The 144179-nt window shown below is 37.5% G+C and overlaps 2 protein-coding genes across 2 annotated transcripts; both read left to right on the forward strand.

Moving 5' to 3' along the window:
- Positions 1–823: 823 nt before the first annotated feature.
- LOC149285945 (myosin-IIIb-like) lies at positions 824–94666 on the forward strand. Its single transcript, XM_089494666.1, has 33 exons — positions 824–1000; positions 2890–3024; positions 5677–5781; positions 6036–6135; positions 8768–8844; positions 13316–13461; positions 32194–32259; positions 44657–44812; positions 50401–50497; positions 52418–52534; positions 55066–55170; positions 55875–55958; positions 56726–56928; positions 57206–57304; positions 57384–57498; positions 57729–57855; positions 58274–58484; positions 59012–59159; positions 59644–59797; positions 60998–61086; positions 61208–61337; positions 69521–69600; positions 73420–73497; positions 73807–74012; positions 76034–76145; positions 76382–76544; positions 77200–77280; positions 83163–83283; positions 86404–86467; positions 88336–88438; positions 92288–92460; positions 93652–93698; positions 94537–94666. The coding sequence occupies exons 1-33, from the start codon at positions 854–856 to the stop codon at positions 94664–94666; spliced, it is 3969 nt and encodes a 1322-aa protein (XP_089350792.1). The 5' UTR covers positions 824–853.
- A 20709-nt stretch (positions 94667–115375) lies between these two features.
- On the forward strand, positions 115376–117331 carry LOC149285946 (transcription factor Sp5-like). Its single transcript, XM_089494743.1, has 2 exons — positions 115376–115426; positions 116258–117331. Exons 1-2 carry the CDS (start codon positions 115376–115378, stop codon positions 117329–117331), a joined length of 1125 nt encoding a protein of 374 aa, XP_089350869.1.
- Positions 117332–144179: the final 26848 nt, after the last annotated feature.

Consider the following 144179-nt stretch of genomic DNA (forward strand, 5'->3'; position numbering starts at 1 on the left):
CAGGAGCAAAACAGTTTAGAAGTAAAGACAGATTCAAAAGCCGCTAACCACTAATGTAAGTTTTAAAAAAAATATTGTATTTATACATTCGTGCCGCTCTAAGCTTTCTTCCCATTCCTCTTTGCAATTTGCCCGATAATGGCTGGAGCTTTGAGTCTCTTGCACATCATTTTAGTGACGGTCTCTCTCCTTTCTCACCCGCCATGACAAAGAAGGTGAAGAAGTTCCATTTAAGTATTGATCTCTTCCAGGCGACGGTATGGATAGATGGTCACTTCGAATTATTGCCTGCATTTTGAAACATGAGCATTTCTGTTCTTCTAGGTGGTGACATGATGTGATATTAGCTATTTTCACCTGACTCTTTCAAAGTAGTTATTATAGAAGTAGCATTTTACACATAATATTACATCAAAACGTCTTACAAATAACGTCAATATTAAAAACTGTTGTATCGATGTCACAGTGGGCTATGTTCTATTGCAGGTAAAACAACTGGAAATTAATAATGTGTAATCTTAGAAGTTCAGTACAAATGTTGGTAGAAACTTTTGAAATCAAATATGAGGTACAGCGTTTCCGGGGCTCTGAAATTGGTTCCTCGAAACTGGCATTAACATTAATAAAACCCAATATTATATATTAGCAGGTATCATTACCTTACTGATTGTTTCATTTTGGATAAACTTGGAGGAACTACACCTTATATTTATAAAATAGCAAAATACATTCTGTCTTTGGAAGCAGGGTTGTCGTTTCCATAATGCACAAGCCAAATTATACATCTGACAAATTATTATTTTTTTTTTTTTTCAGGAAGTCTTTATTTGGGTTGTTCCCTTATCATCCAAACATGATTGGACTGGAGTCACTAGCGGACCCCTCGGATACCTGGGAAATTGTTGATACCATTGGTAAAGGAACCTACGGGAAAGTTTACAAAGTCAGCAACAAGCATGATGGTAGCCTCGCAGCCGTGAAGATCTTAGATCCAGTCAGTGTAGGTGAAAAGGTCTAATGTGTTGTTATGTGCAGGGTATTTTCAGGGAAGATAATAGGAGATATTTTCTACAGTATCTACAGTAGCCCGAATGTGTCATTTCTAACCTTTACACCTTGTGCCAAAAGCAAGTTAGCTTAGGAACCCAGAGGAACAAGTTAAGCAGATAACTAACAATGGCAACTGGATAAAAGAAAAAAGATCGAGAGAAAGGAGAAAGTCCCCTATCCGGGTTATCACTCAATAGCTTTAAAACCAATCATTCCTGGGTCATATTATTAGTGTGTCACCCGTATTTCTAGCAATGCTTCCTCTAAATGAACTTTTACAGGACTCATCACCCTAAACGAATCCTTCCTGAATCATCCATAGTACTTATAGAAAGATGTCTTCCTACCCAAAGCTGTCTTCAGGCTGAAGGAGATTTTAAGTTGGAGTGGAATGGCTACACCTAAAGAATGTGATAAGAATATTTTTACAATCAGTTAACAGTGTGCTCTTTTTTTAGTAATATAATTTGAAATTTTGAGGAAGGAAAATTAATATTACTGTACTAGATGATGCCTTTTATTGGACCAACATCATAGAAAAAGATGTTGAGTCGCATAAGGTTTTTGGATGCCTTTGGAAGCCTCTTTGTCAGATGGAAACTTTCCATCAAGAGACCTCTGGGGTCCAAAAAGCCAAATCTACATCATTATTAATGTTGGACAAATTTTTTTTTACCTTTAAGTAGAGACTTCGTATAAATTTCTACAAGTTGTCAATTGTTCCACACTGAGAATGAATAATAACATTTCTTAATAAGACATGTGGTTTGGAAACTTTGCAAAATGCTTGAAAAAACATACCCCTTATGGTGTAATGATACAGCGAATTTTCATTTTCTGCTACATTTGTATGCTAAAAAAAGCAATATACTTAAAAAGTAATTTCCATATGTGCTTTTGAATTGAGATGTCAACAAATTAATTTCAAATTACACCATAGATATGCCTCATTAAACTTCTTTAATACCAGAGCAACTTCAAATAATTTGAGGAATAATCTGTCTCATTCTACTTTTTCTTAAAATGAATTGGGTGTTTAAAGAAACATTTGGGCCGGATTCAGTCCCATAGAGACATTTAATGGGATGTAAGCGAATGCAATCCTTACATAGATCCCAATGGGCAAAAATGAGATGTATGTATATACAGTGATGTGTCTATCTTCAGCCCCGTCCTAGGCCTAACTCAGGGCAGTACCACCAGACGCCCCCTCCGCCCTGCCTTCCTTACCGCCTGCAAAGGCGCCAGACAGACGTAAACTAAGTTGGCGCAGTTGTTCATAAAGTTAGTGGGCTGGCTGGGAAGATCACTTATCTCTATTTTAACCGGCTCACAGAACAGTGGTGCTACAGGGATCATGATCATCTATAGCATAGAGTATTATAGAACCCTACTGGGGAAAAAAACATAAAAAGGTGATAAAAAAAATTATTATTATTATTAAAAAATAATTTACGGGAGAGATTATTTTTCAACATTCTGTTATTAAGGAGGAATGGAAGTGCGCTCTCACCACAATAAAAGAAAAAAAATATAAAAACATCTTAAAATTCCAGTAAAATGGGGAACCAGTTGGCTTAAAAAACAAAAAAACATACATAAAAAGACCAATATAGTGTAGTGTATAAAATAAAAACATGTACATATATATGTAAATGAGCTTTAAAATGCCCAATGCTCAATGGTAAGCGCTCAATACGGATCTTCAGGATTTCAAGAAAGGGATTTCAGCTTCACTACCAAAAGCTAAAATAACTCATGGATTCTTGGATCTAGTTTGGGTGGATAGAACACTAGTCTTTGGGATATTTCACTGAAACATGTATTTCTTTTGCTTAGGATGTGGATGAGGAGATAGAGGCAGAGTACAATATTCTGCAGTCGCTCCCCAATCATCCCAACGTCGTCATGTTTTTTGGAATGTTCTACAAGGCGGATCAATATGTGGGTGGACAACTCTGGCTTGTTCTAGAGGTAAGTTGCCCAAATTCCATAATTCCCAGTATATATTTATTACTGATTACATTTCAGATGAAAACAATAGTTCAGCATTTGTTACTCATATTTTTAGCCCTATTATAATACATTTTTAAATACAAAACCACCTTCCCAATGCCAGCTATTTAAGGGCTAATGTGCGGTCAGGAATATTGTTATATGTATAAAATCCCATGTGCCAAAAACAGAATGTTTGTCTAACATTTATTTTTACAGCGCCAAGATATTTATTTGTAAACAGGAGGCATAAATATTCCACTGTAAAGGGAAAAGTTGTGAGGTTTCCATGGTAACTCCAACAGGAACATTTTTTTGGTCATGTAACCCTAGCACGTCAGTCCATACACACGCTGCACGTTCTCTCAGTTCAGTTGTAGACTTGTCCACACGGAGCGGCATTTTGCTGCAGACAACGTGGGGTAAAGTACCGGCTGTGTTCACGAGCCGTTCTGATCACCGCGGTCGCTGCCTCCTGCTCGTTACCAGTGTATAGTAACAGTATGAAGCATCCATCTCAGCTGACACCGAACATCTTCAAATCGCTAATTTGTTTCAGCTGATGCTAATCTCCTGGGCACTTACTGTACATCAGAGCCGCTCCATTAAGTTTCCACAAAGAGAAAAAAGCAGCTGCTTGCGGGACGGCAATATCGTTTCCAAATCAAGTAAAGTCGGTGCAAAGCAAAGTTACAGCGGACACATCATGAAATTGATTGCTCTTTAGACAATTTACAACCGTTATGTAAAAAGAAACCCCAAATTGGAAAATGCCTAATGGCCATGACTGAATCGCCATGAGATGTGTTTCATGTAAAAGTACATGCAACTTCCCATTACAACTCCCTGGACTGGGAGAAAAGGATAGGGTGGTGTAACGGGGAGGAGGGTTGGCAATGGAGCAGAATGGGGGAGCGTAAGAAAGATGGATCGAAAAAGCTGAGGCTTTAGGTTTGTGTTGAAATTCCAGGCCCGGTCAGCCATCAGCCGCACCTACATCATCAGGCAGCCGCTGGCCTTAAAGTGCCAGGGCTGCCTTGGGATCAAAACCTCTTCTAAATTAGCCCATAGAACAGTGGCCTGTCTGGTGATTTGTCCCTTTTAATGTGGCCCAAAACATTGTGCTGACCCACACATGACTTAATAAACAATTATACTCTTATTTTTTTCAGATGTCATATATATTTATAGCTTTGTGTACATAATTATGTGTTTTTCACATGAGCTCAAAAAAACATAGAGCCAAAACACCGATGTAGGAAATGGATGGTTTAGTATCTAATGTTGTGGGTAAAAACCCATTCACAAAGGACCTAATTCCTGCTTTTTATCATCCCCTTTGATGTATGGCAGTCCTCTAATGGAAACAGCCTGCAAGGAGCCGCACAATTCTGCATCAGAATGTTTCATCTTGGCTACTGGCAGAACCTGTCATCAAGTCTAAGTATAGAGATATGGCTGCTGTCTGTTTTATATTGCCTGCCAGTGGGATCAGTGATGCAGCGAAGGCTTCAAATGACTGTAATTTGTTGCCTCATTGTTATCGGCAACATCAATCTTCTCCTGCCTGGCACTTTCGTCATACAGAGCGAGGGGCTCCTAAACAACAGAGCCTATGTTCTTTCAGAACCACAGGTGTATAGTTTTGTATCTCGATTGAATCTTAATCATATGCGTAGGCTGATAATTCACATTAAATAATTAATAAAAGGAAAAGAAAACTACATAATGCACTTGAATGTTATGATTTTAATCTCGTATAAACCTTTGTATTCTGTGAAACGGTTCTATAAGAAACTGGCTAGTTGTGGTTCCAAGAGTAGGAAAATAGCACAATGGTTAAATGTTGTAAAAATGTGTATATACGGTATGTGTTCTGCGGCTGTAAGATTTCAAATCATTTTAAGATTGTAGACTCTTTATGTACAGTATAAAACGTGATTTTGTTAAAAGTTCTTATTACTGTAGTCACCAATGAGATGGTCCTATCAGAAGGGTTGTGCAATTAGATGCTAGGATATCACTTTTTCAAACTTTGTTTGATGTTCTAGTAATGGGTATGGTTTATCTTCAGTGTAGTTACAAACTCTGTGGTATAGGGTTGTCACCCATGCCAATTTCACCTAGACAGTCTGGGAATAAAAAAGAAAGTCCAGAGTCATGGATTTACCTTTTTATTCCCTCAGAGACATTGTGGCTGTGTGCATCTGCAGAGGAGACCTTGGTGCCACACATTTCTGGAACACACTTGAACATTGTGTGGAGTGGGGAAGAGACAATGCATGCATGCTGTTCTCTCTTTTTTTCTCTTCTCTCCCCTCTCATTTTTCTCTTTTTTCCTATGTTTTTTCTCTTGTGTCTCCTCTCTTTCTTATCCTTTCTTGATTTTATTTCCTTCCCTCTCTCTCTTTCTCTAAATCAAGCTGTCACCTGTAAAGCCATACCCATTGCTACACTTGAAGAACCTTTCAAATAGCGCCCAGAAAACAGCCCATCAATGGGTGGCAACCCTACTGCAGTAAAATGCCTATGGATGTTATTCTATCCAAATATTCAAAATAGAAATGGCTACATATCTGGAATAAAGTCATACTAAATACACTATGTGCTGTGTTGTGTTCACTCTCATAGTTGTGCAACGGCGGATCTGTGACTGATCTTGTGAAATGCATCTTGAAGTGCGGGGAACATTTGGATGAAGCTGTCATCTCATACATTCTTTATGGAGCTCTTTTGGTAAGAAGGGAGTCCCATCCGGTAGGACAGAAGTGGAGACAGATCACTTATCCAATTCATCACGAAAGCTGCCTTGCAGCATCTTAATACGGACAGTAATATGTCCTGCTGTGTTCTCAGTAAGGGTAGAACCGGTGTTTGTTCAGTCGACCAGATGTTTCTGTAAGATGAATGTAGATAATAATCATTAAACTCTTAATAGCACAGCGATTATTTTTAAACAGGGGACTGATTTTTGGTTCCTTTTTATTTAGGGTCTCCAGCATTTGCACAACAACCGAATCATCCATCGTGACGTCAAGGGGAACAATATTCTTCTGACAACAGAAGGAGGAGTTAAGCTGGTTGACTTTGGTAATGACTGCTTGCCATTTAATGTCTGCATGCGCACTCTACCCCAATTTGCCGTCTACTTGGAAGTTTGCGATACACCATGGGTTCAGCGATTATGTTCAGCAGGAACCATTGGATACTTTAACTTTAACAGATGGCGCTCCCTCTGAGTTCCTGTCACGTAATCTGTTTTGGGTGGCTGCAAACAGCCTCTCTTTAAACGCTAAAAAATAGCAAGCCGTTTATTTAACAACTCGCTTGCAATCTGCTACGTGAGTCTCCTGTTTCTACGCCGTCGTCTCATTGAAATTCAATATTCCATCTTTTGCATATGAAAAGAAAATGATCGCTTCTCTCAAATGGTGTTAATAGCCCGGAGAACATTCATCCCCTTTGAGCAGAAGGCAAAGAGGTCCTATGGGGATGCAATGCAACAGATTCATTTAATTTGTGATTATTATCGTTGATTGTAATGAAAGCATAAATAAGGGGCTGAAATAGATAGCGGTAGAGGAGGTAAGAGCCAAAGCATGGGCAACCTATCATATATTACTTCCTTTTCCTGATAATGGAGCTCTTATTATCAACGCAAAGCCGTCAACATACTGCCAATTAAGATCCTCACAGAATTACTCACACAGTTTATTATTATTTTGGACATTTTTTTAACATTATGACAAAAATATGAGTCGATTCAGGTGAAACAAATTCAATTTATCTGATTAGTGTACCTATACCGCCAGAAATTAAGATTTTCTTATCAATGAACTGAATGAGAATTTTTCATTCAAAACATTAAAAAAAAAATATTTGAGTAGCGCCCAAGTCTATAAAATGTTCTTTTGTACTCCTTATTTTTATTTTTATTTCTCAGAGAAAGCCTGGTAGTCCTTGAGTTACATTAACCTACAACTTTGACATACATCATGCCCCATTTTTTATTGAATTTGATTTACTGGGAATGGTAACAATAGATATTTAGCTAGTTGCCACATAGTCATCACTGATGTCCTAAAACACTCTCATTGACATTGTTTTTGTACAATTTTGTAGATTTTGGCAGGTGGCCATTCACTATTTTTATTGAACACCAGATCTTGTCTAAAGATTTCCACCATTGGAGAGTAAAGTACTGCATGAGGAATACGCTAACATTTTTTTGTTGTTTATGTTTTTTTGGCTTGGTTACAAAGTTTTACATTTAAACCAATGCAATCAAAAACATACCTGGGACTTTAGTTGATTATGTCTAGGACATGCTCAAAAGGCCCCAATGTACATCACTTTTTGATTCCTTACTGATGGTTACATGGGCTCCATCGTCTCATAACGGCCATTTTGGAGACACATTTACTCACAGCAAAGGGCTGAAAATGTCCGAGCTTTCTACTTTCATACAGCTGTTACAATCTCTTAGATCTCATCGTGGGCTGCTGGATCTGCTCAGTCTCATGGAAGTGAATGCCACGTAGCCATTGATTCTGTATTCCTATGATGGGCAGAAATGTGGCAAAACCTGCACAGAACACAGCACAAGAAATACGAAGACGCGGTGCTGACTGTCAATTGTAAACATGATTCCTTTGAGGGAGAACCTGGCAAGGTCATGGACACCGTTGCTTTCCCAGGAACTCATCTAGAGATTCATGTTTGCTCCTCAGCACCCTGGGTTATTGCAATGGCTCAAAATCGGGTCACCTGATTGGTTTGATCAAAATGTTATATTTAAATTGTACATCTACTTCAACATACCTAATTTACCCATAAATTCCTGATCCAAGGGATATTAGTTTCCTTTCTTTCTTCCTTATAACTATAATTCTGTAAGTGTAAAGTCATGTAAACAGGATTTTCTTAGATGACCTTGAAAGTGGCAGTTCCCCAAAGAACTATACCCCTCCCGATACCTTTACTTTATCACAGAGAGTCTAACACCTGCCACCTGCTGTGATGTGAATGGCTTTGTGTCTGTAAATAAATCCTGACCTGCGTTCCTCCCCAGGATAAGATTGCACAGGCATTTAACCTTTCGGTGCCGGGGTAGGTGTACAGCACACTCTAAAACCGTAACACTGAAAGGATACAAGGCAGGTGTAGAGGTGAGAGATGGAAAATGTTTACAAATGACTTGGCCGATATCGTATTTTGTGTTCATTCTCACTCACGGTCCATCAGTTTCTATTTATTTTGAAAGCCCGTGCAATCTACAATCCTCACGTTACTTCTTTGAGTGAGAATTGGAATTTCTTAGAGGTCATCCCTGCCACGTGACATCCACTTGCTTTGTGTCATACAACCTGTCACCCATCCTATAGAACTTGCACCGACACTAGGGTTTCCGGTGAAGCACAAGGTGATTTCATGCACTGCTAAGAAAATAATTTTTATAGAAAATACTGTTGAGATATGGAATTCACTGTGAAATGTTGCTTTGGGGCACAGCTGTTTGATCAAAGGATGTGTAGACTTCTCACTGTAAAAGCATATGGTATTGGTAATGTCTGAAAGCAAATAGATAGAAGTTGTCTTACTAGGGCAAGTACTATTTAACAACACAATGCACAAAACAAACCTAAAATGCTACATGCTTATAACTGACTTGTGTATCTGAGACGGTATGGAATTTAATGTTTGACTTTTGTTTTTACGTCAGGAGTCTCCGCACAGCTAACGAGTGCCCGTCTACGTCGGAACACGTCTGTTGGAACGCCTTTTTGGATGGCGCCAGAGGTAAGGAATCTACTCTAGTTATTTACTATCCCTCATTAAATCTGTCATAGACGGATATATAAGTGGTAACTGAGAAAACAATTATGTAAAGTTTACAAAGACAGAATCGTCTCTGTATGATCTGTGGCTGCCGTGGCTTATCCCTCCTGGACCTGGCAATCAGACACGAGATTTGACCATTTAGAATGAGAGCACCCTTGTTGGTATTGGTCCTCCATAAACTGCTCTTTGGGTCTCCATATGCTTTATAGGCCCTCCATGTTTTACATGACAATTCCCTCATCTTATATATAATACACAAAGGCTGAAATAAGTTAATTGCCCCAAGACAGTCCTTGTGTGTATTAGAACAGTAAAATAGTCTTCACCAAAGAAGCCTTTGTATTCTTAGTAATGCACGTGCAATCTTCTTTACTTTCTCCCACATCACAGTCTTCTAGTGACTTGTTTTTCTTCATTATACATTTCTGAAAATGTTAATTGAACCACTCTCCTATGGGAAGCATTTTTTCTTGTAATAGGTATATTTGAAGTATCACCACCTGTCTGGCTTATCCACCCCAACCTGAACATTGAAACTTAAGTAATAATAAGGTTTTGGTAGAACTAAAAACATGTTCCCATTTTAGACACATTGTTAATGTTTTTTTTTCCCCTGTGTGATTTATTCTGCATCTGATTCCTTTCTCACTTTGGGTTTTATCCCTAATTGACATACTTAGGAATATACACAAACTTCTAAACTACTTTCTGTATCTGTTGTTCACAATCTAACTCAGCACCGTTCAATAGATTTAGTTATATATTGGCAACAAAATCCCATGAAAACTGTATCTTGGATTGCACAAATAGTTAATGGGTTTTAGTGGAGTCCAAGTTATTGGTAATCCAGTGTCTGCCCTTTTCTTGACATCATGGGGGACATTGTAAAAGTTTGTTGCTTTAGATGTTGTTCATCCACTTAACATGAAGCTCCATATAATGGCATTGGTATTTTCCATTAGCCGGTATTTCATATTTTAGTAAAATACATAGTTTCACTATGCTCATAAGCTTTAAATTGTTATGGAAAGAATATTACTCCATTATCGTTGTTTTGTGTCGAGAGTTAATGTCTAGACAGGTAAACATATAACCACCGTCTGATTTGCTCCTTTAGTTTTTTCTACAATCTGTTATTTTGTAACAATGAGCACTGTGTATCAGCTGATGTTTCGAGAGGATAATTGCAGGACATTAGTAGCAGTTTTCTCCTGCCACTCATCAGACTTAATTCACAAGTCTGTTGACTACACCAAGGGATTCAAGGTCAGCTGCAGGTTAATGGCTTTTGGGCTGTTTACTTTTACTCACTATTTAAAATTAGCAGTGATCCTCTGGAGATTTGTTGCGCATTTCAATATGAAAGTTCCTTAGACTAATAACTGAAATACTTTAGGGGGTTTTGTATATTCGGAAGTATAAGTTATTTGGAGGTATATGGAATGTTGTGCTGTTTTCTTGCACCAATTGACTTGTCTCAATAGTGGCTAAATAAAAGCATTTTCTAAACTGTTATATGCTCCTCTGTATAGAGAGTGAGATATTTAGAGCAATTCTTTTTTTAATAATGTCAATTTAGGACCATTTCTGATGTATATGTTGATGGACCACACATGAGTGGAACCCAGGGAAATTCCAAAGGCAGGTCCTCCAATACAGCGCTTTGTAGGAGGCAAGAAGGGTTCTTGGCCATATTAAGGTGAAGGGCTGGCCACACAAAGATGTGAGGCTGACCCCAAAAGACATCAGAGGAGGGGAGTGAGTAGAACCTAGATGGGGAATGGAAGGAACCAAACACCTCTCTCCTCACTTGGAGCCCAGTTATCAGCCTCTGAGGGTAATCAGGGTTCTCTTTCATGTTCATACCTGCAAAATGTCTGAAGTCTCTCTGGGACTCCAATCCTTATGTCCCATTTTTCAAAGAGGTCAAAATCTTTTGTGGGATGTAGAGTGGTTAAAGTACTGCTTTTGTGGGATGTAGAGTGCTGCTATTTGTGGGGCAAATTCGATTTAGGCTAAAGTAATCACACAAATATACATAGATGAGAAACTGGGACTTGCCCAGATGACGTCTATCATAAAGCCCTTCAAATAATGAACAGGGCAAGCCTTGTGTGTCAGACAGTTGCCACTTTGACAAAAATGAATCTGAGTTTGTAATGTAAGATGACCAGATCCCTTTTGACCCCGGAGTTCTAATATATATATATATATATATATATATATATATATATATATATATATATATATATATATATATATACAGTACGACCATCATATTATTTTTAACATTCAAGTTCTAGCTTCTCTAGAGTTGCATTCTTTTTATAACATTACTGATAGAAATATTCATTTCATCACAGGCCATTAAAATGTAAATGAGCTGTGAGTCATACATAACAATTTCTATGCAAAGTACCATGGTTACCTTCAATATATTCATAAAAAAGTAAAATAAATAGATGTGTGCGTTTATTCTGTAATGTACAGTCGTCCTCCACATCAGCAGATTTTTTTTGTTTCAAGTTAAATGAGAGCCTCTATGAAGTATTAAAAGGGAGTGGAAAATGACTCTAGAAAACGTAAGAAGATGGATCTTGTAAACTTTGCCTGTGAACAGCTTCAAATCAAGAAAAAAAAGTCTTATAAAATAATCCTCAACAGGGTCAGATTGTAGGGCTGACATGTTCTTTCCACAAAACCCCCAGAAGAAAAAGTATCCATCTGGAGGATAAATACCGCTGCCTCCCGGCTTCAGCGAGTTCTGTCCCAACCAAGATCTCTAAAGTCAATGATTGTGCATCGCTCAACAACTAGGCTCTAGAACCAGTTTTGGAGATCCAATAGCAGGGGAAAGCTGGCAACAGGAGCAAGGATCAATAGTCAACATTTTGGGCCAATACCTCAAGAATTTTGCTTATAATTCATATGTATCAACCAGTGTGCCTGGAGGAACAAGGAAACTATTTATATCTTTACTGGACTCCTTTCATTGTCTTCCTATGCATTCCCATTCTGTTAGTGTGTTCTTGACAGGTCCTAATGGTACAGATTGAGTAATCTGCTTTATTACGGGGGCCCGTCCTCCCACGTACGGAAGCCTACTTTCCACAGAAGCACAATGCCTTTCATTTTGAAACTATTTTGAATTCTTAGCAGACATCATTGACAGCGGTGTCTGAAGTGCTAATGATTTTAAGGTCCCATGTCTGGCTTTTCTCTTTTGCTCTAATGCTGAGTACCGATCTATGGCCCTTGTCTCTTTTCTAACCTATAACGGAGCCAGATTAGAACATAATAACCATAGAGATAACCATAGTACATGCAACCAGCAAAACAGCAATCTTAAAAGACTGAGTAATTAACCTGGAACTAAATTGAACCAAACATAAGTTCTAGCTAACATTATGAATACTTCTGAAAGAAACTTTTCTCTTCGTTTTGTGCCATGGATTTTCTTTATGAAGGACCTTTTTCAGTTCCGAGAACACCGAGAAGTCGGGAGTGTTTGAGACCGTATCCGCAGCAGGCTACAAACGTTTTGGTCTCTGGAACATTGGATTAATTGATTGCTCATTGAAGGAAGGTTATTCCAGGCGCAGAACAGTACAAAAAACCTTTTAGTTGGAGAATGCACAGTACTTTTAAAGATATTGTATAAAAAGGCTGCGCAGGCGAGTCGAGGCTGCTCAAAGAAGAGAAAAAAAATCTTTATATATATATATATATATATATATATATACTGTATATATATATATGTATATATATATATATATATATATATATATACTGTTTATTAATTATATATATATATATATTACTTTTATTTAAAGGCACCCTTACTATACTGCCTTTTTTTCATTTTTAGAATTATTAAGAGCGCCCACACATACTTAACCGCTTTTAGATATTGCCTGTAACCTTCTGCACCGCCATGTTATATTGCATCGTTTTCCAGCAAAAATACGAGGCTAATTTTAATAACAGAACTAGCAGCCCTCTGTCAGTATCCACAGTATGCTTAAAATGCTTCCATGTTCTAATACAACTAGATAGATAGTTACCTAGAGACAGGTATTTCAGAGAAATTTCTGTAACTATTATAATAATATTAATATAAAACGTAGGATGCATTGCTCTACCCCTGGCTACATTACTTGGATGACATAAAACATATCTAGGGGAGTCACATGAATTGAGTCACTCCTTTATCCCTACTGTTACTTGGGAAGGGGATGTTGTGACCTCTGAGTCAACGTGGGCCCTTTGTATGATTATTATTATTATTATTATTATTATTATTATTTTTTTTTTTATTATTACTTCTGAAATTCAGAGGCTGTCTACGAAGGCACCATACACATACGGGGAATACGCTGCTCGTGGCCTCGCATGTCATTCTGTGTGTCATCTCACCCTTTTCCAACAGGTCATAGCGTGTGAGCAGCAGTACGATTACTCGTATGACGCACGATGTGACGTTTGGTCCCTCGGAATAACGGCTATAGAGCTGGCTGACGGAGATCCGCCTTTGTCTATCATGCACCCGGTGAAAGCTCTCTTCAAGATTCCCAGGTATGACACTAGATGGCTGTCTTTACTCACTGGATTTTTTTTGTGTACATTTTAATGAATCAAAATTTAAGTATCCATTTTGAAATCACAAAGAACATAATAAATTTAAACAGTCAATCTTCGCATTTTATGGCGTTTCCCATAATTATTTTTACATGCTACATATTTTTACATATTTATCTACCACTGAGTTTATTTAAAGACAAACTCTTATCTTGGAGGGGTTTTTTTTAATGTTTCTATGATTTCAGAAATAAATTAATATTGACAACAATTTAATACTTTTAATAGAAAAATAACAAAATAAATGTGTAACATGACCTGTATTCTTTATTGAGGGGTAAGTACCTGCAATGTTGTACGGATAATAGCTTTGATTGCTCAATTTAGCAAAATTAGTTAAGGTGAAGTCCCAATGAAAATGTCATATTTTTGAGAATTGAATACTGTCCCATATACAGCAAAGTCGTCAAGCATTCAAGGACATTTATTTGACAACGTGAAGGTCACTATTATTGGCAATGGAAATGTTAATGAAGTCCTGTTTATCTAATGATGTCCTTTTTCCAGAATGTAGATATTTTTAAGCAGAAATAATACAGAATTACACAGTAGGCTCGATTGGGCTGAATTGTTCTTATAAGCCATTAAATGCTGTGCTTCTACTTTTTAAAAAATTGTAATTAATTTGAGACTAGTAATAACAAAACATGACAGTCCCCCCCCCCCAAAATGTTCTGTAATACTAAGGAAAAACATAGCAGATATTCCGTAGCAAGATTTTACCAGCCATTCACAAACTAGTCTGCAATGAGCCAGACCACAATGTCACATTCACTTATGTTGTCCAGTAATATCAGATTTCTATTTTATACTTCTATAGATACAATAATATTTAAAAATGCTAAATAATGGTGTTAACGTTTCAACATAACTGGCATTTTAATTAAAATAATAGTCAGCTACTCTAATTATTTTGACTAACATGTTATGTTTCATCAAAACCTGAATTTCAACACTAAATGGCTTAATTTTCCAAATGAAAATTATTTCATATCTTTCGTCTGCTTCCAGCTACAAAAAATTAAGTAAATATTAAAATAACGTTATCCATCATACAGGTTGGAATCTCAATTAGATTTACCGTCTAATAAAATATTGGGTACGCTTGATGTCTCGTTACAAATACAAATAATTGCACTTGATGTGAAAAACAATACAAATGTTTTGACTTTGCTGTTGTCACATTCATACAATTATTGTAGGCTTTTATATCTTCTTGTGATTGCAATTTGCATTTTTGATAAGTTCAATTTATATGCAGATGAGATGGTGCATCTTGTTATCTACTTATATTCAGCTTGGACTTCAATAGCCCATCAGTGTGCGAGGATGAATCATGTATCAGAAGCAGCCATATTGTTGCTTATGCCTAAGAATGAAAGAAGTCATTACAATTATAGCAGAAAAAAAAAGAAACCTTTATTTTCCTTTGCTTTAAAATAATATCAAATATAATTAATATAATATGATATTTATATTTATTGATATTATAATTTTATATTTATTTATATTATAGTATACTATTTATATTTATTTATATCATATAATATATAATATAAAAATAAATAAGCTTGGATATGATTTATTAAAGACATTTACAAAATTCCTAAAAAATATCAAGGAAATATTATATTTATATAATGTGATGGTTTAATCAGTAGTTGGTATAAGACCTCATCTATTTTATAAGATGATATAGATTTTTATAAATGTATATTTATCTATTTAAATATAGCTTTAACAAAGTACAAAAGAGACATGTATTTAAAAGGAGGAGAAATGTGAATAAAAGAGATCATAATGTAAAACTAGAGTGTCAGAAGCTTAGGTATAATGTAAGGAGGGTTTACCATATTGAGAGAGTGGTAGATAAGTGGAACAGCCTCCCAGCAGTTGCAGTGGTTAATACAGTGAGGGAATTTAAACATGCTGGGGTAGGCATATGGTTCTTAAACCTAAGACAAGACCAAGGACTGATTAAGGTCTGAGTCTTCACAGGAGGAAAAGGTGGGTTGACTAGATGGGCCAAATAATGCTTATCTGCTTTCAAATTCTAGGCTTCTATAAGGACTGGTATTATATGTAATAATATTTGTATATTATTATTATATTATTATATTTTTTCTTAAAGCATATCATCCTGTCTGTACATTATTATTTATAAATACCATGTATATGCAAACTATATAATCCCAAACTGGCTCAGAACGTTTTACCATCCAACATATTATCTTCCATCTTTACTTAACATGCTAACCACATCGTCCTTGAACAAATTGTAGATGAGTTACATTGTATTTATTTGAAATAGGTGTTCCTTGAACAAAGCATTAAAATAAAACCTTTTGAATCACCTTTAGAAGAGTAGCACGTAATGGAAATCAATAAAAGAAACACAGGACTCATATGAGAATTGATTATTTAAGAAAAACTATGCAAATATCACATTATTGTTCAAAGTCACAGGGAGTGAAGAAATTACAAATTCTGGTTGAGCGACTCACGCATTGTATCCTTTAACCCTTATTGGAAGAGGCACGTCTTTTAATTTATTTCCAAAAATGACATGGCAACCATACGTGATCAGTGGCTTTTATGAGCCATAATTGAGATCAATAATATATCACCTTTGTTTTCTCATTGTTTAATTAGAATATACTGATCCCAGACCAGCTTGTTTTTGGTGATTTATATCAATGCATCAATTTTTTTTGTGAATTATTCTCTAGGAAGCTTACATATTAACAATAATGATTTACAATGAAAAGGAGCATGTGTGTTATTTATCTCACTAATAATATTTCATTTGCTGTTGATCTAGAAGAGGGGAAGGTAAATAATAATAAATAATAAAATAAATAAAAAATCCTTTGAACTTTCCCTACTGCAAAAAACAAATGCCTAGGCCAGTATAGGCCATTGGTTAAATAGTAAATCCATGTGCTGTACGGAGTAGGTTTTACCATTAAAACAAATAATAAATTAGCCATTTTTTTCTCACTTTTTAAGAGACTTTTAATTGTTACTTAGATTTATGTTCTAGTATAAGACAGACTGTTGGTAGAAGCTTGTATTTTCCTAATGCTCACCATGACCCTGAGTAGGCAGCAACTGTGTTGTTGTTTTTTTTCAAATACGTTATTTGTTAAAGATTCTACTTATATATATATATATATATATATATATATAAAATCTTTATTCAATATTTATTGAATGAGTTAAAATTTACTTCGAAAGTTTAAATTCGGATGAAAATGAGACATATCATGACATAGTGAAATAAATGGAAATATTAAGACATTAGGAAATAAATGGAAAGGATGAAAAGTGGAAGCAAGAGTGACTGGATAAATGGTTAATTACTGTTTGTTTGAAAGTGTCTAGTTATTTATTACACAATACACACTCGCTTATAACAAAAGGCTAGTGAGAAGGTCAAAATCAAGTAATAACTATTTCTATTCCAACACTCTAACCAACCTACAACCCCCTCATTTTCATTCTCAATATATATTTAGTAAAATTACCCCATCTTTCGTTTATTCCGCCATCTTCAATACTTCTATTTTATGGAAGAGAACATGTGCTAAAGACCAACCTAACCGCGATTATACCGCTAGGCTTACATGCAGTACCTAAACATATCTCGTTATCGTTGGTTATTTGTTGTTAAGGAAATTGTATCCTAAAGGACGGTGTTTAATTAATCGGCTAAAACAGATTATTTGAAGCTGTGCACTAAACCTAAAGTAATTATTAATGTTTTAATTTCTTAGTAGTAAACTAATTGTCCCTCATCAAAATACATGGTTAGGTTTGAAGCATAGATCTCACGTATAAGTGCCTTCATTTCTTCTGGATAGAAGTAAATCATCCTGGGAGGACAGTGAACCATAAAATGATTCTGTTAACTTGTCATCTGTCCAGAATATATCCTAAAACCCAAGAGTGTTAAAATTATAACAGAAAGGTAGATTATCAAAGCTTGTAATGTAGGAATTGACACTACAATCTCTTGTATGTATATCTACTCTCTGTCCTATATACATTTTTTATAGACTGTATTGGAAATACAATATATACGTTTTTAAATATATATAAAAATATTTTATATATTTAAATAGTTGAAAGCGAAAATGCTTAAAAAAATCCCTACTCTATCCTGCCAAAGAAAAGTATTTTATCATGTAGATACGATCTTGTCAGGAGGCAACAGAGTGACACTTTGGGGGGAAAATGACTGAGTGGTTTACAAAATCTGTCCAAAACAGAATAAAATTTGTGTGAAATATAGGTTTGATAGTATCAGGTGACGTTTCTTCATTCTCGATAAAATAGTGTAATTACAGAGGGCCGTCACTCACAAATGATGATTCTAGAATGTTAGAATTTAAAATTTGATCCAACCGTTGTTTAGTGAAATTCTTAGAAAACGTAAAGACCAAAATGTATTCATTTTTGGGCAAGTTGCGCAGTTGTGCTTGTATAAGCGCACTCACAATCTATTTTGAGTGAGCCACATATTGTATTGTATTATAGTTACCTTTTACCCATAGACTGCTGGGAGTGAATGATTAATAATATAAGCAATAAAATGTACTATAATTATAGTGTACTGGGTGGGTCTGATATCACTTTAAAGATAAAAGCAGTGTCTATATATTACAGTTAGTGAAATGGATTGATCAGTTGTATTAAAATACACTTGACGTTGACGCTTTAAATGCCAAATGCACTGTAGCATTTAGGGGTTAACGTCGCGTTGTCAGCGTTCGGAATACAGGTACAAGCTGTCATGATACTGTTTTTCTCTGTCGACATATACTGTACTTCACTAGCAGACTGTTGGTTCTATAATTTTCCTTTTCCCAGCAGGATGCCGAGTACTTGACGTACCGACTCTGCATATCCCGAGGCTTATAATTTTGTTGAAAATAATCAGTGCTACCCTTCTGGGAATATTTCGGTGCTATTTCAGTCAAGGAACACTTCTGCACACAAAAATACCTGAGCAGTTTTGACGTCTTGAGAAAATTGAATGTCAATAGAAGGGAAAATGTTTGATCGTCTGTGATCTGCGAGAATTCCTATGCAAATATTATCAGTTTCCTACTTAATGTGCGATCAATCTTTGGGAGAAGACACCAAATGTGTTTATAAATGAACTAACCATTCAGAAAAATAAAAATGCTTTTATATATATATATATATATATATATATATATATATATATATAATCTACAGTGGTGTAGAATGCAGGCAATGAAGACAAAAACAAGGAATATAAGATCCGTCCTGATATATACATGTATGGAAAAAATAGATGATGTCTGCTGCCAATTCTACACCGAATAAACAGTATGTAACCACGGGGCTAAATGCTGCCCATTGTTGCCAGCTATACCCTGGTTTGTATGTATATGTCATTGGCTACAGTGTCGAGCCAAGTAAAGGTTCCCCTTTTCTTGATGGCACCCACCAAGGTTTTATAATATCCATTGTGGCCCTGAGATCTGTGATTCCTTTTGTATAGAAACAGAATTGGATGACCATGTGAATCTATCAGATGAGCAGTACCTTGTCGGTGGGGGCATTAATGTTTTTATTAATATCCTGTTAAGGTCCTTGGCCAAAACCAAAAGAGGATTTTGTTCTTTGTTAACACAGACTGGATGATAAACAAATAGTCAACATACACAAGGCATATTGTTTCTCGGTCACATGCGATTTTGTAAATAGGGAAATAATCTATTACTGGTTGTACGGTCAAGGTATACAATCTGCTGTTACCCTCACTGACTGATGCTGCGATTAGTAACACTTTTTGGTTGGACAGTTTATATTACACGTATTTAACCAAACCCCACGTCCCATCCATCAGATCATATCCAACATTTTGTCTGTGTTTGTTGGCCATAGCCTTGGCACTATACACATCTGCACATCACCCTTTCCCACTATATTAGTGAAGGTTACACTTAAACAATGTCTCCATTCTTTGGAAAGGTCTATTACTTAAATCACCAAGGCCAATACAGTTAAACAAGTTAACTACTAATGGACAGTGTGTTTTTATCTAACAATAACATTATTGATTTAATCGGGGCATACGTAGTAACTGGCATATGGTTTCCTTGTAGCTATATTCTAATTTTGGCTATGGTATTCACAAATGTGGGAAGTTTTTAGCTTCTAGGATGGACAGATCTGCAAAACTGCGGGGTTTTGGCAGAAATTATGATGTTTAAAGAGGCTGTTTCAGTAACGCAAAACATGAATTGTATGTTTAGGAAATAGCAGACATATTGTTTCCTATTCCCTCTTAAAACACAGAGACATTTAAGAAACCTTTTTCACTCTCTATGGGTGTCAGAAAAACTGTTTTAAAACACGTTTGCATTTACTATCAGCAATGCCTTGAGGTAAGGGATTGGTTTACATGTGATGCAACAGCAAAATGGCCAACATACAGCAACCCGGAATATAACAAAGGCAATTCTTTAATTAATACTAAAGTAAAAAAAAAATAACATGATTCATTGGTGTAAGTTGAAATACAAAAAAAGAATAAGGAGATTGCTTCTTTAACTGATCATACATACAGGGCAGGGCTGGCAGTTTTCAGCCCATGGGCCAAACCAGCCAAGTGGAACATTTGGGCAGACATAATATTCCATGTGCAATATCTAGTCCTATCCATAATACTTAAAATCATTTAATCAGACCAGCCTAGGGGGCAAATGTCCCTCCAGGACACATAAAATTGCATCCTACAGCGCACCAATACGCACAATGCAGCCCTGCCATATAGATCTGGTAACGGTAACTTAGAATTGGGATCATCTGAAATTTGACAGTTCCCCTTTAAGTAATAGAGATCTTGGCAATGCATTAGCCATCAGTGCCCAAGGGTTAAATATTTTTGATTAATGAACTGAAATCAGACATGTTGCAATAAAAACATACATCGGTGCAAGTGAATGCAAGAGGTATTGAGGTGGTTTCACTCATTTTAGCTCCAAGCCTCTTTGGAAAAAAAAGGAATTTTCGATAAGTAGGGGCACTCAAAATTACAATTATTTTAGGTACTCTGTATCCTTGGAAACTATGAAACAGCAGCAATTATGTGTAATTTCCATCCCTGTTTTATCACCTAGGAAACCATAATTGGTTTCCCATCTTAACATTTATTGAAAGCTTTGGCACAGCATAAAATACCAGTATAAAGCATACATGGGAAATATCCTTTCTGTGTTATAAGAAATGCCCTTTATAATCCTATTTTTTTTATTATTTGGAAGGACGATGTAAATGAGTAAATTTGAGATGATTGGCCACAATGAAATAGCATTTTTGATATTCATATTAATTGGGTCAATATATCGGCCAGTAAAGTATTGTGTTTGTGTCGTGTTCATTAGATGGAAGACAAATGTTTTTTTTCTTTCCTTTATTGTGCTTGGTTTGTTAGTCCTCGAGACAAGACAGGTAAGTATATTTGTAAATTTGCATAAGCATTTATTAAACTGCCGACAAAACATCTATAGTTTCTCAGAACCTCCGATGAAGCTACTCTTTTGACACAAATTTACTGGTGTTCAATCTCTTGTGACACATATGTCAATACCATACCCAGAACATACTATACACTTTAAATGCAAAGTGTCACCAGTACAACATTATCACATAGCTTCTTGCTTTTGCGGTGCTAAATTCTACATAATATTAACTTATTGTGGTTTAAACAGCTTAACCGGTTATTTTCACGATACCCTGAGGAACCCTTGGTAAACCATGTTGCAGTCAGTGCTATATTCTAACTTTGCCTCTTATACTGCCATTGGCATATTGGCATTTGGGCATTCACAACAAAGCTCTAGAATATTGTAAAGGCCTTGGAAATGTAGGGTCTTTGCTGTACGGTCCACCCACCTTTTTTCATCAGCCACGTTCTTTGTCACTATGCTAAATGCTAAACATATGCTAAACAATCGGTGAAAAATAATTAGCTTCATGGATTCTCAGATCACCCTCCACCTATGCTTGAGCTTTAAACCCTTTGTTCAGGTTAGAATATTGGGGCATTAGAATTCAGAATAAGCATAGCCTATCATTGAAATTATAAGGAATATGTCTAACATTTTAAAGAGGAAAACACAATACTTTTTTGTGTAGGAGACAAACATGGAGACAGTATTTGCATAAATTAACACAGAATTACTTCTGTCTCTTATTGTCTTAGGATGTCTTACTGTCTTAGGATGTCACGGAAAGCCCTATCATTTTGCCCTAAGTTCACCTTAGGGCAAAAGGATGGCACTTTCAATGACTTCCTCTCCTCTCATTAGACGATTAGGAGAGGACGTCACTGGAAGCACAGCCATTTTAGCAGAAATTCCCATGGGGTTATGTCTGCGGAGATGTGGACAAAGATAGCCAATTGAAGATAGAAGAGAAGGGATAGAAGATGAAGAAGATCCAAAAGAGGAAGTGGTGAACGAGAATGAGAGTGTGAGAGAGTGAGAATATGAGGAAGAGTGAAAGTGGACACCGGGCAATGAATTTTGTTTCCAAATTAAAAATACCCTCCGAATTTTCAGCTGAATCGAATGTTGCCTGAAAACAAATTGGCCAAAAACAACCTGAAAAATGAGTCTGAACCATTTGCACATATCTAATGGTTATTGAATGTTTATTCCTCAATTATTTTGGTCGTTTCATCAACTGCATTTAGGCCATTGAATTCCATACATTTTCTAAACTGGCCAGTGCGGCAAAGTTCAAACTCAGTTAATTCACCCAATTCCAGAGCTATTGCTGTTGTGGATTTTTCTTGTATCTGTCAAAATTGAAAGGGAAACTCACAAAAGAAATGACAAAAGAAAATGATGCCTTGTCAAACTCTGAAAAGGGCTAATGAAACTTTGCAGCTGCAGAACATACCCAGGACCAGTGGCCTGTGAATTGCAATATTCAAGCAAAAAGTCAAAGATAATCCAAAAGCTACAGAGCAGAACATTCTCCATAGAAAGTTCTCTTTTCTCTTAAGAACAATATTTTTTTTCTATTTTAGTTTCACTTTTCTGCAAAGTCCAACTTGGGTGACCTAATTTACTGGAGTAAGATGAATTACAATGACTACAATGCTGTCTTACCGTGAGATTCTGTAAAGTAGAAAACTTGAAATAAGAAAATGAACTCAGCTGCCCCTCATGTACATGTCCTTGTGTATTTAATGCATTCTAAATAAAAGATGAAAAAGGTACATATGTAAATCATGAAATCCATTATAATCAGAATTAAAACATAAACTTTAAAGCGTCCTTTAAGGATCCTAGAGGGAGAATTGCAAGGATTCTCTAACACAAGCTTGCTCCTTCATGTACAATTGTGTCAAGCACAAATCCATGTACATAGAGCAGTCATAAATTGAAGCGTATGAAATCCCTACACGGTATACAGTAAAGCACGTAAATGGAATCCAGTAATCAGAGGGATCACAGCAATGGATAGAGAAAGGAAAGAGATGATACACTTGCTCTGCATTGACAATGTCGGTAGACTGCCAATCGGTGTAGAGCTTCAGGAGCTGACCAGAGGAACCTGGTTTCTGACCTGCTCCATTTCCTATTAAAGGCAGATATAACGATCCCCAGGTTTGGAAGAGATGGTGTGACCCTGAAAAGCTGCCAGGATAGGGCATTAAAAAGTCAAGCAAAATGTTGTACTTTGGACACTTCTGGTTACAGATTGCTAAGACATTTCCAAGTCAGTCTATTCCATGTTTCTAAGTCTAGAGTTCCAAAAAGGACAGATGAACGAGTACCATGACGCATAAGAGCCTTGCAAGGCATTACATGATATCGCTAATATACGGAGAGCCTTATAGTGTATTTCTGAATTTAGGAGTGGATTGTAGTGTGGACATTATGGCCTTACATTGCTCTACCATATGTCTGTTCTCAGATTGCTTTCTTGATCACACTAATACACAAATGTCACCAAGACTGAAAGCCGACCAGCAGTTTTAGACCTCATTCTTCTACTAGTTAAAACCATTGTGCACACCCAGCACAAACATACTTATATCACACTAGCCACTAGCTTCTATCTAAGCACAATTATCATGGCCTATAAATATATAGATCAGCATCCCTGGGCACATAGATCAACAACAGAGATTCTGCCCAACCTTTATGTAGACCCCTCAGCAACAGGCTTTCATAGTGATGGTGATAAAGTATATTTAGACCAGGAAACCATGAGGTTTGATGACAAAAAATATTGTTCTTTACATAAACTCTCCTTTGACACAGTAGATAAAAAATGCTGTAAAGTGTAAACAACTAGCACAGGATTTGAATAAAGTCTGGCTACTTAGGTTTTAATGCAATTCACCAGTTTGGACATACGAAGCCACTGATTGCTTTCAAATGCACAAGTCAAGTGGCCACTTAATGATGAGTTTCATAGCACAAAGAAAAGAATTGCTGTCTAATGTTCTGTAGGTTAAACCTAAGAATTTACTTTATTATGTATATTCATTTACTACACAACAACCTTTTACGTGTGAAGAGCCTTGATAATTTTAAATATGATATATTTATGTATACTATATTTATATCTATTACACATTTTTTGGATTGTTATAAAAAAATATAAACAGATTATGTTCCTCCTATACGCTACATTTGAAAAACAAAAAAACAGATGGATCATTCTTGGTAATAACAATGCTGTGACCAAATAAAGATAAAGTAAATATTTCATTAATAACATCCCTGGCTTGTTCAAACTTTTAAAATATGGTTTGTTACAATATTATAATATGTCATTTACTTGCACAACAACATAACTGTGTAGCTGGTACGGTATTTGGGTTTCTAATACTAAAATTGCTATGACTTTTCATTTTTTATTTCCATGTTTGGAACCATATTATACATTTTACATAAAAAGTAATAGTAAGTTACTATAAGCAATGCTTGTACATGCAAACAGACTATATATTGTTGTGAACTTGTGAGCAGGATCCTCATTACCTATTGTATCGGTTTCTCTTAGTCTGTCAATTTTACTTTTGTCATACCCTTTGAACATATGTACTGTAGGAAGTGCTGTGTATAAATAAAATATACTACTACTAAAAATAATAATAATAATAATAATTATTATTATTATTATTATTTATCAGGCCCAGTTTATCAGCCTATATTGTGCAACACATAGCTTTTAATATTCTCATGTATGAGATCACCAACCGGTTTACATATAACCAGAAACCTTCTTTACAGATGTCCTGTAGATGTATGAGAACAGGTGTAAATGCATGCACACAATGTCAATGCCTGTGCACAGATGTACTTTACATATCATCCTTTGTAGAGTCTGATGTCGAATTTTATCACAGCTTCAAAACCACAAAAGTTAATAGTGCACGTACGTATTTGTTGGAAAAGACCTTTTTCCTAACAGATGGCAACCTGATTATACTTTGAACAAAAAAATGTAGTGAGTTGGATCCGTATATCATATCCTTTACAACGTCTGTGTATTTCTCCCGAATATATCACAGCTCCAGCCGCTTGTAAACCCATGCTTTTGCCTGCAGTGACTAATGATGGCAGGTGTTGGTGAGCAACGGCTAATTTCCCTATTAGAAATGATTTTGTAAGGTCTGATTATACAATCTGTTGATCACAGATTTCCCTGAATTATGCAGAGAGATTATATTACCATGCTAAACTAAGTAAATAAAAACAAATGTGATTCATGTCAATGTTATATTTTATGTCTCTGTTTTTTACCATAATGTTTTTAGAGGTCGAACGAGATAGAATTCTGCGTGTTGTAAACTATTAACTTCTGTATGGGTATAATTAGGCAGATTGCTTAATGGAACAGCGCATGGCAGCCAATGAACCATGCCATTGCTCTTATTGTGCTACGATGACACATTCTGTCTTGCCAGCTGTGACTTTGAAATTGACTGAATGGTAACAATACCTCAGCCGTAGCACAGTTTCAAACCTGGAGTACTTTTACCACCAAAGTAATATGTAGCATATATCTGTCCACGTATTGACAGAAAATAAATAAAGATCTACAAAAAAAATCCCATTATTGATGAGCAATTTAATTCCTTTACTAGGCAAAGCCCAAAAGCTGGAGCTGTGGAGCTCTGCATAATAAGTGGATGTTTCTGCTGATTGCTCCTAATTTAGCTCTTTCTTCTAGAATTGCATACGTTTTCTATTTATAAGTATATTGCCCGATTTTTTCATAATGTACTCAAAGTAGTTATAACAAAAAAGCTGTATTATTCCCAAGAACTAAACAAATCTTTGCAAGCTATAAGGGAATGCAACCCCTAGCATGAGTGCATCTAGGTATACCATATGAAACGGAAACTCTTACATCTAAAATAAATCTTTACAGTGAATCTCCCACCATTTTTTATTACTAGTATCATAGTATCAGGGTAAAAATACATTTTCAAAACAGTTCTAGTCTTTGTATAATATAATGTTTTCAGGCAGCGGCATATTGGCCATTGGTATGCGTTCTAATTCTGTTATCTACTCTGACTCCTTATCATACTGCCTGTGGGAAACAATAGAATGACTCAGTCATTATATCCCAGCCAGACACTCTGACAAATGAATGTCAATATAGGTCGGGCTGAGCAGATTTGCCAAACAGCGCCACTTAACTTTACTCTAACTGGTAACCATTGCAACATGACTTGTAGAACCCAACACCCACAGGAACTCCTCCACCATCAGCTGTACGTCCAGAGCCAATCGCAGGTGCAGATATGAATCCCCTGCCACATGTGGTTGGGTTACTTAGTTAGTATCCACCAGCCCCTGTTCCCATCACCCCCAAAGCCAGCACATCCCCCTGTCACCAACCATGGGGGAAGAGGGTACCATCCTGCACTGTCAGAAGTCATTCACCCCTTTAACCCAATGACTTCAGGGGTATCTTTCTAGACTCTGTTTTAACAATCTCTATTTAAACCCATTGTGTTATTAGCACTAATAACCGTGCAGCTCCTTCATAAAGCTATAATTGCAAATACCTTGGGGTGTAAGCCCTATTTCAAGCATGTAGAACCAACATGGCAGTGCATTCAGCACAACAATAGGTCATTTTTGAAGCTAAGACTTCAAACCTTAGACTAAGATGACCATGCCCCATAAATGCTCTTTATACATATTACCCATAATGCACCAAGGAGATATAAAAAGTGCATTACAGCAGACAATAGACAACAATTGCAATTAATGTCGCATGATATGGAGGTAATCATTTTATGTACTAACTTTTTCACAGGCAATCAACAGAAAAGAACTCATTGCAATAAAACGCAATGTTATTATTTGAACAATTGTGTTTTAATTATTCTACAAACGTTGAATGCGTCGTCATTTCTTGTATGCTGTAAATAAGAGCCGTTTTGAGCCATAGTAAAACGCCATCAGTCCATAAACACACGATACCTGTTTCTCGAGTACCAGCACTTTTGTAACTCAGCTGTTAGATGGCATTGAGTAACAGAAAAGTTTTTGGAATCCAGTTTTTAAACACACAGCGTTAGCATTTTTGTAAGAAATAAGAAAGACATGGAATGTGGCTGCCTATTTGACTGGGTAATTGAACATCTGTTAATTCAAGGACAATTTGGTGTCAAATAGGTTGAATTTTTGCAGTACAGTGAAAAAAATGTAATGGCAGAATGGAATACTACTTTGCACGTGGTATTTTTGTATTGCTAATGAGATTAATTAGCATGACATTTTTTATTAGTAATCTGCAGAGAGACGTATTACCACCAATGAAATATAATTATTTTTGTTAGACTGACCATAAAGAAGAACCTAAAATATTTATGTATCCATCCTAGCTAAGCTTGATAGAATTCAGTCCAGGATATATAATCAAAGCTCAATGAGACCTTTTAATTAAAAAAAAGTGAGCAGGGTTTGGGTCTTTTTTAGGTAATATGGATGATGGTGCGGTATATAAATTCTAGGGGGTTATGGGGAGGACTATTAAAACTGTCAAACATATTGCGATTGGCAAAAAGTTTTAGTCGGTATGACCCATCCCCCTCAGGCTTATGTTATTATCATAATTATATAATTATACATAATAATTATACTATTATGTTAATATATTATTCAGCTTGTATGCGGATGACTGTTAAATGTCTCAGCAAGTGTCTTGGGAGAAGCAGCCACTCACTCTATTGCTGTTGCCTCAATCACTGATATGGTAAAAGTGTGCGGAAGAAAGTGTGTCGGTATTCTGTATGAGACTGTATTGTTGGATAGAGTCAGACTGATATTCTATAGCGGGTTATACCTTTCTTCCAATGTAATATGTTACATACAAGTTACAATACCTGAATCCTATATATATATGTAGAATGACTATACGTTAATAAAATATATAACTAAAAAGTATAAATAAGAAGGTCTGAGAGTTAAAATATATTTAATATTTATGTACAGAGTATATACAGTATATTAAGCAAAGAAATTATTAATTGCAAATAAAAAAACATTCAAGTCATTAATACCATCTGTTCCATTATAGTAAATCATCCATATTGCTATATAGATTTTTTAAGAAGGTAATTATTTTGTCACAAGTATAATAAATACTTTATTATCTATAAGCTAAACACAAATACGCTGATTCCAAAATCTGACAATGTGACAATATATGCATATAAACATCTTAATCTCCGGAATAGGTCAAAGTTCAGTTCTTAAGTATTGTGTACATTGGAGACAGAAACAAATCACATTCATTTTACTCTACTGTAGTACATAAAGGAGACTCCAACAATTAACTCTTGCTACTTAGTATAGCACTACACGCACACACACATATATACAGTATATATATATATATATATATATATATATATATATATATATATATATATATATATATAGCCACTGGCCCACCAGGCACTTGCCCAGTTTGTCTGATGGGCAGTCCAGTTCTGTACACATATCTTTATTTATATACTCCTAATTGTCTGCTTTGTTTATTCAATCTTGAAAAGTAAATAACTAAATTATTAACCTGGGATTTCAGCACCATGGACAGAACTTTCATATGACTACTTTGTATTAAAACTGTATAGATATAGAATATAAATACATTTATACACGTTTAGACAAATACAGTTACCATTTTCTGTTTGATATAGAATTTTGAGATAAAATTGAAAAAAATCACTTATTAGCTAATAGACTACATGAGTATCTACACTGTTCACTGCCCTATTCAATACTTTGTGCAAGTGTACCTAGAGGAATTTATGCTTTTTTAAGGCAAAGATTTGTCTTCTGTTCACTCACTTAGCATTTTGCTAAATGATAAAAAAAACTCTTAAAATTTTTTTTAAAGCCTCCTTCTTTACAGCATTGTTTTATGCCTACCTAAAATGTTTGCGCAGTACTATATTTTTTCCCATTCAGATACACTTGGCTACATTTTATTCAACACACATTTATAATATATGATCATTTTAGTATCTTTTATGAATCTGATTTGGGGACACCAACTAGGATTTAGTTTTAAATGGCTACAAAGGATTGGGTAAAAATGCTACAATGCACATTTCGTATGATGGATGTCATGCTCTGTTACATAGAAAGGTTAAATGGTATTTACCTCCAGATGTCTACTTCCCTGTGAATAATAATCTACATATAGATTGAGAAACAATTCTCAGAGTAACTTAATTATTAGCATGAAATCATTGAGTAAATTGACCATCTGCTGTACAGTTATACTCACTTACTCACCTCGGCATCATTCTGCATAATTCTTTGGGCTATTGCCTCATAGCCCAGAATGTTTGGAGAGCGCCTTCCCATTGATTCATTAGCAATAGTGCAATTTCTCCTTTGCAGATCCTTTAAGTATGCCATCACCCCTTTGAAAACATACCTGAAAATTAACATAAAACTATCTGGCTTCCAGAAAATACAACTCATAACTTATAACATCTAGAAGAACATATCTGGGAAACAATAAACTTTCTCTCTTAGAGTTTTCAGTCAAGCTAAGTACCTTGTAACTAATGATATGGAAGTAGATGATTATTATTATTAATATGATGGGTAGGGCAGCAGTCCTAGACACAGAACCTAATTATAGGCATACATACATACATACTCAAACCTTAATATAGCCTCTGGGGCAGCCATAGACATGTACATCTACCAGTGCTGCACCCACTAGGGCCGGACTGGGGATGATTAGGTGGCCCCTATGGCTGCAGCCACCAAACAATGTAATTGTGGCCAATGGCTGGATTTCAGGAGGTCTTACGTGATGTTTTTATACTCAGTGGGCATATACTGGGCCTGGCATGCACCCTAAACCATCTCTGCCCCATATGCTTTCTATAAGGAGTAGAGCTGTGGGGTGGACCAATCCCAGAGGGTTCTCCGGTATCATCATAGGGTGTTGAGTGGGTTAAAGGTTGCCCCAACCATTCATTCCCCTTCACAGCAAATACCCTGCCTTCAGCAAATTTTATTTATCTTGATAAAAGGATACATCAGTAATATTTGATCCGCAGGATGCTATACAATTTTTTTTTTAAATGAAAACATTTAAAATAATAACTGTTTTAGTTACCAGCTGCTGGCTTGGCCAACTTATTTTCAACTGTTACACAAATGTTTGGAAATAGGCAAAAGGCCAAGTCAAGCAAATTTCCTTTAAATATTGTTTCCTCTGGACATTTTAGATCTTATATTTATTTTCTAGCATTTTGCCATTTAAAGGTCGCTTACATATCAATGCATAATTATATAAAAATATCACAGTCGTATATGCATAATTCAGCATTCTGAATTAATCAAAACTACAATGGAGAATCGATGGAAAACACTTTTTCCACAACCAGAATAAGTTATCGCACATTGTGGTTCTCGGGGATCCTCACTTCTCACCGTCTTTATTTATTTTCATGGGTATTATTTTCAGGTAGTGGAGGAGGTTTACTTTGGAGAGTTCATTATTTTATTATTAGGTGCATCGGAACATCAACAGAATTAGTTTTGGGCTAAAATGTTAGTTAGCACTAGACTTGTGCATTCGTCTTCGGGCGAACATGAAAACGAACACGAAGAGTGCGTTTTCGTGTTCGTTCCGAAGACACGCCGAAGAGAAGACGGCGGCGGTAAAACGTAGGCGAAGACGAAGACTCACACCACGAAGATCTTCGTGATCGTCTTCGTCTACCATTCCCCCCCCCTTCTAACTTACCTTGTCTTCGCGGCATCGCGGCAGTTCCCGGTAGTGGAAATGCGCAGGTTCACCGTCACAGGTTATAGGGCAGTGCGAATGAGCCTATTGGTCGCCTACAGGGTCTTCCTCTGGCATCAACCAATTGGTTGATGCCAGAGGAAGACCCTGCAGGTGACCAATAGGCTCACTCGCACGGTCTTTGTAAGTTAACCCCTGACAGCGAACCTATGGATTTCCAGTGGCATCTGCAGGGTAAATTGCAGCATTGGGGTTTTAAAACCCCAATGCTGCAACTTACCCGGCACATCCCACTGGTCTCCCTCACTGTTCAATTAGTTAAATGTCCATACGAGCGACTTTATTGGTCGCTCGTATGGACATTTAACTAATTGAACAGGGAGGGAGACCAGTGGGATGTGCCGGGTAAGTTACGGCACCAGGAGTTTAACAGTCTGTACGAGCGACCCTATTGGTCACCAGCAGGGGGCTCGTCTGCCATCAACCAATGGCAGACGAGCCACCTGCTGACGACCAATAGAGTTGCTCATACATACATTTAAACTCCTAGCGCCAGAGCTGCGTTAACCCCGTATTTACCCCTTAACCGGGAAAACGAAGAAAAACCGAACACAAAGAATGTCCACGAATATTCGCCCGAAGGGAAGACAGGAACAGGCGAATATTCGCGGAAAATACGAAGATCCCCCCCCCCCCCGAAGACGAGCACGAAGACGAACACGAAGAGCCCCCTGGTGCCCAAGTCTAGTTAGCACCAACATTGAGCTCAGCTGAAGCTTAACCCTCTAAAGACCAATTAGAGTAGCCCCACCCATGTGCACAAATAGCCCTGCCTCTTAACATGACCACACCCCTTCTTTGGCTTCTATATGGAGCAGAAGGGGGATTCGGACGGCCAGCCCTAAGAAGAAGAGAAAATCTCACACATATTTCATGTAAATAAACACTACATTCACAGTGAAAATTAGATTGCAAGCTCACAAGAGTAGAGCCCTCTTTGCTTTCTATTATCGATGTAACATGTTATTTTTCATTTTGTTATTTTCAATATTGTCATTTTTAATGCTATTGGTAATTTTCACCCTCTCCAGATCCAGATTAGTATTAGCCATTCACCACGTCTCACTGTTAGCGAATAAACCACGTTGTCTATTTATATATGGTCCAAAGCCAATACTTCTGCTATGACATCATTAGACATTTGTTCAGAAATCTTGCATTGGATTAATATTTATTAGCGGAACCATATGTGTTGTCAAATGTGCTTCCAACCTTTGTGAAAACGGACTAGTTAAATAATCTATTTTCTACGTGTTATAAATACCGCAGACAGTCTCACGGCTAAATGTCTGTTTTTTTCCCCAGAAACCCTCCCCCAACCTTACTTCATCCTGAAAAATGGTGCAGAGGATTTAGCCACTTCATTTCACAGTAAGTAGCAAGAAAAAAATCCACTGATAGACCATAAGAGCCTAACATATCGGTAAAAGGGTTTGTGACCTAACCACCGGCATAAACATTTCACACGTAGAAAGATGCATATAGTAGGAAATCCTGGAGATAACCTTTACTGGGCATATACAAACAAAATCAATAATTAATAAAAAAAATCCTAGAAATAATCTTTACTGGGAATATACACATAAAATGAATTATTAATAAAAGGAATCCTAGAAATAATCTTTACTGGGCATTTACACACGGAATTATTTATTAAATAAAAAATCCTGGAGATAATCATTACTGGGCATTTACACACAAAATGAATTATTAAATAAAAAATATTTGATATGTAGGAAAAGTATCGGTCAGACTGACCTCACCCATGAAATAATCCCGATTAATACATATGTAATCACATACGTAGATATCCTCTGTTCTGTAGTTCTATAGGTAGGTGCTGTGGTCAGCCCAGGCACTGTAACCAAAAGATTCACATCTAGACTGCTCTTTTACATTGGGAAAGCATTGGTATACCTGCCAAAAGTCCCGCATTTGCTCGGACAGTACAATTTTTTTTTTTGGTTCATGTCTTGTCAAACTTGGGTCTGCCCAGCATAAAAATACTACCTATGCACAATGAATTACACAGTGTAAACGCTGGTAAACAACCTCTAGACACACCAGGACAGAAGGAGTGGAGCCTAAAGCATGTGGAGCTACACAATGCTGCGTAACCCGCTTTATGTCCTGGGACACCTGGAGCAAAAGTTGGCAAGTATGCTGGGGCAGATTGGGAGACATCAAAGATTTGATCAAGGACCGGCCCTGATGATAAGTCCCCAATAAGGGTTCCGTGAAAATTCTTTTAACTCTTTTATTCCATTACTGAGGAAATATATATATATATATATATATATATGTATATACATATATACATATCCACATATCAGATTAACCCCACCCAAAATGGCAGTACAGACCTGGAACACAATTTTCCATCGCACAAAAGAACCAACGACATTAAACATACATTTTCTCCGCTCCAAAGGCTCGTAGTGACGTTCACTAAAATGGGAAGAGTACAATAGATCTTGTTCCTCCTCCTGTACTTTAAATAGATAACACATTTTAAAAATTTGTATTTTTTAAGTTTAACTTTTTCTGAATCAACTGGTTATCATTTTAGTTTTGGCACTCCATGTTTATCTCTCCTTATGGACTAAGAGCATTTTAACAGTCCAGATTTTAGAATGTAGCCAGGAGTGAGGGACACAGATACACAGATTCTATAATCTATCTGTAACCACTCTAAGATTTAGAGCAATGGTGACAATCAATAGTCACTAATGGGAAGCACTATATTAGAGCCACTTGCATTTGTTAAAGATTTTTTTTCTTTCCCATGCATTTTTTGTCTCTTTCTTCCCTTATTCTTTGTTTTGCCACATTCACCGAGAATGATGAATGAACAGCTTGTGTGTTTTAGAGATAAAATAGTAGACATAACCAATTCTTCTTACAGCTGAGACGCTGGAGATAAAACAAAGCATTTATATCAATTTGTGCTTAAAATATATACCAATCTACGTGAGTTATATAACAGTTAACCCATACTACACAAAGCAGGGGTTCCAGCACCTGGTTTTAATATAAAGGGATGACAATTGTGTTTCAGCAAATAAATGCTACAGGTTGTGTTTTCAGAGTAACAGCTAATACAGACAGTGATTACTGGTAAAGGAACATTGGGGCATCACAGATGCTATGAGCAGCCCATAACATACAGCAAAGATTGTAAAAAAAAACACTCCAGTGATGCAAATAGCCTAAAACTGAGTGGCGTATATCACAAAGCTGTCAGGAGTCTCAGAGTCACCAATATAGGATGGGTTTTAGTTACAGTAGCACATTTAGACTTGGACAGCGGTAGAAAATTTGTATTCTTTTTTGGGGGGATCATTTCTTCCTGTTCTATGAAATTCCTCCGTCTCTGTGTTCGGTTTGGATTAAATTCGTCCAGCATTTTCATTTTTCGGAAATTCCATTCGTCACGACAACAAGAAATAAACGCCTAGAAGAAGTTGAATAGGGAATTTAAGACCAATGGATAGAATAAAGAGGGTCACAATTAGCTTAGGGCTAAGGATAGTAGTGGACTGGTTAAATTATGTTAATTTTTAATAGGTGTTAATAATGAAGTAAAATCAGTTCTTTCACTGTGAGAAATGGCAAGCTGAAGCTCACCAAGTCTCACACAGAAGAATCTCACTCTGTAAATGCTCAGATGCAGCACAGCAGTGTCACATAAAGCAGTCCCAGTGAAATGAACGGATCCCCTGCCTGCTCTGCTCTTATATAGGCTCCCTTCTGCTTTTTATTCTTGGAAAGATGCAGCACAGCCACTGGACAAGCCCACAGCATGATGTGACAAAAAGTGAACTGGACAAACAAAGATCAATGTCCCTTCTCTTAGTGCAGGCAAAATGGCGAGATTCTCCTCCTCTTAGTGTAGTTAAAATGGTGGCCGTTTTTCGTTTCTTTTGCCCAATGTTGCATTTGTTGCTTCGTTATTTGGACGAATTCAGCACAAAAATGCATTAGTACGAAAACAAATCTGCAAGTCTAGTGTTAACCAAGTATGGGTTAATAATTCAATATATATGGAGATTATAGATTTTGGGTATCATTGTGTATCGCTAACATAGATAAGAAGAAATATTTTAAGGGTTAACAATATTTATTGTAACATACAATATTAATTTTTAGTATGATATAATCTATAGATGCAAAAAATATATACATTTTGTTAGAAAAATTATTTAGTCATTTTATTTCAGAACTGAAATAAGGCATGTTGTAGTAGGTATTGTTGTATAAGTGCAATGTAGAAAGATTATATAAATAAACATATATAACACATAGATTATATATATATATATATATATTCATATAAAGCTTGTAAGAGCCCCACCCACATTACATCATTACATGTCCGTGTCATAAAAGGCTGTGTGGCTTTAGGAAATGGATCGCGGGGATATTATCATCACGCCATAATATCATGGCGTGATGTGTCGTAAAGGCGTGCATCGCCTTTTGGTGAGGCCTCTGGAGGCTGTGCTGAGCAGCCTTCATAGTGAAAGTAGGCTGGTTAAGGAGATCAAAGATCTCCCTTGTGAGAAAGTGCTAAAAAGAATACTGAAAATCAGACTGAAAAATCTCTGGATAACTAGGTCTGTGATGCATTACACAACATCATTAGGGGGGGGGGATACACCAATCTGGTTGGGGTAGCCACCAAAATTCTTGGAAATGTGAAGGACAGTAGGATATCTCTTTTGGAGATAATGTCTCCTACCCAAGATTACATATGTTTTCTGGTATACTTACTAATATTTTACATGAATGAGAAATCTTTCTTTCGAAAGAACATCTTTTAATCATAATTTTAATCTAATCGGTGTTCCTCGGGTTTAAATTCGCTGTATATATTTAGTTCTCTCTGCAAAATTGTTCACTGTGCCTTTCCTGACCTCCGATTATGCAATCTGCGTTTTTGTAATTTAATCATCTATGCAAGCAGTTTTCTCTGTAATAGATCATGGGGTAATGAAGCATAAAGCAAGAGAAATATCTTAAGTATAAACAACATTTTAAATAAAGCTGGGATTTCTGAGGCCTTTGCTCATATTGTTAATAAGTGTCTTTCGGAATGCTACTATTACATTTTCACTACTATTTTTACTAATAGATTTAGTTGGTGCTATCCTTTAGTAGCCCAAAGACCATGGTGATATTTAAGGCTTTCCACTTAAAAGTGTTGTAAAACATTACATTTAGTTTGTAGTATGTAGTAAGCTAATTAACTTTTGAGGATCAAAGTTTAATCACATAAAAACAACACAAATACTTTCAAGAAGCTTTTTCAATTTCTAGCACAAAGCTCCATTGTAATTGAGGATTCTCAGCAAAGATTATAAGTAAAAGTATGAATGCAAAATTGTGAAATTGGATATGTTTGGTACATTTATTAATACTATGAATTGAATGATGTTTCTAATAATGCTTCCATTAGTTCCAAAGTATCAACTTAAGCAGAATAGGTGGAACAACACATTTACATTGCTTGCCTGGGTTTGAATGTTCGTTCTTAGTATCCCTGATGTTTTGGGGGGTTGCAGTAGGCATATAGTACAGTAGTACAGGCCTCTGTCAGAAATTTTGGGACCCCCTTACCGAACAATGATCTGGGCCCACCTCCCACACAACCAAGATTTTCTCTTTCATCTTAAGGGCAAATATAGCATAGGTAAGCTTTTTGGAAGCACTAACAAGCTCTTAGTTGTTGGCAAAGATGGCACAACCAAACTGGAGCACCAACCAGCTGTTTGGGGACAACGATGGCACAGACAATCTGGGGCCACTAGCAAGCTGTTTGGGGTAAAGATGGCACAGAAAAGCTGTTTGAGGAACAATGATGACACAGACAAGATGTTTGTGGGATAAGATGGCCCAAAGTGTAATACATAGTTTTCAGAATGCACTATAGTTATCAGAGCCAACTTTCATATTAATCGGACCCAGGGCAGGCATCTATATTTGGGCCTCCCATCTTACCATCCTTACCGCATCATACACGTGAGATTATTTTATTCCAGCCCAGTGTTTAACATTGACACTCCTAATGGTTTCATGATTATGGCGCATTGTCCACACAGAGAATATTTTTAATGAGTGATGGTGCTGGGTGATGACATCATACTACATATTCAGTTTGAGACAGGGCAATTTAATTTATTATCTTGCTGACTGTACTGCTATATGATATCATAAGCCAGCGCCTTAGTTGGTACCAGGGGAGGGCTGGCAGCCTAAGGCCTGGGGGGCAAGTCAAGTGAAGTGGCTCCGCCCCCTCGCACTCACCTTTCACCCCTCACGCTGCTCCCATTACTATGCGGCCATCAGACTGCTGGAAAACTTATCTAAACGGCCGCTGGGTGCTGATGCCACCGGCCGGAGGTACTTTAATGCTTTCTTTTTTTATTTAATATGCCGGATCGGCTTGCCATATTAAAAATAAATAAAGTATTAAAGTAGCGCCGGCCGGCAGCATCAGCATGCAGCGGGCGTTTAGATTCGATTTCCAACAATCTGATGGCCGCATAGTGATGGGAGCAGCGTGAGGGGTGAAAGGTGAGTGCGAGGGGGCGGAGCTTTCACCCCTCACGCTGCTCCCATCACTTGGCGGCCATCGCATACGGCCGCTGGGTGCTGATGCCGCCTGCCGGCGCTGCTTTAATACTATTTTTTTTCATTTAATAGCCGATCCGGCTTGCCATATTAAATTTTAAAAAAAAAGTATTAAAGTTGCGCCGGCCGGCGGCATCAGCACCCAGCGGCTGTTTAGATTATATTTCGGGCGGCCTGGGGGGCAATTGCCCCCCTGCCCCCCGGTCCAGCCCGCCCCTGGTTGGTACAGGGAGCAAGGAAAGATACATCTCAGGCTCCCCCGACTAGACACCAATGATACAGCTAGTATGGGATACAGAGATTAGTCCCAAAGCCTCAAATGCGATTTATGCATTAAAGATGGAATTTGTTCGCTAATCTCACTAAATTAATTAGATATTATTTAAGATGAGCTTGGTCCTTCTTTAAGGAGAAGCTCAGAGTGTTTGAGCCTTCTTAATGCAGTTGGTAAATTGCAAACTCCCACTTTAGTGAATAAAGCCTAGAACCCTGTTACAAGTGTACCTTTCTGCCTCCACTGATGGGAGTTGTCGTTTGCTACCTGAAGAGCTACAGTTCATTGTTGCCGGTCTATACCATTATTAGCACCAGTAAAAGGACAGAGTGATTCCAGCATGAGCTGAATTCACATTAATAATCAATGTTTCATTTAAATGAAAACATCAGACCGCGGAGTGTTGAGCATTTGGCCATTAGGGATAATTGACTCATTTATTTGTATTAGTTATGCATTTGTCAATACAGGACTTTTCATAGCTTCGTTATGATGAATTAATAGCTATTCCTCTATTTCTATAAGAGGAATATTGTTCTTTTTTTGCATCAGCCAGCTATTTTTACTTTTCTCTCCATGAGTGCTTTCTACCTGGTAATTTAATTACCTGCATCAAATCTGAAAGGCAATAATAGGCATCTCCATCTTATCCTGTATAACCACAAGACTGCAAAGCTTCTGTTTTACCCGTCAATCAATGTGTTGTAAGCATCATGGTGATTTACACCTGTCACTAAGCTTTATGGACCATTGCGGGCCATAATCCAGACAATGTTTTAATTGGACAATTTAAACTAGGAATCCCTGAGCGATTACGCAGCCCTGGGCAATTTAACATGTATTTTCCAAATTTGTTTAAATCTCTGGAGAATAGAAGCTGGACACCCGGTCTCAATACCTCGCACCTGCCCAGGTATCACCAGGTTAGTGCCGTCAATCTCTGGGCAGGGGGAATGCCCCCCCCCAAAAGCATAACTGTGACTTACCCCCCATACACAGCTAACCACTACCTCATCACAACCACATCCCCAGGGGGAGCTCTGGGCAGCCAACCCAAGGAAGCTCCCAGGTATTTCATCGTCCAATAGCTATGTCCGTAAAATATTCAAATAATTTTTGAAAATATAGATTATTGTTGTTTTTATACAGGTTCTAAATATAGATCTGGCATCCTGAGAAAACATCTTGCGAAGCAGAAAATTCTGCTTTTTTCTGCTAATTTTAGCGTATCAGTAGCTGCTGGATGGAGTGACCGGATCAATTCAGATATAATGCCCTCTGCGCAGCAGAATATCTATAACGGAGAGCATAATTGACCACTAAGGTGTAAATGAAATCAATCATCTTATTATCTCTGAAGACAAGTGGAAAGGAGAGAATGTATGTTATTTATCATTGTGTGCTTCGTGTTGAGATTGAATACGTTTAACCATGTAAGGTATTCTTAGTATTTTTTCTGCTGAAAGGTTGTCCAGCTGTTGATTAACCCTTTCCTGTGTGATGTCCGAGAAACAATTGCTGGATAACTCATATAATGTCAAAAGAGGTGTGCTTAGATGCCACTGCGAGTACTGCCAAGCTAAACAGATAAGAAATAAAAATTTCCGAAAATTTGGTAAAATTTCCTAAAATTTGTGGATAATCCAAATAACTAATTTCAAAATATAAGTATTGCATACAGTATATAAATTGTTCAAACAGTGTTGTGTTCAAACAGTGTTGTGTTTTGTACGAAATTATTTTTTAACCATGCGGTGTCCAAAAGAAGGTAGAAAACCTCATTGATATATTTAAGCATTTTTCACATTCAAATCTAGTATGACTCGTAATCCAGCACCGCTATTATAATCCCTTTGTTTTTATGGTAATTCTTACCCTATGTAAAAGATATGTATGACATCAGAATCTCTCAAAGGGACAGTCACACTATTTGTCCATGCCTGTTTTCTTACATTGATCAGTCCCCCAGAGTACCTTTCCTCCTACAATGAGTACTAATGCTCCAGTCACTAACTGTGTTTATGACATCATAAATAAAGCCTCATGTCAATTAAATCTTAATTTAAAAATACTAATACAGAAAAGCATAAAATTGTACACAAAGACAAATATTATCTCATATTCTCTGTACAGGCGCCACATATTCAGATGTGTCATTAATTGACTCCAATTTTCAAATTCTTTTCTTAATTTTTTTAAATAGGAAATTGTCCATCAATCTACGGGGCCTTTACTAGTATTTGTCAGTCAGCGCTAATATAAACTTGACTTCATCACTGCCCAAAATGACAGTTCTCCTTTTGTACATCCACCCAAACTAGTGGCCCTGCTTTTATTTCCCGGCTATAGTCATTAAATTCTGCTATAAGACAGCTTGATTAATGGATGTCCTTACGCGGCCTGTTCCTGATCTCATGAAACTGAGTCCCTTTTACTTCAATTCTTACAATTGCTCTTTTTCACTTTAATTAATAAACTTCTTGATTCGTATTTTGTAATCACAAAACTCTCACCATGGAACTAAATATATAGCTCTCTTAGTTTACAAATCCCATTAAGAGACAAAAAAACTCACTTGGACAAGATAGGATTTAAAAAAGATGGATTTCAACAAAAACGCCACCTATTTTAGAAGGAAACAGTCTGCGGATAAATTTACAATGAGTATAAATAAAAGAATGCAGACCATTTAAAATTAACAGTGACAACACTTTTGTAAACCAGGCTGTGTTTATGATTTCAGCCATATGGCTTATTATCTGCCTGTAACATTTCCACTTTATCTGTGCTAAATATATTTTCCTCCCGGCTGTAAAGAATCAACACCCAATTGAACACTGCTTGATTTACTGGTTATAAAATGGCTATTCTTATTGTTGAGATCCCACAGTTCCTACAATGTTATCATCCCTGTGCATGTGGTCTGTGTTGTGTGTATGTGTGTGTGTGCATGTCTCCTCGTGTTCATTACTACATGAATTGCCCTGTAATTGTTGATGAATTGGGCTGTTGTTTAGCCTTGAAGACAGCATACAATGACAGAATTTTATGTTTAAGGTAGACTACAATTAATTCTGGATTTTAATTTAAATGTCTCAAAAAGATATAAAAGCAATAGGACCACAAGGGATGTATGTAGTATATTTTACATTCCTTATATTTCATATTTTCAAGAAAACCTTGGATGATCTATGAGAATATGACTTGTGATTGATAGTGGGCAATTGACAGATTACCCATGTGACAATTTCGGTTACAGTCTTTGAACAAGTGGGGGTCCCAACTCATTCATGTATTAACCTGTTCACAACCTTAGGATGGACTATTATATCCTGTAAAAAAAATGGTTTAACAACCATTAGGACGTAATAGTATGTCCTACATTTTTTTGTGTTGACAGGGAGACTTAATGATATCCTAGAGTCTCCCTTGTCACAAGGAGTCATCACATGTTGATAGCTTCAGCACAACAGGGGTCCATGCAAACACTGTTACACTTATAGCCTTTGAATGCTTGAACTTATTAAAATAGTATTATACATTCAAATAAAAGATGAAAATAAAAAATATATAGACCCCAGTGATGTCATCAATGCCTTCAGTGTGGTGTGCAGAAGCAGTTCATTAGTGATGTCATTAGAACCCACAACATAATTGATTCCCCTTTATCTATAATAAAACTCAACCAACTATGTCTTTATGGACCCCCAAACTGTTCTCACATAGCATTGTCCAAAATGTATTGGTATGCTGAAGCATTAAGATTTTCCTTCATTGGAAGTAAGGGGCCCAACTCTGATTTCAATAATTAAGAGGTGCGTCCCAATATGTTTTTTTCACAAACCAAGGTCCATAAAGATATAATCGGATGAATTTGGTGTGGAAGAACTTGAACTCTATTTTGTTTAGTTACATTGAAAATGAGGAAAGCTGGTACACGAAGGCTGGCACGCGTCAGATGCAATTCTGGATTATTTACAACTGAACAATTGTGGTTATTGAATTTCTGTGCAGTTTTACCTAATTCTTTCTTCCCAACTTCCTTATATGCCTTCTTTTCCTCACATAATCGCTTCTGTGCTGGCACCATTAGGGCTACAAGGAGAAGACCAAGGACGTAAGATTGGAGACACAAATGCACCTGTCTTCTGGTGGCCTCCAGGACCCCAATACTAATCAGGGCTTCCCTTCATAAAACATGGTCCCCACAGCAATTCAGACTTGTATGTTACTAGTTTGTTGCTCTTGTTTTATTGACAATTTTAAGATATAAAATAACACCTTGGTGTTATCTTAAATGGAGAGAACTTTAGCTTTAATCTGAATGATTTGGGCTTGCCAGACGGACATTGTATTTTTTTTTCTTGTTTCCGAACAGAATAAAATTAAAGAATCAATGTATCTATGTGTACCAGAAAACTAACAAATGTGATATGCAGATTATTTTGAACAATGAGCTTGGAGAATAACAAGATAACCAGAGAGGAGTTGGAGACTCTGTGATAAATGCCTTTTATTGGGAGGGTAAATGGCTTACAGGCAGAGCAGTCAAATCATTTAGTTTTCCTTGGGCCAGCCTTCAGAGAAGGTGAGCCTAGAATCCCACACAGAGACACTAAAGAACCTTTAAGCAATGATAAGCGGTTTGTGGTAAGGTCTTTTCAGTGATCAAACTCCCTGATTGGAAGGTACAATTCAAACAGCCATCACCGGAAAAGTATTCAAAAAGCCTGACGAACAAGATTATTACAGAAGCTTGTTTTAATACTTTCACACAAATCCCAGGTGAGATTTATTCATCCATGAAAATATTTTATCAGATAATGGGATTGATAAAATGTGGGAATTTTGCTGAAATTCATATATATTTTATTGTTTCATGGTGGTTGGCAGCTCTTAAAGTTTCCCACTTGCAAGTAACGAATTGTGATATATGTATGTATTGATAATGTAATGGATATAAATAATTCACAATCTGGTACGCAAGCAAAACTTGTAAAAACCAATAATGAACTCTAGATTAATACGTTTAGTAGCCTTTTGGTGACATAAGTTAAATTTGTATAATGTAGCTTTTTAAAATACAAAAATATATAATTTCATGTAACACAGTCCAATTAAGTTATAATGTTGTTATGCTAATATTTCTTCTTGTTTGTAACTTACGACACTTTGAGATTGTGGAATATTGGCATGTGGTATAGTATGGCTCATAAGAAATTAAAGGTGCTCTCTGTTTTGAGAAGGACTTTCCTTTAGAACCATTCTGTATCAGATGTAGGATAAGTTAAACATGGCAAGAGGCATATGTCAAAATCTGAACAGCTCAACCTGGTTGTAAGCAACTGGAGCATTAGTGTGGGCCGAGTAAAGAATGTCTACGTATTACTGTTGAAACCCACCTATGTCATATACTGTATATTGACTTTAATTGTTATAAAGTAAAATTAATCAGTTATTCTGATTGTAACAACCTCTAGAAGGTGTGTGCTTATTTTCCTCTGCAATCAATCTATCTATAAATCTTACTGCCATCAGACCTGCTTATATTTCTGTAGAACCTGCAGCTCCTTGTATCCAGAATACAACTCTTGATGTCCACAATAGTATCTGTAGTCATATTTTGCAAATATTTTTCCATAAGAAGAACTTTTAATTTGCTACAATTTTCATTATACAGCAAGACAAGTTCCATTGTAATTGAAATACATATTTCCACCTCTAGACTATTTTACTAGACATTATCGCCATGTTTAACAGTGAACATCAAGTTAAAGATGTAAGAATATGACTGTTTCTTGGCCTGTACACCGATATTACTGTCACTATGATACATTAACAAGGAACACAACGGCTCTTTAAAGTACTATTTGCTTTTGTCTGTTCTGCCAAAACCTTAGACATGAAAGTAAGTATATACAAGGAAAGATAAGGGATGCCGCTGTATAGATGATTGTGTTTCTCAGCTGTAACAATAGGCATAAATATGGTATCAGGGATATTGTCTTCTCCATGCTACCAAAAATGCATTTTTATCACCTTGTCTATTACTAGTCTTGGGTTAAAGACTTCAGAATCCCCTAATGATGTCTTTGTGGATATCACCAGGTTAATACAGTGATCAATAGTTTTACAATCCAGGATTTCCAATGTTGATAGTATCTCTTCATTAGAAGAGCTTTAGTCGGTTATTTGGATAACATGCATCCCATCAGAGTCCGATAATTCCAGGGGATCAATCTCTATTGTCTGCTTTGATGTTTTTCTCTTCTGTTTTGCCTCCTCACTTCCCCTGGGAGACCGTTTGTTTAATCCAGTCCAAGAATGGAATTGTAGGGTTTTCCGCCATTTTACATGGACATTTGATTTCTCCCACCAAGCAGTCGCAATAAGATATTGAAACTTGCATGAGTCTTATATCATGGTTTTATGGTTTCTTGCCTGTCATACAGTTTTCCATTGTGGTATCTTCTGGAACAATAACACATCCCTAAACACTTCACGTTGTCTACCAGGAATGTGATTTCTGGGGGTTAAGTCTACTAATTGATGACTAGCATTACCTTTTACATAAATCCACATAAAAACTCTAGATGAAAATGAAAGAGGAATCCAACACATAATCTGAAAATATCAGAACCAGGAGGGAAAACATGTCTTTTAATATTTTGCAAAACAATTTATGAAGTATGCACGCTATAAGTATACTCTATGAGTCTATTTACTTACAATGAATGAAGTTCCATAAAATACTTAGATTAGACATTTCTGCTCTCTGTGGAATTGTAGGTGGGATTGTCATGAAAATGAAGATACAAAAAGAACATCTGCCTGTGTAATTTTCTTTTCATGTCCTTATAGGTGTCTTATTAAGGATTTTGAAAAGAGGCCATCAGTCATTCATCTGCTGGAGCATCCATTTATCAGACAAGCACATGGCAAAGAAGTAGCCTTACAAAGACAGCTGGCCAAACTCATTCAGACACAACAACAGTCCGGCTCCATGGCTAAAACGAGGTGCGTGAATAATTCACTGGGCTATTGCAGTACCTGAGCGGAATAATGGATTTAATATTACCCCTACCCACCAACACACAGCAATGTATACAGACACACATATATATATATATGTATATACATACATATATACATCTGTAAGTATGATAAATCTTCCGTTTTAAAGTTTGACACAAATGTATTCAAGAAAACAGAGAATAAAAAGACAAAGTGTAATTTTGGAGATTTTTTTTAAAATAATCTTGTTACTATAGTATTCTATGCATTCCTTTGGGTGCTATGATTGTAAGACATTTTAAAACAAAATTATTCCCACTTATTCCTAATTCTACTACTAATATGTCTAAGCAGAGTTGCAAATGTACAAAAAAAAAGGTTTGGTATAAATCGGCCCCTTTCTCCTCTGTGACATCACCATATGAAATGTGTTTTTCTCCATGATCATATATCATTTACATATGGTGCCCAATTTTGATTAGGAAATATGGAGTTTAATGAAAGATGAGACCTCTGATTTATTGAGCTGCTGACACTTCTTCCTGTAGTAAAACATATTTACAAAAAATATAGATAAAAATACCTGATTTTTGCTTGGGAAAACTCAAAGCAATTATAAGAATCTGCTGGTAAGATGGATACTGATACCACCATACTTGCTTATTTATTTTAATTTGGTACGTTGATTTATCTATATATGCCTGTGTTTATTGCTGTGCTGTGCATTATCATTTATTTAAATCTGAAACATGATAAGCAATATATAATCTGCTACCCAAATATAACCATTACTTCTTGTGGAAATACTGAAAACTTTTAAAATGATATTTTCATGATTAAAGAGCTTTTCCAAAAAACTCTTATTTCAATCCCCCATGTTATCGTTCATGCATTATGCCTGCATCCATGTGTTATCCACAGGGTGGCAGAATTTCACTACTCGAGAGATCATATTACGTATCCGATTCATTATTCATCTGAACCGATGTGCTGTTCTACCTCTGAATTGCACCAAAATAACAAACGTTTCCTAGAGGTGTCACTACTGACCCCAAATGTAGTCTGCTAACATTTACCTGACGATTCCGCTGCATGTTTTTTTCCCACTGTAATGATATATGTCAAAATAGTAAATGTCATCAGCTTATGCCACTCAGACTTCCTGATTTAGCTGAACTACAAGGGTGTTCAGTGAGCAATGAGTGAAAATATTTGGTTGTGTTTGAAGACCAAAAAATGTAATTTTATGTATCATATATAAATATATATACATGCATACACAACGGAATAATCACCAAGGAAGCCTAAGGTGATGGTGTGTCAATGGTGACAAAGAGCCTAGAACCCAGGTCAGATGTCAAATTTAAATGGACCCTTACTCACCTAGCACCCCTCATCACAGGGTCATCTAACGCATTGAGTGACCCAATTGAGTCCCACCTCCGCAAACAGACCGACCCTGTTTGGGGAATCGGGGCTGGCCCCCTTGCACCTAGGGATTAGTAATGAATAGTAATGAGAAATGTATTACTGATTTGACCACTAAAGCAATGTTTTCCAATTGTCTTTATTTTGTCAAATGAACAGTACAAATGGTTAAATACTAGTATCAGTATCATAGTAGCAAATACTTTATCCACCAACTGCTGTTTGCTTCACTGTCATATAGCAAGATGCAAGCAGTGAAGCAGACAGTGCTAACATGCAGACGCGCATGGGGCCCCCAGAAGCACAATTTTCCTTATATATGCCAAGCAAAATTTATTAACAAATCCTTTTAATTGGTCACACACACTCACATGCGCTGTGTGACACTAAAGGGTAGGCGTACTTAATCTAACCTACTAATGAGATTGATATATATGCTGTAAATGTACACGTGCTTTCTTTGTGACAATGAAAGAATGACTAGTGTACGTGAAATAACTCCAGCGCTGTAAAGTGGAAACGTATTTGAAGGGTATGAGAAACTGTACAGTACATCGACCATAGATACCAAAGAAGTTCCCCCGTAGAACACAATTAAAATCATACAGATATTAGGAAACTAACAGGAACTGAGGCCTTGTGTGGTGTATTGACAAGATAAACAAACACAAGAGTTTATATCACAGTCTACTACGAGAAGAAAGTGAGGCCTGAAGATCGTGCAGTCACCTCCAAAACAAAACGTCCCACAGGGACCAGCGACATCCATGGAGTCATTTTCACAGACACTGGTGTCCATGTACCCTTTGCCCGATAAAATATTTCTTGATCTGGCACGCGCTTGACAATAATATGTTCTCTTCATGCTTTATATTTTTTTTTTAGCCCTTCTTACATAACTGTCAAATAATGGCATTCTGAGTCATCCTCTGTACCCTTCCTAGGGGTCTGCTCCCCTATTATTAATTCCTACTCTCACTGATATAAAGTAGCAAGTCAATCGCTGGCAGGCATCACGTGATCTGTATTTCACACATCTTGGTCACATTCTTACGTTCTGCATGAGTGACCTGCAGGCGTCTCCTGAGCTGTTTATGTCAAGTACCGTTATTTCATGTTTTCCCCCAGCTCCTTTTTTTTTGGATTGTAATTTGTGCAAAGGAATTTCCAGAAAGCATTTTTCTCAAGACCGAGGAAAGATTATTTTGATATTTGTGGCAAATATTATTCAAATTAAATAAAATCAATAGTTATTTTTAAAAAAAAAAAAATATCTTAAGAATAATAACATTTTGCAATGCATACCCTTTTTTTTTTTTTTTTTTTTTTTTTTTTTTTTACAAACCTTGAAAAAGTGTGTATTGGCTGAGATACAGTACATACTAAATTCTGTTAAGTCATTTTGGACATTATAGATGGCACCATTGCCAACAGCATTTTGGACATCATTGAACATTACTGGTGACACCAAAGTGATCCATTTGGCACCTCTAGGAGATGACTGATGGAAAAGACATTAGAAATTGCAATGGTGCAGTATTTTGGTCACCACTGGACACCAAAGTGATCTGTTTGGAACTTTCATCATACGATCAATGGGAAAGACATTGGAAAGTGTGACAAATTTATCACGATGTTAATTACATTTGTTCATTATCGATGGCATAATTGCCAGCAGCAGTTTGTTCATCATTGGTGACATCGAAGTGATCCATTTGGAGGATCATCCTGAGGCCATCCTGACTTTGTAGCCATACTAGTAAAAGTAGAAAGGGTTGAGAATGGAGAACAAAACTAACTTGCCACATGTTGTATTCCACTACTGTGGAACGTCAAAAGATAGATAAGTATCACTAGAGAAAGATCTGTTCATAGAGATCCATTGGTTTTAACCTATGGTGTCTACAACATTATTTCCATCTCATATTCTGGTAATAAACCTATTAATAAAATGATCACTCAAGTGACCTGAATGTCAATGAATTATTAAACAAAAACAGTTGTTGCTCGTTGTTCTTCATGGATCTCAGCATATATTTGGTTATCCTGTTTACAAAGTAAAACAATTATTTTACACTTGAGCTAATTCCATTTCCAGATCTCTGCACTGCACAAAAATAATTGCCTGCAGCTCTAATCTTAACTTGCATCTAACCTCTATGAAATAACGCAATACGCCTGCATGGTCTGTAATAATGCTTACTCCATTGTGTAAAATGAACAATGCATTTAAAAGAATACAGGAACATCTGAGATTATATGAATGATAGATAATTATCTATATCTATCCGTAATCATCTCACAGCTCATGAGTTTCAAAGAGTTGAGTTTTCTTTGACATCTATAGATTTTAACTTGAAGAAATGCAGTGGAATCGGTCCCTGTTGGCTTCATTATGCACTCGTTTAAGGAAAATGCTAGTACTTGATAGTTTCCCCAAGCCATTGGCATTAACCTCTACACTATTAATTGCTCCTTTGTAGTCTGTGCACCACTTGATATGTAATATTCCATCACTTAGTAAAATCGGGTAGCGTGTAAAGAAATTGCTAGTGGCAGTAAAGCGCAGACCTCTCCACGCCTTGCAGTCCAATATCTCAGGACCCTACTGCAAAGGGACAGCTGCCATGGGTCCTTAAAGTAAGCCTTGACCAGCTGCCCCTGATGCCCTTCAACCTCAACCTGGGGTGGCCCTGATTATGAATGTTTTATATCTTGGGACTATGGCTATTGTCTTAGTGGAGGACTATTTGTAGGTTTTATTAAGAAAGTGTCTGTCAGGAGCCATCATCACGGATCAGTGTTAAATGCTCCACAGCAGGGGTCTACTGAGCTTCACATCTGTGATTTCTTCTCTCTACAAGTTAAAATATCCAACCAAAATAAAAAGCACAAGATGAATTAAATACTCACCTCTTGTAGTGTAACCACGCAACTGATCTCCTCATCGTTTTGAGTTATTAATGCTGTTTTCTCACTGAATGGACTCTGAATAGTAGCTGAATAGATCGCAGATTTCGGTTAATCAGATTAAACTGAGTTAGCAGATAAAATGCTTCTAATTCCGTAACATAAAGAGCAAGATTAAATCTGTTGCAACAAGCTCTGTGCCCTGTACAGTTACATATAGTGCATTAGAGAGGAGTCATGCTTCAGGAAGAGAGGTAACTACTCTAGAGCTGGTCTGGTTGACTAAAGAGAAGGTAATGTTACTTTTTTCACCTTTAAAAAATGTTTTTGTTGGTGTTTTGAGTGTAGGAGATAAACTGTTTTCTGTAGGATCAGACTGGGGATAGCCAAGTGTCCCTGGCACTTTAAGATCAGTGGTTATTAAATAATGTACATGCAGCTCAATTGGCGCAGTATGTGTCCCAGCATGTATCGCAGCATGTGTCTGCAGGTATCCAGTGGTCAATGCACCCTGCAGGTGCCAAACTGCCTCTGGGGCAGCAGTACAGGTAACTATGGGATGTTATTGGCCAGCAGCATCTGCCCATTCTGGTCTGGTTCTCTGCTGCTTCCAGCACTCTGGGGAGCTGGGAGTCTTGCTCGGGGTCCTGTTTCCCCATTTTGTCACCAGCAGACGAAATAGAAAACAGTAAAGAAGAGCATCAAGCCACAATACATCACATGTTATGTGATATGTTACCTCTCTGTGGTGTAACATGTTCTCTAAGGTATTATCCCTGCCCTCGGGAAAGGCTAACCCTCAAGTTCTCCATAATTCAGGGTACAGCAGCACAAGTGCTTGTTTAATGTCCATGTGCACTAAGATATGGAACATGCTAACTTACAATGAAAGACTCTATAACTGCAATGCTTCCAAGGACGCTCCTGGGTTGCCAGCTTGGTTTGACCTTGTTGGAAATCACCAAAGAGAAAGGGTTCTATCACCTAAACATTAGCAGCCTGGACTTCAAGGAACAGTGAGTGCTCACAAAATAAAATGACCTTGTATCCAAGAAGGCAATCATTACTCTCTCTGAACAATAAAAAACAGTTTGTGTTTTACATAAAATCTCTTATCCTCGAAGTAAGTGCTAATTCTAGATAAGCAGGCCTGTCAACATAACTATATAACTGAGGATGTCATTTCATGGGTAACAAGACTTATCGTTATAATAAATAATCATTTGTTGTATGTACATGTGATTCAATTGAAGGTATGAACGAATGAATACCAGGCGGCAAAATGTTCTGCAAACCAAGGAAAAAAGCTGTCTGGATGATGATTTAGTGAATCTGGAGGTTTTGGAAGAGGTAATATTTATAGAAGCTGTGAAATGGCTCATCTGTACAGTATATCTATCATTTTGTTATGCTCTCAGATACTTAATGTCTGTGAGGTTTGGTATTATGTACCCTGGCATTAGGTACACACAGGGCCGGCCCGACAATGAAGCCAAGTGGGGCAACCGCTCCAGGCGGCACTTTTGCAGGGGCGGCACTTTGCCGCCCCAAGCCCTTTTTTTATTTTTTTAAAAAGCGAAAGAGAGAAAGGGGCGCCGAGTGGTTTTCGCTTACCAAGCTGTCAGTACCCGCTCGGCGCCCCTCTCTCTCTCCTCTGCGGCGAGTCTCCCTGTTCGGTCTGGGTGCTGGCTTGTAATGCTGAGTGCCGGAAGATTTCCGGCGCTCAGCATTACAAGCCGGCACCGAGACCGAACAGGGAGACTCGCCGCAGGACTGCTGAAAGGTAAGTACAAGGGGGGGGGGGCGACGACGGAGGGAGAGGAAGGGTAGATAATGGGGGGGGGCGGCAAGGACGGAGGGAGAGGAAGGGTAGATAAGGGGGGGGGGGGCGGCATTTTAAAATTCGCCCCAGGTGGCATTTTGCCTTGGGCCAGCCCTGGGTACACACATTTTCTAGAGAGTATTGTGGACTGTTCCAGAGCAAAGAGGAAGAATGCAAATAGTTAAGTCAGTTTAACATCCAGGTGTCAAGGCAGGCGGCAAATCCAGTAAACATGCTGTTGGTGACCTGGAAGACTATAGGATGTGAAGACACTAAAATAATTCTAGCCAAGGATGCTATAAACAAGTGACATAACACGAAGCATGGGCAGGGCATCTCATACATGTTTCCTTAATTCCCCATGATCTCTTAGTGAACGTTACTTTGGAATCCAACCGTCAGACCATGTGGGTAATTGTAACACTCCTTATGCACTTCAATTCTTATAGCAGAGAGCCGTGGCAAGAGGCGTTAGGAGAGAAATTGTCCTTGGAGTGAGTTATTGGGAGGATAGAGCGATAGGGAATTTTCAATGAGGGGAACAAGTGCTCCCATTTGTAGACACCTGCACCCTAATATGTGATGACGGCAGCTTCTACGTATTTCACATCAAAAATAAGGAAGGAACCTTTTAATATTCTTAATTAAGTGAAAAGGAAAACATGATTAATATGTTGTGGAATTACTTTTTATCGTAGGGGCAGGTAGGGTTATATAGCTTTTTTTCCATTCTATACAGGAAATCATCATTTAACCCTTTAATGACAAAGCCCGTACATGTACGGGCTCAAAATGCATTGTTTTCAATGGGTTTAGAACCGCCCATTGTCCTTAAGGTTAAAAGTTGCATTTTGTGTTAAGACAAATTTCTTTGTCGAATATTAAAATTAGTTGGGTGATCTGAAACATTTAAATTTGACAAATATGCAAAAATAGGGAAAAAAAAAACCAAAGGGGGGCAAATCATTTTTCACAGCACTGCATGTCTGGAAGCCACAAAGAAAAGAAATGTTTCAGGCACGTACGCCATAACTTTCACATACTCCAGGCCATCATATGCTGGTCAACAAAAATGGCCCACGTGGCAACCCAAACAACATGGTTGCAAACATTTTGTTCATACGGCAGTTGATGTGATGGGTTTTAGATGGAAACTGATGTAGTTTATTTCTGCAGAGAGATTCGTGAAAGAAAAAAAACCCCTAGATTTATAACAAATAGCAGCTTTATATTCAGAATCTCATATACTGACTGCAGTTTTTGAATGCAATAAAAATAAATAACAACAGAGATTCAGGATAAACGAGAGGCTTTGCTATCAACGGATCATTGATCTATAAATCTTTCCGTACACAGAAGGCAAGTGAATGTTAATGAGATCTAATAATTGCAGAATTATCAATGGTTTATTGAAAGATTGGCTCATTTGCTTTTTCTCCTTGTTTTAGGAAACCATAATTCATCAGTTACAGACACGTTATGCGGATTTACAGATTTATACATATGTTGGTGATATTTTAATAGCTTTAAACCCCTTCCAGAATCTCAGTATTTACTCTCCACAGGTAAGAATAAAGATAAATCCTCCTTCTGAGTTAATCTGCACAAGAAAATTAACCAGTTGTACTGTGCTGTAGCGCACAAAACTCTACCAAGGCATAATCTACCAAATCATATCATACCACAGCATTTACCTCACCAAACCGCATTATACCAAATCATACCATATTATACCTTACCAAACCACATCATACCGTACCAAGCCAAACCATAAGATATTATACGTAACCAAACCTTATCATTATTATTATCCTTTATTTATATAGCGCCAACAGTTTACGTAGCGCTTAATACAATACATAAATTCAAGGGACATGACAAGACAAGAATTGACCGACTAAGACAAACCGATACATTCGGTGGAGAGAGCCCGGCTCGCCACATTATCCCTCACCAAACCACATCATACCAAGCCAAACAATAAGATATTATACATAACCAAACCTTATCATACCAAACCATTCCTTTTTATACCTCACTAAACAACACTATACCATGCCAAACCATATCATAGAATAGCATACTAAAACTACCAAACCATGCCATATTATCACAATGCACTGTAACACCAAAACATACCAAACGCCACTGTAGAGTACCATGCCCTCCCATACCAAAGATTCCATAACATTCCATCCCACTCACTTCCCAAACAAATGCTAGAACATCCAAATATGCTAAATCACTATTTTTAAGTCATTTTGGATCCCAATTATGGATTGAACGTTGCATGCTCATTTTAATGATGTTGAGAAAAAAACTAAGTGCAACAAGTTTAATTTAAAAGAGAAAAAAATAAAAAGTAACTTTTTGAATTTAGCCGCTTTAGCATAACTTTAAAACATGGGAGATCATTAATAAACAAATTAAAAAAAGGAGAACGTGCCCTTCAAGTACTCCACTTAATACCTTGGAATGTTCTATTTACAAAAACTCTTTGTATTCATGTTTTAGCAACTTTCCAATTCAAGTACGTACTTTTTTTTATTCTTGAATGTATGCCTTAAGCAACCCTTAAAATAATTTCCCCACTACAGATGTCAAACCCACTGGCCTGTGGTTGCCTGGTTGAGATTTTGAGCCCTTTTTAAGTATGGGCACCACATCTGCCTTACGTCAGCTAAAGATCAAAAATAGTGGTCTGGCCAAAAAAGACTTCGCTCCCTATGTACCCTTGAGTGTATACCTTCCGTCCCTGGGGTCTTGTCTACCCTAACAGCGATCAGCCCATCCCATGCTTGTTGTAACCGTTTCATATAAACAGCCAGGAGTGGCTTGGCCGGCGGTCCTTCCTTGGTGTAAACAGAAAAAAATATTTCAAATATATGCTTTCTCTCTGTCCTCACTTTCCCATTTCTGTTTTTTAGCTTTTCTCCTTGTCTTTACATTCTCATTTTCCAATTTAGCCATTTTAAATCACCCTTTTGCAGGCTTTGCTGCCATCTTTAAACTCTATGAATGATGCTGCTGATCCCTCATTTTTAGAATTTCTGAATGACATTTTCTTGGTTTTTTTATTTCCTTTACTTACTTTACTGGTAAGCCACATTGGTTTTAATTTGCTTCTTTAACATTTGTTTCCCAAAGGTATACGTTGAATAATTGTGTAATGTGTGGTATTTCACTTGTCTTCTGTGTTCTCTCCAGAAAACAAACCATTCCAGTCCTCGTGTTTAATAGATGCCCTTAGCCTGTCAAAGCTGGCCTTTTTAAAATTAAGTATTTTGGTGGAGTAGATACCAATTTGCTTTTTCAAACTAATCTCCAATGAAACAATGAAAATGTTATTGTCACCATTTTCCATGTTTGAGATGTTTGGGATAAGCTCCTCGTTAATAGACATTACCAGATTCAGCCCTTCATTTTGGTTGGGGTCTCTACTAATTCTGGTATAAATTGTCATTTAGCAGGTTCAGAAACTTGCTGCCCTTCATGGAAGTAGTTGTTCCACAATTCCAAACTGTATCTGGGTAATTAAATCTCCCATGTTAAAAACTTCACCCAGATTTGCAGCCTTTTCAATAAAAGCTGATCCTCCCCATCAATGCCAATGTTTGGCGATATGAAGCATATCCCTACAACCAGAGTGTCTCCACCAGAATCCTTAATACTGGGCTTTAATTTAGGGTTTACGTATAAACGAACCTCTCCCCCTTTCTATTGATTCCATCCCTTCAAAAGTGAATAACCCTTTACTGACCTGTCATGTGCATCATGCCACCACGTTTCTGTGATACCAATCAAATCATACTGTTCCTCACTTACCAATATCTCCATCTCACCCATTTTGTTTGTCAAACATTTGCTCAAAGACATTTAAGAATACTCCCCATTTTTGGTTCATCCATTGACAAACACTTCATGACCACACATTTTTGTACCTCCTTATTGTCTTTTCCAACCCCACAACTGTCCTCACCTCCTTTTCCCAAAGTTAGACCGCCTTCCAATCTGCTTTGACTATTTCTCAATTTCTGTCTTTGTAGGAGTTGGCAATTCTTATTATTTAATATTATTTTTATAAATTCTTTTGCAGTTCTCCAAGCTTTATCATGGGGTGAAGCGTTCTTCAAACCCCCCGCATATATTTGCCTCTGCGGATGCAGCGTATCAAGGAATGGTTACTTTTTGCAAGGATCAGGTAAATACCAGTCTCATTATATCACAACAACAATCTGTTTAATTTATTAACCAATAAAAATACTTGATTTTATTATTATACTGCCCTTTTATAGATCTCTATAATATACAGTATATACAGTATATATATATATATATATATTACCATAACATGCTGCCTTTGACTTTATCTGTATGCTAAACCTCACTTTAAACAAATATTGGATATATAGATCTTATTCTTTACCCGCTATAACAAAGTTGCCATTGCCCTCTATAGAAGCAATCCACACTAGCAGTGTTTGAATATTCTGCACATTACTATCCCTTTAATTCATCTCTAATAACAAAACAAACCATTTGCCTACACTTATATCTCCCTCTGTTTCGTGAGTCTGCCATTAGACAACAAATATTCAATAGATGTGATTTACCTATATCCCCGTCTTCTTCTATTTCACGTGCAGTATTGACATTATACATAGAAGATGTCAAAATTCATTTTGTGCTGCCTTTGTAAATTGACATTCAATGTCTGGTATAATTATCATTTCTTTTCTTTTTTTTTTATTCATTACAATCATTCTAAAATGAAATATATGAAATCACTGGAACTGAAAAAACATTTAAAATGCAGCTCTATCTGAGAATACATTTTCTATAACTGAGTTCACCCAATTGAATTATGGTAATTTCTTACACATCATTATTTCTGCTATATGTCAGTGCATTATCATCAGCGGAGAGAGCGGAGCTGGCAAGACGGAGAGCGCGCATCTGATTGTGCAGCACCTGACCTTCTTGGGAAAGGTACCGTCTGCTACATTGCATCAACAGGAAAAGAGTTTTATGTTGCTAACTGTAAGATATAATAATAATAATAATCATAATAAATATTGCTGTATAAAGATTAAAGAGCAAAAATTTTTTTTGCGGTAATTTAAAAAATAGTAAAAACATTACTATAATGTGCATATGTGTCCATATATATATATATATATTTTGTGTGTGTCAGTTAACATTTAGTTTTCACATATGACATCATAGCTCTTTACGATATGCAGTAGCCCAAGAAATCAAATGACAGAGATCTAAGTCAGAGAAACAGATCTCCAGTGTCTTGTCCTGGACACATCCAGGTTGCCTGATGCCCCCCCCCCCCCCCGAATGCCTTGTTTCTGCTCATAACTTAATTTGTTGGATAATATGTTGAGTGTTAGCTTGCAGTCTTCTGACATAAGAAGATACATTTAAAGCAGAAACATTAATGTCACGGTACAGTTCCGAGTGTCCTTTCTCAAGCCAAATGGCAATCAGTTTAGCTTTTATTTGACAACACCATAAAGTCACCTCATCAAACATGTTGGTGTGCAGATATCTTACTGTGCATTACATGTACTTGAGATGTTTTGGGGTGTAGACTTTGTGCCCCCTTTTGGATGGATGACTGTAGTGAACATTCATCTGCCCTGTGCTAACAATCTGAAGGGTTTCGCTCTAAAGATAAACTAAACACCAAAACAAAAATGATCAATGACGAGTCTATGAAATTATGGACATTGATTCTTTTCGCACAGGCTAATAACCGTGCCTTGCGGGAGAAGATTCTACAAGTCAACCCTTTGGTTGAAGCCTTTGGAAATGCATGCACCGCCATCAACGACAACTCAAGTCGGTTTGGAAAATACCTTGAAATGATGTTTACACCAACTGGGGCTGTCATGGGCGCAAAGATTTCCGAGTATCTACTAGAGAAATCCCGTGTCATAAAGCAGGCTATGTAAGTCTTCTTCGGCTTATCTGGGATAACTCGGCTTCCACCTGATAGAACTTTAAAGGGGTCAAATCAATGCTACATTGGTAATACTTTTTGCTATTATATTCCTTTATTTAGCTTTTGATAAAAGTGTAATTTTGTTGTATTAATTGTATGATAATTACATTTTTTTGGCCAACACGTAAAAAAGTAGTGGTACTTTTCACACTGATGTTGCGTGGGTCTAGAATTTACAGTAACTAGAGCTTTTTGTGTCACCTATATGTCCTTATTCTGGCAGGGGTGAGAAAAACTTCCATATATTTTATTATATTTACGCTGGACTCCACCATCACCAGAAGCTGGCAGAATACAGCCTTCCAGAAAAGAAACCTCCCCGGTACACTATACATTTTTTACATTATTGTATATACAAATGTACCTGATTTTATCTTGACAATTATTTTCTTTGTTTCTAGGTATATTGGCAATGAAAGCGGTACAGTAATGCAAGACATTATCACTAAGGAATCATATAGAAGGCAATTTGCAGCAATTCAACATTGTTTTAGGATTATAGGGTTCAGTAATGAGGTGGGCAACTTCTTTGTTGGCAAAAGTTTTTTTTATGAGAGAGCCTAATATATAAATGTGTGTGTGTATATATATATATATATATATATATACATATATATATATATACTACTATTAGAACATTAGCCTTGTAAACTTAAACTTATGGTTACTTTAAAGTTTTTTGTTCATTGCTCGTGTATTTGTGTTTTAAATAGTTAGTTTGATTATGAATATATTTTTATTAATAGGAAGTTCATTCAGTATACAGGATTCTGGCTGGAATATTAAACACCGGAAACATTGAATTCACATCAATTTCCTCTAAGCACCAGACAGACAAAAGTGAAGTTCCAAATGGAGAAGCGTTGGAAAATGGTAACGTTAAAATGAATAATTATATTAATATTCGTATATGGTTATGTCTGACTTAAATGCCTTGTATGAATGTGTTAGTCAGTCTACTGGAATGATAATTAGTGCAAAGTACCAGGATTTACTTTTGAGTGTTGCTGGTTTTGGTCAAATAGGGACAATTGGCAAAAAATTTATTTCCATCAATTTGTGACCCATCTCCTTTCCTACCAATATAGGTAAAAGAGGACTCCAGGCTACTAATACATCAGTGTTTCCATACACATTGATCCACCTATAGTAATGTAGGGAGATCTTTACAGTGTTACGAGTTACTATATCTGAATTTCCAACTTCAGATATAATCTTGAGTTCATTTATGTTTCCACAATGTCTTTAGAATGATACTTCTTTCCACATTCTTCAATCATCTTCTTCCTAGCTGCTGCTCTTCTCAGCATTGGTGCAGAGGAGCTTCAGGAGGCTCTAACCTCGCACTGCGTAGTCACAAGAGGAGAAACCATCATCCGCACAAACACCGTGGATAAAGCTGCAGACGTCCGTGACGCTATGTCCAAAGCGCTCTATGGCAGACTCTTTAGCTGGATAGTTAATCGCATTAATTCCCTTCTTCAGCCTGACAAAAATATATGGCAAGTAAAATGTATTTATGTGAGTATATTCAGATGCTGAGCTCCGCTGAATTAAACAGATGCAAAGAACACAGTCCTTGTATTGTAGGGAATGCTCCCAATGTAGTAAGTGGCTCCAGGGTAATGAACACAACCATGCAGCTGGTTCAGTTAGCCTTCACTGTGGGTGGGTAAGATATTAGAAGAATACATTACTTGCTGTGTTAAATATGTGATCATCAGGGCAGTGGTGAATATGTATATTGTATACATTAAGATATACAAAAAGAAAATCACTGCTTGTTTTGTCCTGTTTACTCATTGTACAGCGCTGTGGAATATGGTGATACTATATAACATATCAATTATTAATATTAATAATAATAATAATAAGGTACTATCTGTGTCAGTCTTCATAGGACATTGGGTTCATGGTATAAAAAATTACGTGGGGATCTTTTCTCGTTCATCTCCATGCTAATGAAAGCTAAATGTAAAACCACGTGCATCCATTTACCTGAAATATTGTTTTTTTTGTTTTGCTGTAGCAATGTTGAAAGCGGTATGAATGTTGGCATTCTAGATATTTTTGGATTTGAGAACTTCAAACGAAACTCCTTTGAGCAGCTTTGCATTAACATCGCCAACGAGCAGATTCAGTTCTATTTTAATCAGCACATTTTTGCACTGGAACAGGTAAGATAATTTTCAGGCAATTTCTGAATTTAAAGACCTGTGTTTGTCGGCTTACTGTAAATTGTGCTTAAGTTTATTTAAGGTTGTAGAACTTATAGAATGTTTTAATGTTATGCTACATTTCCCTAAAACATTCAATATCTTGTTCTGCTGCCTTTACAATGTAAATCTAGGATATGTCGCATTTAAACTTCATAATTGGAGTAATAGTACCCAAAAAGTTATCCTAATAATTAAAATGTCACTGATTGTAGTACCAAGTTTGTATTTATTTACCCAAGTTAAGTGTGAGCCAATTATCTCTACTTGCCCCAAACACAAAGCTTCTGCTCACAAAATTCTAATACATTTCATCAACATGGAAAATAAATCATTCTCAATTTAGCTTACATTGTTTTAACTTGTTTGTGGGTTGGAGCTCTTTGAACGTCAGAGTGTAATGTTTTTCTCTCTACATCTGATGGGTTAATCGTCTCTTCTACAGATGGAATATCAGAGTGAAGGCATTGATGCTGCACTGGTGAAGTATGAAGACAATCGGCCCCTTTTAGACACCTTTTTACAGAAACCTATGGGACTTCTATCATTGCTAGATGAAGAAAGCAGATTTCCTCAAGCAACGGACCAGACATTAGTTGGTAAGCAAGCACATATTCCTTTTAAATTCACGAGCCCTTCAGCAGTGTTTGACTTCATTGGAATGACCTCATGTGGACCAATGCGACTTTTAGATTTTATACAAGGCATGGTTGATTGTGTTGGTGCTTTAAGCAGAGATGCAGTATTCAGAAGCTTAGGTTGGCAAACAGAGAGCTATTACATGGATCATGCAGTTTAAAGGGACAAGAGATACTTAAGATAAGTCGTTTAAGTAACTACTTGCTGGTGAGAGGCAAACAATAAAGCACTTTGATGGTTCTTCTCCATAACTTTCCTTGTGCTTAATCACTTATGGAGATCATCTGCATCTCCTGCAGGGCAATCTCGCTGGAGCTCACCCTACGTGGTGCATAGTGGTATAAGGGAGTTGACATGTTTGCTGTCGTGCAACATGCAGCTTTAGTGAATACACCTCGGTTTGAGGCTTCCACCCAAATACGTGGACAAAGTCAGTGAGCCATTCTGCAAGCTATGTATTTTCTTGGATGAAAGAAGTCATTTTTTGATAATCTTGTCGTAAATATTTAGTCTTTATTATATTAAATAAAATTCTAGACATCAACAGATAATTCAGTCAATATTATAATGCAAATAAATAGACTGAAATACACATATATGTTAATACACTAATTTACTATAAAAATCTTACTTTGTTTAGTACATGTTCACTCTATTTCAAGTTACATTTTCACAATCGTGACATAGACACATATACGCACAGAAGAAAATGTATGTTGCCCTTGTGGAGCTTCTGTATCTTCTCCATGTTACTGATGGTAAAATACATGACTCACAAAGGACGCTAACAGCTGGGATTTAAGTGCCTAGTAATTACATTGGGACAGCTTTTTGTCATATGCTATTTATACCCTACCAAGGAATTTGCATACATTGAAAAAACTCAGTGTTTAGGTTTACAATTCATAAAACTGCTGCAAACGTAATGATTTTTAGAAAAAATGAAGTGGTTTTTTTTAAAACGCATAGGACTTTGTTCCCCCATTAAACCATTTTCTTGTGATAATGTAGAGGATATCCATATGGACTATAGTTTATTTACACTAAAAATAATTACTAATTAATAATATAAAACTTAAATATCTTTTAATGTATTTAAATGCTCATTTAACAAGAACCTGAATACATGATTTCATTTACACAAAGTGTATCCTGTGCAGATAAATTTGAAGATAATCTGAGATGTAAATACTTCTGGCGACCAAAATGCGTTGAACTGTGTTTTGGAATTCAGCACTATGCTGGAAAGGTAAGCAACTCTTTTTGATATAATGAGAAAATAGAATATTTGCAGATTTTCAATAGCTCATCAGATGTGGAAAGCGCTATTGGGCCTCTTTACTGAAACATTTTCTGACTTCTGCCCGCAGGTTCTTTATGATGCATGTGGGTTCCTTGAGAAGAACAGGGACACTCTGCCAGCGGACATTGTAGTCCTCCTGAGAACATCAGAGGACAAACTGCTACAGCAGCTGTTCTCAAGTCCACTGACCAAAACAGGTAATTCTGTAGGTTCTGATGTACATGGAGCAGGCTGATGAGAGGAGCATTGGGGGCCCAGGCATTTAGCCTATACCAGGCCCCAAGATTTGTGATGGTGGCCCTACTGCCAGGTGAAATCCCTTGACTTGTGACAGAACGTCCGTAGTAATCACAACACAACTGATCTATAACTGTAACAGCAGCAATGGATACACAGCCATGCATTTTAAAGATGGCTTTGTTAGATATATATTTGTTAAATATATCGATTCCAGGTATTGGTTAAGTTTTTTTGAGGGGTACAAAATGATACCTCATTATATCCAATGCTGTAAAAAAAAGGAAAGATGACATTTTTTGTAAGCCTTTCTTAGCCCAAAAGGACTGTGGAAGACCGCTGCCACTAACCTCACAATTAACTTTGCAGCCATGTAATATTTTTTTATTGCAGAAGACAGATCTGTTAAATATCCCTTTAATATCCGAACTGATACTAGTTCCATTGTAACTCAAAGGTGTTCTCTGTAGGTGTCGCTGTTAGCTTCCTTACTATAGATTCACCGGAACGTATTGCCGCTGCGAGCTTATTATCTCTACTATTTTTAGAACAGTAATTTTCTATCATGCCAAAACAATAAAGAGCTTGTTAGTGTTTGATAAAGCGGAAGATATTGTTATTTCTCTGTAGCTCTTGCTTTCTAAAAGTGCATTATCCCCTGATAATACTGAAAAAGAAAGTACCTGTATGTACTGAAGGTTTTATGGTAGAGCTTTGTAAATAGCCTGCTTTTTTTACCTTACAAATATTTTCAAGGATCCAAACTCAACTTTTCATTGTCAGATTGAAAAACAATTTAATGGCAAACGAAATAATTCTGTTGCTTTCACTCTAAAAATGACATGGTCACGTTTGTTGACAAAAAATAATTAAGTTCTGTCGGCCAAAAGAAGGTCAAAACCCCCCACAAAGATAAATGAGACTTTTATCCAATATTGTCCTAAGCGGTGGCATAGCTACCTGTCCTAGGCCTAACCCAGTGCAAGCGTCGGCTGCCAACCTCTACACTGTCCTTTCTACTGGGCGTCGGGACATCAAATCCGGGCGAGTTAAAAAATAATTCTTGACTACAAAGACAATTTCTTCCTGGATCAACCTTAACATAAGATTAACTTGTTCGAATCCCCGAAGGCCTTTGCCCACTAGAATTGTATCAAGCCTTGAAAATATACACTTACTCTAAAAACCCCTTTTCACCTGGCGGTGAATTCCGCATCTTAACTGTCCTGAGCATAAAAGATTTTCTTATGCTTAACTTGGAATGCGTTTCCCTCTAGGCTTAGACGATGCCCACATGTTGTCTGTAAAGTTCTAGTAAATATTGTTTAGGTTTATTTAAGTCACAACACCCCTTTAGAATAGACCGGAGCTGATGATTTAATCAGTGCCATCTGGCTTTACTGTGAGGCCTGCTTTTGGTACACCTATAGGCACGGTTACCAGGTGAGGTACATTCCATTACCCTTCATTACCCTTCCTAAATGATTCGATAACGTATATCTTGATAGCATTTTTTTCCACTTACTTTCACTTTACATAATAAAGTTAACATTATTGCATTTTGACTGCGTCAAATTAAAAACAATTGTGTCTTCCGAAGGGTTTGGTTAAAATGATTCTGTCTATTAATGCAAGCGCACGCAGCAGGGTGTCGAGCATGTATTTAAATCTCTTTACTGCCGTCCATGAATGCTCAGCTGATGAATGGAACACAATTCTGTGTATGCAGCTAATTTTGTTAACTCTACTTTCTGAGCTTTCTATTCCATTTATACAAAGAACAGCATCGATTCTACATATTTTTTCATGTACTTTATGTATAGATTTATTGTTATATATATTATTTATATATGAAGAAGACACATCAATAATCAAGAATTTACCTTACTGCGTTCCAATTGGGATCAGTGACGCTTTCTGGCCTAGGCTGACAAGGCACAGGTCTTGGAGCGGCAGTTCCCTTGCTGCAAAACCTAGGTCCCATCGGGCTCTTGGGTGATCAGGTCCCCCGGTGTCCTGCTGCTCAGTGGGCCGGGTAGAGGGGAGATCTTCGATCACAGCCTCCGCAGAGCCTCCATAGACTGCATTAGGAGGCCCTGCATGCCAGCCTTTCACATTGTATCTTGATGCTCCATGTCTTAAAGGCACCTTTTAATGCACCTAAGATGCTGACCGTGGAAGGTAAATACATATCTTGTTGGGATATTCATAGAACCTGGACTGTTGGTGAACAATGAAGACTGGGTTGGAAATTAGAATTAGGTGAAATGTTTTACCCATATCCAGAAAGTAGCACTTACTTTCTGTGGAAAATTTCCATGGAAAAAAACATGTTTCATGGGCTTTTCACTGGTCAATTGAATGCCAAGCGTCTTGATGTTTACATCGCATGACCATATGCAGTAAAACCATGATTGTGACTTCAGTAACTTCCACGGGAGCATTTGTTTCACTACATACTCTTCATAACATGTAAAGAGACGGCTACAGTGTAGGCCAAACCAGGATGAGGCTGCAGCAGCTCCGGTTTTAGACAACTTACATAGAAACATAGAATTTGACAGCATTATTATTATTATTATTATTATCTTTTATTTATATAGCACCAACAATTTACGCAGACATGAACCATTCAGCCCATCTATAGTCTGCCCATTTTCCCTGATGTAAAACTCACCTTCATCAGTCAGGATAACCAAATGCCTATCCCATGCATGTTTAAATCCCCTTATTCTACCACACTCTATTAGTCTCTAAAGAGTGCAACAATGTATGTCATTCTCATCTTCCATGTAAGATACCAGGTGAGGGCCTGATAATACACCTCTATCGACATAACAATATTAGAAGGAGTGACATCATAGCCTAATTTTAATTTAGAACTCGGGAAGAATCATGGCAAAACAATCTAGTGAGTGACATATTTGTGTCCCACAATGATAAGCAAAACAGCTGGCGAAATTGGAGAAGAGATGCGCAATGCCATTGGGAAAGATAAAATATACAGATCAAAGCCAAATCTCACATCTGTCATTAAAAAAATACAAATCAATATATTTAATGAATAATAAGTTATAACACCAACAGCGGGGCAAATGAATTCCTTGAGCATTTTACAAAATGGCATGCATGATTTAAAAAAAAAATCTGTTCATATCCACCTATTAAAGTGTACTCTGTTAAGCCGAATGATTACATAATCAATGTCATATCAAGACAAATGTCATTAAATTTACAGATGAGTCTTAAATAATTGTATGGGACATTTAAAAGGGCTTCAGACCCACTAGAGAACCAATTATTGGCATGTGCAGGAAAGAGAAGAAATATTGAACATATGTAAAAATAATGAATAAGGGAAAAATCATTAATTCACAAAATAAAAGAAAATGTGTTTTAATTGCTATAGAGAGATTCTCTGTCATCTCTGACAGGCAGACAGTCAGAGTAAACTATTGATGGACACAGGGACACAAAAAAAAGATATAGATAGATAGCTAGATAGATGTAGACAGTATTCTGATCATTAAATAAATATATCACAATGCAGTTAATGCGTTATATGTTCTAGTGAAAATCCCACAAGACGTACCCTTTTTGGACAAAAGTTTTGGGACACCTGACCATTGCACCAACAGGGACATTCATGGCATTCTAAATACTGTACATAGACATTAATATGTAGTTGGTCCCCCTTTGCAGCGAGAACAGCTTTCACTCTTCTGGGAAGGCTTTCCACAAGAGTGTTTCTGTGAGATTTTTCCATTAATCCAGTATTTGTGAGGTCAGACACTGATGTTGGATGAGAACGCCTGGCGTCTGGTGTTCAATGGGGCCACTCAAGTTCTTCCACACCAAACTCATCCAACCATGTCTTTGTAGATGTTGCTATTATGCTGGAATAGAAAAGGGCCTTTTCCCACAAACTTAGAAGCATAGCATTGTCCAAAATGTCTTAGTATGCTGAAAGGGACATACCAAGACATTTCGGACAATGCTATACTTTGTGGGAACAGTTTGTGAAAGGCCCATTTTTATTCCAACATGACTGTGCCCCTGTATGTTGACCACACCAATAGACCATTTGAGTTGACTAGGATATTATGTTTTCACACTCTGGCTGAAAACATACCGGTGTTGACTTTTGAGAATTCTACTAGTAGTTTCTCTCAACAAATCTCTGAGATCCAAATAAATCAATGATGAACACTTCATTTTCTAGAAGGGGGCTTTAGATCCTACTGTCCTTTTAATTAAGTTTGCATGCCAACCAGGCAGTTAATATACATTTACTAAGTCACTCTGATCAGATTGACCTTTGGCCCGCAGTTGGGAATCTCCTGGTCAATATGCCACTGATGTCAGCTTTACATTTCCCAACTCTACATTCAGGACCAGCACCAAAAAGCACATACAACCTAGTAGATTGCAAGCTTTTGTCCTGTCTACCCATTGTACACCGCTACCGAATATGATGGTGCTACATAAAACATTATAAAAATAATTTAATTGATGCCTTCAACACTAATCCTGTAGTGTTTGCTCACATTGAAACATCCTAACCAAAAATGATTTAGATTAATAGGAAGGCTTATCATGATGAGAAGTAACATAATCTCCCAGGTTTAATAATTCTGAATTTAAATGTCAACGGAAAGTCTCTATATGCCAAATGTTATGTGATCTCTGATCAGACACCTAAAGGACCAGTTAGATAATTTATAAAATATAATTTACACTAGTTAACATTTCAAGCTTGTCAGTGTTCTGCCCTGTGCTACTCTCAGTATGGTTGTATTTCAGAAAGTGGACAGAGTAGTGACATCATGTCATTGTCTGCACGCATCACTTGGTGACATAATGTCATATCACACTCCACCACGCACATAATTATTTTCACCACAAAATAGGCTTTAGTATGTGCCCATCCCCACCGTAAGAAGTTTGTTGGGACTGCCAAATAAGACAATAAGCAACTATGCTTTGTGTGCAGCAGCCATGTGTCCTGTCTTCATTCCCTCTACTCCAAGTCTTCTTTTCCATCAGGTCAATGTCCATTTGCCCAGGACACAGCCACTCTGAAAAGCGCACGTCTGCCATGTTTCCCCACTGTCCTCTGATAAAAGGCATTTCACGATATAACCCATGACATCTTGACCTTAACCAATGTCACTTTCAGTTATTATATCTGAGTATATACAGACTTCTGAAAGCAAACAACCCAAATTACTTCTATAGTGCATAATTTATTTTTTTTATTGTGTCTGCGCTATAGATCATACAGTAATATCCTTCAATCATCTCTATAGCTATCCTCAGAAACCCAAATGTCTTGGTACATTTAAAGAAAATATTTCTGCTTCAGTTCCTAAACTCAAGAAAGAGCTTATCTGGCAGTTCTCTACACAGCTGTACATTGTCAAGCACACAACTCCATATGAATTGCCTTTTAAACAGGAATGCTACATATTTATGCACACATCTAATCACACTATATGGCTCAAAGAAAAAAAGATTTACGGAACTGAATAAGGAACCTAAAAACACATAGATTTTATTTTGAAAAAAAATCAATTGAAGAAAACATTTACTGTTGTTTACAAATATATTATGGTATAATTTATAAGTAATATAATACAGTGATATATTTATTTACAATAATAATTCTGGGATTCTAGAAAAAGAGGGACATCATGAGAAGAGAGAGGACAGGGGTGGTCTAAATCCCAGAGTGGGACTGTCTCTTCTAAAAAGGAACAGTTGGGGAGTGTATGTGTGAATATTATATATGGTTATCTCCTTGCTTTCCTTAGTTAAACTGTCTCTTGTAGCTAAAGAATGCTTAACATGGGAATAGGGTTGTATTTAAACGGATATGAGATCTTTTGTAGGTGTCATGTTTGGTAAAGGTGTGTGGTGCGTGTGCAGGGATATATTGTTTATTCATATTTTAAATCCTTTGAAATGTGTTAAAAAGCTCCCTACTCATTATAAAAAAAGAAATCTGCCACCCATGGATTAGGACTTTGATGTCACCGATCCTTCTTCAAAGGGTTCTTACAATGCTATTAATCACTTCAGCCTCTGAAGACATAGCCAGAGAAAACATTTGGACATCTTGTGTTAAAATCAGTAAAACTTTGAAATACAGTACACTGCATGTGTGGCACATGAACATATCACTTCCTCCTCACTGGGTACGGTAACTAATATTCAGAGGGTTTTTTCTGTTTTATAGTAAAATGAAAGCTCTTCATCATCTGTTTTTTGTAATATAACTTTTATTAGTTTTAGGGCTGCAGAGAAATGATTTGCTTTATTCAAGTACAATTAACACTGATGGTAGAAATGCATGTAAAATATTGTATCTTAGCATTAAATATTTTTGATAAGACTACAAATACACACTATATGACCAAAATTACGTGGCCAGCTGGCCGTCACACATATATGACCTTGTCGGACATCCCGTTCCAGACCCATGGGCATTAATATGGAGTTGCTGTTCCACTATTTTGGGAATGTTTTCTGCAAGATTGTACAGAACACATTTTCAGTCCTCCAGACATGGACATACATAAAAAACACAGGGCAGGAGTGTGAAAACTGCCATGCCTCCCCCCCCAACTTCACCAAGCAAAATGTCCCACAGTTCCAAAAACTTATCAGTACTATCAGTGCCCCCAAACAGCTTGTCTGTGCCATCTTTTTCACCAAACAGCTTGTAAGTATCATCTTTGTCCCCAAACAACTTCTCAGTGCCCCAAACAGCTTGTATGTGTCATATTTGCCACCAAACCACCTTTCACCTCTCTAATTTATCCTTAACACTGCAGCAAGATTAATCTTTTAAAATTGCCCTGGGGCCCTCCAACTTCACTACAGTGCCACCTGTGTCCCAAACAGCTTATCAGTGCTATCTCTGTCCCAAAACAGCTTGCATGTGCCATTTTTGCCCCTAAACAGCTTTAATGTGCCATCTTTATCCAGAAACAGCTTGCCAGGGCCCCAAACAGCCTGTCTGTGCCATCTTTTGTTCCAAAACAGCTTGTCAGTGCCCCCAAACCGCCTGCCTGGGCCATCTTTGTCCCCAAAAATCTTATCAGTGCCCCAAACAGCTTGTCTGTGCCATATTTGCCAGCAAACCACCTCAATCCATCATCAATCCATCCTTATCATGGCAGCTAGACTAATCTTTCTCTTTTTCCATTCCTCATCTGCTGCTCCACTATGCCAATCACTCCATTGGCTCCTCATACCCTTCAAACTTCTGACCCTGACCTACAGAGCCCTTAACAACTCTGCACCCCCTATATCTCTACCTACCTGTCCAAATACACCCCTAACCACTCTCTTTGTTCATCTCATGACTTGGTCTCTCTTCTACTGTCATTACCTCTTCCCACTCCTATATTCAGTCATTCACCGGTGCTGTAGCCCTTCTATGGAATTCCCTTCTGCGTTTCATCAGACTTTTTCCCTCATACGCAACTTTCTAAAGCTCTCTGAAAACCACCTTTTTTGAGAAGCATACAACCTTTTCTCCTAACACTCAGCCATCATCTTAATCAAGCCATCTGAACTATCAACAATCTCAGCTGAGTACCTGGACCCTATTCACTCATTACCATCCAAGCAGTCCTCTCCTATTGCTTCACTTTCACTTCAACCTCCAACTAGGTTGTTAGCTCACAAGAGCAGAGCCCTCTTCTCCTCTTGTACCAGTTTGTTATTGTGTGTGGCTTCTTGAACTATTCTATTTACTTCCTGATTGTAACAGAGCTATGGAATCTGCTAGCACTTTATAAATAAATGTAAGGTCAGTGACCCCAAACAGCCTGTCTGTGCCATCTCTGCCGTCAAACAGCTTGTCAGTGCCCCTAGCAGACTGTCTCTGCCATATTTGCCCCAAACAGCCTGCCCGTGCCATCTTTGAACCCAATCAGTCTGCCACTGCCCACTTACTTGCAGGAGTAGCGTGTCTGTGCTGTGTGCGGACTGATCCTGTCAGACACAGCATGCAGGGACAGAGTGCCCCCTTGTTTGGAATCATAGTCGATTATCTGGCCCCGGGGGAAACTTTTGATATTTGGATGGAGTAATGCTTTGCCTTTTTCTGATTATTTTTTTCTTATGTTCATAGGTAACCTGGCACAGTCAAGAGCAAAAGTCACAGCAGCATCAAGGTCATTGCCACCTCAACTAAATGCAGGACGTATTAAGGTACGTAGTTATCTTTTGGATGATTCTGAACTTAGACAAGAATTTACATACTATCCAACAACGTAAATTAAGGTCTTGTTTTTATCAGCCCTAAAATTGGTTTTCTGAACTCCATCATTTCAATAGGCTTTATGCTTTTGAGTCCTTAGGCATGGCCATTACTTTCATGGTGCAGGAGGGGTAGCTGCTCCAAGTGCCACAAGGTGAGGGGCAGGTTTGAGCCATCAAGTGGCAATGCCTTCATGCCCCCTTCCATTTCCAGAAGCAAACATGACATCAGAGCGGGGTAGGATCTCCAACTTTGCCCCACGAGCTCTAGTTACGGCTTTGATGCTGGAAGAGAAAAAAGAGACAGAGATGACAGAAGATGAGAGAACTTGTTCGCAATATAACATCCAGAATAAATGATATATATGCTTTTTGAATATATGTAAAAAAAAAGTGAATGAAATGCTGTAATATTAAAGGTTGTAACTCCTTTGGTAACACAGCCTCTTAACGATCGAACATTAGTTTACACTAATATGTGACATAGAACAAATTTGGCATTATAAAAAGAAAATCTCTAGTGTAGTCAGAACATAAGACATAATTAAAATTGAACTGCACAGAAAAGATCATTTTGATGATTTATGTAACCAGGGATAAATTAAATGCCACTAATAAAAAACCTGCACTAGACTGAATGTGATATCCAATTCAGTGTCCAGGAATCTTAGTGTTGAAGCAGTAGGTCTTGTTTCTATTTCATGGGCAGGCAGCAAGCCTTGAAAGCAATACCACAAGTCACAAGCGCTGACTCCCTGGAATATGAACAGTTTGATGAGCTCAATGTGGATTTATCCCACTTCCTACATTTTACCGTTCTTATTCGCTACATGTTATATTGCTTAGATAAAAAACAAGATATCTATTCATTCAGGCACATAGAAGCCTGACTCTTCAGTTAATGTGTACTAAAAGTCTTATCATGTCCAGCCAACAAATGACAGAGTGTAAATGGCAATCCAGGGGAGCTGGAGAATCAGGGGTCTCAAATTCTTGATTGAAAATTAGCGGTATTGTTAATAAAACAAGACGACATTCTGATACCTTTTTACTCTACGCGTCTCTGTGCCTTGTACCATGCCATGCCCAAAAGGGACAGATATGCTGAACATTCTCCCTTCATTTAAAAATCCAGCTGAACGATCACTTCTGTTAAACAACTTTTTATGTCAGTTGTATTTCTTAAAGGAGAATATTCTGTTAATATTTTTTAGCCAGCATTTTGGGCAGTAGGTCCTGAGGTATGCCTCATGATATTTTGTTATTTATCTCCAGGTTTTATTTAAGAGGGTGATTCCACCCTTGGTACCCACATAGCCCCCCTATCCTACTTTTTTTCTTGATGTCACCCTTTACTAGGAGCTTATGCTGGAGGTGAGAGTATCAAGTGGTCTACTGCCATAAAGTCACAATTACTTGACACAGAAGGAAGTGTTTTATAAATAAATATCTGTAAATAGATTATTACTCTTCTAAATGTCTTACTGATCTGCATAGTCAACTTTCAAAGCGTCACAAAGTCACATGAAAAGTCTTGGGAAAGCCTTATACGGGAGGATTGGCACCTTCTGGTAGTTAGGAAAACTCTTGAACAGTTGATGCCATCTGAGGTCCAGGAAAACTCCCCCTACATTTAGTGCTCGACCTGGGATAATCTGAAACTTGGTGGTGCCCTGCAAATACAAAATGCAGAGCATTACATCTCATGGGAGCAGTTACTGAAAAGATCCCACACTGTACAATCCTTGTCACTTCTTCTTGGTATTCATTCCATACAGTACACTTTCCACTTGGGGCTCTACGCTTACAATCTCGGAATATGTCTTATTAACATTCATTAATTTTCATACACTTCGTATTCTCTTTTGATACTTTGAAATTTTTCTACATAACTCATGACTATTATGTTTATTGTCACAACGCCATTTTGTGTTCTCATGGACAAATGGTCCAATCAGCAGTACTAAAACACAGCATTTCATAAGAGTTATCTTTTTCTTAGCATTTGAAATTGAGTTTTTAATGGCGGGATATTTGGCATGCAGGATGCTTTCCTTAACTCACTTGGTAACAATTCAGGAATACAATCTGTCCTGTAAAGTCAAGTATTTACCCATAAGGTAATGGTGTTGTTCCACTCAACCTTTTTATTGTGTCATTGTTTTAACAAACATTACTGGTATGTTTTAAAGCTAAGCAGGCAATAAAGAGTTGGTTAATTGTATAGCTAGAGGCATTAGTAGCAGAAAGAAAGAGATGGTTCTACTACTTTACAGAGTCTCTGGTCGGACCTCATCTAGAGTGTTGCGTACCTCCATCCCCAGAAGGATATTGACAGAAGAGGACTACAAAAACGGTGAATAGTTTGCAGGACAAACATTATCAGGAAAGACCAAGGGAACTTAATAAGTATAGCTTGGGGTATGTAATAGAAACATTTGAATACTTTGTAATACAAAGTAATACAAAGCAAAAGAGGGGCGTTTATTTCTATTATTAGGAGGATAATAGTCTAAAACTAGAGGGTAAGAGGTTTAGATATATTCTAAGGATGTTTTACTGAGACGGTGGTAGATAAATGGAAAAAAGGTAATATAGTGGGGAGTTTTAACATGCATGTGATAGTTATTAAGTCTTAAGACAAGACCAATGAATGATCAAGGTCTCACCTAGGTGGGCCGAAGGGTTCTTGCCTGCTGTAAAATTCTATGTTTTATTCTAGTTATTAGAACAGAAAGTTTTTTCTGTTTCTACAAATCTACTATCAAATCTTTTTAAATAAAACATTCTAGTGTTTTACCCATCTGCGGTCTCTCCCGTATGTGTGTTGATCCAATTACACATGACTCACTTTAGTGAATTTTGAGACACCTTTGGGTGTTCTTATGGTCTGCTTGAGTCACCTTTTAAAATTTAGCATTATTTCTGCTACAGTGACCTCTCTCCCGCAGACAGATAGGAACCTGCAAAGTTATCAGAGCAAGTCATTAGAAGCTCTCTAGTGGATGACCTGAAAATGTTGTTCGATTTCAGATTAGTCTGTGCAGCTCACTAAAAGCAAAATATTTAACGAATCATTAGTTCCCTTTAATGGGTGAGTAAAGGCATTTCTTCATTTTGTGTACCTTTGGAAGAAAACCATATTGAATTGTAAATGGGGAGTGACTTAACCTGCTTCGAACAATTTAGTGGCGCGTCTAAACCTTAATTTGTTGTAGTTAAGGTAATGAATGCATGATTTAAGACCAGTGTACTCTTAAATCCTCATGCGTAGAATCTGCACTAAAAATGAATTAAAGTCAACTGAAACCTCTGCACTTAAGTGATAAATTGGGGTCTGTAGAAAAATGAAGTATGTTACATACAATGCAGTTTAGCCAGATTTTCTAGACAATCTAAAATCTTGTCTGGAAATTTGTTGACGGGCCTTAACAAACTATTAAAAGGTAAAACCAACATCCACTTAAACATGGATAGTTTAACCCTTTCACTGAATAGGTACCAACATTGCTTCAAATTACAAGCTACTTTCTCTGGGTGCTTGCAGACAATGATCCAGTCACCCACGGTCACCCACGATCACACACAGCCACATGCTGCTCCTGCGGGTAAGAATTGGACTGTGACCTAGGTGAACAAAAGAATCTTAATTATATGCAGAATATGACCAAGTCTACACATGGCAAATTAATATCCAAAATATACTTCTAGAACATATGGTTACAAAAATTTAACATATGCCTAACCTCTTCAAATATCTTTGTTTTTTAGGTGGATACAATGGAAATGATGAGACATCCAGAGGAGACAACGAATATGAAAAGACAAACGGTGGCCTCATACTTTAGGGTATAATCATGTATTTTTTCATTAACGTTAATGTAGGTAATGTAGCTAATTGGCTTTTTTAGATTGATAGTGTATGTTTTGGATTTGCTCTGTTTTGCTGGAACATAAGTTTTTCCTTTCTCTTGTAAATCTTTTAAAGAGGTTGTTATTTCTTTTACCGATATTTGAAAAGTTTGCCTTATGTTAAACTTAGATTTCTTGAAAAATCTTACACACATTTTAATGCACAATTGCAACAGATGTGTAAATTAAGCTTGACATAATAGCCCGTGCCAGTAATTCCCTATGATTATCCTCTTTCTCATATAGTATTCCTTGATGGATCTTCTATCCAAAATGGTTGTTGGACAGCCTCATTTTGTCCGTTGTATTAAACCAAATGATGACCGAGAGGCAATGAAATTTTCTCGGGAACGGGTACTCATGCAGCTGCGCTACACAGGAATTCTAGAAACCGTTAATATCCGAAGACAGGGGTATTCCCACAGAATTCTATTTGAAGAATTTCTAAAACGGTATGTGACAAGGCTTCATCCACAGATTTTCATAAAACAACCAGCTATTAATTATGGTTACTGTGAAATACACATAATATATTGGAGTGAAAGAAAAGCAATATCAATGTTTTTGTTAAATAATTCATTTTACCTGGTAGTAAAGAGTCTGTGGAGCTCTCAACTGGTTTTGTGCACTGATTCCATGTTTGAACCACTGGGGTCCCAATAATACCAAAGGAAAACTTCTAATTGATGTTAGGACATGTCACTGCCACAGCAGCAGCTCATTAGAGTCAATATGCTGCAGCCAGTAGTGGATGAATGCAGCCAAATGCGACAACGTTTATGTTTGTGTTTATTTTTATGTCCATGTTTAATGAGTATATTTTGCTTCTGCTATTAATAATGTGTCAACTGATATAAATAAGTTCTAAAAATGTCTGAAATGTTGAGAAGAAAGTGACAATATATCATTGGATAAGAAGTGACTATGAATGATCCTCATTCAGTGGCATATAATGTAGTGTAGCAGTAGCATATGGTTTATGCTACAGTATGTGTTGAAATCTAGGTTTAGACGGGTCACTGAATTGTACTCAAAGTTTATATAATTTATTAATTTTCCCTAAGGGCTTCTATTGTAAACAATTCAATGTGAACTGTTTCATTTTCTCAAACTGTACATCTAAAGTTCAATGAGTTACTTAATAAGCCTATGTAAAGATGATTACATACAATACTGGAGCAGTAAATTATTATATATATATTGGAAGTCCACCTGTTTATAACAAAGAGCAGCCACCGCCTCTAGCGTTTGCATAGCGGCTCTTCACTGAGTTGTTACTCTCTTACGTGAAAGATTGGCAAACAGTGAAGAAAGGAGAAGAGCTCAGGAAACAGAAATAATTAGCTATGCATGTTTCCCATATTTTACTGAACTCACCGCTAGCATAACATCTCTAAAAAAATACAGTTACACAGACTGAAAACAACAAAAATGAACTCTACCTGCTATAGATAGAAGAATATCAGGTGTCGGAAACAGATATTTTTAGAAGCTTGAAATCCTGCTGTGGCATTCGTTCCAAATTATTTTCTTGTGAGGGCTTTCAAGTGACTTTAAATATAACATTATTATCAAAAAATACACGTATGGATAAGAAATATTTAGAACGAAAAGGAAAGTTTTTGTCCATGTACTTGAAACTGTACAAAATAATTCTGTATGTAAGAGAGGCCATTTTTTAAGTTTGAAGATGTTTCTTTAAATGAAATATTGGGAATAGATAAACACATTAGTTGATGGTCCATGAAAAGCTTGAAATATTTAAAGGCAGAGATCAAATGGTAAACAGATTGACAGTTCTTTGTTCATATTCAAAAATCCATTAGGTAAGAATGAACACAAGCTAGCGCCTTATGGTAAATCTAAGGATGTGAAAGATTCTTAAGCCTGAAACTTAATTGGTACTTTGATCCCTCTGAGCTGCGGAACAACAAAAATAGATGAGCAAGCAGATTTCCCCTGGAATTTTCAAACAATTCTTTTTTGACAGTTGCATTTTATAAACTACTAGTCTGAGAACATGCCGGCACAGGGGTAAAGAGAATTAACATTTATCAATGAAAGCTGAAAAGGGTACAGAAGATATTACTATATAGAGCAGCTGTTCGGGCTGTTATTATTTTCAATGATCTCATTTCCAGGTGGTCTTCTTGTGTGAACCTAGTAGTGCTACTCTTTAGCTAGCCCTCGTTGGAAAATAATTATTATAACGATAGTATTGTGTTTGGTACTAAGAGGTTTAATCACTCAACCATTAGTTTGTAAATGAGCTACTGCCCCACCATATAGCGGCCATTATTAAAGAGAGGAAGGAAATCCAGTATTACACCGTAACCTGTATCTCAGCTTAAGTGAAATTTATTTGACAAAAAGGGAAAAGAAAAGGTCAATTCTTCATCTACTTTAACTGTACCAAGAAACCGATTCTTAGACGTAAGCTAAAGCTATCCTTTTCTATTTCTTTGTTTTCTAGGTATTATTACCTTGCCTTTAAAGCACATCAAAACCCACCGGCAACAAAAGAAAGTTGTAAAGCGATTCTAGAAAAGGCAAAACTCGACAAGTGGGTCCTAGGCAAATCTAAGGTAAAGGGCAGGGGATGTGCTTAACTATTGTTAGTGAACAAATGTTTTAAGTATGCTATAGACAGCTGTGAAGCATTTGTAAAAATACATGTTTTTATATAAATATAATGCCAGCTTACAGCAAAAAAAACCCAGAATATTATGAACAAATGGCCTGGAATAAATCTTCTGGAAACTGAAGTTAAATTACTTCCGCATTGAACCTTATGCTTCCTTAACAATATTCCCTGTGTTAGGTGTTCCTAAAATACTATCATGTTGAGCAATTGAACCTCTTGTTACGGGAAGTTATTGGCAGAGTGGTGGTGATGCAGGCTTACACCAAGGGATGGCTCGGAGCAAGGAGATACAAGCGCATGAAAGAGAAGAGGGACAGGAGTGCCACATGCATTCAGTCAGGTAAATTGATGTAAAGTTATGCTTTCAACTAAACTATGTATTTGTGTTTAAAGAAGCAATATTTATGAATTGTTCCTAGGGGTACAAAGGGTTTGGATGGAAGGAGTGGGAGAGGCATGGAATGGGGTCATACAATGGGCTGAGAGGGGCATAGATGTTCACATAGAAAATTAAATTTATTCTTAACCCCCCGGAATGCGATGTTGGTGAAGGTGAAGCATAGCTTCGAGTATGTTCCTTCCATACAGTAATTGTATACATATTTACCCCTCACCCACTGATCAGGCAGGGGTATACTTGATACCTTTTAGGTTATTTTATTTATCCATGCATTGGGTGGGGGAAGAGGTGCTTGATCACTGCCCCACCTCCCCAGTTCATAGGAGTCCTGGGAGCCCCCACTTAGTATTTTCTATTATTATTATTATTTATTTTATCTTTTAATCATTTATAGTTGCGGTGATGTTTTTTCTAAATCTTGCATGTTTCAGGTGAGGACATGTGAGTTTTTATTACAGACACTCGCATTTTAGTGAATTTATTTTGAGTGTTACCATGTGACACATACAACCTCGGTCGAGTGTGCTTTCTCAAATTGCACCCTTAACTTGACTAGCCCTTAACTAAACTGATGATATATATTTTTTAATTCTAGCATGGAGAGGATATTATACGCGAAGGAATTTCCAGGAATTGAGAGCCAGGAGAAATGGAGCAGCAACTGTCATTCAATCAGGTAATAACAATGTTTGTGCTAAGAAGGTGTCATCTAGAACCTAGATTTAAATAGCAACCAAGTTTATAGCCCACCGTGCTGCTTAACTTTGCAGGTGCAGAACAATGCTCTTCACAATGCTTAGTGGCTGTCCAGATGTCAGAGACCTGATACCTTTGTGTTCAGAAAATTCCCACCATTTATAGGTTTATATAGTAATCTTTCTCTCATGTTTAAAACTATACTTTTTTAGTATCAAACATCCACATGTTTTAGCTGTGCTAGGGTTTGGAACATTAAAACTGCTTGAGTTAAATCCACAAAAATATGTCATATGTATTCTGAACACAATGTGCTTTTATACTGTAAATATGGGATATTTTAAACCTAAGAGAGCTGCAACAGATGGAGCATGAGTAGTGATGGCATCTTTTAAAGATAAAGAAAATGAGATATGAGCATACGTGGGAACATCCAGGCACTGGCTACCCAGAGCTCTCCCTCTTTGGAATACAGGTGGGCGGATCCCTTGACATAAGTGGGCGGACCCACAGACATCAATGGACAGGGCCAATGATGTTGCAGGCAGGGCTAACCTCAAACTTCTTCATTCTATAAGGGGTAGGAGGGGGAAATGGAAGGGGTTTGTGCCTAAGCGCTGCTCCCGCAACCCCAAGATTTTGTGCAGTTACCCGGAGACCCGGAAAGGTGGCACTTCACCTGGAGTCTCCAGGCAAAACCCAAAGAGTTCCCAGGTACGGTAATGAGTGATATGAAAAAATATAAGTTTCCACTTTTAATAATTTACATTGAAAATAAAATAAGAAATTCATGCTTATGTAATCATTTCTAAAACTAGCAGCTAATGCCCTGTTTTTGTCATTTTACTGCATTTCCATTTCCTACAAGGGAACATTGCCCAGAATTAAAAAAAATTTGCATGATTTAGTGGAGTGGATTCCCTTTTTAAATAGCATCATCCATTGCCTGAAAACATAATTTTTCCCCAAGCTACTCTTGTTAAGGAAATGGATTTGCGTAACTGGGAAGCTGAATTTAAGTTGTGCCTGGAGGATATGAGGCTTTGTTAAGGAACAGCAAATAAATCATTATGTGGTTATATAATGGAGCAAATAAATTTCAAATAAATGCCAATGGAGAAAATATATACCAATTTAGCACAAAACATTCATCAGTGATCAATCACAGTTTAAGTATGCTTTTCTCAACATTATATCACTAATTATTCATATATATATACCCTACCGCTCTGTATGAAAGCTCTAGTTCCACTACCTCCTTAGAGGAGCCAGTCATTTTACCCCTTTTTGGACTTGGAGTGATATTCTCCAGATTAATGTTGCCTCATTTCTAATTCCTTTCTAATCTAAACTAATGTTTCTCACATTAGTTGTGGACAAGGATTCCATTTCGATCATTAATACACATGATGAAATGGAGGACATCATGGTAACACTACAGCATCACCACAGAGGATAAATTCATCTATCTTTTGTGTCTATCCTCTGTAAGGCTACTGTAAAGTTACTATGCCACACATCTGTCCTCTGGTGCAGTGGTTAATTGATAAATGGCGACACATTAGAACCCATATGGAAATACAAACTCCCCAAAAATTTAAAATATTCTGGTTATACTTGCACAAAACGAGGAAACCCACGGTCACTATGCAAGTAAGTTTCTCTACAAGGAAAAGCACTCGAGACAAAGTTTTCAAAAAGGCATACACAGAAAGAGATGATTGTACAGAGTTGCCGAAGTTATGAACAAACCACGAAGATCCAGCCCTCCTGCAGGCCTTTGGGAATGGGGAGGAAATTAAGGGATTGCCTATCCTTTCTGGGAGCGTGACCCCCGAAGATAAAGACTGGAGGATGCGGTTCTCATTGTGGGCTTAGTTATCTTTCACGGCGAACAGTTACATTACATGCAACAGGTAGGTACTCATTAGGCTGGAAGCATCCAAAATAAGTTATTCATTAAATAATTTATTAAATAAATTCCGTGTGCTATATGAAGAGATTTACCAAAATTTGTCCAATTCTTCCAAATGAAGGCCAGCTAGGGGAAATAGACAACTCTCATGGTATACCTCCCAAGTGTCCAGGTTTTCGGCCAATGTCCCCCTGTCTCACCTAGCTGCCCTGATGTTCCAGTTTTGCAGGCCAGTTGGGGAGTTCCTCTGATCTTCACTGACCAAGGAGCTGTAAAATCAATGATGTTCTGTACTGCTGCAGCACAGACTTCCATTGCATCTCTCCCATGACCACCAAACAACACTCTACTGCTGAGGACTGCAAGGCACACCAACCACACACCTCTGAGGTCTGGCCATTCTCCTCCCAGGTCCATTCACTCACCTCCCCACCTCTCGCCAACAAACACGTTCTCTACTTTGCGTACCCAAAACTATAGAGCCACCCCTGCGAGTTATTATTTTTGTTGTAATAAGATGTTTTCTGAATGTTTGTAGACTTTATTTTGTTCATCTTCTAAAAGTAACCTTATGACCATTTAATAGTATCCCTTAATTTACATTAACATCATCTACATACTGATAAAGGTAAAGGGACTCAAAGCCTAGCATATAGGATTTAGCAGATAGGATATAGCATTTAGAAAACATTTGTCATACATGTTTCTACAAACCAGCCCATATATTAATTTGTTTCCCTTTTATCCTCTACTCAGTAAAATCCTAAATGGGGGCTTATCCTGTTGTCCTTAGAACTTCCTTTTAGAATTTCTAGTCTGTTATGGGACCTTCACATACCAGAAACAAGATGCCTTTTCATGCTGTCAACCTTTTTAATCTGAAATGTAAATTAATTCTTGCTGGTACGCTTTGACAGAGATCAAAGTGTGGTATTAACCTTATTGGACCTCCACTCCACCAGAATCAGTTCCAAAGACTGTGATGTTAGCGTGGGGACCACTCATAATTGTTGTCTATGGCATTCCTCCCAAGTAGAAATCTGGCTACAAGTCAAGCTTTTCTACATCTGATTTCCCCTTTTTCTTGACCGTATCATTGCTATGAACTGTGTGAAATATTATACTATAAAGATTACTCTGCTTTTATTTAGGGAGGGTGTTCTTTCAGAATGTTGAATGGTTCTGACAACGATTGATCTCATACTGGTTGAAAACAGGAGCACGGCCCCCCCTAATGAAAATCTCTTAAGTGAGAGTTTTTCTTTCATTGCAGTCTTTTGGGGAATGATGAATTTGCATTTTAAAAATAAACAGATGCCTTTCAAATACATGAGCTGGTGGTCGAGAGATCTCTGTGGGCTTATGTACTTCACTACCCTCTGATCAAGTGGAGGAGACAAAAAAGAAAAATAATCTAGTGCAGGATACATTTCCTGTGGGTATGGACGTATACACACAAATCAAGAGTAGCTACTACACAATACTGCATTGACAACGGATGGCATTGTGTTACAATAATATGTACAAGATCATACCTCCATGAACACCTCCACTGCTGACTCTAGATACCTAAACATGACCTATTCACTATCTATTTATCTACCTATCCATGTATCTATCTACATTATCTATTTATCCATCTATCTACATTATCTATTTATCCATCTATCTACATTATCTATTTATCCATCTATCTACATTATCTATGGTAATATATTTAGTATTTAGTAATATATTTAGTATTTTCTTCTGTTGTCTGAAAAAACTGGTGGTGGTGGCAAGGTGGTGCTTTAAAAGTCAATCATTAGCTATTATAGCTAATATATAGTCACTATATATAGTCATCACAGAATAGTTATTTTTATTCATGTCTCCTTAGCTAGCATTGATCAATAGAGGTTTTAAAAACACATTGTTGTCCTTGGCAAACAAGGCTCATTAACTTAATCCTGTATGCTTTCATTTATGTCAGCTCAATTGTAAATCCCATTAAATGCTATGGAATATGGTGGAACTTTACTAAATAGCCAAATGCTAGCGCAAGGTATGGTGATCAGACCAGGTATGAGAGTACTTATTACTGAACCTAACCCACATTATCCTTTCTGTAAGAATACATATGGCCAGCAAAATAGAATACACTTCTGTTAATGCAGACATATCTAAAACAATCCTGTTCAGAACTCCAAGTTTCGCAAGGATTTCAATGCATTTTAAGCCACCTGGAACAAGGCGTCCTCAAAGCGTTTCAAAGCAGGAACAAGACAACAAAAGGTTTCAGCAATGGACACACAAAATGCGTTAGGTAAAATAGGTAATTGCTCTACTTTTTCCAATGTGTGGTTAATCAGATCAGAAAGCATTATATTAGTACATTAGATTATATTATATTACATTTTTTTAAATCTCATTTTTTTTTCTACAAAAAATGTTGAAAAAACATTCTCTTTTTCAGTTTGGTAGCAATCCGAGGGCTTTGTGACAACTGTCTAGTCTAAATGATTGATTACAATGGGATTTCCTTACTGGAGTGGCATACTATTGTAACATTGTCTTCTGGGTATTACTCTTAAAATTTTAAGAAATTAATCTAGTTTGTATGATAAATGAAGGAAACCTAACCAAATACATTTAGTCAGAGAAACACACAAAATACCCAAATAACCAGCAGATAAACCATAGGTGGAGTGTGTGTGTGGGGGGGGGGTGCCTTGCCCTTCCCCTGGAGGTCACACAGGATATTTAAACAATACATCACATACACATATACACAATACATCAGAAACAACTGCAAGAAAGAACGTTTGAGAAATGATGTAGTCTCAAATTAAATAAATGATTGAGGGCAAGACTGAATAGCAAGGAGCACAGAGTTGATGTGAGTGTCCAGTATGCAGGTACCTGCGGAGGGGACCGATAATACACAAATCAGAAGGACAGGTTAGAGAAGAGGAAATACATCAGGTAATACAATAAACATGGTCAGTGATAACCCATCTCTAAAGTGCAAGGAACAAGTCCAAAAAACTAAATATCCAAACACCATTGGAGGCACACTTGGTATTTGTGTCAACGTGAGATTTTTGGCTTCTTCTGGATCAACAGTGAAGTTGCACTTAATGACCTTGTCTCTTTTTCAACCTAAATTTCTATATTACTATACATGATTAGCTATAGCTTGATGATCCAGTGAGAAATCACTTTGCTGTTTTGCAGTCAAGAAGGATGTTTCCCTTTTTTGTTGAGGCACAATTACAAATTGCTTCATTGAGGGGGTTTTGCCTTTTTCTGTATTAATAGCAAGGTTGAACTTGATGGACTTTTTCAAGGTACATATACAATGTTTTTATACAAAAAAAAATTCTTTCCATACTGCCATAAAATCGAAATGATTGATATTAATAGATTGTGTGTATCAGTGACGCTTACATACAATATTAACGTAACAGAACAATGATTGATTGATACTCACAGTCGCTCCTGTATGTATATTTCAAACAAAGACTGTACTGAACTGAGCTTTGGATACAAAGCTCAAACGGGTCTGAAGATATTATTTCCAACACAAATGATATGGTCTGACTCCAATCCTTTTAGAATTTCCAGTCTGTTATGGCCCCTTCACATACCAGAAACAAGATGCCGTTTCATGCTGTCAACCTCTTTAATCTGAAATGTCAATTCATTCTTGCTGGTACGCTTTTCAAGAAGAAGAAAAAAACAAAATTAGAAATAATAATTAAAAAAATTACATAAAATTACATAAAATATGTGGAACTAAAGGAAGAGGATTCACTTGTATTAACCTCAAGATACCAGTATGGTGTTCTGTGATATTTCAATATCTTGCCATGTGAGATCAGAGATATATAACTGTCCAGCATTTCTATACATCGTATAATCCTGGCTAGTCCTTGTAACAATTGCCTCTTTTTTGTTATTTTCAGCCTTCAAGGGATATGTTGCCCGAAGAAACTATATTGGATTAAAGAATAATAAGCGGGATGCCTGCAAAGATTCAATTTCAAACAATGAACCAGAAAACTTTAAATCGAACATTGGTAAAAGGTAAATGAATCCCATTATGTGTCGCTAACCCTCAATGAACACATACACTGCAAATGTGCCATAATACATGTTTGCCATTATTATTTAATATGCCAGCGAAATAAATTTTTTTTTTTTTTCCCCCACATATTATGGGCTGTTTATTGGACCATTCCATTGGTTGCTATGGTGATACAACCTCTTTTTTTAGGGTTTGTACTATTTTAACACATAATGCTAAGAATTTTTGATTAACTTCCCCAGCCCTAATTAAAAGTTGTAAAGTATATGCCAAAGTCAAACAAGTAACTCCAATGGCAGCATTTACAGAAAAGCACTATTTATTGATAATAATGAAGTCAATCCTCACCTGTACAGTAAGGGACTTCAAAAATGGATAGAAAATATCAGGAAAGACGTTTAGTATGTATAGCTTAAAGAAAAAAAGAGAGAGGGGATATAATAGAAATATTTAAAATAAAAAGACTTTGTAAGTTACAACAGGTTCAACTTTGCTGTGCAAAGTATGTTTAAATCAATCAATTAGGTGCAAGTAGACATACATTGCTCATACATTGTACTGTGTTTTGTGTCTGATGTTCAAAAACAAAAAGGAAAAAAGGAAAGAAAAAAATAGAAAAATAAAAAAATGTAGACGTCGCACAAAAATTATATATGTAGCTTATACCGTTAACTTGGGCAGGAAAATAGCATAAGTCCAACAAAAAGCAGTATATACAGAACTATTTATAAAAGAAAATACCCCAAAATAGTAATTATCCATAACGGCATAAATGGAGACATTTCACCCATAAAAATGTGGTTTAAATGGAGCTCCTCATTAAAAATAATCTTCTGAAACTATTACCTGGGCTTAGCATGGTGTATGACTTCTAGGGGCAGAAGGTAAGTAAATGACCAAATAACTTGCAGAGGTCTTGTTAAGAATGTGCAAGGGGTGAAACCAAGTGTCAAAAGGCAAGAACAAAAAATACTTTCCTTTTTCTTTGATCGGGTTTATAGCTGCAGCCCTATAAACACTCTCCACGGAATGTTGAAAGGAATATACAAATTGACTTCTAGGTCTAGGGGCGCTTCAAAACACACGATATCGAATCACTCATAAAAAATAAAGCAAAAGTAAAAAAGAAAAAAACAAATAGTGTGATACAGTAAAAAAAAATTCTGGAATTTTCGCACAATACTTCAACAGTTGCACTCACAATGTATATAGATCTTTAGCGCGTGTATCAACCACCCTTCGCTATGTTTACTGGTTCCTTAACCTCGCGTGCATGGAAGAAAAGAAAGATCCAATAGGGTAATATCTTTAAAACCACTATTCTACGCGGTGAAGTAATACACTCACGTTTAGATGGAAGATATCAAGCACATCTGGTAGGTTTTCCTGAATTGGTGATGTCTGGATGGCGTTCCTGGTGCAGCTTTGCTGAACTTCAGGTTCCGCTGAGTTCCGAAAGGTTGTTGCTTTAGTATTCCGGTGTGAGTTTCTTGTAAAGTGCAAGTGCTTGTGTGAATTAATTATTATGATTAAGAGTGTAGTGGGTGGTGTATATTCAGCAGTTGATCAGCGGATTCTATGTGTATAATGATCAATATAAGAGACCAATAAATATAATAGAAAAAAATAAATAAATAATTTAATCCGGGACTTAGCCCTTACAGAATATTGATCGGCAGACCACACTATATAAGTGTTTGGCAAGTCTTGTCCGAAAACAATTAATAAAAGCAGTATAAAAATATATTCCAAGATCAGAAAATAATGAAGTAATAAAAACAGCCAAGTAAAGTCCAAAGTAAACAATCCTCGCGTTTTGCCGGTAGCGGGCTTCCTCAGGAGGTATTAATAATTAATTCACACAAGCACTTGCACTTTACAAGAAACTCACACCGGAATACTAAAGCAACAACCTTTCAGAACTCAGCGGAACCTGAAGTTCAGCAAAGCTGCACCAGGAACGCCATCCAGACATCACCAATTCAGGAAAACCTACCAGATGTGCTTGATATCTTCCATCTAAACGTGAGTGTATTACTTCACCGCGTAGAATAGTGGTTTTAAAGATATTACCCTATTGGATCTTTCTTTTCTTCCATGCACGCGAGGTTAAGGAACCAGTAAACATACCGAAGGGTGGTTGATACACGTGCTAAAGATCTATATACATTGTGAGTGCAACTGTTGAAGTATTGTGCGAAAATTCCAGAATTTTTTTTACTGTATCACACTATTTGTTTTTTTCTTTTTTACTTTTGCTTTATTTTTTATGAGTGATTCGATATCGTGTGTTTTGAAGCGCCCCTAGACCTAGAAGTCAATAGAGGTCTTGTTAAGACAGCAGGATTGGTACTCAGGATCGGTACTCGTGCGGACCAACAGTTCATTTGAACATCAGACACTTTACAGATGTTGCATTAAAGTGACCTAAAATTGTCTGTAGTCCTGCTTTTTTGCATTTTTGTATATAAAGCCAAGTACAGAAGGGAAGCTTATTTCAAAGGAGAAATGTTACGACCAAAATGTCATAGTCTAAAACAACAGGGTCAGATGAGGGAAGATGAGACCAAGGACCATATAAGATTTACTTCTTTACAGAGAGAAAAGATGGGCAGACTTGATGGGCCCAATTATTCTTATCTGCTGTAAATCTATGTTAGAAGAAATGATTTTACAGCCACCATCTACCCAGATTTATTAAATGAACATGAAAAAGAAACGTAACCTTTTGCTGCCCACTTCCTTGAATGTGTCTCCGCTATATTACCAGCTGCCGTCAGATCCTCGCTGTCAGAAGTGCGCGTCCGACAGAGCATTATGGACACTGTCGGCACCTGTATGGTTGGCGGCTGGCACATTATTAGATTATTATTATTATTATTTATTGTTTTATATATAGTCATTAGATTCCGCAGTGATGGCACTTTACAGGAACTGGGAGGAAAAGGTATCTACTTTGTCCTAATAAATGTTGATTTCTCGAGTCACTGAACCACCAGCTTTGCATATTTCTTTTTCAATTAACGATGACCCTTAATCTTAACTAAGCCAAAAAAATAACAATCTATTATCTTTGTAAGTTTCTCTTAAGGTGTTGTTTTGTGCTCTCTTCATTACAGGCAGGAGGATTACGATACAGGCTATTTCACCGAATCAAACAGCGCGGACAATCCGACAGACAAGGTATTCTTGCATGTAGTCTCTAAAGTAACGTGGTATTGTTACCCGGCATTCCTCTGTCTCCTTTTCCGAAACGCGTTCATGGCTATTTGGCTAGGCCCTGCGAACATGAAACCGTTAGTTATGTTTTGAAGTTTCCGAGACAAAAGCCTGCTTGCTAAGAACTTCGGTTCTGTGGAAAGACAGGGAGGTACAGTGAATGAGAAAATCAAAAGGCTGGAAATTTGCTGCCAAGAATAAACGCTAGCTGCTCCCCGAGGTGGTGTGTCTATGCACTTCGCTTTGCTACAGATGTTACAGCCTCTATTTCGGTAAAGACCTGAGGTTCTATGGTAGCACTTTGATATCCTTCTCGAATTCAATATGTGAAATGGAGGAACCGCTCTGTGACTTGGAGCATAGCGCACTCTTTGAAGTCTGATCCAATTTTTGCTGCTTACCATTTGATGTTGAAAGGATGAAATGAAGAAAATGTACAGTTTTTTTTCCCGCCAGTAACTCTGCAGAGCATATGTAAGATTAAAAAATAAATAAAAAACCCCACAAAATCCTTTGGATGATGTACTTAAAAAATGTTAAGCAGATTAATGCCTTCCTATAGCTTTTTGCTAATACAAACAGAGCATGGGAGAAATCAGAGCGTAATACAAACTCTGATTTCCATACCATAAAAATATCCTTAAAAGGAGCAGATTATTAAAAAAAAAGACACATTGTGATACAAAATGTTTGTTAAGCCTTATTTAACCCCTTCCTGTATTTTAGAGGCTAGGGAGATCACTCCAAAGTGGCCATTTGAAAGTGGATAGTTCACGGGGTAGTCGGGGAGAACTGTAAAATATGATTCACCTGTGTAATCTACGGCCAGGAAAGCCACTAGCAATGAAAGATTAAGCGAGGACAATCCTTTCAGCTCCTGTATATGCTAAAAATGTACAGTATTATTAGCCAGAACCAGGGTTGTATGAGGGTAATGGGACTGGTGGCCTAATATTTGCAGGATGGACCCAATCTCCACGTCAGATTGACACATTCACTAATACATGTATCTTCTTGGGAAGATGTACTAAATTGGGAAATACTGAAGAACTTTCATTGTAGATCAGCTACAAGATGACGATTAAATAAATAACCTCTTTCACAATATGAAGAGTTGGGAATGATTTTTTTTTTTTAAAAAAAGCTGCCTGTCTGGATTGCTTGGTTTCATTTTATCCAATTTTTTGGTTGCTTAGCATAACTTTTAATTAACTGTACATTGTGCTCAATGACATGCTAACAAATGTATATAGCTCTTAACAGTGGGTTAGTACGAGGGCTTTCTCCATGGTATCGCATGCTTCTGCATGCAAGCAGATCCCTCTCTCCAGCGTAATATTAGAATATTAGTATATGTCTCTTTTCTGATGGCAGAGGAGTGTATAAACTGAATATATTGATCAATGCATTTACTAGGGATTTAGTGGGCACTTGGTGCCACTAAAGAGTGATATAGTGATTCCCAATCCTCTTGAGTGAATCAACGAATGTTATGTATAAAGAGCTATTCTGAAATTGGAGCAATCATCAGGAACACTCAATTGATTAATATGGCAATTGCCCCATTTTTTATGTTATAACACACTGTTTCTTTATACATAACCTTGATGTTTCAATACATCTGTAAGTTAAGGATTCAGCAGCTGCAGGAGGTTTAGTAGTTCCGTCAGATTTTTAGTTATCAATTTCCCTTGTATAATCTGAAAAAAATAGGTACTAAAAGTTCAATAAAACATAATAGAATTCCATTAATTTGAACGTTCTAAACAGTACATTTTTACATTTACAGCAATTTTTTTATGGTGGCATTTTCTTTTTTTATTTGATTTAAGGAGTCGCCATTGTCACATACGAGCAATACAAACATGTTGGAGAATACACCGCGAGTGACTGCAAATCATCGCTTATCAAGCAGCGGGTCCAGATTAAGTACAGGTACAATATTCCGTGTAATAACTTCTATGGATCAGAACACCAAAGAACAATTTTACATCAGTATATTTCTGTCTGATATGCTGAAACATGCAATTTCACAAAAAGCACAAAATTTGGATTCATTCGGTGCAACACTTTACCATGAGCCTAACATAAGAAAAAAAAAATGAATTACAATCCAAGGTATAATCGATTCATTTTTGTAAAAACTTTGTCAACATACGTTATTTATCTCTAAAGTCTCCAAAGTAGATTGAGATACATACTTTGAAGATACAATCCCACCAAATGTTTTATTTATTGTAAATTAATTATTCTTACATAACACACCCTTCCAAATCTGCTTTCTTTCTGGCATTTTTTACACACTTTTTTTGCTGTTTTTGCAAATGAATTTGAAATCTCCTCTGTTGGAGGTACCTACACATCCACCAAATGATGATTAAGCATACCTGAGAACTTAATCGTATAGGAGACAGGTAGTCGACATGGCCGTGCTAGGGGTCTGTCCCCAAAAGGCTTGCAGGAGGCAGGATCTGCACACATAATGAAAGGTGCCGTGTGCGTTAGCCAAGTACCCAACCACCGATATTTCTTCAGTCGAAACATTATCAAAAGAGAGCACAAGTTGAGCCACGTAGTCTCTGGTGTGCTGAGAGAGACAGCCTCTCTTTTAGGATTCTAAAGCTTGAGATACTTATTGGGTGACAATTGGTTCTAGTATTTTGTTAAATTGAAGCTTGTGCATGTGAATCTGATTTTTTAAGGAGTTTGCCATTTTTTGTCTAATTTGTTTCTTATGTATTGATTCTTGTTTTATGAAGTGTAAGGTTATGTGGTCTCTAGGTATCCCACTATATTGGCTAATTTCTATGTACAGTACCTTATGCTTTTTTTACAATTGTTTTTTTACAATGCCAAGTATTGGAATTAAAAAATAAATAAATAAATAATATATATATATATATATATATATATATATATATATATATATATATATATATATATGAATTAAATATATATATTATATTAAAATGTCTGTGTTGGTATGTACCAATAATGGTAATGCATGGGTTTCAGTGTCTTTACTAGCCCAGAAGATTTCTCTTTGCCTCCAGCATTAATCAGATGTGGTACAAAACTTTGTCTGGATAAAATGTCTGTTCTGATTAATATATTTAAAAATATTAAGATCAAAAGCAGTGGGGATATAATCAAAATGACATGCTAAAGATAAATAGGAATATTAATACTGTATCAAATTCTAATTAAAGAGTAACCCAGTCTTCATTTAAATAACATGAACAATAGTGTATAGGGAACAAGCATAGAGGGAAAAAATTAAAATTACTTATATGTATTGAGTCTCATGCTCTCATAAACATATATATATATGGAAATTTCCACTTTGTCTGAATTACATAGACTTCTTTTACAATACTGTACCTTTCAGGATTCATGGGCCAACCGTAAATAAATCTTCCAGAAAAGAGTTAATTATCACAGTAAACCTTTTTAGCAATGCAAAACTCAACGTTAAACTACATAGATTTAGATTTAGGGGTAGACTATTATATGAATTTAGTGTCCCATGCAGCCCCATCAATGAGGAACATGTATTTAAGTACTTTGTATGTACTTTAATATAGTTATTTAACCAGCCTGGAAGACAACCCAAAGCATTTACCTTCAGAAGAAGCTGCAGCTCCAGAGCTGATTCTTGCACCACTTTCATATTCCATTGGAGGGGGGGGGCGGACATTAGACCACTTGGCATAAACAGAGGGGCTGAACACATCTCCTGCCCCTTATAGCACCGGTGAATGCTCCAACTCCAGAAATAATACTTACTAATGAAAACCATTCAATTTTTTTTTCCCGGGAACACTAAATTGCCAAGTAACACAAATGCAGCCACCGACTGGTTGTTGATGTGGAAACTCAAAAATACATATCTGCTAATGTTTAACATACGAGATGAAATCATTCCTCCAGAATAGTGGGGGCTCTGGGTGGCTTAAACTGGCAAGTTCCCTGTTATAGTTATAGGTAGTCCTATTATATGAATTTAGTTAAGCTAAAATCTGTGCCAATCCCCCATTAAGCACCCCAAACACCTACTATCTTACTATGGTAATAAAGGCTATCTATTTTAAATAGCAAGTTAAACATCACATTTAAGATTCAAAAAGTGCTTTGGTCGAAATAAGCACACTGAGATCCCACAACCTATATCACTTTTTTGTAACTATTCATCTTATCTTTTTAATTGGGTAATAATCAGATTAGAAGTGCTTCTTATAGTCACTTTCATGTTAAATAATTCTGCATTGTATGTTATCTTCATTTAAAACAGTTTCTGAATATAAGTAGAAGTGGTTTTTATAACATTTTAGAATGGCAAAGCATATGTCAACCCATTTAACTACATTCGGACAAATGTATCGATCCACCCCAGTTCCAGCTCCTAGCTTTTGGATGAGCTCCTCATCTAAGATCAGCGTCTGGTTTTACACGGCAGAGCAGCTGTTTAGGATGTCCAGATGCTCAAATGTAATATCACATCTGCTTTGTAATCCCCAATCTCATTAGGCAAATAGAAACTTGTCTTAATTGTAGAGGATTTATGTGCGCAAAAGACAGTTACGTGGTTTAATAGTTGGGCATTCTATAATTATGATGAGGAATGGTCCGTATTTTTTACTACTTTAATCTACTCCCTTAAGAAGACTTAACAAGGTACCAGAACTACCCCTTTTAAATCTGAATATTTATTGAAATAAGTTATTTGATGGCAGGTAATCATAAAGCAATTGCAAATTACTGCAATTTGATGACATCATTGCGGCTGGCAGAAGCTGCCATATTGAAATTTTTGCAAGTACAGCTGGAAGCTGAGATTGAGAATACACTCACACCAAGCTCTCACTTGTCAAACTGGTGAGAAGCTTTGTGAGCGAAAGGCAATGATGGGAAGCTTGGACACGTAGTTTCCTACTTAAAAATAACCAGACAACATAACTGACTTTTGGGTATTCATAATATACAAAGTTTTGATTGTGTCATACGTTCAGTGTACCACTTGCACAATGCCTTCAATAGAGTTCTGCAACTCTGACACTAGAATGAATTATGCTCCTTTAATAACTGCTATTGTGTCTTCGTTTAGGGTCATCACAATCTTTCCTGACCATACAATGTCAAACAGTTCATTATGTACAATATGTGGCCTAGAATGACCTCGAACACTAATCAATTATTCTTATTGCTTTGCGCAAGTGTACGAATCTGCATGTAAAATATGTACAAAAGGCAAACACACCCAGATTCCTGAGCTGCTGCTAGAAGAATAATGACCAATAAGGAGACAACAAAGCAAGAATTCAGCACGTTCCCAGCAAATACTATTAAAAAAGCACCTATCAAAGGCATCAAAATTGAATCAGTGTGACTGCACTGCACTTTAACCCAATGAGACTTTTAAGCAATTTACAACCTTCTCTGGACACCATTAATGAGGCACCTGTGTGGCTGGAGGGGCTGCTCAACCTCAAGGTTTGGTCAGAACCTTGATAACACTATAGCCATGTAAAATTAGATGGGACTCAGCAAACCTGGGGTACTTTGACGTAGTGGAGAACTAAGCAATATCTGGCCATATAGTGTGACAGAATCGCCAATGTCCATGCCTTAGATAGGTGTTTTTGAATAGTATTGGCTGGGCATGCCCTGAATTCTGGCTTTGTTTTATGGAAAATATGTAGTAATTCCATTGTGGCTCCTCCAATGTGAATAGTATGTATTAATTGCACAGGAATATTGTAATTTACAGAGTGTTGTAATATTCAGATGCATTTAAAGTTAGACTTTTCCTGCAGACTGATATAAAAGGGGAGAATATTATCTTCATGGCAGGTTCCGAGAAGTATCTTGAGAAGAAACTAAGGACAACCCGAAGACGTTGCCAACAACCGAAAACTCTAAACAGCCCAGAGGACAGCTTCTATTACAATCAGATTAATGTATGTTCTACAGACATTATCAACCACCTTACTTTTGTTTCACAATCAAGGATCTGATTAAAAGTTCTGCAATCTTGCAGAATGTAGAACAATTTCCAAGAATAGTCTCAGTATCACCTATGGTGGTGGAAAGATGTTTAAAGTGGGGCTAATCTTTTTTTTAATGATGATTAAAAAAGCAAACATTACTTATAATGAAAGTTAAGAGATTAACAGAAATCTCTTCCTTGATTTACCTACCGATGCTTCTGGGCATCTTCTCCGCTCCAGTCCAGTCTCCTGCTGTATAGGAGCTGACTGTTTCCATAAAGGGCTGTCTGATCGTCACTGAAAAGGGGATTCCTCTTAACCCCTTAAAGGAACAATTGTGCAAACCTTACTTTTAATACTTTATTTCTTAAGAGTAAAATTACATTTTAAAGTGCTGTTACCGAAAGCATGGCTTCTCTACAAGCTTACTCTCTTTACAGACCAGTTGAATGTTTAGAAATCCGGTTGTAATAGCCCCAGTGCTTACTGAGGTTCAGATTAGATTACATTACAACAATTTAGCCCCACTAACACATGTACATACATATAATATACTATTCTCTATGTATTGTCTCTGCTCATAAATATCTAATAGTAAGTGTTTCCTCTAAGGTTACATAACTCTGAAGAAGAAGAAGTCTTTTCTTCAGATGGAATGTAATTGATAACATCTGAAGATGATACCGCTGATGTCTCCAGAAACTTACGTGACTTTAAATTGTTTCCTATGTTTGCCTATTACAAAGTGTCAACCTCAACTCAAGACTCTTCTTGGACCAATGTGGCTATATTGTCTTATATTGTCTACATGTCTTATTTTCATTTAAGGGATTATCCAAATGGCTGTCTTTTTCTTAACCTCTCAATTCCTTTTCTCCATCCCCTCACTTAACATAGCAATGGTTGAACATGTGCCTATTCCCTTTATCAGCTCCTTTCATATCAGGATGTCTTCTTTCACGGTGAATAATTGATGTGGTTTATCAAAGAAGAGCAACATGCATGCTTCATCAAGCTCGCTTGAACCCTTTGATCAAAAAAATTATGCTTTGACTTGTGATATTATCAGCATCTGCTTGCATTCAACACAAAATCACTTTGAATTAAAAATTAACAACTCCCTGCTTAGCTTCTGAAAGTGTGTTCTTGGTCCTTCCGCAGGGAACTCTAGAATATCAAGGGAGCAAGAGGAAGCCGAGAAAACTTGGGTAAATATCTATCATGATTTTAAACAAAAAAAAAGATTATGTTTAATACAAGCCCTGTGTAGGCATTTTCATACAAGAAGAATAGTTAACTGCATAGTTAAATAAACAGAAACATAGCTGCTCTACAGGCATTATAGAAAACAGGTAAAAAGTGGATATGCAGACATTAAGAGAGGAAGTCTGTTCAACAGACATCACAGATGTGCATATCTCTATAAACGATAATTGTTAATAAAGTATTTTAGTATTTAAAAAATGTATTTAGGGAGAGACATTCTTAATTTATTTTTTCATTTAACTTGATGCACCTGGGACATCATCCAAATAGGTTTCAAATAATGATATCTTATTTAGTAAAGTTATAGTTTGTAGGTACAAGGTTCAGCAAGAATGTTTAGTTGTTTTTAAATATTTTAGGTCTAAATAGAGGAAGGACAGATTTTTAAGCCCTAAACAATTCCAAACATTACTATTTTTTGGCCACTCCAAACTAATTATAGCTAACGCTTTATTATTACGTTAAATCAGAATTGGTGAAGTTTGAAAAACGAGAAATCTCACTTATTCAAATTGTGTCGTACATTTAAATCTAGAGGCTATCCAAAGTATGGCAAAAAATTAAAGCTTGATTTAATAAAAGCTTGGTTTTATTAAAGTTGGGGTAGGATAAAATTGTCAATGCCTCCTTGTCACTTATATGGAGTCACTAATCAAAATGCCTTTAGGTACGCGAGTGCCCTGGTCCTCTCCCATCTATAAAGACTGGTTTGCAAGTCGCGACAACTATGGGAAGTCGGATCTACCGGATGTTAATGTGTTGTCTTTACGTTTCTTTCAGCCAGGTCAAAGTACTAGACGGGGAGGATGAGTATTATAGATTATTGTCAGCGGTGGATTCGATTCCTGAGGAGGAGCTGTCTCTCAGTAATGTGTTGACCCAAGAAGGAGTGTTTTTTACCCCCAGCTGAAATGCTGTGTCTTAATACAGATTGCTTCGAAATGGGTAAGGTGATCTCTAAGTTCGATGGATTGGTCTGTCTGGAATTGTCAGGGGTTTTTTAAACCAAACTCAGGGTAAATGGGCATAATCATAGAATATCTTCACTTCTTGATAACTAATGGTTTTCATAGTCCCCCTTATTATAAATACTAGGTGTCTGTATTAATGAGACACTAAAATATAATATTTGGAATGAACTATTAAAAGTTTTCATATTTAGAAGAGTCTCAGGGTCATCTGATTTTGAACCTTTCTCAGGTTTGATGATTATAATTGAGGTGGACGGGTAACTGCGGAATGATACTGACAGCTTTCCCGGGTTGTTTCATCTAAGCGCTTAGTAAATTCAGACCCTTAGGAAAAGCTTGGTGTATTTATTCTAATAAGTGTACACTAAGGACCTTTAACTTAAAGTTGTTTCCTGAAAGATCACTTAGCATGGGGGTATTATCTCATTTTTACTTTTCAATCCAGCTGTCTATATTACTTATCGTGTGAAACAGCCAAAGCAAGCTTTCTTTCTGTCGGATACTAAAAAGCAATTTTAGAATGGATTTAAAGTCTGAACAATCACATATTCACATAATTCTGGTTTGCTGTACTTCATTACAATAATTGATTTAACCTAGTTTAAATATTAGAACTTGTTTACCGATAATAGAACATGATTCCTATATTATTATTTTATTTTTTTCGTGTTGTGTATTTTTTAAGCAAAAACACATTCAGATCTCGTTGTTTTTTCGGCCATAATCCTGATTTTTAAATCAGAAATATTTGGACTTTTGTATTTACATAAGTAGTTTTCTGCATTTATTCAGTGAGACAATTGCTTGATCCATAGATATACAGTAAGCCTCTCTTAAGTTTGCAGCTGCCATATACTTTGTAAAATGCATGATGCTGGCTCTTTGAAAGAACAGACAATAACAGCTTGCTAAGTGCATGTAACACACGATTCACTTTTTTTTGGAGTGTATTCAAATGGACACTTTTTAACCAGTAACACAAATGAACGAAAAAAGCGCTAAGCTATAAAACATGCTTCAAATGTTTGTAAATTGATTTGAATCCGTCTTTTAAACAGTCAAACATATGATGATACAGTACATGTCCCATCATCCATCAGAATTTGTCACTAAGCATGTTGGGATTGTCATACAATGTCTAAGATTAGGTTACACTCTAAGCTTAGTAACACATGTACACTCACACACACACAGTATGGAAAATATGCCAGTGAAATAATCGGTAAATTTTGATCTAAAAGATTTCTCTGGTTTAATCTAAATGTTGTTGCTCTGCTTCTGTAATATAGAAATAAAGGAAGAAGCTGGGCCCAGAATCTGTTAAATATTTATTTATAAAACACAATTTAATCTGTGGGTTTGTGGAGGGAGCCCTAGAGCTTTACAGAGCTATAAAGAGCTGAACCCACCATGTTGGTTATTAACTGGGCAACAATGGGTTAAAACAACAGCACATGCATATTATTTTTGTTAAAGCCACACCCACTTTTGTTCATAAAGCTCAGTGTATCATGATAGACTGGAGCCACACCCACTTTACATCATAAAGCTTGGCCGTGTCATAATAGGCTGGAGCTGTAAAAGCAGGAGCCGGCAGTGTGTGAGCTCAGTTAGGGCAAAAGAGTCCTGAGTTATTTAGACAACCAACGACTGCAGTTAGGGTTTGGGGGATCCGTCCGTCTCGCTCTCGGGCAGCACAGCTCATTATCTGCTCTTGATGAATGTTTGTGAGGATCTGCGTTCCCTCTTCGATCCGGGGACATTTACTTTTTTGGTTACCATTTTATTCTGTTCTTTAGTGTGAAACGTGCTGATCGCCTATTCAAGGGGTCAGAAAGGAATGTTTTACTTGGAACAGAGACAACCTTTTGCCCCCCAAGTTTTTTCACCTTCCTCTGGATCACTAGGCAGGAAGTTTAGGATCAGACTGTAGGTTAGTGGTGGGGTCTACAAGGATTTTTATTCTCTTCATTGTCAATATGCTGTTTTCTGTTATAACTTAAATATATATATATATTTGTAAAATGTAAACTCTTGTATGTTTTAATTTGAATCTGTTCTTAATGTAACAAAAGTGAGTGTGAATGGAACACAGGGCTAACCCTCTTATGATGTCCTAGCACTTCAGCATCAAAAAGAGAGATTGTCCAAATAGTTTCACAGCTATGGGAAGGTAATACAAAAAGTGCAAAGAACCATCAAACTGAAGGGTAAATTTAGAACAAGAGATCATAATCTAAAATTAGGGGGGCAGAGTCTTAGATGTAATGAAAATAAGTTTTACTTCACTGAGAGGGTAATGGAGATTTGGAACAGCCTCCCAGCAGATGTGGCAGAGGTTAATAAACTAAAGGAATCTAAACATGGATTGGATAAGCAGATGGTCAAAAATGTTTAAAATGCAGTTATCAAAAGGTCTTTGACACTTTCTTGCTGATTCTTGCACCGGTTATAAAATAAATAAAGAAGATGGAAGTGGAGGTCAAGCGCGTGTTGCAAAAGAATACACTAAAGAATAAATGGTAGCATACAGAATGTAAACTGATACACGCTGATAAGTGGCGAGTCTCCTTTAAAATTTCCAGGTTTGATACTTTGGTGCTTAAATAATATAATAGAATCAGTATTAACAAAAATATACTAAATAACAAAAAATATGTGGCCACCCCTACTAATTATTGAATTTAGGTGTTTCCACCCATTGCTAACCGGCGTATAAAATCAAGCACATAGGCAGCCATATCCATAGGCAAACATTGGCAGTAGAACGGGTCGTACTGAGGAACTCAGTGACTTTAATCGCCATCGGATGCCACCTTTGCTACAAGTCCTTTCCTGAAATGTCTGCCCTGCTGGATCTGCCCCGGTCCACTGTAACTGCTATTACTGTGAAGTGGAAGCATCTAGAAGTAACAGCAGCTCAGTCACAAAGCGGTAGACGACGCTCCATACAAGCTGAAGGTCACTGTGCACAATGCCAAGCAGCAGCTGGAGGGGTGTAAAGCGCACCGCCACTGGATTCTGCAGCAGAGGAGACGTGTTCTCTTGAGTGATGAATCCCACATCACTATCTGGAAGTCTGATGGATGAATCTGTGTTTGGCGGATGCCAGGAGAACACTACCTACTGGAATGCGTGGTGCGTTGAGGTGCAGTTCTTCAGGGTTTGAATGCTCTTTTGGATGAATGGGCCATAATTCCCGCAGACACACTCCAAAATCTTGTGGAAAATCCTTTCTAGTAGAGTTGAGGCTGTTACAGTTGCAAGGGGGGGGGGCAACTTCATATGAACACCCATGGAATGGTTCACATAGGTGTGAGGGTCAGGTATATATATATATTGGACATATAGTGTAATTTATGTGGCTTCCTGAAAGGAATACATGTGTGCAGTGGTGTAACTACAGGGGTCACAGCAGTTGCAACTATAACGGGCCCGCATCTCTAGGGGGCTCTGGCGATCCCTGCAACCACTTGCTCCTGTCTCTTCATGCCTCCACACTGGTGCAGGTCGGAAGAGCCCTTTCTAAACAATTTTGAACCGGCATGTAGAGAGACAGTCATGCAGAATGTAGCTTTTCCTTCTCCTCGTTGCTTGGTGTCCTGTTGTCTGCCGTACCTAGCGTTTCTTAATATATTTGCTGGATGCTTTGTTGCTGACTTCCTATAGTCTTTGATTTTAAAAGGAAAGAGTGATACTCAGCGCTTAAAATGAAAATGCCAGATATCTGGTGTAATGACACAACTTGAACAAGTATAATACCTCAGTGCTGCAGAACCAACACACTGACCACAAGTGTGTAAAGGATAATACACAAAACAAAGAAATAAGGTGCTGCGCAAAATTTACAAACGACACCACAATATGTGCGAAAATTAAATAATACTTAAATTCATTAAAATGGATTCTTCAATAGGTTCCTCTGTTGGGAAGCCCATAGAGCCCCTTCTGGGGAATGGAGTTTCTTCTTTGTACCGGTGTATCAGAAAAGACCGGAGGAGAAAGAGTTAAAAAAACTAGTAGCTTTAATATAAATAAATAAAAATAGTATCTTACATATAAGAATACTTTAACGCTCCCGTGGGAAGGACCGGAATAATGCTGTGTTGTAGCAGGAACAACTTGGTTCTCTCAGGATTCCTCTGTGTCCACTTCCTCAATGGGCGTATTTAGCACAATGCGTTTCACCAATCGGCTTCCTCAGGTGCATCTTTGATTTGCATGTTTGCCTGTGGCCCATGACCTTGGAACTGTGTTATCGTTTTTGCTCCTTTCTGTTACCCTTGACCTCAGGTTACTCTACCATTTGCTGTTTCCCTGCTATCCCTGACCTCGGCTGACTTTAGTTGGTCTTGATTAACCTGTACCTTAGATACTGAGCTCTTCCCCTTCAGACTGAAATGAGGTGTGTGTTAGCATGAGTGGTGTGAGAGGCAGTGTGTGTTAGAATTAGTATATACATCAGGGCCATCTTTAACGCGTTGCAAAAGGGGAACTTGCAGGGGTTGCAACTTTGTTGGGGGTTTTTTTTGGTGTTGGAGTGGCGGGTGTGATTGCATTGATTTAGTATGGCATATGACAATATTCTCATGGGTCCATTCTGTATAGCAATGAAAGGTCTTAGAGCAAATTAGCTCTCGTGTATTACGTATTTTAAAGGAAACTTGATGGCTTATATACATTAAGCCAAGAGTTATAGATGCGTTGTGGAGACTATTCCATCTCAACTGACTTAACTATGCGCAACCAAGGGTCAGCTTTGGGAATTTTTTCCAGTGTGAAGACTTGAGTTGGCGCTTCATAATGCATCATTAAACTTCTGATTGATTTGTCTGGCCATCCTTAAGGAGGAACTCACGGGGCTTTCCCCTAATACTGTATATAGTGAAATTAATGAGTTAAAATGGTTGTGAATGCCACCAGAAAATATATACTTGTTTTAGAACTCACTGTTACACAAAAAGTCAAAAGTATTGGTCAAAATTGAACGTTGCCAGCACAATCAAGTCTCCTCTCTCCACACTGCCCGTCAGGAGTGTTGACCACTGGTGGTCCTTTTCTTGCTCCAAAAATGTTATATTCACAAGCTCTTTTTGTTGTTATTTCCCCTTGTACATACCCCTCAAATGGGAATAATCTTCATCTATTTACAAGATACTTAATGTGGTCTTGAAAGAATTCAGACCCAGAGATCTTTTTCTGTATTCCTAACAATCCTCTATAATTTGCCCTGGAGCACCGGGCTAGATCAAGAGATCAAAGTCTTCTTCTATGTCAAGTTTTCTTTTTCCCTTCTCTTTTATCTGCGTTTCCTCCTTCCCATTCATGATCTTCCAATAAACACTTATTCCAACAACATTGAAAATCTCTGGATTTTGCAGCCCTGCTTCCCGTCTCTTTTTGTCACACAGCTGTATGTTTGCACCAGTTTTAGATCTTAATGTGCATTTGTTGAGCTTCATTGCAAGACAGCCCTAAACGTTTATTAAAAACTAATCAAAACCAGACAGTTTTGGTGTAGGGATAAACAAAAATCTCTGAGTTTACTATCCTAGATAGCGTTGGAAACACTTATTGAAGCCACATTTTAACTGACTTCAAAATGACTGAAGCGGCGGATTTCAAAGATGCGCGTTATTTACTTCAAATAAATATGTCTGTACACATGGGGCTTATCCCAACCAAACTTTCTTGCAGTGTAAAAATAGTTGTTTTTCCCCATGTAATATGCAGAATGATCTGAAAATCCAGGGGAAAAAAATTGTGGATGTTGTACTTATAAAACCTTACTAAATTCCCCAAAATTCTAGACTAAAAATACAGGCATCATGTTACTAGAACACATTAAAAATCCAAAAAAAACTGATTTGTCAAGCTTAAGCAGATCAATAATTTTAATAGAAGATAATAATTTTGGTAACATGATGTTCCTGACAGCACATTAATTTGTTTTGTGTATTTCTAAAACACTATCTATACCTTAGCCCTTTTTCAACAGGAGCTGGCGTACGAAGGGAGGGACGCGAGCGACAGATCATGTGTCTCGGGGTAGATTATTAATCATTTTGATAGGATCCATTTAAGTGCAATTTACGTAACAATTTTTTAAAGTCTTCTTTTCACAGCAATCCCAAACACCGCGTTTGATCTACTTTTGCCACGTGGAGTCGATCTGATCACTAAGTAGTTGACTGCGCACCAAGTAATAGAGCAGTTTAGCCACCCCATAACAGGTCCCTGCTTTCGAAATGAAAGAGAAATATATAAAGTCTTAGCTGTTAAATAGACGCTCACTAAAATGCATAGTAGAGGATTCTGTATTCCTGTGTATATTAGTTATTCAGCCTCAATTAATTTTGGGGGTGATTAAACAGGGACAGGAAAATTCTCTGTAGAAATCTCTCAAGTTCCAGGAGCAAATAAAAGGTAAAATATTAGAGAACTGTGTTTGTTTAGAAGTCACCTTAAACTCAGATCTGCAAAAAAACAAATCAATTTTCTTGTTCTTATTATGTTATAACAATTTCTTGTTATGTACACTGTGAGAAAATGAGTTTTTGGTATGCATATATATTTTTTATTTTTATCTATAAATGCCATTACATAGGCAGTGACCTGTTCATTATCAGTAATGTACAAAGAACAAGAGGTCACCCTCTGAGACTGGAAGAGCGGAGATTTCATAGACGACAAAGGAAGGGATTCTTTACAGTGAGGACAATAAAGGTTTGGAATTCACTGCCAAGGGAGGTGGTGTTATCCAATACATTAGATACCTTCAAAAGGGGTCTGGATACTATTTTAGAAAGGCATGACATACAGGGCTATAAATAGAATTAATATTTTAGAGCTTCTTGATCCAAGGAGAAATCCCCTGATGGCAGAATTCGAAGTAGCTTAATTAGGGTTTTTTGCCTGTTTTTTAACCTTATTTACTATGTAGGTATATGTAGCTGTAAAATGTAGGATTTGGGAAAGTAAAAGATCTCCTTTAAATGCTAGTGTTTCCCAATGCGCTAAGAAATGTATGTTTGTATGAGAAACAAATATCTTTGTTCAAAAAGGCCATTAATGAGACTATACGTGAAGAAGCAAAGACAAGAATGGGTGCTCTACATGTATAGCTTTATGTTACATCTATGTAAATGATGTGATATATACCAATATGTAAAATGGAACAAAAATCTCTGTCTTTCTGTTATTAATGCATCTTGCTATACAGAATATCCTGGACCAATATGTTACATTTCTATGTAACTAATCAGAAATGATAACTAAAAATCCCTTTATACCCGCTGAAGGTACACAAACCTTAATACCGATTTATGCCTTTAGATTTGGCGCACGGATGTTCCAGATGTACCTAAAAGATCTGTCCTTTACCATAGGAATGCCTTAGGAAACGTGTTTGCCGATTAGTAATCCATTTAGAAATGCAGTGTATTTAATAGATTGGGGTCAACCAGGATACTCAAAAAATAAATAAAATGTCATCAAATGCTATGAGATATAAAAATGTTTCAACTTAACTTTTACATTAAAGAAGCCTGGACAGGTGACATTAATCACTCCCTCGGGCTGGACTGATAAATGTTCACAGCAAGTTATGTGTATGCAGCAGGTCACTCGGCACTCACAACCTGTTGATAGCTTGATAGCTGTTCATTCCAAGTTCAAAATAAAGAATCATTTCTTTAGCAATAATATCTTAAAAATACAGCTCTGAATAAACAGGGATCTGTGTGAGCTTAATGATTTTTACATCAAATTCCAAACAGTAATTTAACAAACCTTAAGTGTAACAGAAGCCATAGTGGCAGAAGCTGCCTATACTAGAGTAAAAATAGGCAATTTTACCCCAATATCACAAAAATAGTGAGAAGAAGGTATGAGGAGGTATGAAGTAGGTTAGCTGTGAAAACCAAATAATGAATGCCAATCCTTCTAATAAAGTGGCTGATTCTATGACACATTTCCTTAGAGCTGGAGAAGGTGTTTAAAGGGACACTGCGGACTCCCGCCACATGCATTTTGCCATACGCCCCCCCCCTTAGTTACCCTGCACGTGATATCACAGTGAGCCACACTTCTGCCTCTGCGAATCATACAAGCAAGGGTATGCTCAGTCCACTGTATGCATGCACATGCATACCACTTCCATTGATTTCAGCCAATCAGTGGCAAGAATATTCAGACCATGGGGGAGGGCAGCTGCTGCAGCAGGGATGCAGCTTCTACCTCAGGTAAGTTTTTTGCAAAATGTATATACATTATATACACAGAGTACTTTAAAATGTATTCCTGCTTCGTGGGACTCTCCTTGGGGAGAGCAAACCACCCCTTTAATAGTGTTTAATAGTGTTTGGTAGGACCTATAACCTTTAACTCTCTCGTACCAGACTTTTTCACAGCCCAAATTAGCCATTGGGTACTAACCATTTTGATGCCAAGTTTGAGTAAGAACTTTAAAAGAGTTCCAAGGTAATAGCAATAGGTATTGGAAAGCCTGGGAACAGTATTTATCATTAGTGGAAGAGATTAGGGCTCTGAGCAAAGGGTTTCACCTCTTAATAAAACAGAAAAATGCATCGTATTTGTATATATTTCCAGATTTCTTTTTATATTTGTAGCTTTGTTCTTTATAACAGCAGTTGTGTTCTTGCCGGATCACGCTGTGTATATTATTGTTGAGATATCTTCTGATATTCCTAGGAGCATTCTGCATTTTTACAGGTAATCACAGCCCAATCACACAATGATTACCGATTTCACTGAATAGCAAACAAGTAATTAAAATATGAGTTTTTGAATTTATATTGTATAAAGTCCAATATTTCGGTAACAGATGATTATTTCACCCACATGTAGAATGTCAATTGGTGGCTAATAGCTCCAACATGCTTTTCGTTCTCGGAAATGAGAGTAAGTTGTGTTTATTATGGAAAGATTGCGGTTGAGATCAATATTTATTCCAAAAACCTTAACAATTTTACCACCAGCTACACTGGCAGGAGCTACCGACAAATGTAAATGTCCAGTTAGAATGAATGCTGAATGAATGAGTAGGACAGATTCATAAGAGACAGAAAAAGAAAAAAACATATTATTATTGGCAACATGATACATTTTTACCATGGCGCTGACTCAATAGTTTCAATAGGTTTGTTACAGATTGCGGAAAGTAGGACTCTATTAAAAGTCAAATCCTTCAAAGTAAAGAACAAAAAATTTACATTTAAATTCATGTTAATTCTTTTTACACTTTCGGTAATTAACATATTACATAGACCTTAGTGTTACCAGTGACTTTAATAATTACCTTAAGAACTGCTACCTATTTAAATTATTGCATCCTGAAGAGTTCAAGAAGATCTAACTTTGCATAAGCTGTTTGCCTGCTTCTGAGAAGCCAAAATATTCCAACGTAGTGGATCTTAGGGGAAAAGAAAAGCTGATAGGAGTGAAAAAAGATAAAAGACAGCCTAGAGAATGAACATCAAAGAATTGTTAATGACAAGAAGTACCATAAGGCTTTGTATGCCTTTTGTTTTAACCCCCATTGCACCTGCAATGTATAAAAAGGCTTCCTTCACAAACGTGGATTGGTTCTGGTAGCATCAGTTGTAAATTGGAGCAAAAATCTGGAAATATATATTTCTGCACTTACAAAAATGAATATACAGCAAGAATGGTCCTAATCTGGATTCCATCCTTTGCAAATGAGCTTCCTATAAAGGAAAATATTTCTTTTGTTGCAGAAAAAAAAAGAGTAATCAGCAACTATGAAGACTCTCAGAAGAAGCTCAGATTCTGGCAGTAGTAAGAAAATGCCAGTTGAAATCAGAGCGTGAAATGCAGATTAGTCCTCCGCAGGCTCTGATAGGAAGGGGGTAGAAAAAGACATGGCATGGCCAAACAAATAACCCATTTGAGTTGGCCCCTGAAATATTTTTAACAGATGGAGGGACCAGCTGTCATTTTTTCTAGCCTTTAATAAAGTCTTAGGTGGTAGCAGTTTGAAATAAGAAAGGGTTTTCAGTCCTACGCCAAAGGGTATACACAAAAAAAGATAATGAAAATCTGTCCCGAAAGTGCATGTTGCCAAAATGCTATATAACAGGCATAATGTACTGCTTGAATGGTTGCTATTGCTCTGTTTTATTTTTTGGGAAGACAGGGTTCACCAAACTTCGGGAAAGTCATCAGGTATTGTAGGTGAGAACATTCTAAGTGATTTGACCCTGGGATTCTTCCAGTGTTAACCTTTCGATATTCCATTGCAAAGATTCTGTTTCAGGGGCTCATCTAAGGCAGCAACCAAACGATTTTAATAAAAGAAAAAACCTTCCTTGTCAGGAGGAAAAGATTTTCCAAATTGAGTCAACTGTATTCAAGCACGGACTTCGACAGTGATACAATATCAAGTAAAGCATCATTTGGGATGCTCAGATATCATTAAAGTAGAATAGAATCTGGGTTATCAATCATAAGTAGCTCTTATTTAAATTTAAGGTTGGAGAATCTTTGACCAACATAGTACATAAGTATATGCAAGAGTGTGAAAGTATGCCAATAGCACCTGTGTAAAAAAGTAACCATCTAATGGAAAAGCTATGGCGAGTAATAGTAGAAAAAAAGAATAAAAACACGAGGAATGGGGCAAAAAAGAGATTAACGGTTAGACAGAAGTAGTGAGTTTCATTTCACTACCATACCACCATGGCTTATCTGCAAATATGAAATTGCATACTGTCTTCCAACGAGAATAGATGTTTTATCTTTCATTTGTTTCATGAGCCTTAAATTCTTCATTCAACAGAGGTCTGGTGGCTTAATGATGTACCCATCTACAGAGCAGCCTAAGACCTAAGTTTAAGGTCATTGGAATCATGTTTCCATTATGATGGATCTATAAAAATGTTATTAATCCTTTCGTCATTATTGGCTACAACTCTTTGTTTATAACAGATATATATATATATTTGAAATGTCTCTATAATTACCCATTGTTAATTTTAGCAATAAGTATGATGTGGCACAGATATTTTTACTTTGATGGCTGAAATCAGGCCATTTATATACTAAATGTATATGATAATTAGTACTGTCCTCAATGGTTCACTGGTATTTGTTGGTGAAAATAGGCAAAATTTGGCTGCAGTCCTGGTTATGACTTTAGGGGTTTCACTTAATTTCATCAATGAGGACATGATGAGGATCAGTTGACAAATGGGGGTGGGATGAAATGAAGCAGTTTTAACAGTTTGTGTTTGTAGCTTAAATAATTACACATAGTTTAGCTAAAAGCCTATAACTAATTAAATGCAATCTGTAACCTTTATTATTATGAGATTGGCTTTTTTCAGAAGGGTTGATCAGATTGGGAGGTACTAGCATGAGTCTTAAAGAAGTCTGTCAATCACAGTTAGTCAAATGAAGGAAGATGAAAGATGTTTTAAGACGCCCAGGGGCAGCAGGCGTGGTTGTGGGGATTATCGGAAGGAAACGGCTAAAGTGAACAGAGGATTTCTAGCCTGGGGAAACACAATAGATAATGCCTACAAGAAATGAACAGTAGGGTTTGTTTGCTAGTCAATATTATGAAACTGCTTCCGAATATTTGTACCTTTGTTCTTTATAACAGCAGTTGTGTTCTTGCCGGATCACGCTGTGTATATTATTGTTGAGATATCTTCTGATATTCCTAGGAGCATTCTGCATTTTTACAGGTAATCACAGCCCAATCACACAATGATTACCGATTTCACTGAATAGCAAACAAGTGATTAAAATATGAGTTTTTGAATTTATATTGTATAAAGTCCGATATTTCGGTAACAGATGATGATTTCACCCACATGTAGAATGTCAATTGGTGGCTAATAGCTCCAACATGCTTTTCATCCTCGGAAACGAGAGTAATTTATGTTTATTATGGAGAGATTGAGGTTGACATCAATATTTATTCCAAAGACCTTAACAATTTTACCACCACCTACACTGGCAGGAGCTACCGACAAATGTAAATGTCCAGTTAGAATGAATGCTGAATGACTGAGGAGGACAGATTCATAAGACGTTTATCTCTGTATATTGTAGTTACTCATTGAGGAATACATGTACTTCCCGGGAAACCTATTGCACATCACATAATTCTATTACCATTCCATATACATTCATCCATTACATCTGTTTTGTTCTGCTCCGTAGTCCCTTATGTAGCTTTGGAGAGTTTAAGCGAACATATTTCATTTTCTACCTTATTGGCTTTTTGGGGGCTGTAGATCCCTGCTTGTTCAGGACAGTCTCCTCATTGTCAGTTATTCTCATGGCTCAACGGCTTTTTTGATAGAGCTGTAACAGAGCTGGCCTGTAATTATAGGTACAGTATTCGGCGAGCATGTGTTTGTTGAAAACTAATCAGAAATGGGTACAGGGCATATCACATTTCAGAAAGATTTTGAGGATCGGTGGCTTTAGAAAATGTTTAGTTTAGCTTTTTAAATGTTAATAAGCTTTCAGTAGTATCCTCCTTTTAAAGCCTGGAGACCATATGTGATCCTTCACATTAGCCTTCTGTGCACACGCAGTATGTTGGACGTATGCTGGGTCTATATATTTAAGCATAAATGTGTCGGTCGTTTGCCCTACATGAGAGGCCTGTTAGTCCGGAGCTGCACAAATCCAGTCCTCAAATGCCACGAGCAGGCCAGGAACTCCATGGATCCTAACCAGAAAACAAGCAGTTTAATGAATTTTTGATTGAGATGCCTGCACATCTACAGTAGCCTCCAAGCTGAGTGGCAAGAAACAAATATAAATTCAACATTTAATGTTATAACAAACAACCAATCAATGAAAGATCCAACGCAAATGAAAGTCGTCAAATCTAAATACATGCCCAACCTGTTTCATTTTTCTGGCTTCAGAGGTGATGTTCATGTAACATGCTAACAAATAAAATCAGGTAAAGGGCTCTGATCGAAAAAGAAAGTGCTACTCTTTGGGCTTAATTTGGAGTCTCCAGGTTAAATGCTGCTTCACCGGGTTAGCAGGTCACATTCCTCTTTCTCTGGGCAGGGAGAGTAGCGTTTAGCCATGCTCACTCCCCTCTTACTTCGCCTACTATTTAAGGCCAACTTGGTTATTCCTGCCGACTGCCCTGGCTTAACGGCCCGCTAGCCCTGCCCATCAAGAAGTTCCCATGTATGTCAATGAGACATGTTGAGTTAGCAATGGTATTGACCTATGGGGAACCGGTAAAACTTGATGGCAATGATGATCATTTCCATGTATTTAATGGATTTCTTGTTTTTTTTCATCAGATGTTTGAGAGTATTTTGGGGGAAGGTCTACCAATTTCATGGAAAATGTATAGAGGGTTTTGAAGGATACCACACACAGACTGAGACACATAAACTGTTACCTCCATTGCATATATATATGCTTAAGGCCTAGGTATTTTAACCTAAAACTTTTGTAAAATGTAAAATAACTTGCATGAATTGTAATAGAGACGTATCAGATTGCAAGAACGGAATCTCACCAAATTGGTGAGGTCAAAGTTGTGATCTCTTCCATACAGGGACTTCAAACATTCTGCTAAGTTACCGATTTAAGTAATACTTTGTTGTAGCCCCTCCAACAAAATTCACATGTGCTCCACAACATTTGTAATATGTTATCAGACCTAAAGGGGTATTATGTAAAACACTGTTACATAATTTTTTTACTAAAAGTACTATTTATATTTACATTCACAGGTATATTTCATTGAAGAACAAAAGGAGAATTATGAAAGTGAAAAGAAGATCACAAAATGCCTAAAACTAAAGAATTGATCATTCACTATTTTTTTTTAAAATGATCATTTTTTTCCATTATCTGTAGATCAACATCACTATTATCACTACTATTGTATATTTTTTATTATTTGTATATTTGTCCTAAACAATATTTTGAGAAAATGTTTTTGCAACTTTATTTTTAAAGATTTAGTTTGATTGCTTGTGAAATCAGTAGCAGGGTCTTGGATTCCAAAGCAGAGGGTTTAAAGTGCTCCAAGCTGTAGGTTTTTCCTGTAGGGTTATGATAGTTTTACTTATTATGGCAGCTATTTTAGCCATCACAGAAGGAAGCAGCACATGTACAGAAATTACAACATGACGAAAAAAAAGGTTTTATTTCGAGAAGATTACGCCAGATCTGAGCTTTATGTTCCATCAGAAATAACTACATTTTTATTTTATCGGGGTAAACAGGAGAGGTGTAAGTACTAAGTGCTAATATATATATAATATCTATCCATAGCTGAATAACAACGCCAATGAATACTGCAAGTGAAGTCTATTAGATTTTTCCCCCATATACTTCAATAGAGCTTTATTCTCCAGCAAGAATAAGTTGGCTCCCTCTGGTCTCTGGTATTCTGTTTATTACCACCTCCATTGCTTAAATCTTACCCAACGCCCAACCCTCCCGTTATGTTGTAGAATGAATTTAGGTCAGCTGGACAGCAAACAATGTTCATGACTTTGGAGAGAAGGACATTCAAATTTTTTTTTTTTAATCTATACAGTACCTAGGCATCCTGCCGGAATGAAATGAAGTTTATTTTTCATCACAATACACATCTGTTTCAAACATTGCGTTAAGTAAAGTTTTGCACCCGAATTAAGCATTTAACGACCATAACAAGAGCAAAATATTGAAAAGCAATTTTGGAAGTTAATTTACTGTGCTAAAAACTTAATTATATCTTGGAACTGTTTTTTTTTCTGGTTTGAAGTGTAGGTAGAATTTTATGGTTTCTTTTTTTTTTGTGGCCAAATATTACTAAATGGTATAATTATGCAATGATATCATTGTATGTGTAATTAACAGCCTTCCTAAGGTGGGACTTCTTTTTTTCCCGTTGCATCTTTATGACATAAAACTCTTACATTTTTTATGGATACATTATGCTACTATTCAAAAATAAAATATAGTTCTTGTATTGTTTTATCAAAACATATTCAGTTTAAGCGTTATCATTATCACCTTAATATTATGTTTTTTTTGTATTTTCAAATGGTTATATTTCTTATGATTACCATCGGCATATACCACGTATAGGAAAATGATAAAATACTGGAGCGAGAAAAAGGGGTTTTATGTTTAATTCATTAATATATTTATGTGGGTTTTGCAAGAGGCCCACTTAAGCAGTATACACAGCACTGCAGGATATTTTGGAGCTTTATAAATCAATAAATAATAATATGCTGCGTTACTGCTTTGCCTATTACAGATCCCAATTTCTGAGTATCTAAGTTTACTGCCCATTGGGCATCACAGAGGAATAATTTCCACTGACATACCCAATTTATCCCACCAAAGATGGTCCACTTGCTGCAAGCCTTTGCTTGTTCACAGGCAAGTTATGCTTAGATGTCAGACTCTGCTGTGAGAGAGTGGGGTTACACAACAATCATAAGATATTAGGAAGTGGTCACAAAGAGCTCAGCTTCTTGGTAATCTTGTGGAAATCTCCATGTGTCAGTGAAATGCGTAGGATATGCCAGTGCAGAAGATGTACATTATGTATAGTTGCTGGGATTGTGATGTCCTCAGATGGTCCATAGCTGAAACCCACCAAATATAGCCAGGACTCCCATGAAGCCATGTGTCCTAGACAACTGCCTAGGGGTTCTAATGTGTAATCTGGCTCTGATAATGCTTAGCTAAATCTGACATATGTTTAAAGACTGATTTGCCTATGTATTATTCAGGGCCAACCTAGCTTTTTTCCACAACAAACTTGCCGGCGATGTCTCTTCTTAAAGCAAATGAGGCAATGATTTAGAGTTTCAGTTTAGCTCCTTTTCTTATGTTGTAAACACTGTTTAGGTAACAGTCGCCACAGTCGAAGCTGAGCCTTGAGGTCTGAGAGCCTAGGGCCCGAGAGGTTCTTAATCCAATTCTAACGGAGGGGACAAGGCTGATTCTGCCTCCTTCCAGCAGCTCATGATGGAGCCGTGGGAGAGAACTTGGCAGTTTAATCCCTTCAAAGGAACCAATTTAATTCGTGTCCTGTATCCAGTGCAACTCTCTGAGCAGTCTCACATTGTTTTTTTACTACAGGGAAATAAAATAAAGAACTCTTTCTAGTGGCATTTAATGAGACCTCATTGGCAAACCAAACACTTTACAAATGTGATAATTTTACCTGCAGATACTGAATAGTTTAGAAATAACAAGAGTGAAATATATAGCAGCAGCTTAGCATCCCATAATATATATGGGGAAAGCAGATATTTACCTGGTTAGGAGGCAGATGTATGGTTACCTCACCCTTTTGCTCTCTCTCTCTCTCTCTCTCTCTCACCCTTTAAAAGTAAGGGAAGTGTAGGATCTACTGAACACCCATCCTACTGGCAACAACATGTGAGTATATCACAGCCTTTTAAAGGAACGGCCACGTCATTAATGTTTACATGACTGCGCCATTAAGTCTCGTCTAACAGACCTCACAGCCTCTCTTTCTATGTGAAACACTCTGCAGGGGGGTGAAGCCCACCTTTCTAAATTAGTTGCCCCTGAGGCTCCTGAAATATTAATCCTTTAATAGCCCATTGAGAAACTTGAGTCACTCACCAAATGTTTTACCCAAATGGCTCTAAACCAGTCCTCTTGAATACACTTAATGGAATCACCTGCATTCAAGCAGGGATATTAACCATAACATACTGTGAGCAAAAGCAACAATTGTGGAGTCTTACATATGATCACAGCAGGGTAGAATAGGAAGGAGTCAGTTCCAGACTGTGTAACCTTGAGAACCTGCACCTTCACCCTGAGTCCCTTACATTGGGAGAAAATCCCTGAGACTCAGGGTCAAACCCGGGTACGCGCCCCATTCAGCTTTGCAGTGGGTTATCCTGATCATGCTGCCAATGGTCAAAATGGGGCACTGTTGACTATTTATGTGACTTATTCTTTATGTGACCTACAAATATCTCTATCGATGTTCTAGAAGGACCTCAAAGGAACCCAAAGAGGGACTGTCTCTTCTAAAGAAGAATAGGTTATGGTGGCGCCGTGTCAGGTGCTGGCAGGGATGAAATCCTGCACCCTGCTGCTGGGGGATAAAGGAAAGTTTCCCACACAACACGTGAGCAGAGTATCCTGACAGGAGTCCGACAAACCCCACGGAAACATTCAACTTCGCTTGTGAAACACCACTTCTTTTAGCACTAACACGGTTTATATTAAACACAAGATGTGATGATTACTGCCCCTCTAACGGACACGTGTTCTACAAATGCCCCATTTTCACATGTACAGTCCCGTAATTGCTATGCTGCTGTCAGTCCCAAATATCTCGCTTTTTGGGACTGCACCGGGAAAACCTGTTGGCAGCTAAAATTTCATATGCCAAAACATTGTTGGGGCAGAACCATCAACCCAACATTGCCTAAAGATTACACAAACTGATTCAAAGGTTCAGTAATAAGATGTGATTTCCAGTCTGGGTGTTTCGGCCTGTCCCAATAAATCTAAGACTGTTGGCAGCTATGCCTTATGTGTATAACATGGGAGTGGCCATATTTGCTTCCTTTTCACAAGATTTGCATTATAAATTTATCTTTGTTCAGTTATTTTCCCTGATTGTTGTGTTTTGGGTCAGGTAACCTTTCTAACTGTGGAGATAATAAGGGGGATAATTTAGGGACAAGACATTGATTACATATACTAGCCATGCCACAGTATGCCACAAATCTCAGCAAGTAGTGCCTTGCTTTTATTGCTACTTTCTGCCTTTATCTCACTTGTTTGTCCCTTCAGGCAAGTTCATTTCCGATGAGCTCCCAAGTATAGTGTTAGATGATCACAGAAATAGGAATACAGAGAAAGCTATGAGTACGATGTAGGATGTGTGTATATGTAACGCATACGGCATTCATATTAATCACTGTTTTGATATTCATGATTTTAGTAATAAATTAGACTTAACATCAACACAGGGTCTGACAGCTGAGACCTAAGATTTTGGCGTGGAGATGTAGAATATACAGAACAGTCATGGATATGGGCAAAATTATCAAAGGACAAGCGATTTACTAGTTGTACATAAATAAACGTGTAAACAAACATCAAAAGCTGCTCTAGATCTCCCCAGGATGTCGCATGAACAGAATATTGCATCAATTCCATTAGAAAACAAACTTTTAGTGATTGTCTTCGAGGGATAACTTCAGAGTATGGTTTCCACCGGTGCCATCATTAATCACGACGGGGGTCCGGGTCCTTTAAAAACACTCATTAGTCTTTCGCATATTAGCCAAAAAAAATTACTTTTTAAAACGTGACAGCAGGTCCAGGTGTTAAATATACTTATAGGGAAAAAATATAAAATGATCTTAAAAAGGTTACTTTCGCTGAGGGAATTTGAACAGGTCTGATTTTTTATCACAAATGGTTCATGGTATGGCTTTATGTATATGCTACAAACTGTACAAATCAGGCATTGCTGACTTATTTATGTTTTATTATTCTAATTACAATTCTTGATTTTTTTTGAATAAGCGTTTTAATAAAAGTTTAATAAAAGTATTATTTTAAACGACTTTCATGTTCTGCTTTTTGTGGGGATATAGATAACATTTTTAATCGTTTCCTAACCTGTAGGCAATCACTACTATCTTACCTATTTCTAATATAAAACATTCTATACATACAGTCTATAATGATACCTGGGACGTCTCCAGGGTTTACCCAGAGTCTCCAGGTGAAGCTGCTTCCCTGGGTTTTTATTCGCCGGGCAGGGGCGTGGCTACACAAACCCCTCACCAGCTAAGCTCCACCTACTTGCCACCCACATTCTTCTCATCCTTGCCCAACTCACCTCCCATAAAAGGTTCTCTGTGACTAGCCTCACTTGCATTGTTAACCCCACACAAAGCCATACCCCACAAAAGGTAGCACAATTAGCGAGAGAAAATTCCACTCAGATACAACAGACCAAAAAACTTCAAAAGAGGCGGTGGTGGACGTTGGTGGGACCATCACTACCCACCCGAGGAATGGCTACTGGCCCACCTTAATCTGAGAGCCACCTTATGGTGTTCAACCTAAGAGCTACAATAGAGACTTGCATTGGTTTTATAGCTCACTGGACGAAGACATCTGAGGATCCCCTCAACCATCCTATGACCCCACTACCTGCAAAACTGGGAGAGCCTGAAAACTGTTGGGATGTATTTAGAAAGCTGCATGTGGCATCATTTTGTTGTGTTGAGTAATTAAAGTCGTATCTGGATATATCCATGGAGATTATTACTAGTCAGAAGGCAAAGAGCTTCCAGAAATAAATCCCATGTATTTCAGTGTGATTAAAAATGTGATTCAATGTAATTGGGAAAAGTGTGGATTCTCAGATATCATTAAATCAGAGTAAAATTTGACAAGTCCCCAGGTGTGACGCTCAGTTTGTGTGATGGAGTCCCCAGGTGTGACACTCAGTTTGTGTGATGGAGTCCCCAGATTGTGTGACTTCGAGTTTGTGTGATGGAGTCCCCAGGTTGTGTGACACTGAGTTTGTGTGATGGAGTCCCCAGGTTGTGTGACACTGAGTTTGTGTGATGGAGTCCCCAGGTTGTGTGACACTGAGGTTGTGTGACGGAGTCCCCAGATTGCGTGACACAGGTTGTGTGATGAAGTCCCCAAATTGTGACACTGAGTCTGTGTGATGGAGTCCCCAGGTTGTGTGAAACCCAGCGTTTGCCCATTAACCCTGTAAATTCAGGGTGAAATGCTGAGTGCCCCGGTGTATGTATTGGGATGTATAGATGTGTCACATTTGAATAGATCTTTCCCCTTCATACTGTGGTTGGGGTCTCACAGGGGGCTCCGCAGCTGCGTAATCAGCTTATAAGGTTGCCCCTGAATAAGTGAGATCAGACTCCCCAGAACAAGTCAGTAACTTCATCATCCGGCCTCACCCGGGAGCGCAGACATGAATGATCTCTCTATCCAGCGGACAAAAGCACATTGTCTGCCTGCCGCAAATCCGTAATTATAACAGAAAGCACGGAAGGGGAGATCCAGTGATCGGGGCATCCTATGGAAGGGTCTCCAGGAGCGCAGGGTCCCTTTGATCAGGAAAATCCAATTATTTGTGTATATAAATTTCCCACACAGTGATTACTTCATTAATTGTCCCGCCTTTATCACCTCCCTTTCCAGCCCTTGTAATAATCAGTTCTTTTATCCGGACCAACAAACACTCGGTAGGGGCTTTTGTACAGTCAAAGGATTTGCTTTCGCTTCTGAAAGAGCTGCTGTTCTTTGATGATTGGGCAGCTGCGGACTTCAAAGGGAAAGATCCGGGCTGTGATTGGCTGGCGGCCCAAGCAAAGTCCTTATCAAATTCCTGGAGGTGCTCCTGCTGTAGTCAGTCAGTCAAGAGGCTGCTGGAGGGAGGGCGGGATGTCTTGTCCAACCGCGCCCCAGCACTAAACTAACTGCCCCCAGCACTAAACTAACTGCCCCACACAACTGCTTGCTTGGAAAGGCACCGACTGACTGCTGCCCCACTCCATGAAGTTCCAGCAGTGCCCGGCCTCATCAATAACAAGAACTTGGCCAGTTTTAGGGACAGGAGGACCATGGCTGCTGTGGCAGTGCTAAGGAACGACCCTCTCCAGGCATTCCTACAGGTCAGTCTTAGACACCTTGATCCCATTTTTGGGGACGATTATAGTCCAGGCTTAATGCCCAATTTGAAGATGTGTTTCAGGGCAATCATCAGACTGCAGTGCCTATTACCCTCAGCCTGCCCTTGTAAGGGGTGGGTAAGGATGGTATGGTCCACTAGCAGCTGGAATACGGAATGGCAGATCTCAGCATTCATACCCTGTCTGCTGATCTTTAATTAATAGAAACTAATCATTAGAGATGATTGGAAAAAAGTGCTTCTTAAAAGTTAATATATTAATTCTAAAAACTATTAAATGATAAAAATGCAGATTGGAGCGACATTAAAACTTTTGGCTGGCGCTTGTGAAGTTTCATTTTCCAAGTTACATAAACTTTTTTTATCTCCAGACTGGCTTCCTTTGTGCTATTCCAGCAATGTTTGTTGTTTGTAATTAAATGACAATATTGATACTTTTTTAGAAAAATGTTTTGTCAGTTTAAGAAAAACAATCAATAGGCAAACATCTAAAACACAAAAGAGTTCTTCTATTAAGTTAAATGACGGTTTAGGACACAGAATGTATATTTTGCATGAATTAAAACGAATTAAAATGAATTTGGGTTTTTGGGGGGGGGAAAGTGTACATTAAGTATATGAATTTTTATGTTTTACAAAGTTTTCAACAGTTGTAGTATGAGGATATATCTGCTAAACATTTGCATGAAGTTTAGAAATATGTATTTTTTTTTATTATTCGAATAACTTTTGTATGTATTTGACAAACGTCTTGCCGTTTTGGATGTTTTAGAGAAATGATTTAATTCTAACGTGTTTAAATTTGCTTTCACAGGACAGGACTCCCAGTGCCTCACCAGACGTGGGAAAACACTCTCCGTTAGCTCTTTTAGCTGCTACTTGCAGTCGAATCGGGCAGCCCACCACAGGACCACCAGAGTTTCTTCAGGTTCCATATGACCCTACCCTTGGATCACCGTCAAGGATTTTCCATCCATGGACAACTGAGATATCCACGCGGTCTCCTAGTGTCATTCAGTCTCACAATACCCTTGGACTTGGTACCACAAAAAATCAGATCTCACCTCACATGCAGCCTTCTTTTGTTACTCATGAACTACCCTTGACTCCTCCAGCTGATCCCAACTACCCATATGAATTTTCCCCTGTTAAAATGTTACCCTCTCCGATGGCTGCTTTCCAGACTTCTAACTGCCAGACAGCCTATGTTTCTGCTGTCCCGTATGCTTCGGGGGCCCCAATTGCTTCTGCTATCCATAGCTTTGTACCAGGCCACTCAAATCTGATACATCAGCAACCAAGGCAATTATCTCCCCATCCCGCAGAAGACATCCCATGGTGGAGCATTTCACAAGCCACACAAGTGTCCCATCATTCCCCAATTGCACACCCTCACAGGTTTCCTATCCAGAGAGGTTTGGTCCTTGGACATTCTGACTTTGCACAGTATCAGACTCAAATTGCAGCTCTTCTGCAAACCAAATCCCCCCTTGCCACAGCCAGGAGATGTCGAAGATGTAGGTGTCCCAATTGTCAGTCATCTAGTGGTCCGGATGAGCCTGGTAAGAAAAAGCAACACATCTGCCACATCCCGGGATGTGGAAAGGTATATGGCAAAACCTCACACCTTAAGGCCCACTTAAGGTGGCATTCTGGTGAAAGACCATTTATCTGCAACTGGATATTCTGCGGCAAAAGCTTCACCAGATCAGATGAACTACAAAGACACTTAAGGACTCACACTGGTGAAAAGAGGTTTGTCTGTTCGGAATGTGGAAAAAGATTCATGAGGAGTGACCATCTGGCTAAACACGTTAAAACGCATCAAAATAAAAAGATGAAAGGGGTTGAGAGGACAGTTAAACAGGAGCCAAACATGGACCATTAGAGGGAAGCTTGATCTATCCTTCCATAGTGCAATACAGTGGAATACACCTTTTTAACTCGGCACTGCCTATAGGCAGCTCACATGGAACGTTAAAACTTTGAAAGTAAAAAAAAAAAAGCACAAATGTGTTGCCAATCTCTGACTACATTTACTTAGGTTTTTTTTACAAAGGTTTTTTTTGCCTTTGGGATCTCTGTAGTTGAATTATGGATTTTTTTTTTACAATACCATTAGATTTTATGTAAATGAACAGTATTGATTGTGGCATCCCAATAACCCCTTATCCAAAAGCCCCCCCCCCCCAAAGTCTAACTGTTCCATGAAAACTATCTACTGGCAATTGTTAAACTTCTAGTTTTGTCCGTTCATTTCAGCATGCATCGTTGATTGTGTAAATGGGACATAAAAAGGTTTCACTATCAAATAAACAATGGAGTCGTTTGTTCAGAGGGTCACAGTCCAGTCAACTTTTTAATGTTTTGAAGTTTTAGACAAGGAGTGTACTTGTTTCCAGCGATAGCTACAATTCTTTTTGTAAAAACTAAAGTTTGTTGCCCGAGTCAAATAATCCTTAGTACGTTCATTAAGGGGACAGCCGACATTGTAGATTTATAAAATCTGTTTGAAATGGAAAGAAGAGAGGGATTTCATGCAATACCTTTATAAGAAAATGGAAAAATAGATTGTAAGCTTTTGAACACATGATACTCATCTCTGTGTTATAGTAGTGAATAGTTTCTGATACTTTAGAACAGGTAACGGATTATGGCTTTGTGGTGGAAGTTAGGTAATACATTTAGAATTCTGTCCCTGTAACTTTTCTTTATAGGACCTTCAATTTATTGTGTATTGAACTCAGAAAGGTATTCCTCATCAGAGAAGATACTTCTTCCAGTTACTAAATCTGTACAGTATTCTACGTGCCTGCGCCTGGCTAATTTATATGGATGAATACATTTTGGTGTGTAGCCACTAGCCAGTACTCTGATAAATAATCTCCTGTCTTCAGGCACTGGCTGTTGTGGTCTAGCACCCCTATTATCCTCAGCCGGTTTGGGAAGTTGTGGTCCACAATAGTTCAAAAAGGGAGAGGTCATATATCTTTGTTTTCTATCCATAACTATAACTATAAAAATAATAATCACAGCAGCTATAATGTCAAAAACATTTGATATTCATTCTTTGATTGTCTTATACTGTCTTTGCTGTTGAGGTTGCAAAGTCAAATATCCATTGTATTTAAGACCATGTCCCGTTGCCCTAGTTGTTCCAGCTAAGCTACCGAGCCCCAGAGATGGTATTCACCCCTCTAAGACCCTTCGCAAATCTTAAATATTCAGATATGTTGTACATCTCCAGAAAACATACAATAAATTTCCCATCTAATCCCAATTCTGCTATCCTCTGCCACTCAGGCTGTGATATGAAAAACATAACCTTGGCTGTTTAGTTTTTCTGGCACCGAACAAGTTTAATGTGTTTCGCAGCACAATATACTAGCCATCTGTCTGTAATCAGATTCAATTCTTTGGAAAACTCCAACAGAATGGGTTAAAGTGTGATGATTTCTCCCTGAAAATCACATGTGCCAAACATCTGCAAACAGGTGCACTTTTATTTTAGGGACAGGGTACATCAATTTCATTTGCATGAAAAATTAGCGTCTAACTTTTAAAAAATGGACAAAACCTTTAATTAAATAACGCAGACAAGTGCATTGGTGGCAGAATAGTAGGCATCAGTTCTGTATATTACAAAGTTTGATACAGTACCTAGAAATGTACGTTATTATTCTGAATATATCTTCGGATTCTGTATCAGGCTAACATCAGGGGACTTTGATCAATGGCCACTCTAGAGTATTAAATAGGCCAGTATTTCATTAAATAGTCATATCAAGTGCTTATGCTAGTTCATAATTGCTCCGTTCTTCATTATTCATTTGAAACTGATATTAACGAGACTCATTAGACTTCATTTGTTCTTTACCGTGTTAATCAACTACTGAACCACATTAAGGATTAAACACGGAGCCATAAAAGCATGCAAAATATAATAACTTTGAAAAAATCTGCAAAGTTTGTTCTTCAAGATGTTTAATACAGAAAGGACTTAAACTTCTTAGTTTGGCAAAACCAGGCGACCGTTGTTGGGATTACAACACATGGCTTTAGGTCGTCATACCTGTGCGATATTTTCACAAAGGCTGTTTTATAAAAAGCTATTTGCATTAAAATGTTTCCCTTTCCTCTGTCACTGAAATGGTTCATTGGGAATTACCCTATGGATTCTGTTGTTCACTACGGGTTGATCAGTAGATGCTTGGAATTGATTTCCAGTGGAGGTAGTACAGGCCAACACAATAAGTAAAGTCTGGCATGTGCATAAATTTATCCTAAAATAAGTAAAAAGGAATTAGAAGGGCAGACTGGACAGGCCATTTTTTTTGTCTACCTCTGCTTCCTTTGGATCGGCCATCACAAGGATATTTCAGGTTAAATTAATTCTGGGAGTTGATAATAAAAATATTATTAACCATACATCACGATTGTTCATTATTCATAAAAAGCCAAGCCAAAGAAATTGCATGCTTGGTCCTGGGGACCCTCGATACGGAGGCGCTGGTACCCAGCAAGGAGGTTCATGAATGAAAGATAATTTTATGTGTATTTTATATAGTAAGATCATTAATGGATCTAGACCATTTAAGACTTTAATCCTAGACTTATTCTTTGTCCATCCCTGAGCTCCAACATATTCCATATAACAACACAGGAGGCAGAAGAGACACCTTTATGTCAAAGAGCTACCTCTGATCCTGGTGCTGATCCTAGATTCCTGTAGCATCAGGGATTCCCTGAGCGCCAGATAATTATTTGTCTGAAAATAAAAGCGATGAGGACGCTGGGGAGTAATATGAAGGAAACATTCATCAGACATGAGTTTCAATGTTTCTTAGGGGTTACTAGAAGTTAGTTGACGTTTTTGAATAAGTGGATCTTCAAAGGTTCAGTCTCTGAAGAGCAGTGAATATTCTAATGGAGTGAGGCAGGAATTCCATAAACACGGTGAAGAAAAAGTGACGTGGGAAGAAGATGTAAGGTAGAAAGAGACAGAAGTCAGAGGCAGAACCTAAGAGGAACATATGTATTCTGTCCCTACATATTATGTTCATACAAAGTACTTGTGACACACATGAATCAGGGTAATGCTGCACAAGGGAACATTGCTGATAATTCAGTTATGCGGTGGTTTAGTGGATAACTTAGACATTTATGTCAACATTAAAAAAGGCAGGTATAATGTTTTTGTGTTTTGACATTGCACCCCGGTAACATTTTAACTTATATAGTGATCTGCAACAGTAGAAACGATATTACAACTTTGTACTTTAACATTGCCCTAAATGAATCTTAACTGACCTAAAATGCAAGTCTTTCCAAAGTCCTTCTGGAAATGTTAGGGTTAATAATCTTACATATTTAAAGCACCATGTATTGATTTCATTAGTTATGTGTGTTTTATATGAATTTTACCCACATGGATTACAGATCTCTCTGATCCGGAGTAGCTGAATATTGGGATGGGGAAGTTAGCTGTTTCAATTTAAAAATGCTTTATCAATCAGGATATGATTAAAACATTATGATGAGTTGCTATTTCTTCAAAGGCTTGAGCCTACTATTTAAAATCTGCTTTTCATGAGATTTCTTTGACTTGATTTTCTGTATAGATCTATAGTGATTACTAAACAAAAACCCTATATGAGATTACTGAAATAAATAAAATAAGTTTATTGAGATATGACTCTATCGCCAGAGGGGAGCTCATCGTAGTACCAGCTGACCGTGGACTGCGCTGGTCTGAAGTCCTGATTTGAGTATAGATACGGGAGGAATCGAGACCTCTCATCACGCTAGGTCCATTGTGCCCTTTCAACATCGTTTAAAAATAATCATAAAGATCTTCGTCATCCTGTAGAAGCTATTGTATAATTGTAAACTGTAACATATAATACACAAAGCTTCCCCCCCCCCCCTGTATTAGGTTACCTAGTGAGTAGGTGTGATTAACCACCCTGGGTGGAATGTGTTAATTCTGTAGATGTACGTGAGATATAATGTATGTATTGTTTGTACTAGTAAAATTGTAAATACATATAAAATGATACATGGCTCCATACGGGTTTGTGTTCTTTGAAATAACAAGGAGGGCCAATAATGTTGCTACCATGAAAGATAATTAAATTGCAGAAGAAAGTGAGAATCACAATGTATAGACTGTGTTGGATCTCTTTCAAAGGAAAAGTTGGGAATTAGGCCAAGGGGACCATCTTTTAAACAAATGCCAACACCAAATAATTTATATGAATACGTTATTAATCAAAAGAGGAAAAAAGGGAACAATAGAGTTATATTACCCTAATTTAAACAGAGCCAAAATGTGTATACCATGTGTTCAGTGGCATAAATACAGTGCTTGCAACAGTCGCAACTGAGACGGGGCCCGTGCGACCCCTGCAACCACTTATTCCTGCCTCCTAGTGCCACTTCAAAATTTTTCAGAAAGGGCCTTTCTGACCTGGACCGAAGGGCCAGTTCTAAACAAATTTGAACTGACACAGAGAGAGAGAGAGACAAGCACGCAGCAGGGTCACGTTATGTCACAGTGTGCAAGCAGCGGACTGAAAGCTGCTGGAGAGGTAAGGGGGTACTGGTGGGAGGAGGTATATGTGCTTGTATGTATGTTAGCATGGATGTCTATGTATAAGTGTATGTGAGCATTAATATCTGTGTATAAGTGTATAAGTGTGAGATGGAGTATGTATTAGCATGGGTGGTGTGAGAGGGAGTGTGTTAGAATGAGTGTGTACAAGTGTGCTAGTAAGTATAAGTGTGTATGTGTTAGCATGTGTACATTTGTGTAAGTATGTTTACATATGTGTGACATAGTGTATGTTGGGGCAAAGATGGCACACATAAACTGTTTGGGGGCGCTGCTAAGCTGCTCAGGGCAAAAGGAGGTACTGTGGGACATGTTGCTTGGTGTAGTTGCAGTTTCTAGTTATGCTCCTGCACTTAAACACACACAGCAACACACGTACACTCACACACACACACACAGGATGGAAAAAATGCCAAGGAACTAAACTGTATATATGTATCGAAAGGATTTCTCAGGTTTTATTTAAATGTTGTTGCTCTGCTTTTGTAATATAGAAAAAAGGAAGAAGCTGCGCTCAGAATCTGTTAAATATTTAATTAAAAAACACAATTTAATCTGTGGGTTTGTGGAGGGAGTCCTAGAGCTTTACAGAGCTATAGAGAGCTGAACCCACCACCTTGGTTATTAACTGGGCAACAATGGGTTAAAACAACAGCACACGCATACTATTTTTTGTTAAAGCCACACCCACTTTACATCATAAAGCTTGGCCGTGTCATAATAGGCTGGAGCTGTAAAAGCAGGAGCCGGCAGTGTGTGAGCTCAGTTAGGGCAAAAGAGTCCTGAGTTATTTAGACAACCGACGACTGCAGTTAGGGTTTGGGGGATCCGTCCGTCTCGCTCTCGGGCAGCACAGCTCATTATCTGCTCTTGATGAATGTTTGTGAGGATCTGCGTTCCCTCTTCGATCCGGGGACATTTACTTTTTTGGTTACCATTTTATTCTGTTCTTTAGTGTGAAACGTGCTGATCGCCTATTCAAGGGGTCAGAAAGGAATGTTTTACTTGGAACAGAGACAACCTTTTGCCCCCCAAGTTTTTTCACCTTCCTCTGGATCACTAGGCAGGAAGTTTAGGATCAGGCTGTAGGTTCGTGGTGGGGTCTACAAAGATTATTTTCCCTTCATTGTCAATATGCTGTTTTCTATTATAACTTAAATAAATGTTTTTTGTGTTTTTTTAAATGTAAACTCTTGTGTGTGTTCATTTGAATCTGTTCTTAGCGTATCAAAACATGAGTGTTAATGGAACACAGGGCTAACGCTCTTATGATGTCATAGCACTTTGGCATAAAAAAGAGAGATTGTCCAAATATTTTCACAGCTATGGGAAGGTAATACAAAAAAATGCAAAGAACCATCAAACTTGTCGGATTCAAACGGCACAGAAGAAAAAAAATGCCCCAGCGAGTTGGATGCGGGGTTAATGGGGAAGGTACTCCTGCAGATACTAAACCAGCAAAGAGAGATAACTGCTGTGATGCAATCAGTACTCTCAACGGAAGGGGTTAAATCAACATACACCTATAGTATTTTAATAATGTTCATTTAATACATTTAACCAAATTACATTAAATTCAACTTCTTAAATTATTTAAATCACCCGGTATCAAGAAAAAGTGTTGTAGGTGGGGCTAAGCCACCCTCCAATTGGATTCAGGTCTGGGCTCTGGCTGGGCCATTCCAAACCGATAATCTTCTTCTGGTGAAGCCATGCTTTTGTGCATTTGGATGTGTGCTTTAGGTCATTGTCATTCTGAAAGGTGAGCTTCCTCTTCATCTTCAGCCTTCTAATGGAAACCTGAAGGTTTTGTGCAAAAATTGCCTGGTATTTGGAACTGTTCGCAACAGACAAATCTGAAGTTGAGGTAAGGGAGTATGGGGGCCTATAAAAATGAGTACACGTGAATGAGTAAATTAATAAATATCTGTGAATGACGGAATGAATGAGTATGTGTGAATGAGTATGTATTTAGATATATATGCATGTGATCGCATGGATGTGTAAGATGGCACAGGGAAGCTGTTTGGGGCAAACATGGGACAGGGAGGCTCTTTGGATCAAAGATTGCGTAGGGAGGCTGTTTGGGCAAAGATGGCCAATCTGAGGCTCTAATAATGGTCCACATGAAAACTAAGCAGAAGTTTTATATATTCTAACTCTGATTTATTCATGTATGTATTTCTGTTGTTATATGCCAGCATGAGATGTACCAACTGGAGCACTTATAGATCATCAACTCTGTGTGAACATAAGAATTCACCATGAGAGTGATGGGGTAAAAATCTATAGAAGCCCCTTATCCTTAAATAATAGAATAATTATTTGACAGGCCCTGGAAGCCAAAAGTCTACCTGTGATTGAGCTTTGCATCATCGTTATCTAAGTCTTAAAGCAAATACTACATTCTTCCCATTAATCCTCCAGTTACAGTGGGTTGACATATTAAATGTAATTGATCTATAATATAAAGTTAATAAGACAAGTTATTATATAAGACTTTATTTAGGTCTTCCATGCTGGTGTTTAATATTGTTACTATGGCATTAATCTTCCTAGAAATATAGTTTCAGAAAGCAGTAAAATTAAATAGACCAAGAAGGGACCAAGGAGTGTTTTAAATGCATGTTGTATATAATTTAATTAATAAGGAAGCCACTATACTATTCTACCATTTACGTTACCGCTTTAAAATGTGTACACACTCAAATCTTGCTGTGAGTTTTATACAAATCCATTAAGTGAAATGATCCATGGCAGTAGGAAATAGACTAAGTTGCCAAGGTCATTAATTTAAATCTAATCTACAATTATTCCAACTTTTATGTAAATTCCAATGGGTTCTATGATTATATCACTTCGCTTGAAGCTTGAACAGCCAATCAGTAGCAGGAAAGTGCTTCCTTTGAAATCAATAGGAGCGCTTTCTGTAAGAGGGTCTGAATAGACACCCACCTACAGTGTTTTGTGCAGCGTACACAGAGCGGGCCTTAGGCGTTGTGGCGCCCTGTGCGGACTACTTCTCTGGGCCCCCCCTTTCACTACCCCCCCCCTCTGCCCCTTCAAACTACCCCCCCTCTGCCCCTTCAAACTACACCCCCCCTCTGCCCCTTCAAACTACACCCCCCTCTGCCCCTTCAAACTACACCCCCCCTCTGCCCCTTCAAACTACACCCCCCCCTGCCCCTTCAAACTACACCCCCCCCTTACCTTGTTGCCGGAGTCCTGCGGTGAGAGCGTCTTCTCGCTCTGCCGCGGTGCCGTAATAGTCCGGCGCTCAACATGAGATGCCGGCACCGCGACGGAGTCACGGAGAGTGACTTTTTTTTGTTTGTTTTTTTTAACTTTATTTAACATGAATAATGTTAAATAAAGTTTAAAAAAAAACCAATGTTTTAATTTAAGTCCCGGGCAGGCGCCCCTGCTACCATGGCGCCCTGTGCGGTCGCACAGGTCGCACACCCCTAAGGCCGGCCCTGAGCGTACAGCCGGGAGGTGGGGGAAAGGGTCAAATACATATAGGGGGATTCTGCACAACCCCCCCCCATGCATTTACAAGAGGGGACGCCATAAAAATTAAAAGGGAGATCACAGATTTAATACGCATTAAAGTGCATCTGATGGCTGGAGTGTGCCTTTAAAGTGTGTGATAAAAAGTGTATAGATATAGAATACATTCATTCTGTTCATTCATTCGCCGAGTTTAAATAATAATATGATACACAGTAGGGTACTAGGGACCATATTTGCTGCACCATCATTTTTAGCTTTACATTTTTAGGTCACTTCCATAAGTACACTTAGACATACATATTAAGTATCCTGAGATTTCTGGGACAGTCCCGGTTTGAGACATAAGTACCACCAATAACAGTGATGCAATAGTTGTATAGTGTATTTTAATTAACTAATAGGTGAACACACATCCTCCTCCAACTCATCCTCCAGTTGTCAGGTCTTGCCGAATTCTGGAAAGTATTCTAAAGTAGGAGAATTCACATCGGTAAATAAAACCTCTGATTCATTCCATTCCACCTTCATATTGGAGAGAAAACAGAACATTGGGTTTTATATATTAACTTTGTATGACATGTTGTGACCTAGTGCTATTTATGTAAGAATTCTATAGACTCAAATTAATTCATAAACACATTCATGCTCTTTTTATGCATATCACGGTGACTTTTAGTGCTGTAGAACGCTGTGATACCCAACAAGCATTCTGAGCTCCAAGAAAGGAGGGGGCAGGGGGTGAGGAAAGAGGGATAGGGGGTGAGAAAAAGAGGAACAAAGGGTAAGAAAAGAGGGGCAGGGGGGTGATTATAGAGGGGCAGGGGTGAGGAAAGAGGGACAGAAGGTGGGGAAGAGGGTTAGGAAAGAGGGACACAGAGATTTGCCTCCCCCTACTAAATATGGATACTTGTCGCAGGTATTCCGCCCAATGCTATTACTCAATTCAAAGACGTGGCCAATCATTTAACTGGGAAAGGAACTTTGTTTTGTGTGACTTTTGTTTCCGACCGAGGCTTTTTCACTGCGGCGCAAGGCATCCGTTGTTATGGAAACTAGGACTAACTCTCCGCGATACGTCACATCAATAACATTACCCGTTTACACGGCAATTTATAATTTATGCATTTAAAGGTGGGGATAACGGGTTAACCCTTTTCTAGCTAGTTTCGCGGAAATTATTATAAGGGAGCACTGAATTGAACGCTGTTCGCTGACTGCTCACTAGCAGAGAACGGGTTAATTTTTGTAATCATTTTTTTGCCGGTTTGAAAGTGAGAGCTACGATACCAGAGAACGGCAGACGGGCCAGCCATGGACAGGTTTGATTTATGTATATTTTTAAATCATGGCATATGGTAGGAGGCTTGTAATACCACGTGAATGAATGAATGAATGAATGGGGAATGAGATGCAATATACATCTGTAGTCTATTGAATTACGGTAGATTTTTCGTCACAGTGGCCCGTAACAATTACATAACTCTTTGTTTCGTTTAGGTGGGATTTGTTTAATATGTATATTTTAAGATTCATTGGAAAATATCATCCTCCTTCCTAAGGCTTTCATCGTGGCTGCGTGTCTAACATAAAACACACCTTTTATGAATAAAGCATCGATATTTTAAGAACTTTTATCGTAAACAGGGAATTTACTGAATAATGGACAAGTTACCCTCTCTAACTATGCTGACCATGGCATGTAAACTACGCCCAAGCATTCAAAAAAAACACAGCTAACACATTCTCACACCTAATGAGATTATTCACCAACACCAGAATGCATACTCCGCAGAGAGAGAAAGATTAATTTACTAGAGTGCAGAAGATTGTAACCTAAAGATAATTATATTAAATTCTTTGCTACCTTGCCCTGCTTAAAATATGTCTGATTATCAGTCGTTTGACAAAAGATGGCGGCACAAGATCTTACTAAACATAATTATCGGTTTTGTTTTCCGTTTCCTGAGTAAGACTCGTAAAGTACATTTTAAGACATTTTAAGATAAAAAAAATCTTTCCTTTTTATTTGTAGTGTGGACACACGGAGAGTAAATCCCAGCATCGCCAAGAACCAGGTGAGAAAGCAAGAGTCAATATGTATAAAGAGCAGCATATTGTCCCCTAGAGGCCCTGATGTGCTTTTGAACAAATTTCAAAGTGACCCCAAACTTTTGAACTGGAGTGTGTATCTATCTATCTATCTATCTATCTATCTATCTATCTATCTATCTATCTATATATATAAATATAAATAAATAGCCCAGCACTCCTACCAAAACATGAATATGGTGACAAACACTAGTTTCCTTAGTTTAAAAATGGTGCCTGGTGCTTGACTGTAAGCAAAATAACAATATGGTAATAAAGCCAGCACTCACGGTCTTCAATAGTACTTAGCCTTTATTGTAAGATGCTAAAATATCAACGTTTCAGTCCAACTTGTGGACTTTCATCAGGACAAGTTGGACTGAAACGTTGATATTTTAGCATCTTACAATAAAGGCTAAGTACTATTGAAGACCGTGAGTGCTGGCTTTATTACCATATTGTTATTTTGCTAACAGCCTGTGTGTGCTGGCTTTATTACCATTTGATTATATATATATATTCTGGAGGGGGCCCTTGGAACAGTGTGGCCTTAGGGCCCCACCTGAGCTTGATCCTCCCCTGGCCATAATACAAAAAGTTGTGGGTTAGCTGGAAATATAACATTTGTTTTGCTTTGGTAAATTACAATTTTAAAACCAATGATGGCTTTTTAATGGGAAATTGTGCGACTTACACCTGGGAATTATATGCGAAGTTACATAGATAGCAGGATGTCAGCAGCAGCCAAACCATCTATTGCCACAAAAATGCTGGACTCTTCCTAGCCATGTGCTGATGGATGATTTGCCTTGCTTGCCTGTCACTGACTGCATGAATGGGGCTGTTTTACCTATTTTCCTAAATGTTACTCTTTTATAAGTAAATGTGGTAGTAGACATTTTCCTGTTGAATGTCCAAATCCATTCTAGAATTTTCTTACTCATGTGCAATTTTGCCTAATTGGGAATTTCTATAGGAACACTGCAATGTCATGTGATGCTAAAGCAGACGCTGATAACGTGTTGCCATAGAAAACATTGTGTCTTAAAGGTGTCTGCATTGTTTTTATGTGATTAAACATTAAGAGGAAATAATAACTAGCTTAACATACTAGAGAGTGCAATTAATGTTTTGCCAAAGTGTAAGAGCACCTTTAGTGTGTTGTTCTCCTTTGCCTAAGCCAGGATTGATTTTTATTGTACAGGTTAAATTAACAAACAGAAAACACGACACCAACAGTAAAAACCTGGGTTTCCGAAATTAAAACAGCTTAAAACTACATATAAGTGGATAAATCATGTTCACCTTATTAAGAAATGTCCTGGTACCTGACGCTGGCTGTAGAAAGATAGTACAAGCGTTAACATTTCCAAAGCTAGTTTATTAAATAATAAAAGCAAATTATAATATCAAATAATATAGAAGGTGAGTAACTTATACAAAACAAGAAACAAAATATGATGTCACTTGTTAGCTCTGTTTGGAGAATGATGAGTTTTTAATTTATAATTTCAGGCACCAGGCCGGTTAGAGGTTCTGGATCAAAAAGGTAAGTGGATATTTTTATATGGTATTAAGATATTTGAAGTTGTTCTGTTTTTTTTCTCTCATGCACAACAGACTCTGTAAAAATATAATGATGCTACAATTCCCTTCTTAAACAAATAAAAATAGCATTTGGGGTATTTCTAGGCTTGGACAACAAATAATTAAGGTATTTTTTGCTTTTTTTCAGATGGATTTTTCACAGATACCTGTTTATCTGGGTCTCAGTAAGTACGTTTATAGAGTAAAGAAGCCGCATGTTCGCGATCAATGTTTAATGTACTATATGTTCAAATAATGTGAACTTTCTACAGTGCCTGTATCTTATCTTCAATGACCAGGTCCTAAGCATAGCTTCATATAGTTTGATATCTTCCAGATCTGATTTTATTCTTGAAACAAATTTGCTTAGTAAAGGAATAGTTAATGTTTCCAGGCGGCCTCACCACAGAAAAATGCATATTAAGGTATCGAGCTGGACACGGTGTCTGATGAATGTCTGTGAAGGAACGGACTTCATGAGCATTGCCATAAAGAGTCAGCTCAGTGTGGTGTTTGAGGAGGGAGAATCACCCAGATGATAAAACAAGACAACAATGGCAGCCTCCAAAATGTAACAAAATTAGATAAAACAAGGTTTTTTGTCAGTGCTATCCTATATCCTTATATATGCAGTATTGGATTTTATGCTCGGGGAGAGAGATGTTTCCATGAGACCTACCCTTTAACTAAGGCATTTAGAAGAAGGTACCTTGTTTACAGAATGTAATTAAGAAAGGGATTTAGATGGAGAATATATTTATTTACACAATGTTTACATATTTTCTGCTGTTTATATATACATATAATTATATTCTCAGCTCCAAGGAAAGAGCGATTTGGGGTCTCATAGGGGGCTATCCTACTTAAAGGCACAGTTCACTAAAGAAGAATGCATATTTAAGTGAGAATTCGATATACATTCTTACAGAAGCACTTACCTGAGTTAGCAGCCGCAGCTGATGAATCTTGATAATACCTTGAAGGTTCTACTGGGCCAATTTTACATATTTAACTATTAACTTCAGAGTGCAGTAGAGCGCTATTCTGGTGCAAAGTGTAAAAAGTACTAAAAGTAGAGTAATCAGAGGTAACATTCTGTCAGCTGATATGATGATGGCACCACCTTTACCACATTGCACCCGTATATCTGCCTCTGTGTGCCTGCAGATATCTCAGTATACATGCCTTATAACTTATTATTGAATATGTGCATTCTTTTTTTCCTACAGAGTCCGTAATTCTGAAAGCCAGTTCTGTTACGACAAGGTAATTATAATCCGCTACGCAATTGACATTTTATTTAGCTGTAGTATGCCATAAATATAATTCTTTTCTGAATACTATCTTCCATTTCTTAGCGTCTCTCACTCTATGGGAATGTTTTATTGCTAAGATACCAGTCTAGGTAACTCTACCATCCGTAGACCTGCTTATTTGGTAATTTAAAACCTCTGTTATTCTGAATCTTCCTTTTTAGCCGGAACACGAAACGGACAATAAAGGGGCAAATATTTCACCTTTCCAATATTCCGCAGATAATTGCTTTGATTATATATGGAGCTACTTGCTGCACAGCCGTGCTTTAGAGTAACCGGAAGTACATGCTTGCCAATTGTATATGGATAATATGACTGTCTATGTTTTTGGTTTATGTATAATTGGATAGATAAATCTTGAACCATCTTTATGTCTAATCTCAGTGCTGTTAATGAAACAGGAAAAAACACTGTAATAATATTTTTGTGCTGATCTGATTGCAAATACACTTTTTTTGTAGCACACAACAAATCATCATGTTGGAAAATTAGAAGTACTTGAACCAAAAGGTAAACTATATAATCCATTACCCATTGATTAAGTGAGATATAAGGGGGGCATTTTTTCCTTTATTACTTTAGTGTGATTAATCACATGTACAGTATTTATTAGAGCAGGACTGGTTCTTTAAATATTGAAATGGTTACACATTTACTGTTTCTCGCTAAGCCTCCATTTGTCTGCATCTAACTTTAGGCTCAATGCCTTCACTTGACTAAATCTGGATTTGATAGTTAACAGGAAGTTTTACTTGCTGGGTATACAATGTGATGTCCTGATATTAAACACGGAGATTTGGCTTCAATATCGTTCAATGATTATGCCACCATATATATAAATTTGAAATAATTTTACTAAATTGTTTTGTACATTTCAGAAGAGATCATCTATCCCACTGGATCAGTGTCAAGGTCTGATATCCATTTGTATGACCATTTACAGCTTTGTGTGCATTCATTATCTGATATAATTCAGCTTAAGGTTGAGTACATAACGGATATGTCAGACATTCATATCCAGGGGTGATGCAGGTATAGTTCAGCTTGGTTATAATTGTAGCCCTGTTTTCTACTTGTATCTTATAGATAAAATGTCATATAAATAAGTTCTTTCTTTTCCAAAGGCACATTTAGTTGTCCCTTTGTTAGGATGAAGATCTCTAGGAACATTTTGCTCAGAGGGCAATTTAATTTAGGTAATATCACTAACCATGTTTCAGTGCCACTTATATAGTCTATATCATATATCTATCCTTCTTCAGGAGATCAACACCCTCCATCCCAGGTTGCATTCACATTAACTATGGTTTCATTTGTTTTGCCTTTTCGACGTGATCTCTTTAATGTTGTGATGCCCCACCAGTAACGAGTATACTACGAGGAAGACGTTTTGTAGGCATCATTGTTTGCATAGGATTTGCTTGTTTGCAGATTCTCTTATGGCCTAATTCATCTTCATTTCCCGTCCAGTGGTGCAAATCCTGTGCAAGGCACAAGGCATTAAAAGATTGATTTCTTCCTTTTTAAGTGTATCATTAGTGACACATTCACTGAACAAAACTATTCCAGGCAATTAACCGGCTACTGTTTTTCACACATGTACCCAAAGTAATGCATCCTGATTCAGTGTTATTCCAGCACCGAGTTCCTTCTGTCACTAAGCTGTTTCCGTTTGAACGGATCACTATGTCCACAACAAAAATGGAGTTGAAAATAAATTTCCTTAACAAAGGGAATATTTCTAATATCCCTCTAAATAAAACAACTTTTTTTTTACAGACCAAGAAGTGTGGTGGGAAGGACGGGGTCACCTGGGAAAAAATGTTACATGCCAAATAAGCAGGTTTCATTGTGTGTGTTGAAGCCATTGCCGCAAAGGTATAGTATATTTTTTTGTATGTTAAGACACACATCTTCTGATTACAGTAAGTAATGACTAACAAGGGCTTGTAGTAGTATTTGTACACATTAAATGTTGTTAGGGTGATTTAGAATGATTTTGCAGGTCCTTCTGCAGGAAAAAATGCAAAATTGTACCAATGTATAAATGGTTTTGAAAAAAAAAATAAAAATGTAAGATCTGCGAATAGCATAATTTAAAATAAAGACATTGATACATTACAGGTGTATATATTTTTTCTTCTAAGTGTACAATTTATGAGGAGTGTCCCTAGTTTAAGGATATGATCCTAATACACACCATGGAATTGATATGATGAAATTATATGTAAGAGGTGCTTTGGGATTCTTTTGTGTTATAGGTGTATATAAACGTTGGTAACTTTGCTTATATATTGTATTATGGCACTCGTCGCCTTTATTGTCCACTTGCTCTACTTTTCTGAATCACCCGTTTAAATTGATTGTAAGCTCCCAGGAGCAAGGCCATTTTCTCCTTGTTTGCTTTACTATACACTATACTATACTTCTTCCCATAAAGCCTTAATCAGCTAATATTCTTACTGTTTATTTGCAGCGGTGATATTTATGACGCTGTGGAACGCATTTTACCTAGAGAGTTGGATACTAGTATGACATCAGGTATGTATTCTTCAAAATATTAGTATTCTGAAATTCTGCTATATATATATATATATATATATCATTTTAAACATTAATACAATTATACTTTCTTAGCCCAAAATACAAACAGCAGTTATACATCCTTGCTTTATTACTGCCCATTTATGTGTTGCCTATTCCCTGTAGTGCTAGGGATAATAGGGTAGGGGGTCATATGGCATTCTGACATGGTATTTTCCTCTTTGTAGTTGAACAGGCAACCACAGGATCTCTATCACAATCTACTCAAAATCGTAGCATCAAAAACAAGTCGCCAGATTCTAGTGAAGAAGATGAAAGCAATGATGAAAGAGAAGGCGCACCCACAGAGTTACTCGCAGAGGTGTAGTTTGCATGGATTAGCCACTGTGTACACACAATATTTATTCCAACTTTAGCTGAATATATATGTAGCTTGGGATACCCGTGTCAGTCCAGGAGTGTAAACTGAAAAAGAAAAAAAAATTGAATGTTAGTCCAATAACATTCTATTATTCTATTTTTCAGTATTTTTTGTTTTATATATATATATATATATTTTTTTTTTATACCCATTAGTATGAAGACAGTACCGTTGGCAGGTATAGTCTTCTAAATTAGTGACATGTAATGGTTTTCCAACAGGGATCTGCATCATCCATGATATGGCTCCTTACCAGGCCACTTTTCATCTGCTACTAAATACTACATTTTTTTTGAGGTCAGGCACCGTTATTGAGAGAAACCACAGCTATAGCCACTCCTTCAATACTACAAAGAAGCCAGAGAAATAAATACTTAAAGTGCTGCCACAATTAAATTTGATGTAATTTAAAATTGTCACCTAGCATTAAAATATTCAATTCACTTTGTTTAATTTTTGCCAGTTTCTCAAGGCTGTAATGGATAAAGAGTATAAAGTAGCCCAGAAGCTTTGCCGAATGAGTAAGTATTTGTAACTTCATTACCACATTAACTTGCACATTAACTGGTGTAAACACCTACTGTTAATAAGTAAAATACAGACAAGTCCTAACACATCTAAGCTAAAATTGTTTAGGTGGTACATACCCCTTATGTAAAGTTTGATTCCCCCCTCCCCAGAGTTATTACAGTTTTGTTTCTATAATTTCCCTGCCCTGCAAACTGTAGTAGTTAATTACAATGAGGAGTATGGATGTGCTTGTTTATGTAAAAACCAATGTGTTTTGTCTTTTTGTATTTAATTACAGTCCTCCTATATGAACCTGAAAATACAGAAGCTAAAGCTTTTTCCCCACTTATTAAAGAAATGCTGCAAATTGGTAAGCATTAGAACAGTTACTTCAAACAATAAGCAATACAAGTGAACTTGTAACATATACTAGTGTAGTCCCTAAACAGTGTAGTTTGCTGACTTCAATCTACATTATCAAGGTCGAGGCATGAGTGTCTCCTGCAAGAGCACTGATGAGATAAGAAATCCCCCATATTAACTGTGTATCATGAAGGGCCAGATGCAGAAGCTCACTGGGGTTGGCTCTTTATAATACTTATTAAACTCACAAATTTTCAATTATTTATATGTTTAGATCTTTTGAATTGTTTTCTTTAGCTGCCCAAACACAATATCCTACTACTTTCTTGGTCATAATATGTACTCTTAATTACCATGGCTGCTGGGTAAATAGAAAGGAATGGACAATAAGAGTAAATTAAAGAAACGGCTAGAAAAAAGTACTAGTGACTCGATGATGGCAAAGGAAAGTCATCAGAGGGAGGATGGAAAAAAGAAAGCTTATGAACAAATGTTATTATACCATGTATGTAAGAAACAAAAAAATACTTGCAATCTCAATAATGTTAACTTTTTAAAAACAATGTTCCAGAAGATGAGCCAGACTCCAGCGATGATACAGATGATTCCACTGATCTTGATGATGATGATGATGACACAGATGGAGACAGCTGTGATGTTGATAGTGACGAAAGTGAAGAAGGTTCCACAGGAACATCCAAATCTTCAAGTAAAGATGATAGTGATGACTAGCTTGGTTCTTTTGGAATAATGATTTATGGTCTATGATAATGCACGTTGGTCATCTGTGCACTGGTTATCGGTATATTTTAAAAAACCATGTGGATAGAGACGTCTGCCTACTTTTAACTACTTGCTTGGTGGCTGGCCATTGGACACTTAATGAGAGAGGTTTTGTGATAATTAAGAGCTTCCTTATACTGAATGGATGAGGCTCGTTTCTATGACATGTACTAACATCTAGTTTATTTTTAAAGAACGTTGAATAAAATTTTAGAATTTTTTTGAATTGTCGCTTCTGTGGGGAGTTACAGGTTTTGTTGTTTGGAGGCCCATTGCTTGCCCAACATTTTAGTGAAGCATGATTGTACTGTAAGATCTGTGGGTTTTTTTGTTAAAGGAACAGTCTTACCCCCAAACTTCTTTTATAATGTATACTGGAGTACAGTTCTTATCCAATACATTTTACTGAATGTAAATCATTGCAGGCATTCTTTAGTTACAAGACTAGACCTCTTTCTCACCCGCCTCCCCCTGGCTGCTGATGCTGAAAGCCCAAAGCTTACTTAAGTACCCCTGCATGTAATCTGTAGTGCTGCCACTGGATAAATCAGTACTTATCCATTATCCAAGACCATCGGGGAGGCATCCCAAATGTATTCTTCAGCATTATAACGACCCCAAACATGGAGCCAAAGTCATTAAGAATCAAGGAGAAGTTATTAAGAACTATATTTAGTGTAAAGAAAAACAAGAAGTCCTAGAAGGTATGAAGGTATGGCCCCCAGAGAGCCCTAATCTCAACATCAGTTTGTCTGGGATGACATGAAGAGAGAGAAGCAACTGAGGCGCCTAAATCCACAGAAGAAATGTGGTTAGTTCTCCAAGATGAGATATGCTGCCACTGTCCTCCTCCCCCCCCCCGAGATATACTGCCACTGTCCTCCCCCCCCCCCGAGATATGCTGCCACTGTCCTTCTCCTCCCCCCCCCGAGATATGCTGCCACTCTGCCCCCCCCCCCCCCGACTTACCAGAGCAGACTCCCGGGTGTCTTGCGGGGCCGGCGGGGGACATCTACGCAATACGCGTATACAACTTCCGGTGCCGGGACTCAGCAGATGTGCCGGCACCGGAAGTTGTATACGCGTATTGTGTAGATGTCCCCCGCCGGCCCCGCAAGACACCCGGGAGTCTCCTCTGGTAAGTCTTGGGGGGAGAGGTAAAACGCATCGTGCGGACGGTCACCGGCTGCGGCGATGCGGGTAAACAATCTCCGCAGCCAGTGAACGTCTGCACGATGCGCTTAGACAACCTCCCGTGCCGGCACTGCCCCCCCCGCCGGGAAGTGCTGGCATTGGAGGCTGTCTGAGCGGATCAGAGAGTAGGATGCGGGTCCCCTGCACCGCTGCGGGGGATCTGTATCCTAACCCCGCTGCCTGCCCGGCGCCCGGGACTGCATATCCCGGCCATCGGGCGCTAGACCCCGAATATAGGCCGCACCCCCACTTTAAAGACTTAAAGTGGGGGAAAAAGTGCGGCCTATATTCGAGCCAATACGGTAATAAACTGCAGAATTGTGTAGAAATGTGAACTATGGAATATTAAAAAAATAAAAGGTCTGATTGGCAAAGGTAAAAAGTAATAAGATTCAGGTTTTGAAATTATAAACCAGTTGCGACAGAGTAGCTACATTCTCCGAAAGTATCAATGCATGAAGTTGACATTTAGGCAGCATTACAGATTTCAGTGAAAATGTCATCTATGGAAATTGAAAAAAAAACCAGACATTAAAAGTATATACTATGCATTCAGAGGACGTCTGCAAAAAGGCACAATGCATACGCATCAGGATGATAGGAGTTGTATTACTTTACGTCTAGAGACATCAACGTGTTCAGCAAACGAAAGTTAAAAAGGGGCATTTTGTGAGTAATAGAAAGAAACCTGTGCTAAAGCATTTCTATATCAGGTCAAATGCGAGTTAGTAGTTCGAAAGATGATCTTCTGGATTTTAGTCTCTATGTTATTAGATTTATATACATTTTCTCAGATGTATGAAATGTTCAAGGTCTAGTTTACCTAGTTATGTGATAAGGCAGCCATGATGACCAAAGAATGACAAATTAGAAATAAAGTGATACAGAGGAAGAGAACTGTACAGTGGAATGGAAAAACCTTCATATCACTAAGGCTCTGCTCAGACCTGTGGTTATAAATAATATTTAGGACATATTTATTTAAAGTAGCAAAAATAGTAAGTTCATACTGTGTAGGTTTTATGCTTGTACTCGCCTCTCCATGATCAGCAATGTATTTACGTTGGCGCTACCCTAGCCGCCCCCCAGGCTTCCCTCCATGGACACTGTCCTTACTGATGATGTCATATCTTAGGGCTCTGCCTTGGAAGGATTAGGGGTGCTGATTGCGGCACACTATCAAGTCTGTAACAGCTACTCGCAGTCCATAATAATGTAAATGGACTGGTTGAGGAGATCAGATATTGGCTCATAGGGATTGTCGTCCCTGTAGACCTAATAACCCCGGCCCTGTGTGAATATTTACACACTGTATATAAACCTGGCAGCTCAGGACTTTTTTTTTTGCATTCTATGTGTTTACAGGAAAAAATATGACAGTGCAAAGATTTAGAAAAAATGTTAGCCACAAACAGTGTGAAAGGTCCACAAAAACTGGGACGTGTGATATTCTGCTTTATGTGTGTTGTTTTTGACATCAGATCAGGCGAGTGTGTACCTTAGTGTCCAAAGTCCAACTAGGAAATACTCCACTTAACTGATGCAAGCGATGGATGAGCTTCCTCTGCTCATCTGCTTCTAGTAACAAAACCCAGCTTAGCACACATTGCTAGGCACCCTACCGACAATACGAAAAGGCAACATACTGTATATAAAAGAAATTGTGAGCGTTTTCCAATAAAATAAATGAATAATCCTGTAGGAGCAGCATGGCATGGTGTGGCTAAATATGTGTATGGTATGCTCAAAAATAGGTAACATAACATTTTATATTTATATAGATATCCATGGAATGCATTTGTTGGGTGGTTGATTCTTTTTCCAAGCTTTAGTGTCAGGGAGGCCACCGATGGTTTGTAAAACGTGGCACACAAGCACATCACAAGTACACCACAAGGCAATTTTTGTGTTTTCAGATCTCCCAAGAAAGTCCTCCGAAGCCGAAGGATCTCATCAACATGTAAAGTCTTAAACAGAAACAATTTACAATACGTAATCACTGTTCCTGGAGCGTGAAGAAAAATATAATTTATACATAAGTGGATTAATAAATTGAGAAGAACTCTCGCCACATTTATATCCCCTAAACGCATAGTCGATACGGCACAGGCAGAATTTCAAACTCTATAATGTTCTCCCAGTATGGATTATCCAAGATTAGGTCTTCAAGGATGAATTTAATACTTTTTCAGTCACCGGCTTCTTTATTAAAATGCCCATCTGAGATTTCACTTTTAGGATTTGGATAATAGATTTTGAACTGTAAATGTTGAAGTGATATATAAAATTTAATTCTTGCCTTTGAAAAATCTAAATGCAGTAATGGGAAAAAAAACACAATGCTACAATTCAAACAATGCCGCTGATCGCTGAGTACATTTGACTCATTGTGATAATGTAGCATTTCTTGTAACTGTTATTAAGGGGGAGCTTTTAATTCAAAAGTTACTATAAAATAACCTCCTTTGTATATTTCAAAGAGAGATAAAGAGGAAATAAATCGCTAATTCGTATAGGAAAAAATCAGTAGATTAACTGTGGTTGAAAGTTGAAGGGTTTAAAACTCTAGATGAAAACTTTGGTCTCAATTTTGTTATTCGAAGTAAGATGGTAAATAAGAGCCATGAAACAGCTCCTCTGAATTGCCGGTCTCTCCTATTTATTATATTTATTAGTTCTAATGAAGGATGAAACTGGAATTGGAGTCCACATGCACCTTTTAATCATGGAAGAACTGGTAACTTTCACTAGAGTGGGAAGACCAGGGAACAACTATATAGTGTCCACAAAGAAACATCTGAGTAGATCGTATCACTTTGGTTTTGGTCACTAGAATTGGTTAAAGGTGCTGTTCTTAGTGGATTTGTATGGCACCTTCCCTGTATGACAACTGCCTACCACCTTCCTTTTGTAGTTAATTCGTCTTCTTAAAATGTTGGTTACTTAGAAAGTGTAATTTAGGTTTAAAAGTGGCCCAACCAATGGAATTATCCAGTAAGCAGGAACATCCTACTGGTTGATATGGTAATAAAGTCAGATTTAATCCATGGCACTAGAATGGTCTCCTAGTCCCAACAAATAGTAGGAGAAGACTAATGTCTCAGTCCTGGAGGAGCGGGTCAGAACCAAGCCAACTGAAGTCCTCCTTAACTTCCATACTGATGTCTGATGTCTTCATACATGTTCGGTAAGCTTTCTTTATGTGAGCCGGAGCCAGCATGTGACTTGGCTTGTGCCTAACCACATCATATGGACAAGGTTTCTGCTCAGCTTGTGCTGCCTTCAGGCTTATCCTGGCCAGTGCCACCCACTAACGCCTGCATACTGGGCATAAGAATACCGAAAATATATTACTTATTGAAGCAGCTGCATTGAGCATGTTAGTGGTTTGCTTTTCCTTTAATTCCAGGCACCATTTTTTAAATGAATCATTATTTTGTCTCATTTCTCATTTTCTAGAGGTAATTTTCTTGTGAATCATCTTTCAAATTACAGCAATTTTCTACCTAAAAATAAATCCCATTGTGCCCACAGATTTTTTTTTTCAAAATAGATTTTATGCCTTAGTTATTTAAATCAGTTCTCTTATTTTTCATCACTTTTTATTTCACGTCAACCTTATTTCTCCAACTGCTTTCCTTGCAGCTGTCCCTGATTGCTTCCAGACATCTTCATTGAACCCTGCAGGCTTACCGGACAAAATTATGGGGAGAAGGAAGTTGAAGGAGGGGGTCTGTTCATGACAATGTGTGGCCCTGTGAACTAGAACCGCTCCAGCTTTGTCTTCATATGTATAGAAAATACCTCTAACTATTGAAGAAAAAAATCACTTTTGATATATTACCCTAGCTGTATTGTTCGGTTCTGCCGGTGCTTTTAGTCACTTTGTCAGTAATAATCTGAGAAGCGGGGGTGCCAGACACAGCACAATAGTCATTAACGTGCTGAATCACAGGATAATTGCCATGTATCGAACATACAGCTGGGATTCACAGAATGGCGTGCCACTTAAATCATGTCCAACCTCAGCTAAGCTGTGTATGCAGATTTTCCATCCAGGATCTCGGGGTTCTCCCCAAGTGTAAAGGTCGTGGACCTCCTTGCTATGTCTTGAAAGATACCAACTGCACCCCACTGAAGAAGCCCAGGAGAGGCCAAAACGAATGGCTGCGGTTGTTGGTTGCATTGTGTGGAGGAACATTGTCTTGGATTTTGGTTCTAGGGCTTTTGCCTTGTGGGTGCAGTTAGATATATTGATGAAGGTTTTCCTTCTGTAATGGTACAGGAGAGATCAAAATTGAGGCTCCCTTTATACTAAGAGCCATGGCTCTTTTTAGAAATGGTTAAATTTCCAGCTGGATATCACTGGCCTCTTGAATAAATGCAATGACTATTTCTGAGCACGATAACGAAAGAATACCTGCATCAATTAGCAAGCGGGTCAATGCAAATGAAAATAAATGGAATGTATATTTGGCTGGAATGGACCTTTAAAATGGAACAAATGGGAAAATGCCACAGATGATCAGAATATTAAAAAAATGCCCATTTTCGGTAATAACTGTTTTCAACATGGAAGTTTGAATGATGTTTGAAATAAGCAATTTGCACAGCTATTTCCCTTCTCTGCTGAGAAGCTTATGTGTCCCAGCATGGAGCTGACCTTCCCTTTTGAAAATGGCTACTTATCTAACAGATTGAAATACCTGTAACTTTTTTAAATTGATGAAGTTTCAAGGGAATGCCAACAATACCCATAGCAGCATTGTTTCCACGGCACACAAGCACAGTCCTTGAATTGAAGAATCACAAAACCTTCCATAAAAATGCTAAAAACATGTAGTTGTTTATCATTTGTTCATTAATCCCTGATGAAAGTGAATGGTTTTTAGACGAGCGATCCATTTTAAAAAAAAAACTTAAAAAAGTAGGCAATTAGGCATGTGTCACTCTGGAAAAATAAGGATATTAAACTTGTAATATGGAGTGCTTGATTTATAAAACAGCCCAGGCAAGGATACGGCCTATTACCGCAGATCATAATCACTATAGCAGATGATTGAGGAATATAATGTGGTCCCAGGTATATTTCTGTCCAAAAGAATTGTTGTGGGTTACTTCCAGCGAATGATGTGATGGATGAATCAGTTTCAGGTACCTGCGGAGGATGAGCTATGGGTTCATAGAACTTTGGGGCACACTGCCCTCTAGTGGAGCAGAAGCCAATGTTTCATTTCTCAGGGACTATTATTTACTGAACCAGTTCCCATTTCTTACCAATATTCATGCAGTCTTCATCATCATTTTATCATAGCCATATTCCATCTCTTCATCACAATAACACAAATGCCACATGCCACCACATTTCAGCTATCTCAACTACTCACCAACATATTGCTATCGCATTCACCTGCAAATCCATTATCTTTTTGGCCCTATGGCCCAATGATATATATATATATATATATATATATGCTCATCCAAGGAGATATTCAGAAACTGTGGAGACCTTCATATACAACCTATACTGTATTGTATAAGCAGGTATATCATGTCCTGAAGAACCTCTGTGTATAAGTCAAAGATGCATCACTAGAAGACCTGCTATGGTGTTTTAATAATGAACAAAAGCCAAGTAGACTCAAAGGCACTATTAAAAAATTGGATCCATGCACATAAAGAATATTCTATAAGAATATATTATTATACACTCTGTACCCCCAACAGAAAGGCTTGTCTCGCTACAGTACACAGTTACACTGGTACATTTTCTGCATTAGGAAAGAAACCCCTATGCAAAACAAGAAGCAGCTCATGGCTTTGGCTTGCTCAAGTGGGTATACAGCAAGCTATCAGGCTATGCCCTCACCTGGACAAGCAATACCTCCATCTGGATTCTCCAATGACTTGTTATGAATGGGGGAACGTGTTCAATGCTTTGCCCATCCCTCTGGAAAGAAAAGATTTAATATAAAAAGCACATCTTTTCCCATACTTTAAAGTATTACATCCACTATAAATCAGTTTGGGAGTTCATATTATGCTGATTAATGTGTCAGATCTAGGTTATTAAAGCTCTAGCCTATGTTGGCGATTTCTAGGTTCTCAGCTTATAGTATATTCATCAAGTGGGTGATACAGTGTTGTGTGAGATGATATCAATTCATTGCTATTTTATTATGGGGACAATTCATCAAAATGTCTAAAATAAATCACTGATTGATGAATGAGCCCCACAAAATAACACAGCATAAAGTGATGGTATCTTAAATAAGATCATATCAACCATTTGATAAATAAGGCCTATTCATTGTGAACTGTATTGGTGACATGGTTAAGTGGTTACATTTTATTAATTCATGTTTTACAGACTATTAGAATTTAATATTGAGTGTAAAAATATGTAACGGTTTAAAGGGAAAGTGATGTCAATTCTTCCAGGCATCAGTAAGACACAGTTTATTTAGACCCTTTATTGTTTATTGTATTGGCGGGCAGCACTGCTGGGTTTACTACATCCACCTCTTAGGAGGCACCACCACTAGGTCTACAGCACCCACCTTTTGGTAGGCACCACTTTTGAGTCTTCTCTACTGTCTTCTGGCAGGCACCACCACTAGGTCTACTGAACCCACCTCTTGGCAGGCACTACACCTGAGTTTTTTCTACCTGCCTTTTGACTGGGACCACATCTTGCTCTACTGCACCCACTTCCCAGCAGGTACCACCGTTGGGTCTCCTACACTGACCTGTTGGCTGGCCATACCTCTGGGTCTATATGAGCACTTTTACTTATAATAGTGTTTTCCCCCATTGTGACAGAATTCAGGGTAAACAGACCAAGCACATCTCCAGTGAGAAACACTGCTTAGTTATTCACTCAGCAGCTGCCTGATGACCATAGCCATGTCGTATGGGGTTGTGGCACTGTATGGAAGCTTTATCTCCATAATGCTTGCTAACATAACAGAGATCTATGTTACGGCGCCCCTAACCAGTTCAGTGCCCATGGGCACCCACCTAGGTTGCCAATATGGAATAGCCACTCTGCAAATGACCACATGTTTAAAAGAAGAGTGACAAGGGTACCAGCAGAAACAATATGGCGGATAATTAGATAAACGTGATATTTGGGGAAAACATTCTCTGCCCAAAGAAATGTATAAAAAATAACAATACTTCTCCTATTTCACAGCTGCTACCCTAGAACAGCATTCTCCAGATGCTGATATCAAACAACAAACTTCAGCTTAGGGGCGCTCGTGAAGAAAGAGAAGCAACAATAGTGTAGCCAACAATAACATATATAAGTTTCTGTTACACACAAACATGTATCTATATATATATACAGTATATATATATATATATATATATATAATTTCTGTGGGAGCGGTGTCTGTATAATCTATGGCTCTGGGCAGGGTCGGACTGGTGATGACCAGGTGACCCTGGCACTTTAAGGCCAGCGGCTGCCTGATGACGCAAGTTCATCTGACGGCTGGATACATTTCTATGCTCACGTGGTGTGCAGCGGGACACATCCAGCCGGTGGCCGCACGCTCCAGCACCTTATCTGCCTCTGGAGTGATAGATTGGGTGAGTATGCGGTGCTCTCTGCAACTGAAATGCAAAGCTGATACCATCCTCATACCAGTATTTTAGTTCCAATCATGTTTCTATCCCATGGTATCTCAGAATGTGATTATAATTATTGTTTAGAGGGGATTTCAGTGCATTCATTGGTGCTTTGTAGATGCACAGTATATGTTACCCAGGTGCTGGGGCACAAATAGATATCTGTCTA

The sequence above is a fragment of the Sceloporus occidentalis genome, unplaced genomic scaffold, assembly GCF_023333645.1.
Source record: "Sceloporus occidentalis isolate IW3139 unplaced genomic scaffold, rSceOcc1.0.p SCAF_74, whole genome shotgun sequence".
Taxonomy (NCBI): Eukaryota; Metazoa; Chordata; class Lepidosauria; order Squamata; family Phrynosomatidae; genus Sceloporus; species Sceloporus occidentalis.

What these genes read in the sequence shown, in the direction of transcription:
- LOC149285945 (XM_089494666.1), top strand. Translation starts at nt 854, where the DNA reads ATGATTGGACTGGAGTCACTAGCGGACCCCTCGGATACCTGGGAAATT. An exon ending in ACCTGACCTTCTTGGGAAAG is followed by an intron (nt 55,959 to 56,725) that starts GTACCGTCTGCT and finishes CTTTTCGCACAG; the next exon opens with GCTAATAACCGTGCCTTGCG. An exon ending in CGGTGGCCTCATACTTTAGG is followed by an intron (nt 73,498 to 73,806) that starts GTATAATCATGT and finishes TTTCTCATATAG; the next exon opens with TATTCCTTGATGGATCTTCT.
- LOC149285946 (XM_089494743.1), top strand. Translation starts at nt 115,376, where the DNA reads ATGGCTGCTGTGGCAGTGCTAAGGAACGACCCTCTCCAGGCATTCCTA. An exon ending in CTCTCCAGGCATTCCTACAG is followed by an intron (nt 115,427 to 116,257) that starts GTCAGTCTTAGA and finishes TTGCTTTCACAG; the next exon opens with GACAGGACTCCCAGTGCCTC.